This window comes from Somniosus microcephalus, chromosome 1 (assembly GCF_052327205.1).
Source record: "Somniosus microcephalus isolate GS21.2 chromosome 1, FLI_Smic_1.0, whole genome shotgun sequence".
NCBI lineage: Eukaryota > Metazoa > Chordata > Chondrichthyes > Squaliformes > Somniosidae > Somniosus > Somniosus microcephalus.
The window spans coordinates 4,555,461-4,697,216 of NC_140987.1; the positions used below are offsets into that span (position 1 = coordinate 4,555,461).

The 141,756-nt window shown below is 57.9% G+C and overlaps 1 protein-coding gene across 1 annotated transcript; it reads left to right on the forward strand.

Moving 5' to 3' along the window:
- Positions 1–20,480: 20,480 nt before the first annotated feature.
- On the forward strand, positions 20,481–116,945 carry agxt2 (alanine--glyoxylate aminotransferase 2). The gene is made up of 12 exons (XM_085963422.1): positions 20,481–20,693; positions 47,751–47,874; positions 48,946–49,040; positions 50,762–50,855; positions 52,709–52,802; positions 68,477–68,577; positions 69,178–69,270; positions 72,261–72,393; positions 78,245–78,333; positions 109,938–110,087; positions 115,497–115,595; positions 116,665–116,945. The coding sequence occupies exons 1-12, from the start codon at positions 20,527–20,529 to the stop codon at positions 116,776–116,778; spliced, it is 1,353 nt and encodes a 450-aa protein (XP_085819548.1). The 5' UTR covers positions 20,481–20,526; the 3' UTR covers positions 116,779–116,945.
- The last annotated feature ends 24,811 nt before the right edge of the window (positions 116,946–141,756 follow it).

The window sequence follows — 141,756 nt, forward strand, 5'->3', positions numbered from 1 at the left end:
TTGGTAGGACAGAGAGGGAGTAGTGGCTCACCGTGTCTGGGTGGATGAAGCTCTCCGTGCTTCCGCTGTCGAACAGGCAGGTCGTGGCGTGGCCGTTCACTTTGATGTCCATCATTGACTTGGACAGATGGTGCGGGCGGGCTTGGTCCAGGGTGACGGAAGCTAGTGTGTAGCTGAGCGAGTCGTTGTCATCTGCGGGCGAGGCGGTCGGGCGTGGTGAGTAAAATGGCGTCTCCCACGAGGTAGGGCAAAATGACGGAGAAGATGGCTGCCCCCGTAGCTCACATGAGGCACTATTGGGGTCGGTTGCCTTAATCAAAGATGGCCGCCCCCATGACTCATGTGTGGGGATGCTGGCCTCAGTTGCCCTAAACAAAGATGGCCGCCCCCATGACTCATGTGTGGGGATGCTGGCCTCAGTTGCCCTAAACGAAGATGGCCGCCCCCATAGTTCGCATGCGGCACTGCTGGCCTCTGAGGATCCGCTCCTGCAGGCCTTGGAGAAGTGGCCTTTCTTCAGGCAGGTTCTGCATGTGGAGTTCTTGGCTGGGCAGCGCGACCTCGGGTGCTTCTCCTGGCCACAAAAAAAACAGCCGGCGGCCCGATCGCGGATGCCCGATGTCGGGGCCGGTGCCGGGGGTGGCGGGGCCGGTCGGGTCCGGGACGCCGACGCAGAGGTAGGTCCCGGGGGCGGCGCTGGGAAGGGTGCTGTGGTAGGGGTCGGGCCCGAGTCCCAGGGTCGCGAGCAGTACCTGGTGAATGCTTCCTGATCTTGGTGGGCCACTTCCAGGGAGATAGCGAGGGCTTCAGCTTTTTCCATGCTGAGGTCTTTAGCTTCCAGCAGTCTTTGCCGTGAGTACTCGGACCGTAGGCCTTTCAGGAATGCGTCGCGGATATTATCTTCAGTATTTTCGGCTGCCGACACCGATTTAAAGTCACAGTTCCTGGCGAGTGCGTATAGCGCCTGTGAGAATTCGGCTACTGATTCTCCTGGCTGTTGCGGCCGTGATCTTAGGAGGTGCCTAGCGTACATGTAGTTTACCGGGGTCCGGTACTTCTGTTTCAGCAGGTTGATGGCGGTCTCGTAGGTAGTCATGTCCTCGATGAGAGTGTATACTCTCGGGCTCAGTTGCGCCTGCAGGACACTTAGTTTGGATGCCTGAGGGACGCTGGATTCTCTCAGGTATGATTCGAAGCAGACCAGCCAGTGTTTAAAGTCTGCGGCTGAGTTTGCTGCTCGTGGGTTCAGGTCCAGGTACGGCGGTCTGAGGGCTCGCAGCCAAGCTGGCTGGTGTGGCTGTGCTCCTGGGAGCTGCGCTGGTGGCTCCTCCGCCGGTTGTGACTCGTTGTCGGACATCATTAAATTTAGTCAATAAAATTGATATACCTATCAATTCCTCCAATAAAAGGCGAAGAGTTACGAAGGTGACTAAAGGTTTTTATTGACTAAATAACAGAGCCCACTCTCGTGGGTGATCCGATCCAAGCAGGAGGAATACCAGTCAGTCGCTCACCTTTATACCTGGCCTGGTGGGTGGAGCCAAGGCGGAGTCGGCGGTGGTCATCCCAGGTATAGCAGTGTGGCAAGAGGCGACCTCGTACCGTGATACAATAGTGGTCAGTGATACAGTTATAACGAACAGTGGTGAACAGTGCTAACTACTAACAGTGATACGATAGTGAACGTGGTTTACCACACCTATGTTCTTTGTTCCGACATGGACCATGACAGCTGGATTTTCACCCTCCCTTTCCAAATTCCTCTCCAGCTGCTTCGAGATATCCCTTACACTGGCACCGGGTAGGCAACACATCCTTTGGGACTCTGGCTCATGGCTGCAGAGGACGCTATCTATCCCCCAAAACATAGAATCCCCTATCACTACCACATTTCTATTCTGCTCTTCCCACCCCCCCCACCCCCCAACTCCCTTGGACAGCCTTCTGAGCCACGGTGCCTTGGTCTGCATTGTGGTTGTCCTCCCTGCAGTCTTTCTCCTTGTCCTCACAGGTACCGAGTACATCGTACCTGTTGGACAGGACCAGCGTCTGTGGGACCTCCTTCTTAACCTCTCCTACCTTTCTGCTACCCGGATCCCTTTACAACATTCGGGCTTGGGCTGATAAGTGGCAGGTAACATTAGCGCCACACAAGTGCCAAGCAATGACTATCTCCAACAAGCGAGATTATAACCACCGCCCCTTGACATTCAACGGCATTACCATCGCCGAATCCCCACCATCAACATCCTGGGGGGTCACCATTGACCAGAAACTTAACTGGACCAGTCACATTAATACTGTGGCAACAAGAGCAGGTCAGAGGCTGGGTATTCTGTGGCAAGTGTCTCACCTCCTGACTCCCCAAAGCCTTTCCACCATCTACAAGGCACAAGTCAGGAGTGTGATGGAATACTCTCCACTTGCCTGGATGAGTGCAGCTCCAACTGTAGTGTATGTACCTTTAAGACAGAACTACTTTTACAGCTCCTGTATGCTGTAGTACCGGCAGTGACCACACGTGTATATAAGCCTTGAGCATGCCTCTGTACCCCCAGTCTTGAGACTACCCTACTCCAGTAAACACCTGTTGATTGTTAACTTACAGCATCCGTGTGGTTATTGGGAAACATCATACTCTCAGAATCACGGATCTAACAGTGGCGACGAGTGTCGATTCGAATCTACCTGCAACTCTGCATTTCCCTTCGAGGATTCGCTCTGGGAGGGCGGTGGAAGAAAGTCGAGGCCAGAAGCACGGGCGTCGACCACGAGCAACCGCCCAGTCGTCCGGCAGAGAGTGAACATCACAGGGGAGGCTGTGGAGAGCCGGGCTTGGTTCCCCAGCCACGACGATCAGCAACAGACTGACGACAGGTACAGCGCAGACCCTTCCCGGACAGCGGCGGCTGGAGCCGACCGACGGCAGAGAAAAAGCCGAGCAGCGTCGACGGGGTAAGAAAGAGGGTGAAGCGCACAGGGCGCAGCCAGGGGTTGAAAACCGAGCGGCGTCGAGGAAAAACAAAACAGAGAGAGAGAGGGTAAAGCAGCAGCCGGGTTCAGGACCGAGCGGCGGAAACGGGAAAGGCGCACAGAAAAAAAACGTGCAGAGCACAGCCAGGGCTCAAGGGTTGAACAGTGACCACGGGGAGAAGATGGGAGAGCGCAGGAGACGCCATTGAGCCGCGGAGAAGAAGGAAGAGCGCGGGAGACGCCATTTTTAGACGCCGCAGCGGAGAAGAAGGGCGAGCGCGGGAAGAAAGGAAAGCGCGAGAGACGCCATTTTGTGCCAGCAGAGCAGAAGGGAGAGAGCGGGAGACGCCATTTTAGACAGTTTAATCACAGCCAGGGATGCCGAAGAGTGGCAGTATCACTGCGTTCGACAATGAAGTCGAAGATTGGGCGACATATCTGGAACGTATTGACGTGTACTGCAGGGCGAATGAAGTGCCAGATTCTAGGAAAGCACTGGTTTTGTTAAATTCCATGGGTGCAAAAACTTATGGCTTACTGCGAAACCTAATAACCCCAGAGAAGCCTGTGAATAAGAATTTCAAAAGCATAGTAGAAATTCTACAGGACCACTTAAACCCCACACCGCTGCTGATAGCAGAAAGATTTAAGTTCCATAAAAGGAACCACCATAAAGACAAAAGTAATGCTGAGTACTTAACGGAGCTGCGCAAGCTACCGAAGCACTGCCAGTTTGGAGTGGGACTAGCAGATACGTCAAGGGACAAGTTTGTGTGTGGGCTTCAAAGTGAAGGAACCCAGAGACGGCTTTCATCAGAAAAGGATCTTACGCTGGACAAGGCTTTCAGCATGGCAGTATCACACAAAGCAGCTGCAAGGGGCGCTGCAGAGATACAACGGAGACCGCAAGAATATGGCACCAATGAAATGTCATATGGAACAGGGAAGTGTTATCGCTGCGGCAGAACAACACACGACCAGAAGGATTGTTGGTTCAAGGACCAAGTGTGCAGACAGTGTGGAAAAGCAGGACACATAGCAAGAGTCTGCAGGTCTGGGAAGAAAACCAACAGCAAGAAATCTCCACAGGAGAAGTACAAAAAGGTACACAAGGTGATGGACAGTAGTTCAGACAAACAGAAAAGTGATACAGACTCCGGAAGCAAGGAGCTGGGTTGTCTGAAACTACATAAGGTAACCAAAATGGAGGATCACCAGACTATCTGGGTTACACTCAAGATAGACGGAGTCCAAGTGAAAATGGAATTGGACACAGGATCAGCCCTAACAGTCATAAACCGAAGGGACTACAAGCGGCTATTCTCACATATACCCTTGAAAGCTACAGAGATTGTCCTGAAGACGTACACGGGGCAAAAAGTCTACCCCAAAGGAAAAATAAGGGTGAAAGTGATATACAAAGGCCAGGAAATACCTAAAATGGACCTATATGTATTGCCAGATGGAGGACCACCACTACTAGGACGTGAATGGATCCGGAAGATACAATTAGATTGGCATTCCATACAGGCACTGAAGGTTGAGGCCAAAAAGGATGACGACGTCACACCTGGACGACTGTCAAAAATGCTAACTGACGCAAAAGAAGTGTTCCAGGAGGGACTCGGAACACTAAAAGGCATAACAGCGATGATTAAAATAGAGGAAAATGCAAGCCCAAAGTTTCTTAAGGCCAGACCAGTGCCTTATGCGATCCGACCAGCCGTCAAAGCAGAGCTGGAAGGGTTGGAACATTCAGGAGTACTGTCCAAAGTAGACTGGAGCGAGTGGGCTACACCCATCGTTCCTGTAATGAAGAGGTCGTTGAGTAATACGCCTGGGGAACCAAAGAAGGTCCGCATCTGTGGGGATTTTAAGGTGACAGTGAACCCAGTCCTTCACAGGGTACAATATCAGCTTCCACGAGTTGAGGATATTTTCGCCTTGCTATCTGGAGGTAAACGCTTCACCAAAATTGATCTAGCCCAGGCGTACTTGCAAATGGAGGTAGAAGAAGCCTCGAAACAATACCTCACGATCAACACTCATAAAGGTCTCTACCAATACAACCAGCTGGTGTTCGGGGTAGCATCGGCTCCAGCTATTTGGCAAAGGGCGATGGATCAAGTCCTGCAAGGGATTCCAGGGACCCAGTGTTATTTGGATGACATCCTGGTCACGGGCGAAAATGACAGTGATCACCTCGCCAACTTGGAGAAGGTGCTCACTAGATTAAAGGAATATGGGCTACGAGCTAATCGCCACAAGTGCGAGTTTTTCCAGAAGCAGATCTCGTATTGTGGCCACGTTATCGATGAAGAGGGGTTACATAAGTCCCCTGAAAAGATTGAGGCAGTAGTCAAGGCTCCAGCACCAGAAAATGTGTCACAACTGAGGTCGTTCCTCGGACTGGTGAACTACTACCATAAGTTCTTACCAAATTTGTCTACAGTATTACACCCACTGAACACCCTACTGCAAACAGGGGTACCATGGAAGTGGAATGACGAACGTAAACGAGCTTTCCAGAAGTGCAAAGACTTGACCACATCAAAAGAGGTGTTGGCCCATTTCAACCCAGCACTACCAATTCATTTGGCATGTGATGCATCACCCTATGGTATTGGAGCGGTGCTGTCGCACAAATTCCCAGACGGGTTGGAGAGGCCAGTAGCCTTTGCGTCTCGGTCACTAACCTCAGCCGAGCGCAACTACGCCCAGATTGACAGGGAGGCCCTCAGCCTAGTATGGGGAGTAAAAAAATTCAACCACTATCTGCATGGGCAGAAGTTCACCTTGCTGACTGACCACCAACCACTTGTCTCCATCTTTAATCCAAAGAAGGGCGTTCCGGTGATGACTGCACAACGGTTACAAAGATGGTCCCTTTTTCTAGGGGCGAACCAATATGAAATAGAATATAAAGGCACGAAACAGCATGGAAATGCTGATGGGCTATCACGCCTGCCACTGCCTACGGTGGAGGAAGCACCAGCAGTGGACCCTATCGAGATATTTTATTCGTCAATAATTGAACGATTGCCAGTAAGCTGACCGACGGCACAGAAAAGGCCGAGCAGCGTCGACGGGGTAAGAGAGAGGGTAAAGCGCACAGGACGCAGCCGGGGGTTGAAGACCGAGCGGCGTCGACGGAAAACAAAAAGAGAGAGAGGGTAAAGCACAGCCGGGGTTCAGGACCGAGCGCCGGCAACGAGAGAGGCGCACAGGAAAACGCGCAGAGCGCAGCCAGGGCTCAAGGGCTGAGCAGCATCCGCGGGGGAAGAAAGGAAGCGCGGGAGACGCCATTTGAGCCGCGGAGAAGAAGGGAGAGCGCGGGAGACGCCATTTTTGAAGCTGCGGAGAAGAAGGGAGAGCGCGGGAGACGCCATTTTTGAAGCCGCAGCGGAGAAGAAGGGCGAGCGCGGGAAGAAAGGGAAGCGCAGGAGATGCCATTTTAGCCAGTCTAACCACACCCAGGGATGCCGAAGAGTGGCAGTATCACAGCGTTCGACAATGAAGTCGAAGATTGGGCGACATATGTGGAACGCATTGAGGTGTACTGCAAGGCGAATTAAGTGCCAGATGCCAGGAAAGCACTGGTTTTGTTGAATTCCATGGGTGCAAAAACGTATGGCTTACTGCGAAACCTAATAACCCCAGAGAAGCCAGTGGATAAGGATTTCAAAAACATAGTGGAAATCCTACAGGACCACTTAAACCCCACACCACTGCTGATAGCAGAAAGATTTAAGTTTCACAAAAGGAACCAGCATAAAGACGAAAGTAATGCTGAGTATTTAACGGAACTGCGCAAGCTATCGAAACACTGCCAGTTTGAAATGGGACTAGCAGATACGTTAAGGGACAAGTTTGTGTGTGGGCTTCAAAGTGAAGGAACCCAGAAACGGCTTCTATCAGAAAAGGATCTTACGCTGGACAAGGCTTTCAGCATGGCAGTATCACACGAAGCAGTCGCACGGGGCGCTGCAGAGATACAATGGAGACCGCAAGAATATGGCACCAATGAAATGTCATATGGAACAGGGAAGTGTTAGCGCTGCGGCAGAACAACACACGACCAGAAGGATTGTTGGTCCAAGGACCAAGTGTGCAGACAGTGTGGAAAAGCAGGACACATAGCAAGAGTCTGCAGGTCGGGGAAGAAAACCAGCAGCAAGAAATCTCCACAAGAGAAGTACAAAAAGGTACATAAGGTGATGGACAGTAGTTCAGACGAACAGAAAAGTGATACAGACTCCGGAAGCAAGGAGCTGGGTTGTCTGAAACTACATAATGTAATCAAAATGGAGGATCACCAGACTATCTGGGTCACGCTCAAGATAGACGGAGTCCAAGTGAAAATGGAATTGGACACAGGATCAGCCCTAACAGTCATAAACCGAAGGGACTACAAGCGGCTATTCTCACATATACCCTTGAGAGCTACAGGGATTGTCTTGAAGACGTACACGGGGCAAAAAGTCTACCCCAAAGGAAAAATAAGGGTGAACGTGATATACAACGGCCAGGAAATACCAAAAATGGACCTATATGTATTGCCAGATGGAGGACCACCACTACTAGGACGTGAATGGATCCGGAAGATACAATTAGATTGGCATTCCATACAGGCACTGACGGTAGAGGCCAAAAAGGATGACGACGTCACACCTGGACGACTGTCAAAAATGCTAACTGACGCACAAGAAGTGTTCCAGGAGGGACTCGGAGCACTAAAAGGCATAACAGCGACGATTAAAATAGAGGAAAATGCAAGCCCAAAGTTTTTTAAGGCCAGACCGGTGCCTTATGCGATCCGCCCAGCCGTCGAAGCAGAGCTGGAAGGTTTGGAACGTTCAGGAGTACTGTCAAAAGTGGATTGGAGCGAGTGGGTGACACCCATCGTTCCTGTAATGAAGAGGTCATTGAGTAATATGCCTGGGGAACCAAAGAAGGTTCGCATCTGTGGGGACTTTAAGGTGACAGTGAACCCAGTCCTTCACACGGTACAATATCCGCTTCTGCGGATTGAAGATATTTTCGCCTCGCTATCTGGAGGAAAACGCTTCACTAAGATTGATCTGGCCCAGGCGTATCTGCAAATGGAGGTGGAAGAAGCCTCGAAACAATACCTCACGATCAACACGCACAAAGGTCTCTACCAATACAACCGGCTGGTGTTCGGGGTAGCATCGGCTCCGGCTATTTGGCAAAGGGCAATGGATCAAGTCCTGCAAGGGATTCCAGGGACCCAGTGTTATTTGGACGACATCCTGGTCACGGGCGAAAATGACAGTGATCACCTCGCCAACCTGCAGCAGGTGCTCACTAGATTGAAGGGATATGGGCTACGAGCTAATCGCCACAAATGCGAGTTTTTTCAGAAGCAGATCTCGTATTGTGGCCACGTTATTGATGAAGAGGGGTTACATAAGTCCCCTGAAAAGATTGAGGCAGTAGTCAAGGCTCCAGCACCGGAAAATGTGTCACAACTGAGGTCGTTCCTCGGGCTGGTGAACTACTACCATAAGTTCTTACCAAATTTGTCTACAGTATTACACCCACTGAACACCCTGCTGCAGACGGGGGTACCATGGAAGTGGAATGACGAATGTAAACGAGCTTTCCAGAAGTGCAAAGAATTGATCACATCAAAAGAGGTGTTGGCCCATTTCAACCCAGCACTACCAATTCGGTTGGAGTGTGATGCATCACCCTATGGTATTGGAGCGGTGCTGTCGCACAAATTCCCAGACGGGTTGGAGAGGCCAGTAGCCTTTGCGTCTCGGTCACTAACCTCAGCCGAGCGCAACTACGTCCAGATTGACAGGGAGGCCCTCAGCCTAGTGTGGGGAGTAAAAAAGTTCAACCACTATCTGTACGGGCAGAAGTTCACCTTGCTGACTGACCACCAACCACTTGTCTCCAGCTTTAATCCAAAGAAGGACATTCCGGTGATGACTGCGCAACGGCTACAAAGATGGTCCCTTTTTCTAGGGGCGAACCAATATGAAATATATAAGGGCACGAAACAGCATGGAAACGCTGATGGGCTATCACGCCTGCCACTGCCTACTGTGGAGGAAGCACCAGCAGTGGACCCTGTCGAAATATTTTATTCGTCGATAATTGAACGCTTGCCAGTAACTAACGCAAATATAGAGAAGGAGACCCGAAATGACCTGACACTGTCTCGGGTATATGATTTGACGGTGAAGGGATGGCCAACACATGGCGACTCACTGTTGCCAGCATTCTCATCCAGAAGAGAACAGCTGTCAGTATGCCAGGGGACAGTGATGTGTGGATCCCGAGTGGTGATTCCACCCAAGTTAAGGGAGAGAGTGCTAAATGAGCTTCATGAAGGTCATCTGGGAGGGGTTTAAATGAAAAGCCTTGCTAGGGCTTATGTGTGGTGGCCGGGGATCAATCAACAAATCGAGGACCTAACCAAGAGCTACTCAGGATGCCAGAAGGTCCAAAATGCATCACCACATGCCCCTCTACACCCATGGGAGTGGCCCTCCTCTCCATGGCAACGGGTGCATATTGATTTTGCTGGTCCATTCATGGACTCAATGTTCTCAATAGCAGTGGATGCTCACTCGAAATGGCCTGAGGTGATAAAAATGTCCTCAACCACTACAGAGAAAACGATTGCAGTCCTACGGACCATATTTGCCAGGAACGGCTTGCCAGAGCAGATTTGCTCTGATAATGGACCACAGTTTGTGTCCGAAGAGTTTTGGAAATTTACGAGAAGGAATGGGGTACGGCATTACACATCCACCCCGTATCATCCAGCCATAAATGGATTGGCTGAGAGGTTTGTACAAACCTTTAAAAAGGCGATAAAGGCCATGTGCGATGATGAAATTCCACTACAGCATAAGGTGGACAATTTCCTATTAGCCTACAGAAATGCGACACATGCAGTTACCAACCAGACCCCGGCCATGATGTTCTTTAACCGAAGGTTGAGATCTCGTCTGGATTTGCTCAGACCCAATGTGCGAAGAAATGTTGAGGATAAACAGTTCCAGCACATCAATGAGAAGCCGACAAGGAGCTTCAATGTAGGACAACCAGTCTTGGCCCGTGACTACCGAACAGAGAAATGGCAACCCGGGACGATATGCACAAGGCAGGGGCCATTAATGTACACAGTGGATGTCGGGGAGAACATTGTGAGACGCCACGTCGATCAGATCTTAGCGTCACAGGAACGAGTCAACCCCATGTCTCGCGTACCTGGGGATGAACCCAACATACCGGTAGCATCTACCTCAGAACCAGTAGCAGTGGAAACTGATGAACTAACCGACGAAAAGGGGCCAGAATCGCCTCCGCACCAAGAACAAGAACCTCAGGAAAGGCGCTATCCCAAAAGGATCAGGAAGCCACCCCAAAGACTGAATCTATAAATGGACTATTGTTGTTTAATGTGCATGTTAAAGTGTTAATTGTTATTTGAATATTATGGGTACTGCTAATCTAAAAGGGGAGGAATTGTAGTGTATGTACCTTTAAGAGAGAACTACTTTTACAGCTCCTGTATACTGTAGTACCGGCAGTGACCACACCTGTATATAAGCCTTGAGCATGCTTCTGTACCCCCAGTCTTGAGACTACCCTACTCTAGTAAACACCTGTTGATTGTTAAGTTACAGCATCCGTGTGGTTATTGAAAAACATCATACTCTCCGAATCACGGATCTAACACCAACAACACTCAAGAAGCTCGACACCATCCAGGACAAAGCAGCCCGCTTGATTGGCACCCCATCCACCACCTTAAACATTCATTGTGTACCATCTGCAAGATGAACTGCAGCAACTCGCCAAGGCTTCTTCGACAGCACCTCCCAAACCCGCGACCTCTTCCACCTAGAAGGACAAGGGCAGCAGGCGCATGGGAACAACACCATCTCCAAGTTCCCCTCCAAGTCACACACCATCCTGACTTGGAAATATATCGGGCCGTTCCTTCATCGTCGCTGGGGCAAAATCCTGGAACTCCCTCCCTAACAGCACTGTGGGAGTACCTTCACCACACGGACTGCAGTGGTTCAAGAGGGCGGCTCACCACCACCTTCTCAAGGGCAATTAGGGATGGGCAATAAATGTTGGCCTTGCCAGTGACGCTCACATCACGTTAATGAATAATTAAAATAAATCCATGGGTCCAGAGGCCTGGACTAATGATCCGGAGACGCAAGTTCAAATCCCACCACGGCAGCTGTGGAATTTAAATTCAATTAAATAAATCTGGAATAAAAACAGTAATGTGACCATGAAACTACCGGATTGTCGTAAAAACCCATCTGCTTCACTAATGTCCTTTAGGGAAGGAAACGTGCCGTCCTTACCCGGTCTGGGCCGACAGTGACTCCAGACACACTGCTGGTCTTGACAGCAACGCCCACATCCGAGAATGAATTTAAAAAAAATATTCAATCAGTTTCCAGGTAACGAGAACCTGTCCCTTTGGAATTGGAGCATTATATATAGAATAGAGGGTGAGTGGGGGAGGGGAGATACAAGCACGCTGAAGATGGGTTGCTGAAATTTTAGTGTTTTTAGTGTTTAAAGTGGGGAAAAAAGTTTCATTTCAAGTTTTAAAAGGTTTAAAAGTTAAATTTAATTTTAGTTAAGTTAGTTTAGTTTAAGTTTAAGTTTAGGTTAGTTTAGATTAAGAAAGGAAGGAAAAGACCGCCAAAGACAAGAGCCGACAGAGAAAAAAAACCCGAGGAAAATAGCAAAAAGAAACAAAGCAAAGGGACAGAAGAAGGAAAGGAATAAACCCGGGGAAAAACCGGGAGAACGAGGCACCAAGGAGGAGCCGGAGCGGCGGCCGGGACACAGAGCCCGAGCGGCGGCCGGGACACAGCCGGAGCGGCGGCCGGGACACAGAGCCCGAGCGGTGGCCGGGACACAGAGCCCGAGCGGCGGCCGGGACACAGCCGGAGCGGTGGCCGGGACACAGAGCCCGAGCGGCGGCCGGGACACAGAGCCCGAGCGGCGGCCGGGACACAGAGCCCGAGCGGCGGCCGGGACACAGCCAGAGTGGTGGCCGGGACACAGAGCCCGAGCGGCGGCCGGGACACAGAGCCCGAGCGGCGGCCGGGACACAGCCAGAGCGGTGGCCGGGACACAGAGCCCGAGCGGCGGCCGGGACACAGCCAGAGCGGCGGCCAGGACACAGCCAGAGCGGTGGCCGGGACACAGAGCCCGAGCGGTGGCCGGGACACAGAGCCCGAGCGGCGGCCGGGACACAGAGCCCGAGCGGCGGCCGGGACACAGCCAGAGCGGTGGCCGGGACACAAAGCCCGAGCGGTGGCCGGGACACAGAGCCCGAGCGGCGGCCGGGACACAGCCAGAGCGGCGGCCGGGACACAGAGCCCGAGCGGCGGCCAGGACACAGCCAGAGCGGCGGCTGGGACACAGAGCCCGAGCGGTGGCCGGGACACAGAGCCCGAGCGGCGGCCAGGACACAGCCAGAGCGGCGGCCAGGACACAGCCAGAGCGGCGGCCGGGACACAGCCAGAGCGGCGGCCGGGACACAGAGCCCGAGCGGCGGCCGGGACACAGAGCCCGAGCAGCGGCCAGGACACAGCCAGAGCGGCGGCCGGGAAACAGAGCCCAAGCGGCGGCCGGGACACAGAGCCCGAGTGGCGGCCGGGACACAGAGCCCGAGCGGCGGCCAGGACACAGCCAGAGCGGTGGCCGGGAATCAGAGCCCGAGCGGCGGCCGGGACACAGAGCCCGAGCGGCGGCCGGGACACAGAGCCCGAGCGGCGGCCGGGACACAGAGCCCGAGCGGCGGCCGGGACACAGAGCCCGAGCGGCGGCCGGGACACAGAGCCCGAGCGGCGGCCAGGGCACAGCCAGAGCGGCGGCCGGGACACAGAGCCCGAGCGGCGGCCGGGACACAGAGCCCGAGCGGCGGCCGGGACACAGCCGGAGCGGCGGCCGCAACACTAAGTCAGAAGCCCGGGAAAGGCCCGAGGAGCCAAGCCGAGACAGAGGCCTGGAGACCTCTGAGGGAGAGGGGAGCAGCCCGGGGGCACCGTGGGGCAGCGGTTCCCAGACGCAGACAGTGAGTACGGGTCCTGTGGAGGGAGCCTGAAGCCAGGGAAAGGCCCGAGGAGCCGGGCCAAGACAGAGGCCCAGAGACCTCTGAGGGGGAGGGGAGCAGCCGGGAGACACCGGGAATCAGCAAATCCCAGACACAGACCAGGACAGTGAGTACGGGGCCTGGGGAGGGCCTGGAGAGTGAGCGAGCCTGGGGACTGGGAAAGGTCGCGAGCAGGGAGAGGGAAACACCAAACCCGGGGCCCCAGAAAAGCTTATTCTAAAGTCAACAATAATTTCTACCTCAAAAATACTAAAAATGAGCGAATCAGAGGAGCCACAGCAGCTCCCGAGGCACACTGAGAGCAACCTCTTCCAGATTCCCCCCAACACCAAAAAAAATGCTGTAAAATCGATCAAGCAGAAGCAGCTGAGAGAAAAACCAGAAACTCTTTTTGCTGACTGGTACAGCACTGGGAAAAAGAGTAATCTCATTTTTTACTCAGACCAGTCAGCGGCTTGGATCACAGCAATAAAATCACACTATGCCAGGGTTAAGCAGGAAAAAACCGCTAATGGGTCCAAACTGAAACTTAAGAAACCAGGGGACCCGGACAGTGCAACCACGACTGTCAACATGTACGATAACGGAACAATAATGGTGCAAGGCAACCTCGACGACTTTGAAACGGCCTTCGAGACACTGAAAGAAATAACTGAGAGGGGAAGGAACAGCCCCAGTGTGGCTAACAGGGGAAAAGCGAATCGCACTCCCCCCACCATTGACAACTCAGCAGGAGTAAATCAGCCTGGTCAGGAGGTGAACGAGCCATACAGTTCTAACCAGACACTCACCCCGGGGCCCCACAGCCACATAGTACAGCTGACTAACCCCAGCGTAATTACCAGGGAGGAAGCCACACATACTCCCCCTACCACTTCCAGCTCACCAAGAGAAGAGCAGCCTAGCCAGGAAGTGAGTGAGCCCTCCAGCGCCGACCGGACACACACCCCGGGATCACACAGCCAGATACAACTAAAGGATAAATTTAATCAGTTGGAGACAGAGCTGGTTAAACTTAGAGAGGAGGTCCTTAAACTGAAACATGAACAAAAGCAAGAGAGGGAGAGATACAGCAGAGAGCTGAATCTACTTGGGAATCAGGTGAAAGAGCAGCAGGAAAACAAAGAGAGCCATAGAGGAGAGATAGCACCATTAGACCAGCAGCCAGAGGCTAGAGATAAGACAATACAGAGCCCGACTGAACAGCTGCACTCCCACACTGAACAACAGCAGCAGACACACAATACAAGGGGTGCCACACAGACCGACCAGCATACTGAAGCTCAGTCTTCCCCCACCACTGTGGGACCACAAGCGAGCCGCTCACAAGAGGAGCGCACACACCAGACACGACCACCCCAGCCCAACACACACCCTATGAGTTCAGGCGAAAGCCACCAGACAGTAAACACCAACAAGGCTGACATCGTAATACTCATAGACTCAAATGGGAAATTTCTATGGGAGAAAAAGCTCTTCCCTAGACATATAGTAAAAAAGATCCGGTGCCCAACAACAGACAGAGCCCTGGAATGGCTGACCAAAACCCGATTAGGCTCCCCCCAACACATAATAATACACACTGGCACAAATGACCTAAAGGCCCAGCAGAAAGGGGTAGCAACATCGCTCAGAGCAGTGATTGAGAAGGCAAGCAATACATTCCCAAACACTAGAATCACTGTTTCCCCAATATTGCCAAGAACAGACTTTAACAGCAAAACAATTCATGAGATAAATGCCAGCATAGCAAGAGACTGCGAATTAAAATACAACGTGCACCTGGCCCAACACCCCACTCTCGATGTGGAATGTCTTCACGACCGCGTCCACATCCACAGGAAACGAATATCGATCTTTGCTAAAGCCCTGAAGGACGTCGTTTTTAACCGGGTCCATACCCAGACTCCAGGAGGACCCCCCCCCGACCACCAGAGATCAGCGGGGTACATACCAGGACTACTACAGAGACCACCACCACACCAACCGGGACCAGAGAGGATCCCCATGCACAACAACAATATCAGACCTGCACCACTCCTGTCCTACAGGGGAACAGGACCGCCCCCAGCCAGACAGAGGGAGAGATGCACAGGGTGTACGCAATACCTCAGGCAGAGACAATCCATTAAGAGACACTAAGCAGACGTGCAGCAGCATCTACTTCCGCCTTATGGATCAGAAAATGAAAAGAAAAAAAAAAAATCAAGGACTAATTACTAGAATGAATTGTAACCAAGTAGTATTAGCATTTATAGACAATTGAGATGATCATTTTTCCCCCCATTTAGACACGACAAACACATATCATTCTTTAACCTATCATAGTAAAAGATCAAACTTAACATGAAATCCTTATATATTTCGACCTGGAATATCCAAGGTCTACGCTCTTCGGTGCTCGACGTGAAGATTAGGACCCCAGAGTTCATAGATGAAACTAAAGATCTGGATATCATCATTTTACAGGAAACTTGGTATAGAGGAGAAGGACACACTGGCCGTCCCCAAGGGTACACAGAGCTGGTGGTCCCCTCCAATAAATTGCCAGGAGTAACCCAAGGCAGAGACTCCGGAGGCATACTGATTTGGTTTAAAACAGAGCTTAAGAATTGCATCAAATTTATAAAAAAGGGCGAAAACCACATGTGGCTCAAAATTGAGAGGGGGATTATCTCTAACCCCCAAGATGTTTTCATTTGCGCACTCTATATCCCCCCAATGGAATCCCTGTACTTTAAAGAGGACACCTTCTCCAACATGGAGAGGGAGATTATCCAATTCCAGGCCCAGGGGAAAGTGTTGATCTGTGGTGACCTCAATTCAAGAACTGGCGAAGAACCAGACTTCACCAATAATCAGGGAAACAATTACATATTCGGGAATAACCACTTCGATATCCCTTCCCTTCCATACAGGAATAACTGCGACAAGCAGACAAATACCAACGGAAAACAGCTCCTGCAGCTCTGTTGAAGCCTGGGTCTGTACATTGTCAATGGTAGGTTCATGGGAGACCTCCTAGGAAGATCGACCTATTGCTCACCTCTTGGCTGTAGCACCATAGACTATATGATTACGGATTTGGACCCATCCTCTTTCAGAGCATTCACAGTCAAACCACAAACAACACTGTCAGACCACAGTCAAATTACTATGGCCTAGAAATTCAGTTGGCTGCGCCAGCCGTTAGCGCCTTAGGAGAAGTAGATCTCGAGCGCTAGGCGCTTAGCGCCCAGGCGCAGCGCGATCTGCGCCTCGCCCCAACTTCAGTAGACATTTAGCGCCGGCGCAAAGTCATTGCGCGCGCTCATCTGCGCGCGCAGATCATGACGTCATTTCGTCGTGCAACGCCCTTTGTGCGCCCGGAACCGGAACTTCACTCGCGCCGCCCCATTGTGCGCCAGGCGGCCCGAACGACTGTGAAGTGGAACAGTACACAGCCGAGGCAGGCCGCGGGGAGCGCAAATTAAAGGGCACTCCTGCAGTAGAAAAGGCAGCCGTTTTGCAACACTCCTTCTGGAGGAGGAGGAGGAGGAGGAGGAGGAGGGCAAAGTGATGGAGAGAAGCCCTCCCCAGAAACACAAATACACTAGTCTCGGCCTGTCAAAAAAACAAATCCACCCTCCCCCTTTAAGAGCTCGTGTCTGCCGGCAATCAGCAGCTCGCCGCACCTGCCCTGCGCCCAACTTCCGGTGTTAGCGCCCCGGCCTGCCGGCTTAGCGCCTAATGATAGTCGTGCATCGCCTGTTTTAGCGCAGCAGCAACCTCTTAGTGCAATGCAACTGAATATCGGCGAAGGGGGCTCGACTTTGCGCCGGACGCAAACTTTAGCAGCCGCCCGACTTTACCGCCCCAAAAGTAGCTATACTGAATTTCTAGGCCTATGTATTTTAAAAAGACAGAAACAACCAACACAGAAACACAACCCAGCAAGCTGTACAACACCAAAAAATCATACAGATGGGCCAAAAACAGCACGGAAAAATACCAGAAAGCAATTAGCAATGAATCAACTCAAGCTCTATTGGACACCTTTCTGGATAACATATACACTTACAATAAAGAAGGCGTAAACCGGGCAGTGAATAACCTAAACAATATTTTTGATAATTTGGCAACAAGGTCAAACTTGAAAGCTCGCAAGAACAAACCCAAAACAAAAAACTATGAAAAATGGTTTGACCCAGATTGCCATAACATGAGGAAAAAACTTAGAAAAATATCAAACCAAAAACACAGACAGCCAGAAAACGAGGAATTACGCCTTACTTATTGTCAGACACTAACACAATACAGAAACACACTCAGAACCAAAAAAGAGCAGTATATTAAGAATACACTCAGCTCCATTGAGGAATCCATTGATTCCAATTGTTTCTGGAACAACTGGAATACATTGCACAAAAAACAACACGACGAATTGGCCATTCAAAATGGAGACACATGGGAAAACCACTTTGAAAAATTATAGCAGAAAAACACACTAAGGCCAGAGCAACACCAAATATGCAAAAAACTGGAAAAGCTCGAAATGACCATAAAAGATAACCAAAACCCGCTAGACTCCATAATAACAGAAAAAGAACTAGTTGAAAAACTCAAGGACCTGCGACCAGGAAAAGCTTGCGGTGCAGACGGCATACTAAGCGAGATGATTAAACACACAGACGATAAAATGAAACTGGCTATCCTAAAACTCTTCAACTTGGTTCTGAGTGTCGGCTACTTCCCTGATATCTGGAACAAAGGACTCATAACGCCCATATACAAAAGTGGGGACAAAGTCGACCCAAATAACTATCGAGGCATCTGTGTAAACAGTAACCTGGGGAAGGTATTCTGTAGCATCATAAACAAGAGACTTATAAACTTCCTTGAGGAGCACAATGTCTTGAGTAAAAGCCAAATTGGATTCCTGCCAAACTATAGAACATCAGGTCATATCTTCACCCCACAGACCCTAATTGACAAACACGTTCATCAAAACAAAAGCAAAATCTACGCATGCTTTATAGATTTCCAGAAGGCTTTCGATTCCATCTGGCACGACGGTTTATTCCTGAAACTTATCGAAAGCGGGGTAGGGGGGAAAACATATGATGTAATTAAATCAATGTATACAAACAACAAATGTGCAGTTAAAATTGGAGACAAACAAACAAAATACTTCCCACAGGGGCGGGGGGTGACACAGGGCTCGCCCATCTTACCGACACTCTTTAATATTTACATAAATGAATTGGCAAAACTACTTGAACAATCTACAGCACCCGGCCTCACCCTATATGAATCCAAGGTTAAATTCCTCCTCTATGCAGATGACCTAGTTCTGCTGTCACCAACTAAGGAGGGTCTACAGCAGAACCTGGATCTGCTGGAGTCGTTCTGCCAGACCTGGGCCCTGACAATAAATCCCCAAAAAACCAAAGTCCTTGTGTTCCAGCAAAGAGCCAGACATCAGGGACCCAAAATAAATTTCACACTAGGAACAACCAAAATTGAACAAACCACTAACTACACATACTTGGGCTTAAAAATCAGTTCTACGGGAAATTTTCATCTGGCTGTGAATGAACTGAAAGAGAAAGCAAGAAGGGCTTTCTATGCCATTAAAGAATCAATCCAAATAGAAATCCCAATTAGCATTTGGCTCAAAATTTTTTAAACCAGTAATTGAACCAATTGCACTCTATGGCAGTGAGGTGTGGGGACCGCGAACACAACAAGAATTTGCAAAATGGGACAAACACCCAATTGAGATCCCACATGCAGAATTCTGTAAAAGTATCCTCCGGACTCAAAGGAAAACCGTAAACAATGCATGCAGGGCAGAACTAGGCCAATATCCATTAATAATCACTATCCAAAAAAGAGCCACCAAATTTTGGAAACACCTAGAAATGAGCAACCCCCAATGCTATCATTACGAAGCCCTGAAATGCCAAGAGAGGACCATAAAGAAGAATACCCTCAGTCAACTAGTCCTGGGACTCAGTGAAGTAACTACTAACAATAACCAGCCCCAGGACAGTGACAGCATAACACAAAGAAATCGACCCAACACAATCGTCGCTAAGCAAAAGGAAAAATATCTGTCATATTGGACAGAAACAACAAAAACCCAAAGCAAACTCAATTGCTACTTGGCCCTAAACAGACAATACAACATGGCTGATTACCTGACCATGGTAAAGGATAGCAAACTGAGAAAAACCTTGACAATGTACAGACTTAGTGAACATAGCCTGGCGATCGAAAAAGGTAGACACAGGCAGACCTGGCTACCAAGAGAGGACAGGATATGCTCTCACTGCAGTCAGGGAGTGGTGGAGACAGAGAAGCACTTCCTCACAGCTTGTAGAAAATATCAGGGCATAAGGGAGAATTTCTACCAAAAATTCACAAAAATATGCCTGGAATTCAGAAATTTGAATGACGACCAAAAACTCCCATACCTACTAGGGGAAGAGAGAAATTGTGTAACCTTAGCGGCACACTATGTTACAGCTTGCCATAAACAGAGGGACAACCACTAAATATAAGAAAAGAGTATATACAAATTATATGAATGTATATTTATACACTCAGGGATATATCTGTTTATACACTGTATGGATAGATCTGTATTTTTGTGTACAACCATGAATGTTTTTCGATGCTTTGGCAACATAAGATGTACCTTGTCATCATGCCAATAAAGCGATTTGAATTGAATTGAAAAAAAATTGAGTGAGGGGAGGGAAGGAGTGAGTGATGGGGAGGGTTGAGGGAGTGAGAGGGAGTTGTTGAGTGAGGGGTGAGGGAGGGGGAGGGAGGAGGGAGGGAGTGAGGAGGGGAGGGAATGAGAGGGAGGGAGAGAGAGGGAGGGGAGAGGGAGGAGGGAGGGAGTGAGGGGGAGAGGGAATGAGTGAGAGAGAGGGGAGAGGGAGGGGGGAGGGAGAGAGAGGGAAGGAGAGAGGGAGGGAGAGAGAGGGAGGGGAAGAGGGAGGGAGTGAGTGAGGGGGTGAGTGGGGCAGGGAGGGGGAGTGAGTGAGGGGTAGGGAGGGGGAGGGAGTGAGAGGGAGGGAGAGAGAGGGAGGGAGGGAGAGAGGGGGTGAGTGAGGGGGAGGGAGGGAGGGGGGAGGGAGGGGGAGAGGGAGGGGGAGGGGGGGAGAGGGGGTGAGTGAGGGGGAGTGAGTGAGATGGAGAGGGAGGGGTGGGGGTGAGGGGGTGAGTGAAGGGGAGGGAGGGGGAGAGTGAGGGGGGAGGGGGCAGAGGGGGGTGAGTGAGGGGGGAGGGAAGGGGAGAGGGAGGGGTGAGGGGGAGGGGGGGTGAGTGAGGGGGCGGGAAGGGGACGGGGAACAGTCTGCGGGGTTGCGGTGTGTTTGCTGACCCAGTTTGTGCTCTTTCTCCAGGCTCTGCCTTACGATGCGATGTTAGCGATCCGTCGCCAGCACCTCTCTCCCTACACACTGACCTACTACAGCAGGCCCCTGCTGATCCACCAGGGCCACATGCAGTGGCTGTGGGACTCGGAGGGGCGCAGGTACCTCGACTTCTTCGGGGGCATCGTCACCATCAGCGTCGGGCACTGCCACCCGTGAGTAGCCAACCGCTCCGTGATTAATCCCTCGTCACTTGCAGGGAACCCCGAAACATCACAGTGGTTGGGGGGAGTGTGAGGCTGGGGGGGTGGGAGTGGGGGGTAGGGGTCAGGGTGTGAGGGTGAGGGGTGGGAGTGGGGGGTAGGGGTCAGGGTGTGAGGGTGAGGGGGTGGGAGTGGGGGGTAGGGGTCAGGGTGTGAGGGTGAGAGGTGGGAGTGGGGGGTAGGGGTCAGGGTGTGAGGGTGAGGGGGTGGGAGTGGGGGGTAGGGGTCAGGGTGTGAGGGTGAGGGGGTGGGAGTGGGGGGTAAGGGTCAGGGTGTGAGGGTGAGGGGTGGGAGTGGGGGGTAGGGGTCAGGGTGTGAGGGTGAGGGGTGGGAGTGGGGGGTAGGGGTCAGGGTGTGAGGGTGAGGGGTGGGAGTGGGGGGTAGGGGTCAGGGTGTGAGGGTGAGGGGGTGGGAGTGGGGGGTAGGGGTCAGGGTGTGAGGGTGAGGGGGTGGGAGTGGGGGGTAAGGGTCAGGGTGTGAGGGTGAGGGGTGGGAGTGGGGGGTAGGGGTCAGGGTGTGAGGGTGAGGGGGTGGGAGAGAACATAAGAAATAGGAGCAGGAGTAGGCCATTCGGCCCCTCGAGCCTGCTCCGCCATTCAATAAGATCGTGGCTGATCATCGACCTCATCTCCACTTTCCTGCACTATCCCCATATATCCCTTGATTCCCTTAATATTCAGAAATCTATTGATCTCTGTTTTGAATATACTCAACGACTGAGCCTCCACAGCCCTCTGGGGCAGAGAATTCCAAAGATTCACCACCCTCTGAGTGAAGAAATTTCTCCTCATCTCAGTCCTAAATTGCCGACCCCTTATTCTGAGACTGTGACCCCTGGTACTAGACTCCCCAGCCAGGGGAAACATCCTCCCTGCATCTACCCTGTCAAGCTCTGTAAGAATTTTATAAGTTTCAATGAGATCGCCTCTCATTTCAAAACTCTAGGGAATTGTAGTGTATGTACCTTTAAGAGAGAACTACTTTTACAGCTCCTGTATACTGTATGTAGTACCGGCAGTGACCACACCTGTATATAAGTCCTGCGCAGGCATCTGTACTGTTAGTTATTAGACTACCCTCATCCAGTAAACACCTGTTGATTGTTGATCTGCAGTCTCCGTCTATTTATTGAAGAACACCATACCTTAAGATTCACGGATTTAATAGTGGCGACGAGGTCGATTCGAACCTACCTGCTACTCTGCATTTCCTCCCAAGGATTCGCTCCTGGAGGACAGTGGAAGAAAGTCGAGGCCAGAAGCACGGGCGTTGACCACGAGCAACCGCCCAGTCATCCGGCAGAGAGTGAGCATCGCAGGGGAGGCTGTTGAGAGCTGGGCTTGGTTCTCCAGCCACGACGATCCAGCAACAGGCTGGCAACAGGTACAGCGCAGACCCTTCCCGGACAGCAGTGGCTGAAGCTGACCGACGGCACAGAAAAGGCCGAGCAGCGTCGACGGGGTAAGAGAGAGGGTAAAGCGCACAGGGCGCAGCCGGGGGTTGAAGACCGAGCGGCGTCGACGGAAAACAAAAAGAGAGAGAGGGTAAAGCACAGCCGGGGTTCAGGACCGAGCGCCGGCAACGAGAGAGGCGCACAGGAAAACGCGCAGAGCGCAGCCAGGGCTCAAGGGCTGAGCAGCATCCGCGGGGGAAGAAAGGAAGCGCGGGAGACGCCATTTGAGCCGCGGAGAAGAAGGGAGAGCGCGGGAGACGCCATTTTTGAAGCTGCGGAGAAGAAGGGAGAGCGCGGGAGACGCCATTTTTGAAGCCGCAGCGGAGAAGAAGGGCAAGCGCGGGAAGAAAGGGAAGCGCAGGAGATGCCATTTTAGCCAGTCTAACCACACCCAGGGATGCCGAAGAGTGGCAGTATCACAGCGTTCGACAATGAAGTCGAAGATTGGGCGACATATGTGGAACGCATTGAGGTGTACTGCAAGGCGAATTAAATGCCAGATGCCAGGAAAGCACTGGTTTTGTTGAATTCCATGGGTGCAAAAATGTATGGCTTACTGCGAAACCTAATAACCCCAGAGAAGCCAGTGGATAAGGATTTCAAAAACATAGTGGAAATCCTACAGGACCACTTAAACCCCACACCACTGCTGATAGCAGAAAGATTTAAGTTTCACAAAAGGAACCAGCATGAAGACGAAAGTAATGCTGAGTATTTAACGGAACTGCGCAAGCTATCGAAACACTGCCAGTTTGGAATGGGACTAGCAGATACGTTAAGGGACAAGTTTGTGTGTGGGCTTCAAAGTGAAGGAACCCAGAAACGGCTTCTATCAGAAAAGGATCTTACGCTGGACAAGGCTTTCGGCATGGCAGTATCACACGAAGCAGTCGCACGGGGCGCTGCAGAGATACAATGGAGACCGCAAGAATATGGCACCAATGAAATGTCATATGGAACAGGGAAGTGTTAGCGCTGCGGCAGAACAACACACGACCAGAAGGATTGTTGGTCCAAGGACCAAGTGTGCAGACAGTGTGGAAAAGCAGGACACATAGCAAGAGTCTGCAGGTCGGGGAAGAAAACCAGCAGCAAGAAATCTCCACAAGAGAAGTACAAAAAGGTACATAAGGTGATGGACAGTAGTTCAGACGAACAGAAAAGTGATACAGACTCCGGAAGCAAGGAGCTGGGTTGTCTGAAACTACATAATGTAATCAAAATGGAGGATCACCAGACTATCTGGGTCACGCTCAAGATAGACAGAGTCCAAGTGAAAATGGAATTGGACACAGGATCAGCCCTAACAGTCATAAACCGAAGGGACTACAAGCGGCTATTCTCACATATACCCTTGAGAGCTACAGGGATTGTCTTGAAGACGTACACGGGGCAAAAAGTCTACCCCAAAGGAAAAATAAGGGTGAACGTGATATACAACGGCCAGGAAATACCAAAAATGGACCTATATGTATTGCCAGATGGAGGACCACCACTACTAGGACGTGAATGGATCCGGAAGATACAATTAGATTGGCATTCCATACAGGCACTGACGGTAGAGGCCAAAAAGGATGACGACGTCACACCTGGACGACTGTCAAAAATGCTAACTGACGCACAAGAAGTGTTCCAGGAGGGACTCGGAGCACTAAAAGGCATAACAGCGACGATTAAAATAGAGGAAAATGCAAGCCCAAAGTTTTTTAAGGCCAGACCGGTGCCTTATGCGATCCGCCCAGCCGTCGAAGCAGAGCTGGAAGGTTTGGAACGTTCAGGAGTACTGTCAAAAGTGGATTGGAGCGAGTGGGTGACACCCATCGTTCCTGTAATGAAGAGGTCGTTGAGTAATATGCCTGGGGAACCGAAGAAGGTTCGCATCTGTGGGGACTTTAAGGTGACAGTGAACCCAGTCCTTCACACGGTACAATATCCGCTTCTGCGGATTGAAGATATTTTCGCCTCGCTATCTGGAGGAAAACGCTTCACTAAGATTGATCTGGCCCAGGCGTATTTACAAATGGAGGTAGAAGAAGCCTCGAAACAATACCTCACGATCAACACGCACAAAGGTCTCTACCAATACAACCGGCTGGTGTTCGGGGTAGCATCGGCTCCGGCTATTTGGCAAAGGGCAATGGATCAAGTCCTGCAAGGGATTCCAGGGACCCAGTGTTATTTGGACGACATCCTGGTCACGGGCGAAAATGACAGTGATCACCTCGCCAACCTGCAGCAGGTGCTCACTAGATTGAAGGGATATGGGCTACGAGCTAATCGCCACAAATGCGAGTTTTTCCAGAAGCAGATCTCGTATTGTGGCCACGTTATTGATGAAGAGGGGTTACATAAGTCCCCTGAAAAGATTGAGGCAGTAGTCAAGGCTCCAGCACCGGAAAATGTGTCACAACTGAGGTCGTTCCTCGGGCTGGTGAACTACTACCATAAGTTCTTACCAAATTTGTCTACAGTATTACACCCACTGAACACCCTGCTGCAGACGGGGGTACCATGGAAGTGGAATGACGAATGTAAACGAGCTTTCCAGAAGTGCAAAGAATTGATCACATCAAAAGAGGTGTTGGCTCATTTCAACCCAGCACTACCAATTCGGTTGGAGTGTGATGCATCACCCTATGGTATTGGAGCGGTGCTGTCGCACAAATTCCCAGACGGGTTGGAGAGGCCAGTAGCCTTTGCGTCTCGGTCACTAACCTCAGCCGAGCGCAACTACGTCCAGATTGACAGGGAGGCCCTCAGCCTAGTGTGGGGAGTAAAAAAGTTCAACCACTATCTGTACAGGCAGAAGTTCACCTTGCTGACTGACCACCAACCACTTGTCTCCATCTTTAATCCAAAGAAGGGCGTTCCGGTGATGACTGCGCAACGGCTACAAAGATGGTCCCTTTTTCTAGGGGCGAACCAATATGAAATATATAAGGGCACGAAACAGCATGGAAACGCTGATGGGCTATCACGCCTGCCACTGCCTACTGTGGAGGAAGCACCAGCAGTGGACCCTGTCGAAATATTTTATTCGTCGATAATTGAACGCTTGCCAGTAACTAACGCAAATATAGAGAAGGAGACCCGAAATGATCCGACACTGTCTCGGGTATATGATTTGACGGTGAAGGGATGGCCAACACATGGCGACTCACTGTTGCCAGCATTCTCATCCAGAAGAGAACAGCTGTCAGTATGCCAGGGGACAGTGATGTGTGGATCCCGAGTGGTAATTCCACCCAAGTTAAGGGAGAGAGTGCTCAATGAGCTTCACGACGGCCATCTGGGAGGGGTGAAAATGAAAAGCCTTGCTCGGGCTTATGTGTGGTGGCCGGGAATCGATCAACAAATCGAGGACCTAACAAAGAGCTGCTCAGGATGCCAGAAGGTCCAAAATGCATCACCACATGCCCCTCTACACCCATGGGAGTGGCCCTCCTCTCCATGGCAACGGGTGCATATTGATTTTGCTGGTCCATTCATGGACTCAATGTTCTTAATAGCAGTGGATGCGCACTCGAAATGGCCTGAGGTGATCAAAATGTCCTCAACCACTACGGAGAAAACGATTGCAGTCCTACGGACCATATTTGCCAGGAACGGCTTGCCAGAGCAGATTTGCTCTGATAACGGACCACAGTTTGTGTCCGAAGAGTTTCGGAAATTTATGAGAAGGAATGGGGTAAGGCATTACACATCCGCCCCGTATCATCCAGCCACTAATGGATTGGCTGAGAGGTTCGTACAAACCTTTAAAAAGGCAGTAAGGGCCATGTGCGATGACGACATTCCACTGCAGCATAAGGTGGACAATTTCCTGTTAACCTACAGAAATGCAACACATGCAGTTACCAACCAGACCCCGGCCATGATGTTCTTTAACCGAAGGTTGAGATCTCGTCTGGATTTGCTCAGACCAAATGTGCGAAGAAATGTTGAGAATAAGCAATTCCAGCACATCAATGAAAAGCCGACAAGGAGCTTCAGTGTAGGACAACCAGTCTTGGCCCGTGACTACCGAACAGAGAAATGGCAACCCGGAACGATATGCACACGGCAGGGGCCACTAATGTACACAGTGGATGTCGGGGAGAACATTGTGAGACGCCATGTCGACCAGATCCTAGCGTCACAGGAACGAGTCAACCCCATGTCTCGCGTACCTGGGGATGAACCCGACATACCGGTAGCATCTACCCCAGAAACAGTAGCATCGGAAACTGATGAACTAACCGAAGACAGGGGGCCAGAGTCGCCTCCGCACCAAGAACAAGACACTCAGGAAAGGCGCTAGCCAGAAAGGATCAGGAAGCCGCCCCAAAGACTGAATCTATAAATGGACTATTTCAGTTAATGTGCATGTTAAAAGTGTTAACTGTTATTTGAATGTTATGGTACTGTTAATCTAAAAGGGGAGGAATTGTAGTGTGTGTACCTTAAAGAGAGAACTACTTTTACAGCTCCTGTATACTGTAGTACCGGCAGTGACCACACCTGTATATAAGCCTTGAGCAGGCATCTGTACTGTTAGTTATTAGACTACCCTCATCCAGTAAACACCTGTTGATTGTTGATCTGCAGTCTCCGTCTATTTATTGAAGAACACCATACCTTAAGATTCACGGATTTAATAGGAATATAGGCCTAGTCTACTCAATCTCTCCTCATAGGACAATCCCCCCATCCCAGGAACCAGTCTGGTGAACCTTTGTTGCATATGGCAAGTATATCCTTCCTTTGGTAAGGAGATCAAAACTGTACACAATACTCCAGTAAGACGTCTTTACTCTTATACTCAAATCCTCTTGCAATAAAGGCCAACATACCAATTGCTTTCCTAATTGCTTGCTGTACCTGCATGTTAACTTTCAGTGATTCGTGTACAAGGACACCCAGGTCCCTCTGAACACCAACATTTCCCAATCTCACACCATTTGTAAAATGTTGTGTGGATTATGGATTGTAAGCTGAGGGTTCGAACTGTCTCATTCTCCAAAGGCCCTTCACTGGCCGGCGGCTCACACTCTGCTGCTTTGCCGGCACCGGTGTTTTATCACCGGTTTGTTTCTCCCAGCTGGAGACGCAGAGTCAGTGTTCCGGTCTGGGCCATCTTCTTAATCCAACAGCCATAGAAGCAGCTGTGGTGACTTGACGGGATCTTTCCTTGCCTTTGTCGGCTATATTAGTCCGTCCCTCTTCCCAGAATCTTAGGGGGACAAACTGAGTTGATTTGCGCCTCTCATCAGCATCTCACTCGCACCCCGGCCGCAAACTTCCCTTGCGCCCCCTGACCTCTCGCCGGACGATATGTCCGACAGGACCAGGGGTTGTTTCTGCGGCAGCGCTACTTACGGGCAGGTGTCGGGCGGCCATATTAATTTTGGCTGACTGCCAGCACCTGCCCCCTTTTGATGCGGGGTGCCGGCCGCGATCACTCCTCGAGTGCCGGCTGTTTCCACGGCACCCCGCTCCCCGGTGATCCAGCAGGGCCCCGGTGTGCGCAGCGCTAGGCCCCTCCTCTTTAATCAGGGGCGGAGACCTGTAATGACGCGGCGCTGCTGCATGGAGCACCGCGAAATTCACCAGTAGAGCCCCAAGCAGGAGGTGGAGCGCTTTCCAGTAACACCCCGCCTGCTGCTTGGGGCGCTGAATTACGGCAGAGGGCGCTGAATGGGCGCCACCCAATGTTTCCCCCTTAGACCCATCTTACAATTAGCGGGCTCCTCAACAGTTATGAAGCCGCAGGCTGGAGTTGCATGTTGCAGTACCACATCGCACCTACTAGGGGGCAGCACTCTATGTCCGCCGCTATCCAAGTTCCGCTGTTCTTTATCAGATGACGCGGGTATTCTTCATATTGTTTATGTATCGGGCCTATGCCAGAGTCTTCAGTCACTTCCATAGACACCTTCCAAGGTTGACTCCCATTCTTTGCTAACAAGCGCACTGCCAGTACCATGGACAGGATTTCCTCGTCCCCACCCTCATTTCAGAAAGGGCCAGCAATGCCCTTCCCATCTGGCGCATCATATTCTAGCCTGTATCCGTGGTTCCTTTCAACCATTCTCTCCGTTGTTCTTCATGAATAAACAAAGGGATTTGATTGTCCTCTGTGTTGTCCAGTCCTTTCTGTACCACATTCATCAGAAATGTTGCATCGAGGTGACACCCGATCCCTCGAGTGAGGTCTTGAATCTGGTTAGCCTCATTGTTTGCCTGTATCAACTCATTTATCTTTCCCCGGATCTCCCCCAGCCCTTGGTTCCTGTGGTGTATGTAACCGTTCCACCTTTAAGAGAACTATTTTAAGGGTTGCACTACTTTATCTTGGCTGCTGTATACTGTAATACCGGTGGTGACCACACCGGTATATAAGTGCTGTGTAATGATTTATTGGGCAGTTCCGCCCTGACCTTCGACTAGTAAAGACCTGTTAAGATTTACTCTTGGGGTCTGTGTAGTAATTCTCACTATAACACACAGACTTAACAGCGGCGACGAGTACGATCTTACCCTGCGGCAGAGATACATCCAAGGCAGTTGACGGGCGTTGAGAGGAGGCATCCGCCCTCATCATCCTGCTGAGAAAAGACGCAGGTCTGAAGAGCAAAGGAAGAATCCTGACACGAAGTCTTCCATCAGCAACAGGCAGTGATCATCCCTTCTATCACAGTGGTGGGTAAGCCGATCAGCGACGAGCAGCAAGTCAGCCACGTTGACTGTGAAGTAGGGGAGGGAAAAACGGAGGATATAAGGGCGGAGAACTCGACCACGGCCGGGGAAAAGAGCCGTACAGAAGTCGGGGCCAGAGGCGCTGAGACTGGGGCAGCGTAAGGCACGGGAGCCGGTGTAAAAGACCGGGCTGCAAGCGGGCTGGGAGACGCAACAGCGTCGAGAGAGAGCTCGACCGCGACCGGTGAAAAAGGCTGGGCAGCTACCGAGGCCACGAGGCGCAGCGACCGGGTCAGCGTAAGGCGCGGGAGAAAATTTAAAAAAAACGCGGAGAACTCAGCCGCAGCCGGGGGAAAGGACCGGACTGCAAGAGGGGCTGGGAGGCACGATTTGAAAACCGCTGGGGAGGGCGAACGCAGCAATACGGCAATCACCATTACAGCCAGCGGGGGAGAAAGGCAAACGCGGGAAGCCGCCATTTTCATAGGCGGGGGAAGAAGACAAGCGCGGGAAACCGCCATTTTGAAAAAAAAAGAAAAGAAAAATTTCTTTTTGTTTCTCAAGAAGATTGCGAGGATGCCTAAGCGTGGTAACATCAACGATTTCGATCCCGATGTTGAAGATTGGGCCACGTATGTAGAACGCATAGAGATATACTGTAAGGCAAATAAAATATCAGATGAAGATAAAGCACTAACCTTACTAAACTCAATGGGTGCGAAGACATACGGGCTATTGAAGCATCTTCTATCACCAGCTAAACCGACGGATCAGACTTTCGCTAAAATTGTTGCTGTCCTGAAAAATCATTTGAACCCCACACCGCTGATGTTAGCGGAACGATTTAAATTTTATGTGAGAACGCAACTGAAAGAGGAAAGCAACGCGGAGTATTTAATTGAACTGCGTAAGCTAGCGAAATACTGTCAGTTTGGGGAAAGTCTGACAGAGGCACTAAGAGACAAATTCGTGTGTGGATTGTCGAAAGAAGGAACACAAAAGCGGCTGCTTGAAGAGAATGATCTTACACTTGATAAGGCTGTCACTATTGCAGCATCGCACGAAGCCGCAGCGAGAGGCACTGCGGAAATGCAGCTGAAGGCAGCGGTACTCAGCGTAGATCAAATGGCTTTGGGTACAACGAAATGTTATCGTTGTGGAAAGACAACACACGATCAGAACCAATGCTGGTTTAAAAACCAGGAATGTAGAAAATGTGGCAAGCTTGGTGACATAGCTAAAGTATGCCGGTCAGGAAAGAAGACCAGCAACAAAAAGTCACCGCAGGAAAAGTGCAGAAAGGTACATAAGGTGGCTGAGAAGAGTTCGGATGAACAGAATTCGGATTCAGACTCCAACAGCAAGGAACTGGGTAGTCTGAGAATTCACAATGTGGGTAAGGAAGCTGACCTACAAACTATCTGGGTCACACTGCAGATAGCAGGAGTCCAAGTGAAGATGGAATTGGACACCGGATCGGCGTTGACGGTCATGAATAAGCAAGATTACAAAAGGTTATTCACACATATTCCCCTACGGGATACGGAGATAGTATTGCAGACATACACGGGGCAAAGAGTATACCCCATCAGAAAGATAAAAGTCAAGGTGATACACAAGGGCAAAGAACACCAAGGAATGGACTTATATGTACTACCTGAGGGAGGTCCACCACTTCTGGGACGGGAGTGGATCAGGAAAATAAATATGGACTGGCACTCCCTAAAAGCAATGACGGTAGATTCCGGAAAAAAAAATGTCAAACCTGAACGATTGTCCAGAATATTGGATGAGGCTAAAGAGGTGTTCCAACAGGGACTGGGAACACTAAGAGGAATTAAGGCAAAAATCAAGATTGCAGAACATGCAAACCCAAAATTTTTCAAAGCCAGACCGGTACCTTATGCGATACGACCTGCTGTGGAAGCTGAGTTGGAAGGGCTAGAACGTTCAGGAGTACTGTCTAAGGTGGACTGGAGTGAGTGGGCCACGCCCATTGTTCCCGTCATGAAGCGTTCATCGAGTAACAAGCCAGGGGAACCGGGGAAGGTCCGCATCTGTGGAGACTTCAAGATCACAGTTAATCCGGTGCTTCACACGGTGCAATATCCGCTTCCGCGGATTGAGGATATCTTTGCTTCATTGTCTGGCGGGAAACACTTCACCAAGATAGACCTGGCGCAAGCGTACTTACAGATGGAAGTTGAGGAAGAGTCGCGCCAGTATCTCACAATCAACACGCACAGAGGCTTGTATCGATATAATAGACTGGTTTTTGGAGTGGCTTCGGCTCCAGCAATTTGGCAGAGGGCCATGGAGCAGGTATTACAGGGAATTCCAAACACTCAATGTTACTTGGACGATATCCTGATTACAGGAGATGACGATGAGGAACACCTTGCAAATTTGAAACTGGTGCTCACCAGGTTGAAGGAATATGGACTTCGAGTTAATCGCCAGAAATGTGAGTTCTTTCAGAAACGGATCTCGTACTGTGGTCATGTCATTGACCAGGAGGGGCTGCACAAGTCACCTGACAAGATCGAAGCTGTTGTGAAGGCTCCCGCTCCGGAAAATGTATCCCAGTTGAGGTCGTTCCTAGGGTTGATTAACTATTACCATAAGCTTCTGCCAAACCTATCCACGGTGCTGCACCCGCTGAATGCTCTTTTGCAGAAAGAAGTACCATGGAAGTGGAGCGAGGACTGTAAGAAGGCCTTTCGCAAAAGCAAGGCATTGATCACCTCAGAGGAAGTGTTGGCTCATTTCAACCCAACGCTACCTATTCGTTTAGCTTGTGATGCTTCTCCTTATGGTATTGGAGCAGTACTCTCACACAAGTTGCCAAATGGCTTGGAAAGGCCAGTCGCATTTGCATCCAGATCATTGACCTCCGCTGAGCGCAACTATGCTCAGATAGATAGGGAGGCTCTCAGCCTGGTGTGGGGAGTAAAGAAGTTTAATCATTACCTGCAGGGCCAGAAGTTTACACTGCTGACAGACCACCAGCCGTTGGTATCCATATTCAACCCTAAAAAGGGCGTTTCCATTATGACAGCGCAAAGGCTACAGAGGTGGTCCCTTTTCCTAGGGGCACACCAATATGACATAGAATACAAAGGATCAAAACAGCATGGGAATGCTGACGGTTTATCGCGCCTACCGTTGCCAACGGTAGAAGAGGCGCCTACAGTGGACCCAGTGGAGATGTTCCACTCAACCATAGTGGAATGTCTACCAGTAACAAATTCTACCATCGAAAAGGAAACGCGAAATGACCCGACTCTCTCACGAGTCTACGATTTAACGGTGAAGGGATGGCCAGCACATGGCGAACCACTGTTGCCAGCATTCTCGCAAAGAAGAGAGCAGCTGTCAGTGTGCCGAGGAACTTTGATGTGTGGATCCAGAGTGGTGATTCCACCCAAACTCCAGCATAAAGTGCTAAAGGAGCTTCACGAGGGGCATCTGGGTGGAGTGAAAATGAAGAACCTAGCCAGAGCGTTTGTGTGGTGGCCAGGTATCGATGGAGACATCGAAGAAATGACCAAGAGCTGTCTAGGATGCCAGAAGGTCCAAAACGCCCCACCACAAGCCCCTCTACATCCATGGGAGTGGCCCTCATCTCCATGGCAAAGGGTACATATCGACTTTGCTGGTCCATTTATGGACTCAATGTTCTTAATCGCGGTGGATGCACACTCCAAGTGGCCGGAGGTAATAAAGATGTCCTCCACCACCACGGAAAAAACCATCACAGTATTAAGGACCATATTTGCCAGGAATGGGCTGCCGGAACAGATCTGTTCTGATAATGAACCGCAATTTGTGTCCGAAGAATTCAGGAAGTTCTTAAAAGACAATGGGGTTAAGCACTACACGTCCGCCCCATACCATCCCGCCACCAATGGATTAGCTGAAAGGTTTGTCCAGACCTTCAAGAAGGCCATAAAGGCCATGGGTAATGAAGACATAAATCTACAAGATAAGGTAGATAACTTCTTGTTGGCGTACAGGAATGCAACACATGTGGTTACAAACCAAACTCCCGCCATGATGTTTTTCAATAGAAGACTAAGATGCCGGCTGGATTTGATCAAGCCAAACATCAGAAGGGACGTAGAGAACCGGCAATTTCAAGGCATGAATGAAAGGCCAACTAGAACCTTCCAGATAGGTCAACAAGTTTTGGCCCGGGACTACCGTACCGAGAAATGGCAGCCTGGAACTATTTGCACACGACTAGAACCGCTGATGTATACCGTGGACATTGGTGAATGCATAATAAGGCGCCATGTTGACCAGATCATAGAGTCATCCGAAAAGGGACAACCTACTCCACAACTCTATACGCCTAATGATGAAGCAGAGAGACCCATAGTATCTACCTCCGATCCGGTGATACTGGAATCAGATGAACCCGGCACTGGCATTCAAGCCGAATCGACCTTGCCAAAAGAACCTACTACACCACCGAAAACTACTACACAACCGAGGCGTTATCCGGACCGAGTCAGGAAGCCTCCAGAGAGACTGAATCTGTGAACTATTTTTACATGAAGTTGTGTATATATGTTGTTATGTTATGTTAATGGGGAATATATACTGTTAAGCTAAAAAGGGAGGATTGTGGTGTATGTAACCGTTCCACCTTCAAGAGAACTATTTTAAGAGTTGCACTACTTTATCTTGGCTGCTGTATACTGTAATACCGGTGGTGACCACACCGGTATATAAGTGCTGTGTAATGATTTATTGGGCAGTTCCGCCCTGACCTTCGACTAGTAAAGACCTGTTAAGATTTACTCTTGGGGTCTGTGTAGTAATTCTCACTATAACACACAGACTTAACAGTTCCTGCTTTCTATTCTTTACTAACACGTCCTTTACTCATTCTCCGACCATTTTGTCTATTAATTGTGAATCACATCCTTCACATAGTCCAGTTGACAGATTCAAGCTCATGTTTAACACGACTGGACAATTTCAAAACGCACATCGTTTTGTAATAAGAACATACGATGTAGGAGCAGGAGTCGGCCATTCGGCCCCTCGAGCCTGCTCCGCCATTCAATGAGATCATGGCTGATCTGATTTTGGCCTCAATACGTAATACGTTTCCTGATTTAATTACTTCTAGTCCGTTAACATTTTGATTTATTTTGGACTGGACAGATCTTATATATATTATGAAATTCCTTTTTAGTATCATTTTGAATTAAGTACTTTAGTTTTTAATACTTTTCCAAAGTTATATGATATTATGCAGCAGTATTATTACCTCAGTGCAGCTAAACACATGTTTCCGTGTTTACGACAATCGCCATCAGCGTTTGTACTTGGCAAACCAATAGTTAATATTACTTATCAACATAAGACATTTCTTACTTCAAAATAACCTGCTGTCATTACCCTTAAGTTTGTATTGAAGTCTTTTACAATGTGCTTGAATTATTTTTTTTGTCCTAGTGTGATAATAACTCTTTAACTGAATCCTATTAATTTCGTGACCAATTTAGTGTTTGGGGTCGGGGTGTGTCCCGTCCCACCTGGTTCAGGGGAGTCTTCCTGGACTCCCGCATAAATCTTCCAGGGAGCCCGCCTTAGAGATCGTTCCCTAATACCACCGAAATGATGCTTTCGAGAAGCTATACCTCGGTTTATCACTGATTCGAGGCTGAATGATAGTGGTGGGGTTAGGTGCCCAAATCTAACCTGTTTGAGCTCCTCTGTTCCTCATAGGATTACATCGGATTACATCGGATATACGGCACAGAAACAGGCCATTCGGCCCAACCAGTCCATGGGTGTTTATGCTCCACTCGAGCCTCCTCCCGTCTTTCCTCATCTAAATCTATTAGCATAACCCTCTATTCCCTTCTCCCTCTTATCTAGCCTCCCCTTAAATAGAAACATAGAAACATAGAAGATAGGAGCAGGAGTCGGCCATTCGGCCCCTCAAGTCTGCTCCGCCATTCAATGAGATCATGGCTGATCATCCAAACTCAGTACCCTGTCCCTGCTTTCTCCCCATATCCCTTGATCCCTTTAGCCTTAAGAAATATATCCAACTCCTTCTTGAACATATTTAATGAATTGGCCTCTACTGCCTTCTGTGGCAGAGAATTCCACAAGTTCACCACTCTCTAGGTGAAGAAATTCCTCCTAATTTCTGTCCTAAATGGCCGACCCCTTATCCTTAGACTGTGACCCCTGGTTCTGGACTCCCCGACCATCGGGAACATCCTTCCTGCATCTAGTCTGTCCAGTCCTGTCAGAATTTTATAAGTTTCAATGAGATCCCCTCTCATTCTTCTAAACTCCAGCGAGTACAAGCCCAATCGACCCAATCTCTCCTCATACGTCATTCCTGCCATCCCAGGTATCAGTCTGGTGAATCTTCGCTGAACTCCTTCCATGGCAAGAACATCCTTCCTCAGATAAGGCGACCAAAACTGCACACAATACTCAAGATGTGGTCTCACCAAGGTCCTGTACAACTGGAGCAAGACATCCTTGTTCCTGTACTCAAACCCTCTTGCTACGAAGGCCAACATACCATTTGCCTTCTTAACCGCCTGCTGCACCTGCATGCTTACCTTCAGCGACTGGTGCACAAGGACACCCAGGTCTCGTTGCACTTCCCCTTCTCCCAATCTATTGCCATTCAGATAATAATCTGCCTTCCTGTTTTTGCCACCAAAGTGGATAACCTCACATTTATCCACGTTATATTGCATCTGCCATGCTTCTGCCCAATCACCTAACCTGTCCAAATCATCCTGGAGTTTCTCGGCATCTTCCTCACAGCACACACGCCCACCCAGCTTTGTGTCGTCTGCAAACTTGGAGATATTACATCTAGTTCCCTTGTCTAGATCATTAATATATATTGTGAATAGCTGGGGTCCCAGGTACCCTGCGGTACCCCACTAGTCACTGCCTGCCACTCGGGAAAAGACCCGTTTATTCCAACTCTTTGCTTTCTGTCTGCCAACCAGTTCTCTATCCAAGTTAATACCTTGCCCCCAATCCCATGTGCCTTAACTTTACATGCTAATTGTAGTGTATGTACCTTGAAGAAGGAACTATATTCTGCAGCCCCTGTATACTGCAGTACCAGTAGTGACCACCCCTGTATATAAGCCTGTGTAGTAACTTTGTATAGTAGTTCCAGTTTTGTCTCCATTCAGTAAACGCCTGTTATAACCAACTTCTGCAGTCCGTGTCTCAATTACACACGGACGTTACACTGGCGACGAACAGATCCGAACTTACCTACAGTTCTGCACCACCTCACGGGGATCAATCCCTGAAGCGAAGTTGTTAGAGGTCGAGGCCAGAAGGAAGAAATCCAAAAAGAAAAAAAAAGAAAAAAAAACAAACAGAAGAAACGGGCGTCGACCGTGGGCAACCGCCCTCTGATTCATTGAATTCGAAGATTTGCAGGAGAGGCTGTCGAGAGCTGGGCTTGGTTATCCAGTCTATGGTGTTCCAGCTAATCGGGTTGGTGGCAGGTAGTACACTGATCCTTCCTGGGCTGTGGCGGGCTAGAGCTCGATTGGGTGGCTTTTCAACGGGGCCGAGCAGCGTTGTTGGGAAGAGGAGAGAGAGAGAGAGGGTGGATCACACAGGGCGCGGCCAGTGCTACGAAGCCGGGCAGCATACAGACCCGAGAAGAGGGAGGAAAGTGTCCCATAGGGTCTGCTCTGACGACGGGAACAGTAATTAAAATAAAAGAAATTAGAAGCGCAGAAAGCCGCGAGGAGCTGCATTTTGCCACGGGGACCGCGGAGAGCGGCGTTGGCAGCAGCGCGGGGGGGAAGTGCATGAAGACCATAGGGCGTCGCCATCAAGGCATAAAAACGCCAGCAACAGTGCTAGCAGCAGCGGAAAAGACAGAAAGCGCGGGAGGCGCCATCTTAATCCAGCGGGGAAGAAGGCAAAGCGCGGGAGGCGCCATTTTGTTCAATCGGGGAAGAAGGCAAAGCGCGGGAGGCGCCATTTTAGATCTCCAAGATGCCGACGACTGGCAATATCACTGCCTTCGATAATGCAATAGAAGACTGGACCACATATGTGGAAAGAGTCGAAGTATATTGCAATGCAAATGAAGTAGCCGATGAGAAAAAGGCATCGGTACTACTAAACTTAATGGGCGCAAGAACGTACGGCCTATTGCGGAACCTGATCACTCCAGTCAAACCGATGGCGAAGAGTTTTAATGAAATTGTTGATATCCTACAGGAACACCTAAATCCTACACTGCTGCTGATAGCAGAAAGATTTAAATTCCACAAGAGAAATCAGCATAAAGATGAGAGCAATGCTGATTACCTTACGGAACTACGCAAGCTATCAAAGCACTGCCAGTTCGGAGCAGGACTGGCAGATACCCTATGGGACAAATTTGTCTGTGGACTCCTGAGTGAAGGAACCCAGAAGAGGTTACTCTCAGAGAAAGAGCTGACGCTAGATAAGGCTTTCAGCGTGGCAGTATCGTACGAAGCAGCAGCAAGGGGAGCTGCGGAAATACAGCAAAAGCCACAGGAATACGGCACCCATGAAATGACACGGGGATTTGAAAAATGTTATCGCTGCGGCAGAACAACCCATGACCAGAAGGACTGCTGGCCCAAGGACAAAACATGCAGGCAATGTGGAAAGATGGGACACATTGCACGAGTTTGCAGGTCCGGGAAGAAGACTAACGACAACAAAAAGACTACTAAGGAACAGTACAGGAAAGTACAAAAGATGACGGACAGTAGTTCCGAAGACCAGAAGAGCGATAGTGAATCCGGGAACAAGAGACTAAGCTGTCTCAAACTACACAACGTAATCACAAAAGAGGATCACCGAACCATTTGGGTCACCCTCACGATAGCAGGGTCCCAAGTCAAAATGGAATTGGATACAGGATCAGCCCTGACCGTCATGAATCGACGAGACTACGAGCGGCTATTCTCACACATACGCTTGAAAGACACATCCATTGTCTTGAAGACATATACGGGGCAGAAAGTATATCCTAGAGGGAAAATAAGGGTGCCTGTCGAATACAACAGCAAGGAAATACAGAAATTGTATCTGTACATACTGCAAGATGGTGGACCACCGTTATTGGGATGTGAATGGATCAGAAAGATAAGTTTAGACTGGCACTCCATTCAGGCACTGACGGTGGCTGGTAAAAAGGATGACGACGTCACACCTGGACGATTGTCAAAAATCTTGGCTAACGCTAAAGAGGTATTTCAACAAGAACTGGGAACTCTTAAAGGCGTACCGCCTCGATATAAATAGAAGAGAATGCAATTCCCAAGTTTTTCAAAGCAAGACCGGTACCATATGCAATTCACCCAGCCGTCAAGGCAGAGCTGGAGAATCTGGAGAATGCAGGCGTGTTAACTAAGGTAGACTGGAGCGAGTGAGCAACACCCATCGTTCCTGTCATGAAGAAAACGTTAAACAATAAGTCTGAGGAGCCAAGGAAGGTTCGCATCTGTGGGGACTTCAAGGTGACTGTGAACCCAGTCCTTCACACAGTACAGTATCCTCTTCCGAGGATAGAAGATATTTTCGCCTCACTATCTGGAGGGAAACGTTTTACAAAAATTGACCTAGCACAAGCATATTTGCAGATGGAGGTTGAAGAATCCTCTAGGAAATATCTCACGATAAACACTCACAAAGGTCTTTACCAGTATAATCGACTGGTATTCGGAGTTGCATCAGCTCCGGCTATATGGCAAAGAGCGATGGAACAAGTCCTGCAAGGGATTCCGGGGACTCAGTGTTACTTGGATGACATCCTAGTGACGGGTGAAAATGACAGTGAACACCTTGCCAACCTAGAGCAGGTGCTCACTAGACTAAGAGAACATGGGCTACGAGCCAATCGCCCCAAGTGTGAGTTTTTTAAGAAACAGATATCGTATTGTGGCCACGTGATTGATGAAGAGGGGTTACATAAGTCCCCTGACAAAATTGAAGCGGTAGTTAAGGCTCCAGCGCCTGAAAATGTGTCGCAACTGAGGTCATTCCTCGGATTGGTGAATTACTACCATAAGTTTTTGCCGAATTTGTCCACAATTCTGCACCCACTGAACGCCCTGCTACAAACTGGAGTAGCATGGAAATGGAGCGATGAATGTAAGCGGGCCTTTCAGAAGTGTAAAGGCCTGATCACTTCAAGAGAAGTATTGGCTCGCTACAACCCATCACTACCGATAAGACTGGCGTGTGATGCGTCTCCCTACGGCGTTGGAGCGGTACTGTCACATAAATCCCTTGATGGTTCAGAGGGGCCGATAGCTTTTGCGTCACGCTCGTTAACTGCAGCCGAGCGTAACTACGCCCAGATTGACAGAGAGGCCCTCAGCCTGGTGTGGGGGGTGAAGAAGTTCAATCACTACCTGCACGGACAGAAATTTACTCTACTAACTGATCATCAACCTCTTGTCTCCATTTTCAACCCTAAGAAGGGCATCCCGATAATGACAGCACAACGGCTACAGAGGTGGTCCCTTTTCCTAGGGGCACACCAATATGACATCGAGTACAAAGGAACTAAACAGCATGGGAATGCTGATGGATTGTCGCGCCTACCGTTGCCGATGGTGGAAGAAGCACCTGCAGTGGATCCTGTGGAGATATTCCACTCGACCATAGTCGAATGTCTACCTGTGATGAATGCAAACATAGAAAAGGAAACACAAAATGACCCGACACTCTCCAGGGTCTATGATTTAACGGTGAAGGGATGGCCAGCACATGGTGAACCACTGTTGCCAGCATTCTCGCCGAGAAGAGAACAGCTGTCAGTGTGCCGAGGAATCTTGATGTGTGGATCCAGAGTAGTAATTCCACCCAAATTGAAGGATAGAGTGCTCAATGAGCTTCATGAGGGTCATCTGGGAGGGGTAAAAATGAAGAACTTAGCCAGAGCGTTTGTGTGGTGGCCGGGAATCGATAGAGAAATCGAAGAGATGACCAAGAGCTGTACAGGATGCCAGAAGGTCCAAAACGCCCCACCACAAGCCCCTCTACATCCATGGGAGTGGCCCTCATCTCCATGGCAAAGGGTGCACATTGATTTTGCTGGTCCATTTATGGACTCGATGTTTTTAATTGTGGTGGATGCACATTCAAAGTGGCCAGAGGTAATAAAAATGTCCTCAACCACCACAGAAAAAACTATCACAGTCTTACGAACCATATTCGCCAGAAATGGGCTGCCTGAACAGATTTGCTCCGACAATGGACCACAGTTTGTGTCTGAAGAGTTCCGGAGGTTCTTAAAGAACAATGGTGTTAAGCATTACACATCCGTCCCATATCATCCAGCCACCAATGGATTGGCTGAGAGGTTCGTTCAAACATTCAAGAAGGCTATCAAGGCAATGTGTAATGAAGACATACCCCTACAACACAAGGTGGATAACTTCTTGTTTGCCTACCGGAATGCAACACATGCGGTTACCAACCAAACTCCAGCCATGATGTTCTTCAATCGAAGACTAAGATGCCGCTTGGATTTGGTTAAGCCAAACATCAGAAGAGATGTGGAGAACAGGCAGTTTCAGAATATGAATGAAAGGCCAACCAGGAGTTTTAAGATAGGTCAACCAGTTTTGACCCGGGACTACCGCACAGAGAAATGGCAGCCAGGAACGATCTGCACACGGCAAGGACCTCTAATGTATACCGTGGGCGTTGGAGAGAGCATTGTAAGACGCCATGCTGACCAGATTCTAGAGTCACTGGAAAACGTCAAATCTACACCACGATCCTATACACCTGGTGATGAAACCGAAGTACCAATTGTATCTACCTCAGAATCGGTGATATTGGAAGCAGACGAACCAAACAACGACGTTGATCCCGAATCAACTTTGCCAGAAGAACCTGATACCCCAAAGAGGCGTTATCCGGACAGAATCAGGAGGCCTCCTCAAAGACTGAATTTATAATTGATTAACTTCAGCTAATGTATATAGCAACTGTAATTGTAAATATGTTATTTAATTATTAATCGAATGTTATGTACTGTTTAGCTAAAAGGGGAGGAATTGTAGTGTATGTACCTTGAAGAAGGAACTATATTCTGCAGCCCCTGTATACTGCAGTACCAGTAGTGACCACCCTGTATATAAGCCTGTGAAGTAACTTTGTATAGTAGTTCCAGTTTTATCTCCATTCAGTAAACACCTGTTATAACCAACTTCTGCAGTCCGTGTCTCAATTAAACACGAACGTTACACTAATCTCTTATGCAGGACCTTATCGAAAGCCTTCTGAAAGTCCAAATGCACCACATCCACTGGTTCTCCCTTATCTATTTTACCAGTTACATCCTCAAAAAATTCCAGTAGATTAGTCAAGCACAATTTACCTTTTGTAAATCCATGTTGACTATGTCCGATCCTGTCACTGCTTTCCAAGTGCTTTGCTAATACATCTCTTAAAATGGACTCCAGCATTTTCCCCACTACCGATGTCAGGCTTACCGGTCTGTAATTCCCCGTTTTCTCTCTACCACCTTTTTTGAATAGTGGGGTAACATTAGCTACCCTCCAATCCATGGGAACTGTTCCAGAGTCTATCTGTCCCAGAAGATACAAATGACCCTGACTGGGTTAAAGCATTAAGTCCAAATTGTCACCATGCTGTGACATTTGATGTCTGACAATGTCTGCCGATAAATTCTTCAAACTGCTGGATCTCTGGCTATGCCATCAACCTCCTTACGGTCTGGGAAACCATGGTCCCCTGTTTATAACAAAAAAGAAGCAGAGAATCCATTGTGGCTCTGCTTAAGAGTACAAGGGGTTAATTTGTCAATTCATAATTTCCTTCTGTCACCATGGGGAAATATCCACTTAAATTAGGAAACTTAAATTGAATAATGCCCCATATAAATTTACATCCAGCAATACAAAAGTGGTTGCTGGATCATTGAGGACACCACTGTCAGTGAAAGGGTTAACTCCTTTGCGGGTTTATAAGACGGCGGAGCGAACCATCAGACGCTATTGCCTCACTTCACAGAAATTTAAGAAAACTTTCCCAAAGAACCAAACACATCTTACTTTTTTTCAGTCTTTGTACCTTTTAAAACTTGCAGACAATTTCCTGATGCAATAAATTTCAGTTTCTCCTTCAGTTCCAAATTTTAAAACGTGAGCCACGAAGGCACAAAAACTTTACCAAATTTTTATCCATCCCAAGGAATTAAAAATCGGTTAAAACCAGCAGAAATCGTTACCAACATCAGTATTAATGTTAAACATCCTGTGAACCAATTCTGCTCCAGTGTAAGGTGTCTCCCCTTGTCAGTATGAAAGCCCCATGTCTGGATCTAGAGACCCCCCAACCATTTAAAATGACCAGAATTTCACTGTGGCCACAATGAAAGTCGGGTTTTCACCATTTGATGGGTTAGTTAAACCTCAATAGTTCCAATTTAATTCAGACCAATATTTTATTGACTAAACACAATACCGAACAGATCAAATAAAACAAAACAGCACGTGCTTACAGTAAATGACATCTTTCGTTTTCTCCCTTCAGGACTCTCTCCAGATGGCTGTAATATAAGTGATGAAAAGGCTAGAAACATAGAGACATAGAAGATAGGAGCAGGAGTCGGCCATTCGGCCCCTTGAGCCTGCTCCACCATTCAATGAGATCATGGCTGATCATCCAAACTCAGTACCCTGTCCCTGCCTTCTCCCCATATCCCTTGATCCCTTTAGCCCTAAGAAATATATCTAACTCCTTCTTGAATATATTTAATGAATTAGCCTCAACTGCCTTCTGTGGCAGAGAATTCCACAGGTTCACCACTCTCTGGGTGAAGAAATTCCTCCTCATCTCTGTCCGAAATGGCTTACCCCTTATCCTTAGACTGTGACCCCTGGTTCTGAACCCCCCGACCATCGGGAATATCCTTCCTGAATCTAGTCTGTCCAGTCCTGTTAGAATTTTAAAGTGTGAAACTAAACGGTGAAACAAAACTTTTGTAAAACTTTAATCCAATCACCCCTTTTATTTAAATTCCAGGGAATACAACCCTAGTTTGCGTGAGTTAACCCTTGGAATCCAGGTATCGCTCTGGTAAACCTGCGCTGCACTCCCTCCAAGGCCAATATATCCTTCCTAAGGTGTGGTGCCCAGAACTGCTCCCAGTGCTCCAGGTGTGGTCTAACCAGGGTTTGTACAGCTGCAGCATAACTTCTACCCCCTTGTACTCCAGTCCTCGAGATAGAAAGGACAGCATTCCGTTCGCCTTTTTGATTATTTACTGTACCTGTTCATGACACTTTAATGATCTTTGTACCTGGACCCCACAAGTCTCTTTGGACATCCACTGTCTTTAGCTTTTCACCATTTAGAAAGTACCCTGTTCGATCCTTTTTAGGTCCAAAGTGGACATTGAAATCCATTTGCCACAGTTTTGCCCATTCACTTAATCTATGAATGTCTCTTTGTAATTGTGAGCTTGTATCTACAGTGTCACCATTCTTTGTGTCATTGGCAGACATCCAGTGACAGCATCTTGTTAACATTGAAATTGATTTAAAATAAGACCACGCATCTTTCATTTAAACTGCATAAAGCAATAGCGTTTTTTTTAACTCTAGTCCAATTAAAACAGTGTTTTAAAGCGTTCAAATTCATTTTCGACCAGGCACCATGGCAACCGTAACTGAAGCTTATCTTTTGTAAAACAAATTCTTCTCTGCTTTTCACATTTATATGTGAATCATTGTCCAAATAAATCCACACCAGCATCTTCAACTTAAAATGTAATTCAAAATTTCTCCAAATTCTGGGTGCACAATCTTAAATTGAAATGAACATACTCAACAGATTCACTCTTTCGTGCAACTTAGAAATATTGATCCCTGCAATGGGTTATGATGAAAGTGCCAAAATCTATGTGATATTCTCTGGCCGCGAGCCCAAGAAACATTCACACACACTCTTGGAAATGTTTCCTTTTTTAAAAAATGAAAACAGAACATGTTGAAGACTGTCATAGAATCATAACGGCACAGAAGGAGGCCATTCGGCCCATCGAGTCCGTGCCAGCTCTCTGTAGAGCAATCCAGTCAGTCCCATTCCCCCGCTCTATCCCCGTAGCCCTGCAAGTTTATTTCCCTCAAGTGCCTATCCAGTCTCCCCTTGAAAACATTGAGTGTCTCCGCTTCCACCACTTCCGTCAGCAGTGAATTCCAGGTCATCACCACTCGCTGCGTAAAAAAGTTTTCCCTCACATCCCCCCCTGTATCTCTTGCCCAAAACTTTAAATCTGTGTCCCCTAGTCCTTGTACCATCAACTAGTGGGAACAGCCTTTCCCCGTCTAGCCTATCCAAACCCGTCATAATCTTGTACACCTCTATCAAATCACCCCTCAACCTCCTTTGCTCCAATGAAAACAAATCCAGCTTCTCCAACCTGTCCTTGTAGCTAAGATCCCCCATCCCCGGAACCATTCTGGTAAATCTCCTCTGCACCCCTTCAAGGGCCTTCACATCCTTCCTAAAGTATGGTGACCAGAACTGGACGCAATACTCCAGTTGTGGCCTAACCAGCGCTTTATAAAGGTTCAGCATAACTTCTCTACTTTTGTACTCAATACCTCTATTTATGAAGCCCGAGATCCCATATGCTTTGTTAACCACTCTCTCAATATGTCCCGCCACCTTCAGGGACCTATGCACATTAACTCCCAGGTCCCTCTGTCACTGTACACTCTTTAAAACTGTGCCATTAAGTGTATATTGCCTCTCCCTGTTCCTCCTTCCAAAATGCATCACCTCACACTTCTCTGTATTAAATTCCATCTGCCACTTGTCTGCCCATTCTGCTAGCCTTTCTATGTCCTGTTGCAGTCGATTGGTATCATCCTCACTGTTTGCCAAGCCCCGATTATCGTCACCTATTTCTTTAACTTTGGCTGTGGGCTTTTTAACTTCTTTCTCCTTTTCCTAACCCCTTTTGTTCCACGTCAAGTGTTCAACCCAGGGTTTTTATTAGCTGCTATTTACACCAGGCAATGTCACATCTCGAGGTAAGGCGGCCTGTGGCCCTCTCGTCTGTCGAGGCGTCTGTGTCTGTAGCAATCGAACTTTACTCGGAAACTGAGTTGGGTTTTTCCTATTCCCTCATATTTGGGCAATCAGCCACTGAGTTGGCACAATTCTGAACGGGTCAGATCCCGACTTGCTTCTTTATCTTTGTATTCATACACTACTCGACTTTCCCTGTTTGCTGCCCCTGCTGTGTGCAGGTGTTTGGTAACTATTGGGACCATCTTACCAGACCTGTGTACCCCCCGTACTATCTCCTGTTTTAGACTGGGTATAATCGGCAAAACTCCCTGGATTACCACTGATACTAGAAGTATCACTTTCTCCCTGCTCGACATCAGAGACCGCCACCTTCAGTGGTCCTTCAAACTGTGGGGGCGCTGTCGGGAGGACTGGATCATCCTCGTCATCCTCACTGGATCATCCTCGTCATCCTCACTGGATCATCCTCGTCATCCTCACTGGATCATCCTCGTCATCCTCACTGGATCATCCTCGTCATCCTCACTGGATCATCCTCGTCATCCTCACTGGATCATCCTCGTTATCCTCACTGGATCATCCTCGTCATCCTCACTGGATCATCCTCGTCATCCTCACTGGATCATCCTCGTCATCCTCACTGGATTCCTCCTCATCATCCTCACTGGATTCCTCCTCGTCATCCTCACTGGATTCCTGTGGTAAACCACTGTTGTTATTGTTGTTGTTGTAGTTGCTCTTGTTGCACACTGTTGTGTCTTTGCATGCCTCAGCTGACTCCGCCCACATGCCCGGGTATAAAGGTGACTGCTCTGCAGTCCCCTGCCCTTTTGGATACCAGGCTACCACGAGAGGCATGCTCTGTTCTTTGCTAATAAAAGCCTATTAATTAACTCTCTGTCTTTTATGAGGAATTGATAGTGTATCAACTCCTCCTCGTCATCCTCACTGGATTCCTCCTCGTCATCCTCACTGGATTATCCTCGTCATCCTCACTGGATCATCCTCATCATCCTCACTGGATTCCTCCTTGTCATCCTCACTGGATCATCCTCGTTATCCTCACTGGATCATCCTCGTCATCCTCACTGGATCATCCTCGTCATCCTCACTGGATTATCCTCGTCATCCTCACTGGATTCCTCCTCGTCATCCTCACTGGATTCCTCCTCGTCATCCTCACTGTATTATCCTCGTCATCCTCACTGGATCATCCTCGTCATCCTCACTGGATCATCCTCGTCATCCTCACTGGATCAGCCTCGTCATCCTCACTGGATTCCTCCTCGCCAGTGCCGAAGGACAAGACCACCACTCTAACTTTTAGTTCTTTAATTTTTTCTTGTCCTCTGCTCTTCCCCGTCTCTCCTCTCTCCATCGCCTTACCACCCCCTCTATCCTTGTTTTCCTGCAATAAATTCCATAGTTCTCGATAAGCTATTTTGGTATCATCTAATTTTTCCTGCGTCTTAACTATTGCTTCTGAAGAACTCTGCAGCGTGGGGATAATTGTGTTATTTCTTGGTTGGCGGTTGATCTACATTCTGCCTGTACAGCACCAAGTCCTTTTTCAAGCTCTCTTTCTGCCTGAAGACTCTGAACCTGGCGACTCAGTTTAGTGTATTTCTCGTTCACACTAGTTATTATTTGCACCATTGCCATGATGCAATTGGCCTTTCTTGCTTTCTTAATTTTTTCATTTACATTTTGATTATCGCACTTCATTGTAAGGTCTCTGTAAGGGTCACTGTTACCCTCTTCAAAAGATCCTTCCCTAGTGAGCTTCAGACATAACTTTCTGCCCATCACGTAATAAGCAGCATCCTTGTTGTGACCATTATATTGGCAGGACTGCAATATTTCAGTCAGTTCGATACACTGACTGTTGCTAGGGGGATCTGTAACTCTCTCTCTTCAATGATGTCAATTACTTTTTTTTTGCTCTCTACTGAATGAGTAAAACGTGAACTCTTTTCAGAAGCCGAATTAACTGAGTTTCGCGTATCAACACTACAGTCATATCTTTTAATGTAGTTTCCCAATCTACCTTATCCAACTCGCCCCTCATACCTACGTAGTTTGCTTTGTTTAGATTTAAGACCCTAATTTCGGACTTAACTAAATCAGTCTCAGAGTTTAACATATTATGATCACTCTTCCCTAAAGGCCCCTTTACTACAAGGTTATTAATTAACCCTTTCTCATTACACAATACTAGATCTAAAATAGCCTGTTCCCTAGTTGGTCCCTCAACATACTGATCTAGAAAACTATCTTGTATACATTCCATGAATTTGTTCTCTACACTATTACTGCAAATTTGGTTTGCCCAGTCTATATGTAGATTAAAGTCCCCCATGATTACTGTATTACCCTTGTTACATGCGCCTCTAATTTCTTGATTTATACTGTGATCTACATTACAACTACTGTTTGGGGTCCTATAAACAACTCCCACCAGTGTTTTCTGCCCCTTGCTGTTTCTTAGCTCCACCCAAACTGATTCTACTTCTTGAGGGTGGGGGTGGAGGTGGGGTTGGGGGGTGGGGGAGGAGGAGGGGGGGGGCAATTTGCAGCTAAATAAATTGTCACTTCACAGAGCGAATATTCCCAGACCCAGAGAAGGGACAAAACTGGACACTGCGTAGGTGGGCTTGTGTGGAGGATGGGATGGATGGATGGGATGGACACTGTGATGGGGAGGATGGGATGGACACTGTGATGGGGAGGATGGGATGGACACTGTGATGGGATGGGATGGTTGCTGATGGATATGTTTGTTCTCTTGCTCACAGGAAGGTAACGGCTGTGGCTCGGGAACAGCTGGGGCGTCTGTGGCACACGACCAACATCTACATGCACCCCCACATCAACCAGTACATCGAGCGGCTCAGCTCAATGTTCCCAGAGCCACTGAAGGTAAGGAACCGTGCAGGAGGCGGCCCAGCGACCGAGCGGTCACCACACCACCCACCTTCACAAGGGACAGATTGGAGGGATCCTGTCGAACCCCCTCCTCCCACAGACACCTCCCCCTCTGTGACTCCACCGGCCTGTCGTTTACCCCCTCCTTCCTCCCCCAACCATCCCATTCCTGCCCCACTTTCTATCAGCCCCATTCTTTACCACCTGCACCCCCGCCCGCAGAGGAAACTCTCTAATGTCCACTGTCAATTGTTCATTCCCGGAATGTGGGCATCGCTGGTTAAGGCCAGCATTTATTGCCCATCCCTAATTGCTCTCGAGAAGGTGGTGGTGAGCCGCAGAGGGCAGTTAAGAGTCAAGCACATTGCTGTGGGTCTGGAGTCACATATCGGCCAGACCAGGTAAGGACAGCAGATTTCCTTCCCTAAAAAGACGTCAGTGAACCAGATGGGTTTTTACGACAATCCGGTAGTTTCATGGTCTTTAATCCAGATTTATTTAATTAACTGAATTTAAATTCCCCAGCTGCCGTGGTGGGATTGGAACTCACGTCTAACTGGATCATTAGTCCAGGCTTCTGAATTACTAACCCAGTAACATGACCACTCTGCTACCGTTCCCCTTTTGGTGCCAAGCTTGTTCAGGAGTAGGTGCCTCATGGACCAGATTTATATTCAGGAGCGGTCGAGGTCATGCCCGCCAAAATCATCTCATTTATGGAGCAGATTTTATATTATTAGGTTCGATGTCTGATACACACTTGCAATGTAAACACCTTTGTGTCACGCTGTAGTGACAGGTCCACAACACATGGTGGTGCTGTGCTGCCCCCAGTGTTCCAGCTCCCTCGACCTTTGGCCGGATCCACATCTGGTGACATCCTTAGAATCTCTCGGGTCCCAGTGGGGAGAGTTCTGTCTCCTGGGGGGTGGGGAGAGTTCTGTCCCCTGGGGGGTGGGGAGAGTTCTGTCCCCTGGGGGGTGGGGAGAGTTCTGTCCCCTGGGGGGTGGGGAGAGTTCTGACCCCTGGGGGTGTTGTTAAGCAGCCTGTGTTCTGTTTTCTCAGATTGTTTTCCTGTTGAACAGCGGTTCTGAGGCCAACGACCTCGCCATGCTCCTCGCACGAGTTCACACTCGCAACCACAACCTCATCACCCTCAGGTGATCCCTCGTGTCACCACGACGATGCCAGAGCGACTCGGGGAGAAGCGGGAGGGGGAGAGGGGATTTAGAGGGAGGGGGGGGGGAGGGGAGGAGAGGAGGAGGAAGGGACGGGGCGAGAGAGAGGAGATGGGGAGAGGTATGTGGGGGAGGGGGGTGGAGGGGAGGAGAGGGTGGAGGGGAGGGGAGGAGGGAGGAGGGGAGGGGAGGAGGGTGTGGGGGAGGGGAGGGGTGTGTGGGGGAGGCAGGTGTAGGGGAGGGGGGGAGGGGAAGCTGGAGCTGAGGGCCGGGCTGGATGGCCCAGTGTTTTCCCCCTGGGGCCCGGCCCAGTTCTCCTGATTCTGGTGGCCCATGAGGAAACTGAAGAATTAAATATTCTGGGTATCAAGGCCCCTCCTGGTCCTGGATCCAGCGGGGAGACCAGCACCTCTCCCTGGCTCCGGCCTCAGGGCTCAGGCCTGGGTTTGAATTTGCAGATCAGGCCTGGCTGAGGCCATCGACTCCTGAGCTGAAGATGAAAGAGGAGCCTGTGGCTCAGGGCCCTGAGTGTGAACCTGCAGGAGGGCAGATCGGGGGCAGGGGAGCAGTGGGTAAACCTCCCCACCCGACCCCCGGCCTGACCCTGACCCCCAGCCCGCCCCCCGACCCCCGGCCCGCCCCCCGACCCCCAGCCCGACCCCGACCCCCAGCCCGACCCTGACCCCCAGCCCGACCCTGACCCCCAGCCCGCCCCACCATCCCGACCTGCACCCCCCTTCGCCCACCCGCTTGCCCAGTAACTACCAGCCTTACCCCTGGCAGCGAGCAAGCAAGTTTGAATTTCCCACCTCTCCGATGGACGTCTTACCTCCAGTTTCGAGGGCTGAGGGTGATTTTTTTTATGCGCCACAGAAGGAGGCCTTTCGGCCCATCGTGCCTGTGCCGGCTCTTTGAACGATTCTCTCCAATTACTCTCACTCCCTGCTCTTTCCCCAGAGCCCTGCAAATTTTTCCCCTTTAAGTATTTATCCAATTACTCGAAGCTCCAATTACTCGAAGCTCCAATTATCCAGGCTCGAAGGGCCGAATGGCCGACTCCTGCACCAATCTCTTATGTTCTAAATTCCTCCTGATCGAGGTGTTTAAGATTAAAGGAGTTGAGAGGGTGTAGAGAGAGAAACTGTTTCCTCTGGTGGGGGGAGTCCAGAACAAGGGGGCCGAACCTGAAAATCAGAGCCAGGCCGTTCAGGGGTGATGTCAGGAATCACACAAAGGGTTAATGGAAATCTGGAACTCTCCCCCAGAAAGCTGTGGATGCTGGGGTCAATGGGAGCTTTCAGGACTTGAGATCGAGAGATTGTTGTTGGGTGAGAGAACTGAGGGATATGGAATGGAGTTAGGACAGAGTGGGTGCGCAGGCGGATTGGGAGACGGGTAGGGGAGACGGGGTGAGCGGGGAGACGGGGTGAGCGGGGAGACGGGGTGAGTGGGGAGACGGGGTGAGCGGGGAGACGGAGTGGGTGGTGAGATGGGGAGACGGAGTGAGTGGGGAGACGGAGTGGGCAGGGAGACGGGGGGGAGCGGGGAGACGGGACGGGGAGACGGGGGTGAGCGGGGAGACGGGGAGACGGAGTGGGCAGGGAGACGGGGTGAGTAGGGAGACGGGGAGATGGGGTGGGCGGGGAGACGGGGCGGGGTGGGTGAGCTGCCTGACTCTCAGTGCCTGTGTGGTTTCTCCCCAGCGGAGGTTACCATGGCGCCAGCATCTCCACCATGGCACTGACCTCAATCGCCAGCTGGAAATTTAACATCTCGACTCTGTCTGGGTGTCACCCGGTGAGTGACCTCGATATCCTCACACACTGACTCTCACTGGGGTACAGTTCCACAGACACTGACTCTCACTGGGGTACAGTTCCACAGGCACGGACTCTCACTGGGGTACAGTTCCACAGACACTGACTCTCACTGGGGTACAGTTCCACAGACACTGACTCTCACTGGGGTACAGTTCCACAGACACTGACTCTCACTGGGGTACAGTTCCACAGACACTGACTCTCACTGGGGTACAGTTCCACAGACACTGACTCTCACTGGGGTACAGTTCCACAGACACTGACTCTCACTGGGGTACAGTTCCACAGACACTGACTCTCACTGGGGTACAGTTCCACAGACACTGACTCTCACTGGGGTACAGTTCCACAGGCACTGACACTCACTGGGGTACAGTTCCACAGGCACTGACTCTCACTGGGGTACAGTTCCATAGGCACTGACTCTCACTGGGGTACAGTTCCACAGACATTGACTCTCACTGGGGAACAGTTCCACACACACTGACTCTCACTAGGGTACAGTTCCACACACACTGACTCTCACTGGGGTACAGTTCCTCACACAGTGACTCTCACTGGGGTACAGTTCCTCACACACTGACTGTCCCTGGGGTACAGTTCCACAGACACTGACTCTCACTGGGGTACAGTTCCACAGACACTGACTCTCACTGGGGTACAGTTCCACAGACACTGACTCTCACTGGGGTACAGTTCCACAGACACTGACTCTCACGGGGTACAGTTCCAGAGACACTAACTCTCACTGGGGTACAGTTCCACAGACACTAAGTCTCACTTGGGTACAGTTCCACAGACACTGACTCTCACTGGGGTACAGTTCCACAGACACTGTCTCTCACTGGGGTACAGTTCCACAGACACTGATTCTCACTGGGGTAGAGTTCCACAAACACTGACTCTCACTGGGGTACAGTTCCACAGACACTGACTCTCACTGGGGTACAGTTCCACAGACACTGACTCTCACTGGGGTACAGTTCCACAGACACTGACTCTCACTGGGGTACAGTTCCACAGACACTGACTCTCACTGGGGTACAGTTCCACAGACACTGACTCTCACTGGGGAACAGTTCCACAGACACTGACTCTCACTGGGGTACAGTTCCACAGACACTGACTCTCACTGGGGTACAGTTCCACAGACACTGACTCTCACTGGGGTACAGTTCCACAGACACTGACTCTCACTGGGGTACAGTTCCACAGACACTGACTCTCACTGGGGTACAGTTCCACAGACACTGACTCTCACTGGGGTACAGTACCACAGACACTGACTCTCCCTGGGGTACAGTTCCACAGACACTGACTCTCACTGGGGTACAGTTCCACAGACACTGACTCTCACTGGGGTACAGTTCCACAGACACTGACTCTCACTGGGGTACAGTTCCACAGACACTGACTCTCACTGGGGTACAGTTCCACAGACACTGACTCTCACTGGGGTACAGTTCCAGACACTGACTCTCACTGGGGTACAGTTCCACAGACACTGACTCTCAGTGGGGAACAGTTCCACAGACACTGACTCTCACTGGGGTACAGTACCACAGACACTGACCCTCACTGGGGTACAGTTCCACAGACACTGACTCTCACTGGGGTACAGTTCCACAGACACTGACTCTCACTGGGGTACAGTTCCACAGACACTGACTCTCACTGGGGTACAGTACCACAGACACTGACCCTCACTGGGGTACAGTTCCACAGACACTGACTCTCACTGGGGTACAAGTGTTGGGAGAGGGAGTTAGACACAGGGGCAGTGTCGGGGCTGGGTCAGGTCCTGGTTTAACGGGATTTTCCTTTTCTCAGACCATGTGTCCGGATGTTTTCCGAGGTCCCTGGGGCGGGAGCCACTGTCGGGATTCTCCGGTACAAACCCTTCGCATCTGTAACTGCTCCCCAGGTATCTCCGTCTGTCTGTCTGTTAGTCTGTGTCTCTACTCCTGATATTAATTGAAGTCCGGGGCTATTTTAACTCCCGGACCCTATTACCATAGCACGAGCCCGACTCCTGCCCAACGCTGGTGGGAAAAGCCTGAGGTGGGAGGCGGAGCGAGGGAAGGGGGAGCGGGGGAGGGGTTGAGGGTGCGAGGGGAGCGGAGTGGGGGGAGGGGGAGCAGGGGGGGGAGCGTGGGGAGGGGGAGCGGGGGAGGGGGAGGGGGTGCGAGGGGAGGGGGAGGGTGAGGGGGAGGGGTGCGAGGGGAGCGCGAGGGGAGCAGGAGGGGGAGCGCGAGGGGAGCGGGAGGGGGAGCGAGGGGAGGGGGAGCGAGGGGAGGGGGAGGGGGAGTGAGGGGAGGGGGAGGGGGAGCGAGGGGAGAGGGAGGGGTGCGCGAGGGGAGCGCGAGGGGAGCGGGAGGGGGAGCGCAAGATGAGCGGGAGGGGGAGCGCGGGGGGAGGAGGAGGGGGAGCGAGGGGAAGGGGAGGGGGAGCGAGGGGAGGGGGAGAGGTGCGCGAGGAGGGCGCGAGGGGAGTGGGAGGGGGAGTGCGAGGGGAGTGGGAGGGGGAGTGCAAGGGGAGCGGGAGGGGGAGCGCGGGGGGAGGGGAGCGAGGGGAGGGGGAGCGGTGCGAGGGGAGGGGGAGCGGGGGGAGGGGGAGCGAGGGGAGGAGGAGGGGTGCGAGGGGAGGGGGAGCGGGGGGAGGGGGAGGGAAGCCAGAGATTGGCTGAATTATTGGAGCATGTCCGGTCCCGGGGAGGTGAGGGGATTGGTCGGGCGGGTGCTGGGGGAGGGGTAGCGAGGGGAGGGGGAGCGGGGGAGGGGAGCGGGGGGAGGGGGGAGCGGGAGGAGGGGGAGGTGAGGGGATTGGTCGGGGGGAGGGGGAGGGGGAGCGGGGGGGCGGGGGGTAAATACTTCCCGTCCCGTGAGTGGCCGATGAGCTGAGGTCGGTGAGCTGGGGTCGGTGAGCTGGGACCGGTGAGCTGGGACCGGTGAGCTGGGGCCGGTGAGCTGGGGCCGGTGAGCTGGGGTCGGTGAGCTGAGGCCGGTGAGCTGGGGCCGGTGAGCTGGGGCCGGTGAGCTGGGGTCGGTGAGCTGAGGCCGGTGAGCTGGGGCCGGTGAGCTGGGACCGGTGAGCTGAGGTCGGTGAGCTGAGGTCGGTGAGCTGGGGCCGGTGAGCTGATGTCGGTGAGCTGGGGCCGGTGAGCTGGGGCCGGTGAGCTGGGACCGGTGAGCTGAGGTCGGTGAGCTGAGGTCGGTGAGCTGGGGTCGGTGAGCTGAGGCCGGTGAGCTGGGGCCGGTGAGCTGGGGCCGGTGAGCTGGGGTCGGTGAGCTGAGGCCGGTGAGCTGGGGCCGGTGAGCTGGGACCGGTGAGCTGAGGCCGGTGAGCTGAGGTCGGTGAGCTGGGGTCGGTGAGCTGGGGCCGGTGAGCTGAGGTCGGTGAGCTGGGGTCGGTGAGCTGGGGCCGGTGAGCTGAGGTCGGTGAGCTGGGGTCGGTGAGCTGAGGCCGGTGAGCTGGGGTCGGTGAGCTGGGTCGGTGAGCTGGGGTCGGTGAGCTGGGACCGGTGAGCTGGGGCCGGTGAGCTGGGGTCGGTGAGCTGGGGTCGGTGAGCTGATGTCGGTGAGCTGGGGCCGGTGAGCTGAGGTCGGTGAGCTGATGTCGGTGAGCTGGGGTCGGTGAGCTGGGGCCGGTGAGCTGAGGTCGTTGAGCTGAGGTCGGTGAGCTGGGGTCGGTAAGCTGGGGCCGGTGAGCTGAGGTCGGTGAGCTGATGTCGGTGAGCTGGGGTCGGTGAGCTGGGTCGGTGAGCTGGGGTCGGTGAGCTGATGTCGGTGAGCTGGGACCGGTGAGCTGGGGCCGGTGAGCTGAGGCCGGTGAGCTGATGTCGGTGAGCTGGGTCATTGAGCTGGGACCGGTGAGCTGGGGCCGGTGAGCTGAGGCCGGTGAGCTGATGTCGGTGAGCTGGGTCGTTGAGCTGGGACCGGTGAGCTGGGTCGGTGAGCTGGGTCGGTGAGCTGGGGCCGGTGAGCTGGGGCCGGTGAGCTGATGTCAGTGAGCTGGGGTCGGTGAGCTGGGGTCGGTGAGCTGGGGCCGGTGAGCTGAGGCCGGTGAGCTGGGGCCGGTGAGCTGATGTCGGTGAGCTGAGGTCGGTGAGCTGGGGTCGGTGAGCTGGGGCCGGTGAGCTGGGGCCGGTGAGCTGAGGCCGGTGAGCTGGGTCGGTGAGCTGGGTCGGTGAGCTGGGGTCGGTGAGCTGGGTCGGTGAGCTGGGGTCGGTGAGCTGGGGCCGGTGAGCTGGGTCGGTGAGCTGGGGTCAGTGAGCTGGGGTCGGTGAGCTGGGGCCGGTGAGCTGGGGTCGGTGAGCTGGGGCCGGTGAGCTGGGGCCGGTGAGCTGATGTCGGTGAGCTGAGGTCAGTGAGCTGGGGTCGGTGAGCTGGGGCCGGTGAGCTGGGGCCGGTGAGCTGATGTCGGTGAGCTGAGGTCGGTGAGCTGGGGCCGGTGAGCTGGGGTCGGTGAGCTGAGGTCGGTGAGCTGGGGCCGGTGAGCTGGGTCGGTGAGCTGGGGTCGGTGAGCTGGGGCCGGTGAGCTGGGGCCGGTGAGCTGGGGTCGGTGAGCTGGGGTCGGTGAGCTGAGGCCGGTGAGCTGGGGCCGGTGAGCTGGGTCGGTGAGCTGGGGTCGGTGAGCTGGGGTCGGTGAGCTAAGGTCGGTGAGCTGGGGCCGGTGAGCTGGGTCGGTGAGCTGGGGTCGGTGAACTGGGGTCGGTGAGCTGGGGCCGGTGAGCTGGGGTCGGTGAGCTGGGGTCGGTGAGCTGGGGTCGGTGAGCTGAGGCCGGTGAGCTGATGTCGGTGAGCTGGGTCGGTGAGCTGGGACCGGTGAGCTTGGTCGGTGAGCTGGGTCGGTGAGCTGGGGTCGGTGAGCTGGGGCCGGTGAGCTGAGGTCGGTGAGCTGGGTCGGTGAGCTGGGTCGGTGAGCTGGGGTCGGTGAGCTGGGGCCGGTGAGCTGAGGTCGGTGAGCTGGGTCGGTGAGCTGGGTCGGTGAGCTGGGGTCGGTGAGCTGGGGTCGGTGAGCTGAGGTCGGTGAGCTGGGGTCGGTGAGCTGGGGCCGGTGAGCTGAGGTCGGTGAGCTGGGACCGGTGAGCTGGGACCGGTGAGCTGGGTCCGGTGAGCTGGGGTCGGTGAGCTGAGGTCGGTGAGCTGGGGCCGGTGAGCTGAGGTCGGTGAGCTGGGTCGGTGAGCTGGGTCGGTGAGCTGGGGTCGGCGAGCTGAGGTCGGTGAGCTGGGGCCGGTGAGCTGGGGCCGGTGAGCTGATGTCGGTGAGCTGAGGTCGGTGAGCTGGGGCCGGTGAGCTGGGGTCGGTGAGCTGAGGTCGGTGAGCTGGGGCCGGTGAGCTGGGTCGGTGAGCTGGGGTCGGTGAGCTGGGGCCGGTGAGCTGAGGCCAGTGAGCTGGGGTCGGTGAGCTGAGGCCGGTGAGCTGATGTCGGTGAGCTGGGGCCGGTGAGCTGGGGTCGGTGAGCTGGGGTCGGTGAGCTGAGGCCGGTGAGCTGGGGCCGGTGAGCTGGGTCGGTGAGCTGGGGTCGGTGAGCTGGGGTCGGTGAGCTAAGGTCGGTGAGCTGGGGCCGGTGAGCTGGGTCGGTGAGCTGGGTCGGTGAGCTGGGGTCGGTGAGCTGGGGCCGGTGAGCTGAGGTCGGTGAGCTGGGTCGGTGAGCTGGGTCGGTGAGCTGGGGTCGGTGAGCTGGGGTCGGTGAGCTGAGGTCGGTGAGCTGGGGCCGGTGAGCTGGGGCCGGTGAGCTGATGTCGGTGAGCTGAGGTCGGTGAGCTGGGGCCGGTGAGCTGGGGTCGGTGAGCTGAGGTCGGTGAGCTGGGGCCGGTGAGCTGGGTCGGTGAGCTGGGGTCGGTGAGCTGGGGTCGGTGAGCTGTGGCCGGTGAGCTGAGGCCGGTGAGCTGGGGTCGGTGAGCTGAGGCCGGTGAGCTGATGTCGGTGAGCTGGGGCCGGTGAGCTGGGGCCGGTGAGCTGGGGTCAGTGAGCTGGGTCGGTGAGCTGGGGCCAGTGAGCTCGGGCCGGTGAGCTGAGGTCGGTGAGCTGGGGCCGGTTAGCTGAGGTCGGTGAGCTGATGTCGGTGAGCTGGGGCCGGTGAGCTGAGGCCGATGAGCTGAGGTCGGTGAGCTGAGGACTATGAGCTGAGGTCGGTGAGCTGGGGTCGGTGAGCTGAGGTCGGTGAGCTGGGGTCGGTGAGCTGGGGCCGGTGAGCTGAGGTCGGTGAGCTGGGACCGGTGAGCTGGGGCCGGTGAGCTGGGGTCGGTGAGCTGGGGTCGGTGAGCTGAGGTCGGTGAGCTGGGGCCGGTGAGCTAAGGTCGGTGAGCTGGGTCGGTGAGCTGGGTCGGTGAGCTGGGGTCGGTGAGCTGAGGTCGGTGAGCTGGGGCCGGTGAGCTGGGGCCGGTGAGCTGATGTCGGTGAGCTGAGGTCGGTGAGCTGGGGCCGGTGAGCTGGGGTCGGTGAGCTGAGGTCGGTGAGCTGGGGCCGGTGAGCTGGGTCGGTGAGCTGGGGTCGGTGAGCTGGGGTCGGTGAGCTGGGGCCGGTGAGCTGAGGCCGGTGAGCTGGGGTCGGTGAGCTGAGGCCGGTGAGCTGATGTCGGTGAGCTGGGGCCGGTGAGCTGGGGCCGGTGAGCTGGGGTCAGTGAGCTGGGTCGGTGAGCTGGGGCCAGTGAGCTGGGGCCGGTGAGCTGAGGTCGGTGAGCTGGGGCCGGTTAGCTGAGGTCGGTGAGCTGATGTCGGTGAGCTGGGGCCGGTGAGCTGAGGCCGATGAGCTGAGGTCGGTGAGCTGAGGCCGATGAGCTGAGGTCGGTGAGCTGGGGTCGGTGAGCTGAGGTCGGTGAGCTGGGGTCGGTGAGCTGGGGCCGGTGAGCTGAGGTCGGTGAGCTGGGACCGGTGAGCTGGGGCCGGTGAGCTGGGGTCGGTGAGCTGGGGTTGGTGAGCTGAGGTCGGTGAGCTGGGGCCGGTGAGCTGATGTCGGTGAGCTGGGGTCGGTGAGCTGAGGTCGGTGAGCTGGGGCCGGTGAGCTGGGGCCGGTGAGCTGGGGCCGGTGAGCTGAGGTCGGTGAGCTGGGGCCGGTGAGCTGAGGTCGGTGAGCTGGGTCGGTGAGCTGGAGCCGGTGAGCTGGGGCCGGTGAGCTGAGGTCAGTGAGCTGGGCCGGTGAGCTGGGGTCGGTGAGCTGGGGTCGGTGAGCTGAGGTCGGTGAGCTGAGGTCGGTGAGCTGGGTCGGTGAGCTGGAGCCGGTGAGCTGGGGCCGGTGAGCTGAGGTCGGTGAACTGGGGCCGGTGAGCTGAGGTCGGTGAGCTGAGGTCAGTGAGCTGATGTCGGTGAGCTGGGGCCGGTGAGCTGGGGCCGGTGAGCTGAGGTCGGTGAGCTGGGGCCGGTGAGCTGAGGTCGGTGAGCTGAGGTCGGTGAGCTGGGGCCGGTGAGCTGGGTCGGTGAGCTGGGGCCGGTGAGCTGAGGTCGGTGAGCTGAGGTCGGTGAGCTGAGGTCGGTGAGCTGGGGCCGGTGAGCTGGGGCCGGTGAGCTGGGTCGGTGAGCTGAGGTCGGTGAGCTGGGCCGGTGAGCTGAGGTCGGTGAGCTGGGGCCGGTGAGCTGGGGCCGGTGAGCTGGGTCGGTGAGCTGGGGTCGGTGAGCTGAGGTTGGTGAGCTGGGTCGGTGAGCTGGGTCGGTGAGCTGGGGCCGGTGAGCTGAGGTCGGTGAGCTGGGGCCGGTGAGCTGGGGCCGGTGAGCTGAGGTCGGTGAGCTGGGGCCGATGAGCTGAGGTCGGTGAGCTGAGGTCGGTGAGCTGGGGTCGGTGAGCTGGGGCCGGTGAGCTGGGGCCGGTGAGCTGGGGTCGGTGAGCTGGGGCCGGTGAGCTGGGACCGGTGAGCTGGGGCCGGTGAGCTGGGGCCGGTGAGCTGGGCCGATGAGCTGGGGCCGGTGAGCTGGGGCCGATGAGCTGGGGCCGGTGAGCTGGGGTCGGTGAGCTGGGGTCGGTGAGCTGAGGTCGGTGAGCTGGGGCCGGTGAGCTGATGTCGGTGAGCTGGGGTCGGTGAGCTGAGGTCGGTGAGCTGGGGCCGGTGAGCTGGGTCGGTGAGCTGGAGCCGGTGAGCTGGGGCCGGTGAGCTGAGGTCAGTGAGCTGGGCCGGTGAGCTGGGGTCGGTGAGCTGGGGTCGGTGAGCTGAGGTCGGTGAGCTGAGGTCGGTGAGCTGGGTCGGTGAGCTGGAGCCGGTGAGCTGGGGCCGGTGAGCTGAGGTCGGTGAACTGGGGCCGGTGAGCTGAGGTCGGTGAGCTGAGGTCAGTGAGCTGATGTCGGTGAGCTGGGGCCGGTGAGCTGGGGCCGGTGAGCTGGGCCGATGAGCTGGGGCCGGTGAGCTGGGGCCGATGAGCTGGGGCCGGTGAGCTGGGGCCGGTGAGCTGGGTCGGTGAGCTGAGGTCGGTGAGCTGGGTCGGTGAGCTGGGCCGATGAGCTGGGGCCGGTGAGCTGGGGCCGGTGAGCTGGGTCGGTGAGCTGAGGTCGGTGAGCTGAGGTCGGTGAGCTGGGGTCGGTGAGCTGGGGCCGGTGAGCTGGGGCCGGTGAGCTGGGGCCGGTGAGCTGAGGTCGGTGAGCTGGGGCCGTTGAGCTGAGGTCGGTGAGCTGAGGTCGGTGAGCTGGGGTCGGTGAGCTGGGCCGATGAGCTGGGGCCGGTGAGCTGGGGCCGGTGAGCTGGGGCCGGTGAGCTGAGGTCGGTGAGCTGGGGCCGGTGAGCTGAGGTCGGTGAGCTGAGGTCGGTGAGCTGGGGTCGGTGAGCTGAGGTCGGTGAGCTGAGGCCGGTGAGCTGGGGCCGGTGAGCTGGGGCCGGTGAGCTGGGGTCGGTGAGCTGGGTCGGTGAGCTGAGGTCGGTGAGCTGGGGCCGGTGAGCTGAGGTCGGTGAGCTGGGTCGGTGAGCTGAGGTCGGTGAGCTGGGGTCGGTGAGCTGGGGCCGGTGAGCTGAGGTCGGTGAGCTGGGGTCGGTGAGCTGAGGTCGGTGAGCTGAGGTCGGTGAGCTGGAGCCGGTGAGCTGAGGTCGATGAGCTGGGGCCGGTGAGCTGGGGTCGGTGAGCTGAGCCGGTGAGCTGGGACCGGTGAGCTGGGGCCGGTGAGCTGGGGCCGGTGAGCTGGGGTCGGTGAGCTGAGGTCGGTGAGCTGAGGTCGGTGAGCTGGGGCCGGTGAGCTGAGGCCGGTGAGCTGCGGTCGGTGAGCTGAGGTCGGTGAGCTGGGGCCGGTGAGCTGATGTCGGTGAGCTGGGGCCGGTGAGCTGGGGTCGGTGAGCTGGGGCCGGTGAGCTGAGGCCGGTGAGCTGGGTCGGTGAGCTGAGGTCGGTGAGCTGAGGCCGGTGAGCAGGGACCGGTGAGCTGAGGTCGGTGAGCTGGGGCCGGTGAGCTGGGGCCGGTGAGCTGGGGCCGGTGAGCTGAGTTCGGTGAGCTGGGGCCGGTGAGCTGGGCCGGTGAGCTGGGGCCGGTGAGCTGAGGTCGGTGAGCTGGGGCCGGTGAGCTGAGGCCGGTGAGCAGGGACCGGTGAGCTGGGTCGGTGAGCTGGGTCGGTGAGCTGAGGTCGGTGGGCAGGGACCGGTGAGCTGGGGCCGGTGAGCTGGGACCGGTGAGCTGGGGTCGGTGAGCTGGGACCGGTGAGCTGGGGTCGGTGAGCTGGGGCCGGTTAGCTGAGGTCGGTGAGCTGGGACCGGTGAGCTGGGGTCGGTGAGCTGGGGCCGGTGAGCTGGGGCCGGTGAGCTGAGGCCGGTGAGCAGGGACCGGTGAGCTGGGGCCGGTGAGCTGAGGTCGGTGAGCTGAGGTCGGTGAGCTGGGGCCGGTGAGCTGAGGTCGGTGAGCTGGGCCGGTGAGCTGGGGCCGGTGAGCAGGGACCGGTGAGCTGGGGTCGGTGAGCTGAGGTCGGTGAGCTGGGGCCGGTGAGCTGGGTCGGTGAGCAGGGACCGGTGAGCTGGGGCCGGTGAGCTGGGGTCGGTGAGCTGAGGTCGGTGAGCTGGGGCCGGTGAGCTGGGGTCGGTGAGCTGAGGTCAGTGAGCTGAGGTCGGTGAGCTGGGGCCGGTGAGCTGGGGTCGGTGAGCTGGGGCCGGTGAGCTGAGGTCGGTGAGCTGGGGCCGGTGAGCTGGGACCGGTGAGCTGAGGTCGGTGAGCTGGGGCCGGTGAGCTGAGGTCGGTGAGCTGGGGCCGGTGAGCTGGGGCCGGTGAGCTGGGGTCGGTGAGCTGGGGCCGGTGAGCTGAGGTCGGTGAGCTGAGGTCGGTGAGCTGGGACCGGTGAGCTGAGGTCGGTGAGCTGGGGCCGGTGAGCTGAGGTCGGTGAGCTGGGGCCGGTGAGCTGGGGCCGGTTAGCTGGGGCCGGAGAGCTGGGGTCGGTGAGCTGAGGTCGGTGAGCAGGGACCGGTGAGCTGGGGCCGGTGAGCTGGGGTCGGTGATCTGAGGCCGGTGAGCTGGGGCCGGTGAGCTGGGGTCGGTGAGCTGAGGTCGGTGAGCAGGGACCGGTGAGCTGGGGTCGGTGAGCTGAGGCCGGTGAGCTGGGGCCGGTGAGCTGAGGTCGGTGAGCTGGGGCCGGTGAGCTGGGGTCGGTGAGCTGAGCCGGTGAGCTGGGCCGGTGAGCTGAGGTCGGTGAGCTGAGGTCGGTGAGCTGGGGCCGGTGAGCTGGGGCCGGTGAGCTGAGGTCGGTGAGCTGGGTCGGTGAGCTGGGGTCGGTGAGCTGGGGCCGGTGAGCTGAGGTCGGTGAGCTGAGGTCGGTGAGCTGGGTCGGTGAGCTGGGGTCGGTGAGCTGGGGCCGGTGAGCTGAGGCCGGTGAGCTGGGCTGGTGAGCTGGGGCCGGTGAGCTGGGGCCGGTGAGCTGAGGTCGGTGAGCTGGGGCCGGTGAGCTGGGGCCGGTGAGCTGGGGCCGGTGAGCTGGGGCCGGTGAGCTGAGGCCGGTGAGCTGGGGCCGGTGAGCTGGGGCCGGTGAGCTGAGGTCGGTGAGCTGGGGCCGGTGAGCTGGGGCCGGTGAGCTGAGGCCGGTGAGCTGGGGTCGGTGAGCTGGGGCCGGTGAGCTGAGGTCGGTGAGCTGGGTCGGTGAGCTGGGGCCGGTGAGCTGGGGCCGGTGAGCTGAGGTCGGTGAGCTGGGGTCGGTGAGCTGGGCCGGTGAGCTGGGGCCGGTGAGCTGAGGCCGGTGAGCTGAGGCCGGTGAGCTGAGGCCGGTGAGCTGGGGCTGGTGAGCTGAGGTCGGTGAGCTGGGTCGGTGAGCTGGGGCCGGTGAGCTGGGGTCGGTGAGCTGAGGCCGGTGAGCTGGGCCGGTGAGCTGAGCCGGTGAGCTGAGCCGGTGAGCTGAGCCGGTGAGCTGGGCCGGTGAGCTGGGGCCGGTGAGCTGAGCCGGTGAGCTGGGGCCGGTGAGCAGGGGCCGGTGAGCTGAGCCGGTGAGCTGGGGCCGGTGAGCTGAGGTCGGTGAGCTGGGGCCGGTGAGCAGGGGCCGGTGAGCTGAGCCGGTGAGCAGGGACCGGTGAGCTGGGTCAGTGAGCTGGGCCGGTGAGCTGGGGCCGATGAGCTTGGACCGGTGAGCTGAGGTCGGTGAGCTGAGGTCGGTGAGCTGGGCCGGTGAGCTGAGGTCGGTGAGCTGGGCCGGTGAGCTGGGGCCGGTTAGCTGGGCCGGTGAGCTGGGGCCGGTGAGCTGAGGTCGGTGAGCTGAGGTCGGAAAGCTGGGCCGGTGAGCTGAGGTCGGTGAGCTGGGCCGGTGAGCTGGGGCCGATGAGCTGGGACCGGTGAGCTGAGGTCGGTGAGCTGGGTCGGTGAGCTGGGGTCGGTGAGCTGAGGTCGGTGAGCTGGGCCGGTGAGCTGGGTCGGTGAGCTGGGGTCGGTGAGCTGAGGTCGGTGAGCTGAGCCGGTGAGCTGGGGCCGGTGAGCTGGGGTCGGTGAGCTGGGGTCGGTGAGCTGGGGTCGGTGAGCTGAGGTCGGTGAGCTGAGGTCGGTGAGCTGAGGTCGGTGAGCTGAGGTCGGTGAGCTGAGCCGGTGAGCTGGGGTCGGTGAGCTGAGGTCGGTGAGCTGGGGCCGGTGAGCAGGGACCGGTGAGCAGGGACCGGTGAGCTGAGGCCGGTGAGCTGAGGCCGGTGAGCTGGGGTCGGTGAGCTGGGCCGGTGAGCTGGGCCGGTGAGCTGGGGCCGGTGAGCTGGGGCCGGTGAGCTGAGGTCGGTGAGCTGAGGCCGGTGAGCTGAGCCGGTGAGCTGGGGCCGGTGAGCTGGGGCCGGTGAGCTGGGCCGGTGAGCTGAGCCGGTGAGCTGGGCCGGTGAGCTGAGGTCGGTGAGCTGAGGCCGGTGAGCTGAGCCGGTGAGCTGGGGCCGGTGAGCTGGGGCCGGTGAGCTGGGTCGGTGAGCTGGGGTCGGTGAGCTGGGGTCGGTGAGCTGAGGTCGGTGAGCTGGGGTCGGTGAGCTGAGGCCGGTGAGCTGAGCCGGTGAGCTGAGGCCGGTGAGCTGGGGCCGGTGAGCTGGGGTCGGTGAGCTGGGGCCGGTGAGCTGAGGCCGGTGAGCTGGGGCCGGTGAGCTGGGGTCGGTGAGCTGAGGCCGGTGAGCTGGGGCCGGTGAGCTGGGGTCGGTGAGCTGAGCCGGTGAGCTGAGGCCGGTGAGCTGAGGCCAGTGAGCTGGGGCCGGTGAGCTGGGGTCGGTGAGCTGAGCCGGTGAGCTGAGGTCGGTGAGCTGAAGTCGGTGAGCTGGGGTCGGTGAGCTGAGGCCGGTGAGCTGGGGCCGGTGAGCTGGGGTCGGTGAGCTGAGCCGGTGAGCTGAGGTCGGTGAGCTGAGGTCGGTGAGCTGGGGTCGGTGAGCTGAGGCCGGTGAGCTGGGGTCGGTGAGCTGGGGTCGGTGAGCAGGGACCGGTGAGCTGAGGTCGGTGAGCTGGGGTCGGTGAGCAGGGACCGGTGAGCTGGGGTCGGTGAGCTGAGGTCGGTGAGCTGGGTCGGTGAGCTGGGTCGGTGAGCTGAGGCCGGTGAGCTGAGCCGGTGAGCTGGGGCCGGTGAGCTGGGGTCGGTGAGCTGAGGCCGGTGAGCTGGGGCCGGTGAGCTGGGGTCGGTGAGCTGAGCCGGTGAGCTGGGACCGGTGAGCTGGGGCCGGTGAGCTGGGGCCGGTGAGCTGGGGTCGGTGAGCTGAGGTCGGTGAGCTGAGGTCGGTGAGCTGGGGCCGGTGAGCTGAGGCCGGTGAGCTGCGGTCGGTGAGCTGAGGTCGGTGAGCTGGGGCCGGTGAGCTGATGTCGGTGAGCTGGGGCCGGTGAGCTGGGGTCGGTGAGCTGGGGCCGGTGAGCTGAGGCCGGTGAGCTGGGTCGGTGAGCTGAGGTCGGTGAGCTGAGGCCGGTGAGCAGGGACCGGTGAGCTGAGGTCGGTGAGCTGGGGCCGGTGAGCTGGGGCCGGTGAGCTGGGGCCGGTGAGCTGAGTTCGGTGAGCTGGGGCCGGTGAGCTGGGCCGGTGAGCTGGGGCCGGTGAGCTGAGGTCGGTGAGCTGGGGCCGGTGAGCTGAGGCCGGTGAGCAGGGACCGGTGAGCTGGGTCGGTGAGCTGGGTCGGTGAGCTGAGGTCGGTGGGCAGGGACCGGTGAGCTGGGGCCGGTGAGCTGGGACCGGTGAGCTGGGGTCGGTGAGCTGGGACCGGTGAGCTGGGGTCGGTGAGCTGGGGCCGGTTAGCTGAGGTCGGTGAGCTGGGACCGGTGAGCTGGGGTCGGTGAGCTGGGGCCGGTGAGCTGGGGCCGGTGAGCTGAGGCCGGTGAGCAGGGACCGGTGAGCTGGGGCCGGTGAGCTGAGGTCGGTGAGCTGAGGTCGGTGAGCTGGGGCCGGTGAGCTGAGGTCGGTGAGCTGGGCCGGTGAGCTGGGGCCGGTGAGCAGGGACCGGTGAGCTGGGGTCGGTGAGCTGAGGTCGGTGAGCTGGGGCCGGTGAGCTGGGTCGGTGAGCAGGGACCGGTGAGCTGGGGCCGGTGAGCTGGGGTCGGTGAGCTGAGGTCGGTGAGCTGGGGCCGGTGAGCTGGGGTCGGTGAGCTGAGGTCAGTGAGCTGAGGTCGGTGAGCTGGGGCCGGTGAGCTGGGGTCGGTGAGCTGGGGCCGGTGAGCTGAGGTCGGTGAGCTGGGGCCGGTGAGCTGGGACCGGTGAGCTGAGGTCGGTGAGCTGGGGCCGGTGAGCTGAGGTCGGTGAGCTGGGGCCGGTGAGCTGGGGCCGGTGAGCTGGGGTCGGTGAGCTGGGGCCGGTGAGCTGAGGTCGGTGAGCTGAGGTCGGTGAGCTGGGACCGGTGAGCTGAGGTCGGTGAGCTGGGGCCGGTGAGCTGAGGTCGGTGAGCTGGGGCCGGTGAGCTGGGGCCGGTTAGCTGGGGCCGGAGAGCTGGGGTCGGTGAGCTGAGGTCGGTGAGCAGGGACCGGTGAGCTGGGGCCGGTGAGCTGGGGTCGGTGATCTGAGGCCGGTGAGCTGGGGCCGGTGAGCTGGGGTCGGTGAGCTGAGGTCGGTGAGCAGGGACCGGTGAGCTGGGGTCGGTGAGCTGAGGCCGGTGAGCTGGGGCCGGTGAGCTGAGGTCGGTGAGCTGGGGCCGGTGAGCTGGGGTCGGTGAGCTGAGCCGGTGAGCTGGGCCGGTGAGCTGAGGTCGGTGAGCTGAGGTCGGTGAGCTGGGGCCGGTGAGCTGGGGCCGGTGAGCTGAGGTCGGTGAGCTGGGTCGGTGAGCTGGGGTCGGTGAGCTGGGGCCGGTGAGCTGAGGTCGGTGAGCTGAGGTCGGTGAGCTGGGTCGGTGAGCTGGGGTCGGTGAGCTGGGGCCGGTGAGCTGAGGCCGGTGAGCTGGGCTGGTGAGCTGGGGCCGGTGAGCTGGGGCCGGTGAGCTGAGGTCGGTGAGCTGGGGCCGGTGAGCTGGGGCCGGTGAGCTGGGGCCGGTGAGCTGGGGCCGGTGAGCTGAGGCCGGTGAGCTGGGGCCGGTGAGCTGGGGCCGGTGAGCTGAGGTCGGTGAGCTGGGGCCGGTGAGCTGGGGCCGGTGAGCTGAGGCCGGTGAGCTGGGGTCGGTGAGCTGGGGCCGGTGAGCTGAGGTCGGTGAGCTGGGTCGGTGAGCTGGGGCCGGTGAGCTGGGGCCGGTGAGCTGAGGTCGGTGAGCTGGGGTCGGTGAGCTGGGCCGGTGAGCTGGGGCCGGTGAGCTGAGGCCGGTGAGCTGAGGCCGGTGAGCTGAGGCCGGTGAGCTGGGGCTGGTGAGCTGAGGTCGGTGAGCTGGGTCGGTGAGCTGGGGCCGGTGAGCTGGGGTCGGTGAGCTGAGGCCGGTGAGCTGGGCCGGTGAGCTGAGCCGGTGAGCTGAGCCGGTGAGCTGAGCCGGTGAGCTGGGCCGGTGAGCTGGGGCCGGTGAGCTGAGCCGGTGAGCTGGGGCCGGTGAGCAGGGGCCGGTGAGCTGAGCCGGTGAGCTGGGGCCGGTGAGCTGAGGTCGGTGAGCTGGGGCCGGTGAGCAGGGGCCGGTGAGCTGAGCCGGTGAGCAGGGACCGGTGAGCTGGGTCAGTGAGCTGGGCCGGTGAGCTGGGGCCGATGAGCTTGGACCGGTGAGCTGAGGTCGGTGAGCTGAGGTCGGTGAGCTGGGCCGGTGAGCTGAGGTCGGTGAGCTGGGCCGGTGAGCTGGGGCCGGTTAGCTGGGCCGGTGAGCTGGGGCCGGTGAGCTGAGGTCGGTGAGCTGAGGTCGGAAAGCTGGGCCGGTGAGCTGAGGTCGGTGAGCTGGGCCGGTGAGCTGGGGCCGATGAGCTGGGACCGGTGAGCTGAGGTCGGTGAGCTGGGTCGGTGAGCTGGGGTCGGTGAGCTGAGGTCGGTGAGCTGGGCCGGTGAGCTGGGTCGGTGAGCTGGGGTCGGTGAGCTGAGGTCGGTGAGCTGAGCCGGTGAGCTGGGGCCGGTGAGCTGGGGTCGGTGAGCTGGGGTCGGTGAGCTGGGGTCGGTGAGCTGAGGTCGGTGAGCTGAGGTCGGTGAGCTGAGGTCGGTGAGCTGAGGTCGGTGAGCTGAGCCGGTGAGCTGGGGTCGGTGAGCTGAGGTCGGTGAGCTGGGGCCGGTGAGCAGGGACCGGTGAGCAGGGACCGGTGAGCTGAGGCCGGTGAGCTGAGGCCGGTGAGCTGGGGTCGGTGAGCTGGGCCGGTGAGCTGGGCCGGTGAGCTGGGGCCGGTGAGCTGGGGCCGGTGAGCTGAGGTCGGTGAGCTGAGGCCGGTGAGCTGAGCCGGTGAGCTGGGGCCGGTGAGCTGGGGCCGGTGAGCTGGGCCGGTGAGCTGAGCCGGTGAGCTGGGCCGGTGAGCTGAGGTCGGTGAGCTGAGGCCGGTGAGCTGAGCCGGTGAGCTGGGGCCGGTGAGCTGGGGCCGGTGAGCTGGGTCGGTGAGCTGGGGTCGGTGAGCTGAGGTCGGTGAGCTGGGGTCGGTGAGCTGAGGCCGGTGAGCTGAGCCGGTGAGCTGAGGCCGGTGAGCTGGGGCCGGTGAGCTGGGGTCGGTGAGCTGGGGCCGGTGAGCTGAGGCCGGTGAGCTGGGGCCGGTGAGCTGGGGTCGGTGAGCTGAGGCCGGTGAGCTGGGGCCGGTGAGCTGGGGTCGGTGAGCTGAGCCGGTGAGCTGAGGCCGGTGAGCTGAGGCCAGTGAGCTGGGGCCGGTGAGCTGGGGTCGGTGAGCTGAGCCGGTGAGCTGAGGTCGGTGAGCTGAAGTCGGTGAGCTGGGGTCGGTGAGCTGAGGCCGGTGAGCTGGGGCCGGTGAGCTGGGGTCGGTGAGCTGAGCCGGTGAGCTGAGGTCGGTGAGCTGAGGTCGGTGAGCTGGGGTCGGTGAGCTGAGGCCGGTGAGCTGGGGTCGGTGAGCTGGGGTCGGTGAGCAGGGACCGGTGAGCTGAGGTCGGTGAGCTGGGGTCGGTGAGCAGGGACCGGTGAGCTGGGGTCGGTGAGCTGAGGTCGGTGAGCTGGGTCGGTGAGCTGGGTCGGTGAGCTGAGGCCGGTGAGCTGAGCCGGTGAGCTGGGGCCGGTGAGCTGGGGTCGGTGAGCTGAGGCCGGTGAGCTGAGCCGGTGAGCTGGGTCGGTGAGCTGGGTCGGTGAGCTGAGGCCGGTGAGCTGAGCCGGTGAGCTGGGGCCGGTGAGCTGGGGTCGGTGAGCTGAGCCGGTGAGCAGGGGCCGGTGAGCTGGGGCCGGTGAGCTGGGCCGGTGAGCAGGGGCCGGTGAGCTGGGGTCGGTGAGCTGAGCCGGTGAGCTGAGCCGGTGAGCTGGGACCGGTGAGCTGGGGCCGGTGAGCTGGGGCCGGTGAGCTGAGGTCGGTGAGCTGGGGCCGGTGAGCTGGGGTCGGTGAGCTGAGGCCGGTGAGCTGAGCCGGTGAGCTGGGTCGGTGAGCTGGGTCGGTGAGCTGAGGCCGGTGAGCTGAGCCGGTGAGCTGGGGCCGGTGAGCTGGGGTCGGTGAGCTGAGCCGGTGAGCAGGGGCCGGTGAGCTGGGGCCGGTGAGCTGGGCCGGTGAGCAGGGGCCGGTGAGCTGGGGTCGGTGAGCTGAGCCGGTGAGCTGGGCCGGTGAGCTGGGGCCGGTGAGCTGGGGCCGGTGAGCTGTGCCGGTGAGCTGGGCCGGTGAGCTGGGACCGGTGAGCTGAGGTCGGTGAGCTGGGGCCGGTGAGCAGGGACCGGTGAGCAGGGACCGGTGAGCTGAGCACTCCCCCTTTACCTTCTCTCTACACCAGGCAGCTGCCAGGCCAAGGATGCCTATATTGACCAGTTCCGTGACCTGTTGCTGACCGCTGTACCCAAGCGAGTGGCCGGATTCATTGCTGAACCAATCCAGGTAAGAACTGTCAGTCTGGGAATCCAGCATTACCCTGTCTGTAAATCCATTGGGATTGTGTACAATGGGCATGAATGGGAAGGGGTTGGTAAATTGGGACTCTATGTCTGGACTCCCCAGCCAGGGGAAACATCCTCCCTGCATCTACCCTGTCAAGCCCTGCAAGAATTTTGTATGTTTCAATGAGATCACCTCTCATTTCTAAACTCTGGAGAATATAGGTCTAGGCTACTCAATCTCTCCTCATAGGGACAATCCCCCCATCCCAGGAACCAGTGTGGTGAACCACAGGTATTGCAGTGGCAGTGGATTAGGGCTGATGTTTGATGGGGTTTATTTTCACTCTCATTCCGAGGACAGCTGGGATTGTGACTTGGTGGGATCAGCCATTCTGGGCCTCACGCTGTTAACACTTCAGGTTGTGGGCTTGTTTAGTTTGTGGAGTTAGCCCAGTGCTTGCTGAGGTTTAACACAGATAAATGATGGCAGCATTGTGTTAGTTATCTGAACCTTGCTCACAGACAGAGTGCTTCTCTGAGTCCGAGATACGGGCAGACTCGGACATGTTGTAAGTGATTGGATTGGATTGTATTCCCACAGGGTGTTAATGGGACTGTACAATATCCCAAAGGATTTCTGAAGGAGGTCAGCGGGATGATCCGAGACAGAGGAGGATTGTACATATCTGACGAGGTGAGAGACGCACAGGGTCATGTGGTAATTCCAGGGTCATTGAGGAGAGCGTCTCACTGCCGGTATTAGAGGGACTGCAACTTAAAAGATTCCTGGAATTGAGAATTCGACAGACTCGGTTGTTAGGAAATCAAAGGTGTCTCCACGAATTTTTGGGAATATGAAAAGGCCTTTAATCTGAGGGCACTATTGGAAGAGCAGAGAGTTCTCCCAGTGTCCTGGGCCAACATTCCTCCCTCATTCAACACCATCAGAACAGGTTAACTGGTTATTTACCTCCTTGCTGTTTGTGGGAGCTTCCTGCCTGCACATTGACTGCAGTGTTTTGCCTTCAAAAGGACAAATGGACAGGAGAGCTATCAGTGGGGGAGCAGTTTGGGGGTAGTGATCATAATTCGGTTAGATTTAGCGTAGTTATGGAAAAGGACAAAGATAGACCAGGAGTGAAAGTTCTCGATTGGGGAAAGGCTAATTTTACTGAGCTGAGATGTGATTTAGCAAAAGTGGACTGGAGACAGAAACTTGAAGGTAAATCAGTGTCAAGAGCAGTGGGAGGCATTCAAGGAGGAGATAGTGAGGGTTCAGAGCAAGTATGTTCCCACAAAGAAAAAGGGTGGGGCTAACAAATCTAGAGTCCCCAGGATGTCACGGGGCATACAGGGTAGGATAAAGAAAAAAAGGGAAGCTTATGTCAGATACCGAGGGCTAAATACTGCAGAAAGCCGAGAGGAGTATAGAAAGTGCGGGGGTGAAATTAAAACAGAAATTAGGAAAGCAAAGAGGGCATGAAAAAATATTGGCAAGTAAAATCGAGGAAAATCCAAAGATGTTTTATAAATACATTAAGAGCAAAAGGATAACTAAAGAAAGAGTAGGGCCTATTAGAGACTAAAAAGGAAGCTTGTGTGTGGAGGCGGAAGACACGGGTGTGGTTCTTAATGAATACTTTGCGTCTGTCTTCACAGAAGAGCGGGACGATGCAGACATTGTAGTTGAGGAGGAGGAGTGTGAAATATTAGATGAGAAAAACATAGTGAGAGAGGAAGTATTAACCCCATCCACCACCTTATACATTCACTCCCTCCACCACCGGCGCACCGCGGCTGCAGTGTGTACCATCTACAAGATGCACTGCAGCAACTCGCCAAGGCTTCTTCGGCAGCACCTCCCAAACCCGCGACCTCTTCCACCTAGAAGGACAAGGGCAGCAAGCGCATGGGAACACCACCACCTCCAAGTTCCCCTCCAAGTCACACACACCATCTTGACTTGTTCCTTCATCGTCGCTGGGTCAAAATCCTGGAACTCCCTCCCTAACAGCACTGTGGGAGGACCTTCACCACACGGACTGCAGCGGTTCAAGAAGGTGGCTCACCACCACCTTCTCAAGGGCAATTAGGGATGGGCAAGAAATGCCAGCAACGCCCACATCCCATGAATGAATTTTAAAAAGGGTTTAGCATCTTTGAAAGTGGATAAAACCCCAGGGCCGGATGAAATGTATCCCAGACTGTTAACAGAAGCAATGGAGGAAATAGCAGAGGCTCTGACCATCATTTTCCAATCCTCTCTGGCTACAGGTGTGGTGCCGGAGGACTGGAGGACTGTTAATGTGGTACCATTGTTTAAAAAGGGTGTAAGGGATAGACCGAGTAATTACAGCCTAACCTCGGTGGTGGGCAAATTATTGGAAAAAATTCTGAGGGACGATATTAATCGTCATTTAGAAAGGCACGGATTAATCAAGGACAATCAGCACGGATTTGTTAAGGGAAGGTCGTGTCTGACAAACTTGATTGAATTTTTTGAGGAGGTAACAAGGAGGATAGATGAGGGTAGTGGGTTTGATGTAGTCGATATGGATTTTAGCAAGGCTTTTGATAAGGTTCCACATGGCAGACTGGTCACAAAGTTAAAAGCCCATGGGATCCAGGGCAAAGTGTCAAGTTGGATCCAAAATTGGCTCAGAGACAGGAAGCAGAGGGTAATGGTTGATGGGTGTTTTTGTGACTGGAAGGCTGTTTCCAGTGGGGTTCCGCAGGGCTCAGTACTGGGTCCTTTGCTTTTTGTGGTATATATCAAAGATCTAGACTTGAATATAGGGGGTATGATTAAGAAGTTTGCAGATGATACTAAAATCGGCTGTGTGGTTGACACTGAAGAAGGAAGCTGTAGACTGCAGGAAGATATCAATAAATTGGTCAGGTGGGCAGAACAGTGGCAAATGGAATTCAATCCGGAGAAGTGAGGGGTAATGCATTTTGGGAAGGGCTAACCAGGAAAGGGAATACACGTTAAATGGTAGGACACTGAGTAGTGTAGAGGAACAAAGGGACCTTGGAGTGCATGTCCGCAGATCCCTGAAGGTAGCAGGCCAGGTAGATAAGGTGGTTAAGAAGGCATACGGAATGCTTGCCTTTATTAGCTGAGTGGATAGGAAGGACCTATTGCCCTTAGCAGAGGGGTCAATAACCAGGGGGCATAGATTTAAAGTAATTGGTCGGAGGTTTAGAGGGGAGTTGAGGAGAAACATTTTCACCCAGAGGGTTGTGGGGGTCTGGAACTCACTGCCTGAAAGGGTGGTCGAGGCAGAAACCCTCAGCACATTTAAAAAGTACTTGGATATGCACTTGAAGTGCCGTAACCGACAGGGCTACGGACCAAGAGCTGGTAAGTGGGATTAGGGTGGATAGCTCTTTGTCGGCCGGCACAGACACGATGGGCCGAATGGCCTCCTTCTGTGCCGGGGGAGGGGCATCGCCAATTTTTATCTCTCCTGTGGGCTGGAGAGGGAGGGGTTAACATTGACCCCTCCAATTCTACACAACGCCGGGGACGTTGGTCTGACCCATGACCCCGTGGGATGTTAGTCTGACCCATGACCCTGTGTGATGTTAGTGCGACCCATGACCCTGTGTGATGTTAGTGCGACCCATGACCCCGTGTGATGTTAGTGTGACCCATGACCCCGTGTGATGTCCTTCTCACAGGTTCAAACTGGATTCGGGCGTTTAGGGAGCCATTACTGGGGGTTCCAGGCACATGGCGTGACACCGGATATCGTGACCTTGGCGAAGGGGATCGGCAACGGGTTTCCAATGGCAGCTCTAATTACCACACCGGGTGAGTTCAAAGGTCAGGGGTAGAGCAGACTGAGCCCAGTCATAACCCACCTGTAATACAACGACTCCCAGCGGTAGGTTACCGCACGTCACGTGTATATCCAAGTACTATTTAAATGCGATGTGAGTTTCTGCCTCGACCACCCTTTCAGGCAGTGAGTTCCAGACCCCCACCACTGTGGTGATTATTCTTGTTTTATAAGAAGCATTGTAATTGGTTGCCTGTTTTCCTGCCTTGAGATATATGCTGTAAACTTATTGGTTAGTTGATTCCATGTGACCTGTGGTGGCCATCTTAAATTCAGTTCTCTGCAGTTTGGTTGAGACTGGGTGCTCAACATGTACTGCTGGTTTTTTAAGGTTAATAAAGCCTAGCTTTTGAAAGGCAAGCTACTCTTTATTTCAATTTATTAACCTTTTGCTATAATGGAACGATATCTTCGACCGGAACGATTTAATGCTGACCCTAATTCTGCAGGAGTGGATGATCAATGGAAACATTGGTATCGTACATTTAAAAACTTTTTGGGCGTGTTGGATCAGCAATCTCTGAATAAGTTGGATATACTAATCAACTACATTGCTCCGGATGTGTATAAGTATATTTTGGACTGTGAAACTTATGAATTGGCTATTGCTACGTTGGAAATTTTTTTTGTTAAACCCAAAAATGAGGTATTTGCACGTCACCTTTTGCCTCTCGGATTCAGAAGTGTTATTTTTGCGGGAACGCCCGGCACTCCCGTCTGAAGTGCCCTGCCCGGGAGGCTGTGTGTAGTAAATGCGGCAAGGGAGGTCATTATGCACGTGTTTGCAAATCGGTTGCCTCCTCTGCGACCATTCAGCCTTTAGATAGGGCGTTTATTGCATCAGTTTCTGCCGCCTTTTCCCATGGCCTAAACAAAGCTATAGTTATGGCCCAAGTTAATGGGTTAGAAGTGAAGGCCCTTATAGATACGGGCAGTACTGAGAGCTTTAGAAGTCTTCAGTTTGTGAGGGAGAAGCGTTTGAAAATTTTGCCTGTTTCCTATCAGGTGTGTATGGCTCAGACGACTCTCACCTCACAAGTAGCTGGTTGTTGCCTTGTGAAATTAATTCTCCTAGGTAATACGTATACTGATATACGCCTATCCATTCTGCCTAATCTCTGTGCGGACATTTTGATTGGTCATGATGTGCTTCAATTACATGAGTCCCTCAGTCTTTCTTTCGGAGGAACTAAGCCACCTTTGTCTATTTGTGGATTAACTTCTTTATTCATTTCTCCATTATCACTTTTTTCCAATTTGATGCCGGACTGTAAGCCAATTGCTACCAAGTCAAGAAGGTATAGCAGTCAGGACAAAGAATTTATTAATTCTGAAGTTCAACGTCTTTTATCGGAAGGAATCATTGAACCTAGTTTTTCGCCCTGGCGGGCACAGGTAGTTGTCACCACTAATGAGAGACATAAGAAGCGAATGGTGATAGACTACTCTCAAACTATTAACAGGTATACTCAATTAGATGCGTACCCCCTGCCTAAGATTGATGAGCTTATCAATAAAGTATCTCAATATAAGGTTTTTAGCACTATTGACCTAAAGAGTGCTTATCATCAGATTCCTATCGCTAAGAGGGACAAACCATATACGGCCTTTGAAGCTGGCGGAAAGCTGTACCAGTTTTGCCGAGTACCATTCAGTGTTACTAATGGTGTCGCCTGTTTTCAACGGGCAATGGATGCTTTTATAAGTGATAACTCTCTCTCTGACACCTTCTCATATTTAGATGACATCACGGTGTGTGGCAAATCAAGGGTGGAGCACGATTTTAATCTAGAAAGATTCCTTCAAGTTGCGGAAAAAGTTGGCTTAACTTTCAATAAAGAGAAGTGTATCTTTTCGACCACCGAGGTAAATTTACTGGGGTATATTATCTCGGGAAATTAGATTAAACCAGATCCAGAACGGCTGCGACCACTGATTGAGTTACCTTGCCCTACTAATTCTAAGGCCTTGCAACGAGTTGTTGGACTATTTTCTTATTATTCTAATTGGATTGCAAACTTCTCGCAGAAGATCCGGCCCCTTATTCGGGTTACGACATATCCTCTATCATGGGAGGCCAGGATGTGTTTTGATAATCTTAAAAAGGATATCCTTGGAGCAGTTGTGCATTCTATTGATGAGCAGGTTCCCTTTGTGATTGAGACGGACGCTTCCGATTTTGCAATTGGGGCTACTCTGAACCAAAATGGAAGACCTGTGGCCTTTTTCTCACGTACTCTGAGCAATAGTGAGCAGAGACATTCATCAATAGAGAAAGAGGCGTACGCAATAATAGAAGCACTGCGTAAATGGAGACATTATTTATCTGGGCAACATTTTACGTTAGTAACTGACCAAAAATCTGTGTCCTTCATGTTTGATGTCAAACATTTTGGAAAGATTAAGAATGATAAAATAATGAGGTGGAGGATCGAGTTGGCATGCTACCATTTCGATATAGTCTATCGTCCGGGGAAGGATAATGTTGCTGCTGATGCGCTGTCGAGGGCTTATTGTTCTGTGCTTCACGGAGATACGCTTATTAATCTTCATAATGCTTTGTGCCATCCTGGTGTTACGAGGATGATACACTTCGTACGCAGTAAGAATTTGCCCTTTTCAGTTGAAGACGTCAAGCGGATGACTTCGTCATGCTCTGACTGCGCCCGGTGTAAACCGAATTTCTTTAAGCCTCAACGAGCTCATCTTATAAAGGCTACTTCTCCCTTTGAACGCCTGAGTGTTGATTTTAAGGGGCCTCTTCCTTCAACGACTCAGAATCGATATATATTTACTGTTGTGGATGAGTTTTCAAGGTTCCCTTTTGCTTTTCCTTGTGCAGATGTATCAGCTGCTACAGTTATTAAATGTCTGACTCAACTTTTTGTCATCTTTGGGATGCCTGCGTATATCCATTCGGATCAGGGAAGTTCTTTTATGTCTTCCCAGTTGAAGGAATACCTCCAGAGTCGGGGAATTTCTACTAGCAGGACTACCCCGTATAATCCCCAGGGTAATGGACAGTGCGAACGATATAATGGGGTGATCTGGAAGGCAGTTATGTTGGCTTTGACATCCCGGAACCTTAAGAATACACAGTGGGAAATGGTACTGCCTGATGCCCTGCATTCCATTAGATCATTGCTTTCAACGGCTACTAATGTGACCCCCCATGAAAGGCTCTTCAACTATCCGCGGAAATCCTCTACGGGATATTCGGTACCTTCATGGCTTACTATGCAGGGACCTGTGCTGCTCCGACGCCATGTTAGACTGTCAAAGTATGATCCTTTAGTGGAGGAGGTGGAGCTATTGGAGGCAAATTCCCAATATGCTCATATTCGATTCCAAGATGGGAAAGAAAGTACGGTTTCAGTTAAAGACTTAGCTCCTTGTGGTGGCCAGCCCCCTCCTGAGGACATTAACAATAGCCATAATTCAGATAATGTTGATGTCGTCACAGATACTACGAACATTTCCAATCCTATTGCAGACACTTACAATTCTCTCAGTCTGCCCCCGATGGATGTTCATGACCCTCCCAGTCTACCTTCTAATGGGACTTCCAATCCGGAAACCGTTGATAATCGGGATATTGATAGCCTCCCTGCAGAAGATATTTCTGTGTCTCCTGGTGTGGGAGGGCAAGGAACTCCACCAAGGCTAAGAAGGTCGACACGAACAAGATATCCGGTCGACCGATTAAAAATGGACTTTTAAAATAATTAATAATTTAATAGTAAAATTTTAAAATTGTTGAAGGCATTATACATGTATTGCTCTAGTCATAAATAACTAATTGTAAACTGTAAAGGCTACCTAGGTTGAAGTATATTTTAAAAGGAGGGGTGAATGTGGTGATTATTCTTGTTTTATAAGAAGCATTGTAATTGGTTGCCTGTTTTCCTGCCTTGAGATATATGCTGTAAACTTATTGGTTAGTTGATTCCATGTGACCTGTGGTGGCCATCTTAAATTCAGTTCTCTACAGCTTGGTTGAGACTGGGTGCTTAACATGTACTGCTGGTTTTTTAAGGTTAATAAAGCCTAGCTTTTGAAAGGCAAGCTACTCTTTATTTCAACCACCCTCTGGGTAAAACATTTCTCCTCAAATCCCCTCTCCCAGCGAATGCGACCGCCCCCCCCTCAGGCCATCCTACACCCCCCGACTCCCCCCGACCCTCGATCATTCGACTCCCCCAGACCCCCACGACCCCTCGACTCCCCTCGATCCCTCGACTCCCCCAGACCCCCGATCCCTCGACTCCCCCTGACTCCCCCAGACCCCCCGACCCCCAACTTCCCCTGACTCCCCCAGACCCCCCGACCCCCGATCCCTCAATCCCTCGACTCCCCCCGACTCCCCCGACCCTCGATCATTCGACGCCCCCGACCCCTCGACTCCCCACGACTCCCCCAGACCCCCCGATCCCTCGACTCCCCCTGACTCCCCCAGACCCCCGATCCCTCAATCCCTCGACCACTGGACTCCCCCCGACTCCCCCGACCCTCGACCCGACTCCCTCCAACTCCCCCGACCCTCGATCCCTCGACTCCCCCAGACCCCCCGACCCTCAACTCTCCCCGACCCCCAGACCCTCGATCCCTCGACTCTCCCCGACCCCCAGACCCTCGATCCCTCGACTCCCCCAGACCCCCCGATCCCTCGACTCCCCCTGACTCCCCCGACCCTCGATCCTTCGACTCCCCCAGCCCCCCCGACCCGCGATCCCTCGACTCCCCCAGACCCCCCGACCCTCGATCCCTCGACTCTCCCGGACCCGCCGACCCCCGACCCTCAATCCCTCGACTCCACCGGACCCCCCGACCCCCAACCCTCGATCCCTCGACTCCCCTGGACCTCCCGACCCTCGATCCTCCCCGACCCCCCTGACCCCTGATCCATCGACTCTCCCCGACCCTCGATCCCTCGACTCTCCCCGACCCCCCGACCCTCGACTCCCCCAGAACCCCCAACCCTCGACTCCCCCAGACCCCCAACCCTCAATCCCTCGACTCCCCCAGACCCCCAACCCTCGATCCCTCGACTCCCCCAGACCCCTCGATCCCTCGACTCCCCCAGACCCCTCGACCCTCGATCCCTCGACTCCCCCAGATCCCCCGACCCTCGACTCCCCCCAGACCCCCGACCCTCGATCCCTCGACTCCCCCCAGACCCCTGACCCTCGATCCCTCGACTCCCCCAGACCCCCCGACCCTCGATCCCTCGACTCCTCCAGACCCTTGATCCCTCGACTCCCTCCAGACCCCCCGACCCTTGATCCCTCGACTCCCCCAGACCCCCCGACCCTCGATCCTTCGACTCCCCCAGACTCCCCCGACCCTCGATCCCTCGACTCCCCCCCAGACCCCCCGACCCTCGATCCCTCGACTCCCCCCGACCCCCCCGACCCTCGACTGCCCCCGGACCCCCCGACCGCCCGCCCACGGATCCTGACCCCGAAATCTCATTCTAAATCCCAAGTGGAGGTGCTGCAGCGTCCCCGCTGGTGGGAGGCTGGAATTACACCGTGACCGGTTTACTTGGCAATTCCCAGTATAAATGTGGACAGAATTCTGGACTAATAATCCAGAGAGTGGGTGTTCAAATCCCACCCGCCCAGTTTCAGAATTTGAATTTAATATTTTTTAAATCTGGAAATAAACAGCCTGCTTCGGTGAGTGTGACGTGAACTCGCAGCTTAGCTCAGAACACCAGTCGCTATAAATACACCCCTGTGTACTCTGTCCGATTGTTTCACTGTGTTACCAGCTCCTATTAGCTTTGCTCTGATCCTTTATTCCCTTGACGGTGTTTTTCAGAGATTGTAGCCTCTATGTCTGAGGCGCTCAATTTCAACACGTTCGGAGGGAATCCGCTGGCCTGTGCAATCGGCTCCGCCGTCCTCGACGTAAGATTCTCAATGGGAAACAGTTCGAAATGAAGGAAAGGCTGGTACATCCTGTCGATGCTGCCTGTGCACACACTGTGACCATAGACTGTGACATAAGAACATAAGAATTCGGAGCAGGAGTCGGCCATTCGGCCCCTCGAGCCTGCTCCGCCATTCAATAAGATCACGGCTGATCATCGACCTCAACTCCACTTTCCCGCCCAATCCCCATATCCCCTGATTCCCCTAGAGTCCAAAAATCTATCGATCTCAGCGTTGAATATACTCAAAGACTCACCATCCACAGCCCTCTGGGGCAGAGAATCCCAAAGATTCACCACCCTCTGAGTGAAGAAATTCCTCCTCATCTCGGTCTTAAATGGCCGACCCCTTATCCTGAGACTATGCCCCCTAGTTCTAGACACTCCAGCCAGGGGGAAACAACCTCTCAGCCTCTACCCTGTCAATCCCCCTCAGAATCGTGTATGTTTCAATGAGATCACCTCTCATTCTTCTAAACTCCAGAGAGTATCGGCCCATTCTACACAATCTCTCCTCACAGGACAGCCCTCTCATCCCAGGAATCAATCTAGTGAACCTTCGTTGCACCACCTCCAAGGCAAGTATATCCTTCCTTAGATAAGGAGACCAGAACTGTGCCCAGTACTCCAGGTGTGGTCTCACCAAGGCCCTGTACAATTGTAGCAAGACTTCCTTACTCTCATACTCCAAGGGACTGTAGACCGTGAGCACAGACTGCGTACTCTGTGACCACTCAATGTGACGGCCTGTCCCGGAGGCTGTGATTTGCTGCGATGAATTTACTGCTGGCGCTGACCAGTGCATTCCCTGGGGCTGACCAGTGACTTCCCCGGGGCTGACCCAGTGTGTTCCCCGGGGCTGACCCAGTGTGTTCCCCGGGGCTGACCCAGTGTGTTCCCCGGTGCTGACCCAGTGTGATCCCCGGGACTGACCAGTGCGTTCCCCGGGGTGACCAGTGTGTTCCCCGGGGCTGACCAGTGTGTTCCCCGGGGCTGACCAGTGTGTTCCCCGGTGCTGAGCCAGTGTGTTCCCCGGTGCTGACCCAGTGTGTTCCCCGGGGCTGACCAGTGTGTTCCCCGGGGCTGACCAGTGTGTTCCCCGGTGCTGAGCCAGTGTGTTCCCCGGGGCTGACCCAGTGTGTTCCCCGGGGCTGACCAGTGTGTTCCCCGGGGCTGACCAGTGTGTTCCCCGGTGCTGAGCCAGTGTGTTCCCCGGGGCTGACCCAGCGTGTTCCCCGGTGCTGCCCAGTGTGTTACCCGGTGCTGACCAGTGTGTTCCCCGGGGCTGAGCAGTGTGTTCCCCGGTGCTGAGCAGTCTGTTCCCTGGTGCTGACCCAGTGTGTTCCCCGGGGCTGACCCAGTGTGTTACCCGGTGCTGACCCAGTGTGTTCCCCGGTGCTGAACCAGTGTGTTCCCCGGCGCTGACCCAGTGTGTTCCCTGGATGTGCAGTGTGTTCCCTGGGGCTGACCCAGTGTGTTCCCCGGGGCTGACCCAGTGTGTTCCCCAGTGCTGACCCAGTGTGTTCCCCGGTGCTGAACCAGTGTGTTCCCCGGGGCTGACCCAGTGTGTTCCTTGGTGCTGAGCAGTGCGTTCCCACTGCTGACCCAGTGTGGTCCCCGGGGCTGACCCAGTGTGTTCCCCGGGGCTGACCCAGTGTGTTCCCCGGTGCTGACCCAGTGTGTTCCCTGGATGTGCAGTGTGTTCCCTGGGGCTGACCCAGTGTGTTCCCCGGGGCTGACCCAGTGTGTTCCCCAGTGCTGACCCAGTGTGTTCCCCGGTGCTGAACCAGTGTGTTCCCCGGGGCTGACCCAGTGTGTTCCTTGGTGCTGAGCAGTGCGTTCCCACTGCTGACCCAGTGTGGTCCCCGGGGCTGACCCAGTGTGTTCCCCGGGGCTGACCCAGTGTGTTCCCCGGTGCTGACCCAGTGTGTTCCCCGGTGCTGACCCAGTGTGTTCCCCGGCGCAGACCCAGTGTGTTCCCCGGGGCTGACCCAGTGTGTTCCCTGCGGCTGACACAGTGTGTTCCCTGGGGCTGACCCAGTGTGTTCCCCGGTGCTGACCCAGTGTGTTCCCCGGGGCTGACCCAGTGTGTTCCCCAGTGCTGAGCAGTGTGTTCCCCGGTGCTGACCAGTGTGTTCCACGATGCTGACCCAGTGTGTTCCCCGGGGCTGACCCAGGGTGTTCCCCGGTGCTGACCCAGTGTGTTCCCCGGTGCTGACCCAGTGTGTTCCCCGGGGCTGACCCAGTCTGTTCCCCAGTGCTGAGCAGTGTGTTCCCCGGGGCTGACCCAGGGTGTTCCCCGATGCTGACCCAGTGTGTTCCCCGGGGCTGACCAGGGTGTTCCCCAGTGCTGACCCAGTGTGTTCCCCGGTGCTGACCCAGTGTGTTCCCCGGGGCTGACCCAGTGTGCTCCCCGGTGCTGACCCAGTGTGTTCCCCGGTGCTGACCCATTGTGTTCCCCGGGGCTGACCCAGTGTGTTCCCCGGTGCTGACCCAGTGTGTTCCCCGGTGCTGACCCAGTGTGTTCCCCAGGGCTGACCCAGTGTGTTCCGTGGGGCTGACCCAGTGTGTTCCCCAGTACTGACCCAGTATGTTCCCCGGGGCTGACCCAGTGTGTTCCCCGGGGCTGACCCAGTGTGTTCCCCGGGGCTGACCCAGTGTGTTCCCCGGGGCTGACCCAGTGTGTTCCCCGGGGCTGACCCATTGTGTTCCCCGGTGCTGACCCAGTGTGTTCCCCGGGGCTGACCCAGTGTGTTCCCCGGTGCTGACCCAGTGTGTTCCCCGGTGCTGACCCAGTGTGTTCCCCGGTGCTGACCCAGTGTGTTCCCCGGTGCTGACCCAGTGTGTTCCCCAGGGCTGGCCCAGTGTGTTCCGTGGGGCTGACCCAGTGTGTTCCCCAGTACTGACCCAGTATGTTCCCCGGGGCTGACCCAGTGTGTTCCCCGGGGCTGACCCAGTGTGTTCCCCAGGGCTGACCCAGTCTGTTCCCCAGTGCTGAGCAGTGTGTTCCCCAGTGCTGACCAGTGTGTTCCCTGACGCTGACCCAGTATGTTCCCCGGGGCTGACCCAGGGTGTTCCCTGGTGCTGACCCAGTGTGTTCCCCGGGGCTGACCCAGTGTGTTCCCCGATGCTGACCCAGTGTGTTCCCCGGTGCTGACCCAGTGTGTTCCCCGGGGCTGACCCAGTGTGTTCCCCGGTGCTGACCCAGTGTGTTCCCCAGTGCTGACCCAGTGTGTTCCCCGATGCTGGCCAGTGTGTTCCCCGGGTCTGACCCAGTGTGTTCCCCGGGGCTGACCCAGTGTGTTCCCTGGGGCTGACCCACTGTGTTCCCCTGTACTGATCCAGTATGTTCCCCAGTGTGTTCCCCGGGGCTGACCCAGTGTGTTCCCCGGGGCTGACCCAGTGTGTTCCCCGGTGCTGACGCAGTGTGTTCCCCGGGGGTGACCCAGTGTGTTCCCCGGGGGTGACCCAGTGTGTTCCCCGGTGCTGACCCAGTGTGTTCCCCGGGGCTGACCAGGGTGTTCCCCGGTGCTGACCCAGTGTGTTCCCCGGTGCTGACCAGTGTGTTCCCCGTTGCTGACCAGTGTGTTCCCCGGTGCTGACCCAGTGTGTTCCCCGGTGCTGACCCAATGTGTTCCCCGGTGCTGACCTAGTGTGTTCCCCGGTGCTGACCCAGTGTGTTCCCCGGTGCTGACCCAGTGTGTTCCCCGGTGCTGCCCCAGTGTGTTCCCCGCGTCTGACCCAGTGTGTTCCCCGGTGCTGAGCAGTGTGTTCCCCGGGGCTGACCCAGTGTGTTCCCCGGGGCTGACCCAGTGTGTTCCCCGGGGCTGACCCAGTGTGTTCCCCGGTGCCGACCCAGTGTGTTCCCAGTGCTGACCCAGTGTATTCCCCGGGGCTGACCCAGTGTGTTCCCCGGTGCTGACCCAGTGTGTTCCCCGGTGCTGACCCAGTGTGTTCCCCGGGGCTGACCCAGTGTGTTCCCTGGGGCTGACCCAGTGTGTTCCCCGGTACTGACCCAGTATGTTCCCCGGGGCTGACCCAGTGTGTTCCCCGGGGCTGACCCAGTGTGTTCCCCGGGGCTGACCCAGTGTGTTCCCCGGGGCTGACCCAGTGTGTTCCCCGAGGCTGACCCATTGTGTTCCCCGGGGCTGACCCAGTGTGTTCCCCGGGGCTGACCCAGTGTGTTCCCCGGGGCTGACCCAGTGTGTTCCCCGGGGCTGTCCCAGTGTGTTCCCCGGGGCTGACCCAGTGTGTTCCCCGGGGCTGACCCACTGTGTTCCCCAGTGCTGAGCAGTGTGTTCCCCGGTGCTGACCAGTGTGTTCCCTGATGCTGACCCAGTGTGTTCCCCGGGTCTGACCCAGTGTGTTCCCCGGGGCTGACCCAGGGTGTTCCCCGGGGCTGACGCAGTGTGTTCCCTGGGGCTGACCCAGTGTGTTCCCCGCGGCTGACCCAGGGTGTTCCCCGATGCTGACCCAGTGTGTTCCCCAGTGCTGACCCAGTGTGTTCCCCGGTGCTGAGCAGTGTGTTCCCCGGTGCTGATCCAGTGTGTTCCCCGGGGCTGACCAGGGTGTTCCCCAGTGCTGACCCAGTGTGTTCCCCGATGCTGACCAGTGTGTTCCCCGGGTCTGACCCAGTGTGTTCCCTGGGGCTGACCCAGTGTGTTCCCCTGTACTGACCCAGTGTGTTCCCCGGGGCTGACCCAGTGTGTTCCCCGGGGCTGACCCAGGGTGTTCCCCGGTGCTGACCTAGTGTGTTCCCCGGTGCTGAGCAGTGTGTTCCCCAGGGCTGACCCAGTGTGTTCCCCAGGGCTGACCCAGTGTGTTCCCTGGGGCTGACCCAGTGTGTTCCCTGGTGCTGACCCAGTGTGTTCCCCGGTGCTGACCCAGTGTGTTCCCCGAGGCTGACCAGGGTGTTCCCCAGTGCTGACCCAGTGTGTTCCCCGGTGCTGACCCAGTGTGTTCCCCGGTGCTGACCCAGTGTGTTCCCCGGGGCTGACCCAGTGTGCTCCCTGGGGCTGACCCAGTGTGTTCCCCAGTACTGACCCAGTATGTTCCCCGGGGCTGACCCAGTTTGTTCCCCGGGGCTGACCCAGTGTGTTCCCCGGGGCTGACCCAGTGTGTTCCCCGGGGCTGACCCAGTGTGTTCCCCGGGGCTGACCCAGTGTGTTCCCCGGGGCTGACCCAGTGTGTTCCCCGGGGCTGACCCAGTGTGTTCCCCAGGGCTGACCCATTGTGTTCCCCGGGGCTGACCCAGTGTGTTCCCCGGGGCTGACACAGTGTGTTCCCCGGGGCTGACCCAGTGTGTTCCCCGGTGCTGACCCAGTGTGTTCCCGGTGCTGACCCAGTGTGTTCCCCGGGGCTGACCCACTGTGTTCCCCGGGGCTGACCCAGTCTGTTCCCCAGTGCTGAGCAGTGTGTTCCCCGGTGTTGACCAGTGTGTTCCCTGATGCTGACCCAGTGTGTTCCCCGGGGCTGACCCAGGGTGTTCCCTGGTGCTGACCCAATGTGTTCCCCGGGGCTGACCCAGTGTGTTCCCCGGGGCTGACCCAGGGTGTTCCCCGGGGCTGACGAAGTGTGTTCCTCCGTGGCTGACCCAGTGTGTTCCCCGGGGCTGACCCAGGGTGTTCCCCGATGCTGACCCAGTGTGTTCCCCGGTGCTGACCCAGTGTGTTCCCTGGTGCTGAGCAGTGTGTTCCCCGGTGCTGACCCAGTGTGTTCCCCGGTGCTGACCCAGTGTGTTCCCCGGTGCTGACCCAGTGTGTTCCCCGGGGCTGACCTAGGGTGTTCCCTGGTGCTGACCCAGTGTGTTCCCCGGTGCTGACCCAGTGTGTTCCCCGGGGCTGACGCATTGTGTTCCCCGGTGCTGACCCAGTGTGTTCCCCGGTGCTGACCCAGTGTGTTCCCCGGGGCTGACCCAGTGTGTTCCCCGGTGCTGACCCAGTGTGTTCCCCGGGGCTGACCCAGTGTGTTCCCCGGGGCTGACCCAGTGTGTTCCCCGGGGCTGACCCAGTGTGTTCCCCGGTGCTGACCCAGTGCGTTCCCCGGGGCTGACCCAGTGCGTTCCCCGGGGCTGACCCAGTGTGTTCCCTGGGGCTGACCCAGTGTGTTCCCCGGGGCTGACCCAGTGTGTTCCCCGGTGCTGAGCAGTGTGTTCCCCGGTGCTGACCAGTGTGTTCCCTGATGCTGACCCAGTGTGTTCCCCGGGGCTGACCCAGTGTGTTCCCCGGGGCTGACCCAGTGTGTTCCCCGGTGCTGACCCAGTGTGTTCCCCGGGGCTGACCCAGTGTGTTCCCCGGGGCTAACCCAGTCTGTTCCCCGGTGCTGAGCAGTGTGTTCCCCGGTGCTGACCAGTGTGTTCCCTGGGGCTGACCCAGTGTTTTCCCCGGGTCTGACCCAGGGTATTCCCTGGTGCTGACCCAGGGTGTTCCCCGGTGCTGACCCAGTGTGTTCCCCGGTGCTGACCAGTGTGTTCCCCGGGGCTGACCCAGTGTGTTCCCTGGGGCTGACCCAGTGTGTTCCCCGGTGCTGATCCAGTGTGTTCCCCGGGGCTGACCAGGATGTTCCCCAGTGCTGACCAAGTGTGTTCCCCGATGCTGACCAATGTGTTCCCCGGGTCTGACCCAGTGTGTTCCCCGGTGCTGACCCAGTGTGTTCCCCGGGGCTGACCCAGTGTGTTCCCCGGTGCTGACCCAGTGTGTTCCCCGGTGCTGACCCAGTGTGTTCCCCGGGGCTGACCACGGTGTTCTCCGGTGCTGACCCAGTGTGTTCCCCGCTGCTGACCCAATGTGTTCCCCGGTGCTGACCTAGTGTGTTCCCCGGTGCTGAGCAGTGTGTTCCCCGGGGCTGACCCGGGGTGTTCCCTGGTGCTGACTCAGTGTGTTCCCCGGTGCTGAGCAGTGTGTTCCCCGGGGCTGACCCAGTGTGTTCCCCAGGGCTGACCCAGTGTGTTCCCTGGGGCTGACCCAGTGTGTTCCCTGGTGCTGACCCAGTGTGTTCCCTGGTGCTGACCCAGTGTGTTACCCAGTGCTGACCCAGTGTGTTCCCCGGTGCTGACCCAGTGTGTTCCCCGGGGCTGACCAGGGTGTTCCCCAGTGCTGACCCAGTGTGTTCCCCGGTGCTGACCCAGTGTGTTCCCCGGTGCTGACCCAGTGTGTTCCCCGGGGCTGACCCAGTGTGCTCCCTGGGGCTGACCCAGTGTGTTCCCCAGTACTGACCCAGCATGTTCCCCGGGGCTGACCCAGTTTGTTCCCCGGGGCTGACCCAGTGTGTTCCCCGGGGCTGACCCAGTGTGTTCCCCGGGGCTGACCCATTGTGTTCCCCGGGGCTCACCCAGTGTGTTCCCCGGGGCTGACACAGTGTGTTCCCGGGGCTGACCCAGTGTGTTCCCCGGTGCTGACCCAGTGTGTTCCCGGTGCTGACCCAGTGTGTTCCCCGGGGCTGACCCAGTGTGTTCCCCGGGGCTGACCCAGTGTGTTCCCCGGGGCTGACCCAGTCTGTTCCCCAGTGCTGAGCAGTGTGTTCCCCGGTGTTGACCAGTGTGTTCCCTGATGCTGACCCAGTGTGTTCCCCGGGGCTGACCCAGGGTGTTCCCTGGTGCTGATCCAATGTGTTCCCCGGGGCTGACCCAGTGTGTTCCCCGGGGCTGACCCAGGGTGTTCCCCGGGGCTGACGAAGTGTGTTCCCCCGGGGCTGACCCAGTGTGTTCCCCGGGGCTGACCCAGGGTGTTCCCCGATGCTGACCCAGTGTGTTCCCCAGTGCTGAGCAGTGTGTTCCCCGGTGCTGACCCAGTGTGTTCCCCGGTGCTGAGCAGTGTGTTCCCCGGTGCTGAGCAGTGTGTTCCCCGGTGCTGACCCAGTGTGTTCCCCGGTGCTGACCCAGTGTGTTCCCCGGGGCTGACCCAGTGTGTTCCCCGGGGCTGACCCAGTGTGTTCCCCGGTGCTGACCCAGTGTGTTCCCCGGGGCTGACCCAGTGTGTTCCCCGGGGCTGACCCAGTCTGTTCCCCGGTGCTGAGCAGTGTGTTCCCCAGTGCTGACCAGTGTGTTCCCTGATGCTGACCCAGTGTGTTCCCCGGGGCTGACCCAGTGCGTTCCCCGGGGCTGACCCAGTGTGTTCCCCGGTGCTGACCCAGTGTGTTCCCCGGGGCTGACCCAGTGTGTTCCCCGGGGCTGACCCAGGGTGTTCCCTGGTGCTGACCCAGTGTGTTCCCCGGTGCTGACCCAGTGTGTTCCCCGGGGCTGACCCAGTGTGTTCCCCGGTGCTGACCCAGTGTGTTCCCCGGTGCTGACCCAGTGTGTTCCCCAGGGCTGACCCAGTGTGTTCCCCGGTGCTGACCCAGTGTGTTCCCCGGGGCTGACCCAGTGTGTTCCCCGGGGCTGACCCAGTGTGTTCCCCGGTGCTGACCCAGTGTGTTCCCCGGGGCTGACCCAGTGCGTTCCCCGGGGCTGACCCAGTGTGTTCCCTGGGGCTGAGCAGTGTGTTCCCCGGTGCTGACCAGAGTGTTCCCTGATGCTGACCCAGTGTGTTCCCCGGGGCTGACCCAGTGTGTTCCCCGGTGCTGAGCAGTGTGTTCCCCGGTGCTGACCAGTGTGTTCCCTGATGCTGACCCAGTGTGTTCCCCGGGGCTGACCCAGTGTGTTCCCCGGGGCTGACCCAGTGTGTTCCCCGGTGCTGACCCAGTGTGTTCCCCGGGGCTGACCCAGTGTGTTCCCCGGGGCTAACCCAGTCTGTTCCCCGGTGCTGAGCAGTGTGTTCCCCGGTGCTGACCAGTGTGTTCCCTGATGCTGACCCAGTGTTTTCCCCGGGACTGACGCAGGGTATTCCCTGGTGCTGACCCAGGGTGTTCCCCGGTGCTGACCCAGTGTGTTCCCCGGTGCTGACCAGTGTGTTCCCCGGGGCTGACCCAGTGTGTTCCCTGGGGCTGACCCAGTGTGTTCCCCGGTGCTGACCCACTGTGTTCCCCGGGGCTGACCAGGATGTTCCCCAGTGCTGACCCAGTGTGTTCCCCGATGCTGACCAGTGTGTTCCCCGGGTCTGACCCAGTGTGTTCCCCGGTGCTGACCCAGTGTGTTCCCCGGGGCTGACCCAGTGTGTTCCCCGGTGCTGACCCAGTGTGTACCCCGGGGCTGACCATGGTGTTCTCCGGTGCTGACCCAGTGTGTTCCCCGCTGCTGACCCAATGTGTTCCCCGGTGCTGACCTAGTGTGTTCCCCGGTGCTGAGCAGTGTGTTCCCCGGGGCTGACCCGGGGTGTTCCCTGGTGCTGACTCAGTGTGTTCCCCGGTGCTGAGCAGTGTGTTCCCCGGGGCTGACCCAGTGTGTTCCCCAGGGCTGACCCAGTGTGTTCCCTGGGGCTGACCCAGTGTGTTCCCTGGTGCTGACCCAGTGTGTTCCCTGGAGCTGACCCAGTGTGTTCCCCGGGGCTGACCAGGGTGTTCCCCAGTGCTGACCCAGTGTGTTCCCCGGTGCTGACCCAGTGTGTTCCCCGGTGCTGACCCAGTGTGTTCCCCGGGGCTGACCCAGTGTGCTCCCTGGGGCTGACCCAGTGTGTTCCCCAGTACTGACCCAGCATGTTCCCCGGGGCTGACCCAGTTTGTTCCCCGGGGCTGACCCAGTGTGTTCCCCGGGGCTGACCCAGTGTGTTCCCCGGGGCTGACCCATTGTGTTCCCCGGGGCTGGCCCAGTGTGTTCCCCGGGGCTGACACAGTGTGTTCCCCGGGGCTGACCCAGTGTGTTCCCCGGTGCTGACCCAGTGTGTTCCCGGTGCTGACCCAGTGTGTTCCCCGGGGCTGACCCAGTGTGTTCCCCGGGGCTGACCCAGTGTGTTCCCCGGGGCTGACCCAGGGTGTTCCCCGGGGCTGACCCAGGGTGTTCCCCGGGGCTGACCCAGTGTGTTCCCCGGTGCTGACCCAGTGTGTTCCCCGGGGCTGACCCAGAGTGTTCCCCGGGGCTGACCCAGGGTGTTCCCGGTGCTGACCCAGTGTGTTCCCCGGGGCTGACCCAGTGTGTTCCCCGGGGCTGACCCAGGGTGTTCCCCGGGGCTGATGAAGTGTGTTCCCCCGGGGCTGACCCAGTGTGTTCCCCGGGGCTGACCCAGGGTGTTCCCCGATGCTGACCCAGTGTGTTCCCCAGTGCTGAGCAGTGTGTTCCCCGGTGCTGACCCAGTGTGTTCCCTGGTGCTGAGCAGTGTGTTCCCCGGTGCTGAGCAGTGTGTTCCCCGGTGCTGACCCAGTGTGTTCCCCGGTGCTGACCCAGTGTGTTCCCCGGGGCTGACCCAGTGTGTTCCCCGGGGCTGACCCAGTGTGTTCCCCGGTGCTGACCCAGTGTGTTCCCCGGGGCTGACCCAGTGTGTTCCCCGGGGCTGACCCAGTCTGTTCCCCGGTGCTGAGCAGTGTGTTCCCCAGTGCTGACCAGTGTGTTCCCTGATGCTGACCCAGTGTGTTCCCCGGGGCTGACCCAGTGCGTTCCCCGGGGCTGACCCAGTGTGTTCCCCGGTGCTGACCCAGTGTGTTCCCTGGGGCTGACCCAGTGTGTTCCCCGGGGCTAACCCAGTCTGTTCCCCGGTGCTGAGCAGTGTGTTCCCCGGTGCTGACCAGTGTGTTCCCTGATGCTGACCCAGTGTTTTCCCCGGTGCTGACCCAGTGTGTTCCCCGGTGCTGACCAGTGTGTTCCCCGGGGCTGACCCAGTGTGTTCCCCGGGGCTGACCCAGTGTGTTCCCCGGTGCTGACCCACTGTGTTCCCCGGGGCTGACCAGGATGTTCCCCAGTGCTGACACAGTGTGTTCCCGGGGCTGACCCAGTGTGTTCCCTGGGGCTGACCCAGTGTGTTCCCCGGTGCTGACCAGTGTGTTCCCCGGGGCTGACCCAGTGTGTTCCCCGGGTCTGACCCAGTGTGTTCCCCGGTGCTGACCCACTGTGTTCCCCGGGGCTGACCAGGATGTTCCCCAGTGCTGACACAGTGTGTTCCCGGGGCTGACCCAGTGTGTTCCCCGGGTCTGACCCAGTGTGTTCCCCGGGGCTGACCCAGTGTGTTCCCTGGGGCTGACCCAGTGTGTTCCCCTGTACTGACCCAGTATGTTCCCCAGTATGTTCCCCGGGGCTGACCCAGTGTGTTCCCCGGGGCTGACCCAGTGTGTTCCCCGGGGCTGACCCAGTGTGTTCCCCAAGGCTGACCCAGTGTGTTCCCCGGGGCGGACCCAGTGTGTTCCACGGTGCTGACCCAGTGTGTTCCCCGGGGCTGACCCAGTGTGTTCCCCGGTGCTGACCCAGTGTGTTCCCCGGGGCTGACCAGGGTGTTCCCCGGTGCTGACCCAGTGTGTTCCCCGGTGCTGACCAGTGTGTTCCCCGTTGCTGACCAGTGTGTTCCCCGGTGCTGACCAAGTGTGTTCCCCGGTGCTGACCCAATGTGTTCCCCGGTGCTGATCTAGTGTGTTCCCCGGTGCTGACCCAGTGTGTTCCCCGGGTCTGACCCAGTGTGTTCCCCGCTGCTGAGCAGTGTGTTCCCCGGGGCTGACCCAGTGTGTTCCCCGGGGCTGACCCAGTGTGTTCCCCGGGGCTGACCCAGTGTGTTCCCTGGTGCTGACCCAGTGTGTTCCCTGGTGCTGACCCAGTGTGTTACCCGGTGCTGACCCAGTGTGTTCCCCAGTGCTGACCCAGTGTGTTCCCTGGCGCTGACCCACTGTGTTCCCTGGAGCTGACCCAGTGTGTTCCCCGGGGCTGACCCAGTGTGTTCCCCGGGGCAGACCCAGTGTGTTCCCCGGGGCTGACCCAGTGTGTTCCCCGGGGTTGACCCAGTGTGTTCCCCGGGGCAGACCCAGTGTGTTCCCCGGGGCTGACTCAGTGTGTTCTCCGGTGCTGACCAGTGTGTTCCCCGGGGCTGACCCAGTGTGTTCCCCGGCGCTGACCCAGTGTGCTCCCCGGGGCTGACCCAGTGTGTTCCCCGGGGCTGACCCAGTGTGTTCCCCGGGGCTGACCCAGTGTGTTCCCCGGGGCTGACCCAGTCTGTTCCCCGGTGCTAAGCAGTGTGTTCCCCGGTGCTGACCAGTGTGTTCCTTGATGCTGACCCAATGTGTTCCCCGGGGCTGACCCAGGGTGTTCCCTGGTGCTGACCTAGTGTGTTCCCCGGGGCTGACCCAGTGTGCTCCCCGGGGCTGACCCAGGGTGTTCCCCGGTGCTGACCCAGTGTGTTCCCCGGGGCTGACCCAGCGTGTTCCCCGGTGCTGAGCAGTGTGTTCCCCGGTGCTGACCCAGTGTGTTCCCCGGTGCTGACCCAGTGTGTTCCCCGGGGCTGACCTAGTGTGTTCCCCGGTGCTGACCCAGTGTGTTCCCCGGGGCTGACCCAGTGTGTTCCCCAGTGCTGAGCAGTGTGTTCCCCGGTGCTGACGCAGTGTGTTCCCCGGTGCTGAGCAGTGTGTTCCCCGGTGCTGACCCAGTGTGTTCCCCGGTGCTGACCCAGTGTGTTCCCCGGGGCTGACCCAGTGTGTTCCCCGGGGCTGACCCAGTGTGTTCCCTGGCGCTGACCCAGTGTGTTCCCCGGGGCTGACCCAGTGTGTTCCCCGGTGCTGACCAAGTGTGTTCCCCGGCGCTGACCCAGTGTGTTCCCCGGCGCTGACCCAGTGTGTTCCCCAGGGCTGAGCAGTGTGTTCCCCGGGGCTGACCCAGTGTGTTCCCCGGGGCTGACCCAGTGTGTTCCCTGGTGCTGACCCAGTGTGTTCCCTGGTGCTGACCCAGTGTGTTATCCATTGCTGAACCAGTGTGTTCCTCGGTGCTGACCCAGTGTGTTCCCCGGGGCTGACCCAGTGTGTTCGCCGGGGCTGACCCAGTGTGTTCTCCGGTGCTGAGCAATGTGTTCCCCGGGGCTGACCCAGTGTGTTCCCCGGGGCTGACCCAGTGTGTTCCCCAGGGCTGACCCAGTGTGTTCCCCGAGGCTGAGCAATGTGTTCCCCGGGGCTGACCAGGGTGTTCCCCAGGTCTGACCCAGTGTGTTCCCCGGGGCTGACCCAGTGTGTTCCCTGGGGCTGACCCAGTGTGTTCCCCTGTACTGACCCAGTATGTTCCCCAGTATGTTCCCCGGGGCTGACCCAGTGTGTTCCCCGGGGCTGACCCAGTGTGTTCCCCGGGGCTGACCCAGTGTGTTCCCCAAGGCTGACCCAGTGTGTTCCCCGGGGCGGACCCAGTGTGTTCCACGGTGCTGACCCAGTGTGTTCCCCGGGGCTGACCCAGTGTGTTCCCCGGTGCTGACCCAGTGTGTTCCCCGGGGCTGACCAGGGTGTTCCCCGGTGCTGACCCAGTGTGTTCCCCGGTGCTGACCAGTGTGTTCCCCGTTGCTGACCAGTGTGTTCCCCGGTGCTGACCAAGTGTGTTCCCCGGTGCTGACCCAATGTGTTCCCCGGTGCTGATCTAGTGTGTTCCCCGGTGCTGACCCAGTGTGTTCCCCGGGTCTGACCCAGTGTGTTCCCCGCTGCTGAGCAGTGTGTTCCCCGGGGCTGACCCAGGGTGTTCCCTGGAGCTGACCCAGTGTGTTCCCCGGTGCTGAGCAGTGTGTTCCCCGGGGCTGACCCAGTGTGTTCCCCGGGGCTGACCCAGTGTGTTCCCCGGTGCTGACCCAGTGTGTTCCCCGGGGCTGACCCAGTGTGTTCCCCGGGGCTGACCCAGTCTGTTCCCCGGTGCTGAGCAGTGTGTTCCCCAGTGCTGACCAGTGTATTCCCTGATGCTGACCCAGTGTGTTCCCCGGGGCTGACCCAGTGCGTTCCCCGGGGCTGACCCAGTGTGTTCCCCGGTGCTGACCCAGTGCGTTCCCCGGGGCTGACCCAGTGTGTTCCCCGGTGCTGACCCAGTGTGTTCCCCGGGGCTGACCCAGTGTGTTCCCCGGGGCTGACCCAGGGTGTTCCCTGGTGCTGACCCAGTGTGTTCCCCGGTGCTGACCCAGTGTGTTCCCCGGGGCTGACCCAGTGTGTTCCCCGGGGCTGACCCAGTGTGTTCCCCGGTGCTGACCCAGTGTGTTCCCCGGGGCTCACCCAGTGTGTTCCCCGGTGCTGACCCAGTGTGTTCCCCGGGGCTGACCCAGTGTGTTCCCCGGGGCTGACCCAGTGTGTTCCCCGGGGCTGACCCAGTGTGTTCCCCGGTGCTGACCCAGTGTGTTCCCCGGGGCTGACCCAGTGCGTTCCCCGGGGCTGACCCAGTGTGTTCCCTGGGGCTGAGCAGTGTGTTCCCCGGTGCTGACCAGTGTGTTCCCTGATGCTGACCCAGTGTGTTCCCCGGGGCTGACCCAGTGTGTTCCCCGGTGCTGAGCAGTGTGTTCCCCGGTGCTGACCAGTGTGTTCCCTGATGCTGACCCAGTGTGTTCCCCGGGGCTGACCCAGTGTGTTCCCCGGGGCTGACCCAGTGTGTTCCCCGGTGCTGACCCAGTGTGTTCCCCGGGGCTGACCCAGTGTGTTCCCCGGGGCTAACCCAGTCTGTTCCCCGGTGCTGAGCAGTGTGTTCCCCGGTGCTGACCAGTGTGTTCCCTGATGCTGACCCAGTGTTTTCCCCGGGACTGACGCAGGGTATTCCCTGGTGCTGACCCAGGGTGTTCCCCGGTGCTGACCCAGTGTGTTCCCCGGTGCTGACCAGTGTGTTCCCCGGGGCTGACCCAGTGTGTTCCCTGGGGCTGACCCAGTGTGTTCCCCGGTGCTGACCCACTGTGTTCCCCGGGGCTGACCAGGATGTTCCCCAGAGCTGACCCAGTGTGTTCCCCGATGCTGACCAGTGTGTTCCCCGGGTCTGACCCAGTGTGTTCCCCGGTGCTGACCCAGTGTGTTCCCCGGGGCTGACCCAGTGTGTTCCCCGGTGCTGACCCAGTGTGTTCCCCGGGGCTGACCATGGTGTTCTCCGGTGCTGACCCAGTGTGTTCCCCGCTGCTGACCCAATGTGTTCCCCGCTGCTGACCCAATGTGTTCCCCGGTGCTGACCTAGTGTGTTCCCCGGTGCTGAGCAGTGTGTTCCCCGGGGCTGACCCGGGGTGTTCCCTGGTGCTGACTCAGTGTGTTCCCCGGTGCTGAGCAGTGTGTTCCCCGGGGCTGACCCAGTGTGTTCCCCAGGGCTGACCCAGTGTGTTCCCTGGGGCTGACCCAGTGTGTTCCCTGGTGCTGACCCAGTGTGTTCCCTGGAGCTGACCCAGTGTGTTCCCCGGGGCTGACCAGGGTGTTCCCCAGTGCTGACCCAGTGTGTTCCCCGGTGCTGACCCAGTGTGTTCCCCGGTGCTGACCCAGTGTGTTCCCCGGGGCTGACCCAGTGTGCTCCCTGGGGCTGACCCAGTGTGTTCCCCAGTACTGACCCAGCATGTTCCCCGGGGCTGACCCAGTGTGTTCCCCGGGGCTGACCCAGTGTGTTCCCCGGGGCTGACCCATTGTGTTCCCCGGGGCTGGCCCAGTGTGTTCCCCGGGGCTGACACAGTGTGTTCCCCGGGGCTGACCCAGTGTGTTCCCCGGTGCTGACCCAGTGTGTTCCCGGTGCTGACCCAGTGTGTTCCCCGGGGCTGACCCAGTGTGTTCCCCGGGGCTGACCCAGTGTGTTCCCCGGGGCTGACCCAGGGTGTTCCCCGGGGCTGACCCAGGGTGTTCCCCGGGGCTGACCCAGTGTGTTCCCCGGTGCTGACCCAGTGTGTTCCCCGGGGCTGACCCAGAGTGTTCCCCGGGGCTGACCCAGGGTGTTCCCGGTGCTGACCCAGTGTGTTCCCCGCGGCTGACCCAGTGTGTTCCCCGGGGCTGACCCAGGGTGTTCCCCGGGGCTGACGAAGTGTGTTCCCCCGGGGCTGACCCAGTGTGTTCCCCGGGGCTGACCCAGGGTGTTCCCCGATGCTGACCCAGTGTGTTCCCCAGTGCTGAGCAGTGTGTTCCCCGGTGCTGACCCAGTGTGTTCCCTGGTGCTGAGCAGTGTGTTCCCCGGTGCTGAGCAGTGTGTTCCCCGGTGCTGACCCAGTGTGTTCCCCGGTGCTGACCCAGTGTGTTCCCCGGGGCTGACCCAGTGTGTTCCCCGGGGCTGACCCAGTGTGTTCCCCGGTGCTGACCCAGTGTGTTCCCCGGGGCTGACCCAGTGTGTTCCCCGGGGCTGACCCAGTCTGTTCCCCGGTGCTGAGCAGTGTGTTCCCCAGTGCTGACCAGTGTGTTCCCTGATGCTGACCCAGTGTGTTCCCCGGGGCTGACCCAGTGCGTTCCCCGGGGCTGACCCAGTGTGTTCCCCGGTGCTGACCCAGTGTGTTCCCTGGGGCTGACTCAGTGTGTTCCCCGGGGCTAACCCAGTCTGTTCCCCGGTGCTGAGCAGTGTGTTCCCCGGTGCTGACCAGTGTGTTCCCTGATGCTGACCCAGTGTTTTCCCCGGTGCTGACCCAGTGTGTTCCCCGGTGCTGACCAGTGTGTTCCCCGGGGCTGACCCAGTGTGTTCCCCGGGGCTGACCCAGTGTGTTCCCCGGTGCTGACCCACTGTGTTCCCCGGGGCTGACCAGGATGTTCCCCAGTGCTGACCCACTGTGTTCCCCGATGCTGACCAGTGTGTTCCCCGGGTCTGACCCAGTGTGTTCCCCGGGGCTGACCCAGTGTGTTCCCTGGGGCTGACCCAGTGTGTTCCCCTGTACTGACCCAGTATGTTCCCCAGTATGTTCCCCGGGGCTGACCCAGTGTGTTCCCCGGGGCTGACCCAGTGTGTTCCCCGGGGCTGACCCAGTGTGTTCCCCAAGGCTGACCCAGTGTGTTCCCCGGGGCGGACCCAGTGTGTTCCACGGTGCTGACCCAGTGTGTTCCCCGGGGCTGACCCAGTGTGTTCCCCGGTGCTGACCCAGTGTGTTCCCCGGGGCTGACCAGGGTGTTCCCCGGTGCTGACCCAGTGTGTTCCCCGGTGCTGACCAGTGTGTTCCCCGTTGCTGACCAGTGTGTTCCCCGGTGCTGACCAAGTGTGTTCCCCGGTGCTGACCCAATGTGTTCCCCGGTGCTGACCCAGTGTGTTCCCCGGGTCTGACCCAGTGTGTTCCCCGCTGCTGAGCAGTGTGTTCCCCGGGGCTGACCCAGGGTGTTCCCTGGAGCTGACCCAGTGTGTTCCCCGGTGCTGAGCAGTGTGTTCCCCGGGGCTGACCCAGTGTGTTCCCCGGGGCTGACCCAGTGTGTTCCCCGGGGCTGACCCAGTGTGTTCCCTGGTGCTGACCCAGTGTGTTCCCTGGTGCTGACCCAGTGTGTTACCCGGTGCTGACCCAGTGTGTTCCCCAGTGCTGACCCAGTGTGTTCCCTGGCGCTGACCCACTGTGTTCCCTGGAGCTGACCCAGTGTGTTCCCCGGGGCTGACCCAGTGTGTTCCCCGGGGCAGACCCAGTGTGTTCCCCGGGGCTGACCCAGTGTGTTCCCCGGGGTTGACCCAGTGTGTTCCCCGGGGCAGACCCAGTGTGTTCCCCGGGGCTGACCCAGTGTGTTCTCCGGTGCTGACCAGTGTGTTCCCCGGGGCTGACCCAGTGTGTTCCCCGGCGCTGACCCAGTGTGCTCCCCGGGGCTGACCCAGTGTGTTCCCCGGGGCTGACCCAGTGTGTTCCCCGGGGCTGACCCAGTGTGTTCCCCGGGGCTGACCCAGTCTGTTCCCCGGTGCTAAGCAGTGTGTTCCCCGGTGCTGACCAGTGTGTTCCTTGATGCTGACCCAATGTGTTCCCCGGGGCTGACCCAGGGTGTTCCCTGGTGCTGACCTAGTGTGTTCCCCGGGGCTGACCCAGTGTGCTCCCCGGGGCTGACCCAGGGTGTTCCCCGGTGCTGACCCAGTGTGTTCCCCGGGGCTGACCCAGCGTGTTCCCCGGTGCTGAGCAGTGTGTTCCCCGGTGCTGACCCAGTGTGTTCCCCGGTGCTGACCCAGTGTGTTCCCCGGGGCTGACCTAGTGTGTTCCCCGGTGCTGACCCAGTGTGTTCCCCGGGGCTGACCCAGTGTGTTCCCCAGTGCTGAGCAGTGTGTTCCCCGGTGCTGACGCAGTGTGTTCCCCGGTGCTGAGCAGTGTGTTCCCCGGTGCTGACCCAGTGTGTTCCCCGGTGCTGACCCAGTGTGTTCCCCGGGGCTGACCCAGTGTGTTCCCCGGGGCTGACCCAGTGTGTTCCCCGGCGCTGACCCAGTGTGTTCCCCGGGGCTGACCCAGTGTGTTCCCCGGTGCTGACCAAGTGTGTTCCCCGGCGCTGACCCAGTGTGTTCCCCGGCGCTGACCCAGTGTGTTCCCCAGGGCTGAGCAGTGTGTTCCCCGGGGCTGACCCAGTGTGTTCCCCGGGGCTGACCCAGTGTGTTCCCTGGTGCTGACCCAGTGTGTTCCCTGGTGCTGACCCAGTGTGTTATCCATTGCTGAACCAGTGTGTTCCTCGGTGCTGACCCAGTGTGTTCCCCGGGGCTGACCCAGTGTGTTCGCCGGGGCTGACCCAGTGTGTTCTCCGGTGCTGAGCAGTGTGTTCCCCGGGGCTGCCCCAGTGTGTTCCCCGGGGCTGACCCAGTGTGTTCCCCGGCGCTGACCCAGTGTGTTCCCCAGGGCTGACCCAGTGTGTTCCCCGAGGCTGAGCAATGTGTTCCCCGGGGCTGACCCAGTGTGTTCCCCGGGGCTGACCCAGTGTGTTCCCCAGGGCTGACCCAGTGTGTTCCCCGAGGCTGAGCAATGTGTTCCCCGGGGCTGACCAGGGTGTTCCCCAGGTCTGACCCAGTGTGTTCCCCGGGGCTGACCCAGTGTGTTCCCTGGGGCTGACCCAGTGTGTTCCCCTGTACTGACCCAGTATGTTCCCCAGTATGTTCCCCGGGGCTGACCCAGTGTGTTCCCCGGGGCTGACCCAGTGTGTTCCCCAAGGCTGACCCAGTGTGTTCCCCGGGGCGGACCCAGTGTGTTCCACGGTGCTGACCCAGTGTGTTCCCCGGGGCTGACCCAGTGTGTTCCCCGGTGCTGACCCAGTGTGTTCCCCGGGGCTGACCAGGGTGTTCCCCGGTGCTGACCCAGTGTGTTCCCCGGTGCTGACCAGTGTGTTCCCCGTTGCTGACCAGTGTGTTCCCCGGTGCTGACCAAGTGTGTTCCCCGGTGCTGACCCAATGTGTTCCCCGGTGCTGATCTAGTGTGTTCCCCGGTGCTGACCCAGTGTGTTCCCCGGGTCTGACCCAGTGTGTTCCCCGCTGCTGAGCAGTGTGTTCCCCGGGGCTGACCCAGTGTGTTCCCCGGGGCTGACCCAGTGTGTTTCCCGGGGCTGACCCAGTGTGTTCCCTGGTGCTGACCCAGTGTGTTCCCTGGTGCTGACCCAGTGTGTTACCCGGTGCTGACCCAGTGTGTTCCCCAGTGCTGACCCAGTGTGTTCCCTGGCGCTGACCCACTGTGTTCCCTGGAGCTGACCCAGTGTGTTCCCCGGGGCTGACCCAGTGTGTTCCCCGGGGCAGACCCAGTGTGTTCCCCGGGGCTGACCCAGTGTGTTCCCCGGGGCTGACCCAGTGTGTTCCCCGGGGCAGACCCAGTGTGTTCCCCGGGGCTGACCCAGTGTGCTCCCCGGGGCTGACCCAGTGTGTTCCCCGGGGCTGACCCAGTGTGTTCCCCGGGGCTGACCCAGTGTGTTCCCCGGGGCTGACCCAGTCTGTTCCCCGGTGCTAAGCAGTGTGTTCCCCGGTGCTGACCAGTGTGTTCCTTGATGCTGACCCAATGTGTTCCCCGGGGCTGACCCAGGGTGTTCCCTGGTGCTGACCTAGTGTGTTCCCCGGGGCTGACCCAGTGTGCTCCCCGGGGCTGACCCAGGGTGTTCCCCGGTGCTGACCCAGTGTGTTCCCCGGGGCTGACCCAGCGTGTTCCCCGGTGCTGAGCAGTGTGTTCCCCGGTGCTGACCCAGTGTGTTCCCCGGTGCTGACCCAGTGTGTTCCCCGGGGCTGACCCAGTGTGTTCCCCGGTGCTGACCCAGTGTGTTCCCCGGGGCTGACCCAGTGTGTTCCCCAGTGCTGAGCAGTGTGTTCCCCGGTGCTGACGCAGTGTGTTCCCCGGTGCTGAGCAGTGTGTTCCCCGGTGCTGACCCAGTGTGTTCCCCGGTGCTGACCCAGTGTGTTCCCCGGGGCTGACCCAGTGTGTTCCCCGGGGCTGACCCAGTGTGTTCCCCGGCGCTGACCCAGTGTGTTCCCCGGGGCTGACCCAGTGTGTTCCCCGGTGCTGACCAAGTGTGTTCCCCGGCGCTGACCCAGTGTGTTCCCCGGCGCTGACCCAGTGTGTTCCCCAGGGCTGAGCAGTGTGTTCCCCGGGGCTGACCCAGTGTGTTCCCCGGGGCTGACCCAGTGTGTTCCCTGGTGCTGACCCAGTGTGTTCCCTGGTGCTGACCCAGTGTGTTATCCATTGCTGAACCAGTGTGTTCCTCGGTGCTGACCCAGTGTGTTCCCCGGGGCTGACCCAGTGTGTTCGCCGGGGCTGACCCAGTGTGTTCTCCGGTGCTGAGCAGTGTGTTCCCCGGGGCTGCCCCAGTGTGTTCCCCGGGGCTGACCCAGTGTGTTCCCCGGCGCTGACCCAGTGTGTTCCCCAGGGCTGACCCAGTGTGTTCCCCGAGGCTGAGCAATGTGTTCCCCGGGGCTGACCCAGTGTGTTCCCCGGGGCTGACCCAGTGTGTTCCCCAGGGCTGACCCAGTGTGTTCCCCGAGGCTGAGCAATGTGTTCCCCGGGGCTGACCAGGGTGTTCCCCGGGTCTGACCCAGTGTGTTCCCCGGGGCTGACCCAGTGTGTTCCCTGGGGCTGACCCAGTGTGTTCCCCTGTACTGACCCAGTATGTTCCCCAGTATGTTCCCCGGGGCTGACCCAGTGTGTTCCCCGGGGCTGACCCAGTGTGTTCCCCGGGGCTGACCCAGTGTGTTCCCCAAGGCTGACCCAGTGTGTTCCCCGGGGCGGACCCAGTGTGTTCCACGGTGCTGACCCAGTGTGTTCCCCGGGGCTGACCAGGGTGTTCCCCGGTGCTGACCCAGTGTGTTCCCCGGTGCTGACCAGTGTGTTCCCCGTTGCTGACCAGTGTGTTCCCCGGTGCTGACCAAGTGTGTTCCCCGGTGCTGACCCAATGTGTTCCCCGGTGCTGATCTAGTGTGTTCCCCGGTGCTGACCCAGTGTGTTCCCCGGGTCTCACCCAGTGTGTTCCCCGCTGCTGAGCAGTGTGTTCCCCGGGGCTGACCCAGGGTGTTCCCTGGAGCTGACCCAGTGTGTTCCCCGGTGCTGAGCAGTGTGTTCCCCGGGGCTGACCCAGTGTGTTCCCCGGGGCTGACCCAGTGTGTTCCCCGGGGCTGACCCAGTGTGTTCCCTGGTGCTGACCCAGTCTGTTCCCTGGTGCTGACCCAGTGTGTTACCCGGTGCTGACCCAGTGTGTTCCCCAGTGCTGACCCAGTGTGTTCCCTGGCGCTGACCCACTGTGTTCCCTGGAGCTGACCCAGTGTGTTCCCCGGGGCTGACCCAGTGTGTTCCCCGGGGCAGACCCAGTGTGTTCCCCGGGGCTGACCCAGTGTGTTCCCCGGGGCTGACCCAGTGTGTTCTCCGGTGCTGACCAGTCTGTTCCCCGGGGCTGACCCAGTGTGTTCCCCGGCGCTGACCCAGTGTGCTCCCCGGGGCTGACCCAGTGTGTTCCCCGGGGCTGACCCAGTGTGTTCCCCGGGGCTGACCCAGTGTGTTCCCCGGGGCTGACCCAGTCTGTTCCCCGGTGCTAAGCAGTGTGTTCCCCGGTGCTGACCAGTGTGTTCCTTGATGCTGACCCAATGTGTTCCCCGGGGCTGACCCAGGGTGTTCCCTGGTGCTGACCTAGTGTGTTCCCCGGGGCTGACCCAGTGTGCTCCCCGGGGCTGACCCAGGGTGTTCCCCGGTGCTGACCCAGTGTGTTCCCCGGGGCTGACCCAGCGTGTTCCCCGGTGCTGAGCAGTGTGTTCCCCGGTGCTGACCCAGTGTGTTCCCCGGTGCTGACCCAGTGTGTTCCCCGGGGCTGACCCAGTGTGTTCCCCGGTGCTGACCCAGTATGTTCCCCGGGGCTGACCCAGTGTGTTCCCCAGTGCTGAGCAGTGTGTTCCCCGGTGCTGACGCAGTGTGTTCCCCGGTGCTGAGCAGTGTGTTCCCCGGTGCTGACCCAGTGTGTTCCCCGGTGCTGACCCAGTGTGTTCCCCGGGGCTGACCCAGTGTGTTCCCCGGGGCTGACCCAGTGTGTTCCCCGGCGCTGACCCAGTGTGTTCCCCGGGGCTGACCCAGTGTGTTCCCCGGTGCTGACCAAGTGTGTTCCCCGGCGCTGACCCAGTGTGTTCCCCGGCGCTGACCCAGTGTGTTCCCCAGGGCTGAGCAGTGTGTTCCCCGGGGCTGACCCAGTGTGTTCCCCGGGGCTGACCCAGTGTGTTCCCTGGTGCTGACCCAGTGTGTTCCCTGGTGCTGACCCAGTGTGTTATCCATTGCTGAACCAGTGTGTTCCTCGGTGCTGACCCAGTGTGTTCCCCGGGGCTGACCCAGTGTGTTCGCCGGGGCTGACCCAGTGTGTTCTCCGGTGCTGAGCAGTGTGTTCCCCGGGGCTGCCCCAGTGTGTTCCCCGGGGCTGACCCAGTGTGTTCCCCGGCGCTGACCCAGTGTGTTCCCCAGGGCTGACCCAGTGTGTTCCCCGAGGCTGAGCAATGTGTTCCCCGGGGCTGAGCAATGTGTTCCCCGGGGCTGACCCAGTGTGTTCCCCAGGGCTGACCCAGTGTGTTCCCCGAGGCTGAGCAATGTGTTCCCCGGGGCTGACCAGGGTGTTCCCCGGGGCTGACCCAGTGTGTTCCCCAGGGCTGACCCAGTATGTTCCCCGAGGCTGAGCAATGTGTTCCCCGGGGCTGACCCAGTGTGTTCCCCGGGGCTGACCAGGGTGTTCCCCGGGGCTGACCAAGTGTGTTCCCCGGCGCTGACCCAGTGTGTTCCCCAGGGCTGACCCAGTGTGTTCCCCGAGGTTGAGCAATGTGTTCCCCGGGGCTGACCAAGTGTGTTCCCCGGGGCTGACCAGGGTGTTCCCCGGGGCTGACCCAGTGTGTTCCCCGGCGCTGACCCAGTGTGTTCCCCAGGGCTGACCCAGTGTGTTCCCCGAGGCTGAGCAATGTGTTCCCTGGGGCTGACCCAGTGTGTTCCCCGGGGCTGACCCAGTGTGTTCCCCGGGGCTGACCAGTGTGTTCCCCGTTGCTGACCAGTGTGTTCCCCGGTGCTGACCAAGTGTGTTCCCCGGGGCTGACCCAGTGTGTTCCCCGGGGCTGAGCAGTATGTTCCCCGGGGCTGACCCAGTGTGTTCCCCGGGGCTGACCCAGTGTGTTCCCCGGTGCTGACCCAGTGTGTTCCCCGGTGCTGACCCAGTGTGTTCCCCGAGGCTGACCCAGTGTGTTCCCCGAGGCTGACCCAGTGTGTTCCCCAGGGCTCAGCAGTGTGTTCCCCGGGGCTGACCCAGTGTGTTCCCCGGGGCGGACCCAGTGTGTTCCACGGTGCTGACCCAGTGTGTTCCCCGGGGCTGACCCAGTGTGTTCCCCGGTGCTGACCCAGTGTGTTCCCCGGGGCTGACCAGTGTGTTCCCCGTTGCTGACCAGTGTGTTCCCCGGTGCTGACCAAGTGTGTTCCCCGGTGCTGACCCAATGTGTTCCCCGGTGCTGATCTAGTGTGTTCCCCGGTGCTGACCCAGTGTGTTCCCCGGGTCTGACCCAGTGTGTTCCCCGGTGCTGAGCAGTGTGTTCCCCGGGGCTGACCCAGTGTGTTCCCTGGTGCTGACCCAGTGTGTTCCCTGGTGCTGACCCAGTGTGTTCCCCGGTGCTGACCCAGTGTGTTACCCAGTGCTGACCCAGTGTGTTCCCTGGAGCTGACCCAGTGTGTTCCCCGGGGCTGACCCAGTGTGCTCCCCGGTGCTGACCCAGTGTGTTCCCCAGTGCTGACCCAGTGTGTTCCCAGTGCTGAGCAGTGTGCTCCCCGGTGCTGACCCAGTGTGTTCCCCGGTGCTGACCCAGTGTGTTCCCCGGGGCTGACCCAGTGTGCTCCCCGGTGCTGACCCAGTGTGTTCCCCAGTGCTGACCCAGTGTGTTCCCCAGTGCTGAGCAGTGTGTTCCCCGGGGCTGACCCAGTGTGTTCCCCGATGCTGACCCAGTGTGTTCCCTGGTGCTGAGCAGTGTGTTCCCCGGTGCTGAGCAGTGCGTTCCCCGGGGCTGACCCAGTGTGTTCCCCGGTGCTGACCCAGTGTGCTCCCCGGGGCTGACCCAGTGTGTTCCCCGAGGCTGACCCAGTGTGTTCCCCGGGGCTGACCCAGTGTGTTCCCCGGTGCTGACCCAGTGTGCTCCCCGAGGCTGACCCAGTGTGTTCCCCGGGGCTGACCCAGTGTGTTCCCCGGGGCTGACCCAGTGTGTTCCCCGGTGCTGACCCAGTGTGTTCCCCGGTGCTGACCCAGTGTGTTCCCCGGGGCTGACCCAGTGTGTTCCCCGTTGCTGACCCAGTGTGTTCCCTGGTGCTGACCCAGTGTGTTCCCCGGGGCTGACCCAGTGTGTTCCCCGGTGCTGACCCAGTGTGTTCCCCGGTGCTGACCCAGTGTGTTCCCCGGGGCTGACCCAGTGTGTTCCCCGGTGCTGACCCAGTGTGTTCCCCGGTGCTGACCCAGTGTGCTCCCCGGGGCTGACCCAGTGTGTTCCCCGGGGCTGACCCAGTGTGTTCCCCAGTGCTGACCCAGTGTGTTTCCCGGGGCTGACCCAGTGTGTTCCCCGGTGCTGACCCAGTGTGTTCCCTGGTGCTGACCCAGTGTGTTCCCCGGGGCTGACCCAGTGTATTCCCCGGTGCTGACCCAGTGTGTTCCCCGGTGCTGACCCAGTGTGTTCCCCGGGGCTGACCCAGTGTGTTCCCCGGTGCTGACCCAGTGTGTTCCCCGGTGCTGACCCAGTGTGCTCCCCGGGGCTGACCCAGTGTGTTCCCCGGGGCTGACCCAGTGTGTTCCCCGGGGCAGACCCAGTGTGTTCCCCGGTGCAGACCCAGTGTGTTCCCCGGGGCTGACCCAGTGTGTACGCCGGGGCTGACCCAGTGTGTTCTCCGGTGCTGACCAGTGTGTTCCCCGGGGCTGCCCCAGTATGTTCCCCGGGGCTGACCCAGTGTGTTCCCCGGTGCTGACCCAGTGTGTTCCCCGGGGCTGACCCAGTGTGTTCCCCGGGGCTGACCCAGTCTGTTCCCCAGTGCTGAGCAGTGTGTTCCCCGGTGCTGACCAGTGTGTTCCCTGATGCTGACCCAATGTGTTCCCCGGGGCTGACCCAGGGTGTTCCCTGGTGCTGACCTAGCGTGTTCCCCGGTGCTGACCCAGTGTGTTCCCCGGGGCTGACCCAGCGTGTTCCCCAGTGCTGAGCAGTGTGTTCCCCGGTGCTGACCCAGTGTGTTCCCCGGTGCTGAGCAGTGTGTTCCCCGGTGCTGACCCAGTGTGTTCCCCGGTGCTGACCCAGTGTGTTCCCCGGGGCTGACCCAGTGTGTTCCCCGGGGCTGACCCAGTGTGTTCCCCGGTGCTGACCAATGTGTTCCCCGGGGCTGACCCAGTGTGTTCCCCGGGGCTGACCCAGTCTGTTCCCCGGTGCTGACCCAGTGTGTTCCCCGGGGCTGACCCAGGGTGTTCCCCGGTGCTGACCCAGTGTGTTCCCCGGTGCTGAGCAGTGTGTTCCCCGGTGCTGACCCAGTGTGTTCCCCAGGGCTCAGCAGTGTGTTCCCCGGGGCTGACCCAGTGTGTTCCCCGGGGCGGACCCAGTGTGTTCCACAGTGCTGACCCAGTGTGTTCCCCGGGGCTGACCCAGTGTGTTCCCCGGTGCTGACCCAGTGTGTTCCCCGGGGCTGACCCAGTGTGTTCCCCGGTGCTGACCCAGTGTGTTCCCCGGGGCTGACCAGTGTGTTCCCCGTTGCTGACCAGTGTGTTCCCCGGTGCTGACTAAGTGTGTTCCCCGGTGCTGACCCAATGTGTTCGCCGGTGCTGATCTAGTGTGTTCCCCGGTGCTGACCCAGTGTGTTCCCCGGGTCTGACCCAGTGTGTTCCCTGGTGCTGACCCAGTGTGTTCCCTGGTGCTGACCCAGTGTGTTCCCCGGTGCTGACCCAGTGTGTTACCCAGTGCTGACCCAGTGTGTTCCCTGGAGCTGACCCAGTGTGTTCCCCGGGGCTGACCCAGTGTGCTCCCCGGTGCTGACCCAGTGTGTTCCCCAGTGCTGACCCAGTGTGTTCCCCAGTGCTGAGCAGTGTGCTCCCCGGTGCTGACCCAGTGTGTTCCCCGGTGCTGACCCAGTGTGTTCCCCGGGGCTGACCCAGTGTGCTCCCCGGTGCTGACCCAGTGTGTTCCCCAGTGCTGACCCAGTGTGTTCCCCAGTGCTGAGCAGTGTGTTCCCCGGGGCTGACCCAGTGTGTTCCCCGATGCTGACCCAGTGTGTTCCCTGGTGCTGAGCAGTGTGTTCCCCGGTGCTGAGCAGTGCGTTCCCCGGGGCTGACCCAGTGTGTTCCCCGGTGCTGACCCAGTGTGCTCCCCGGGGCTGACCCAGTGTGTTCCCCGAGGCTGACCCAGTGTGTTCCCCGGGGCTGACCCAGTGTGTTCCCCGGTGCTGACCCAGTGTGCTCCCCGGGGCTGACCCAGTGTGTTCCCCGGGGCTGACCCAGTGTGTTCCCCGGGGCTGACCCAGTGTGTTCCCCGGTGCTGACCCAGTGTGTTCCCCGGTGCTGACCCAGTGTGTTCCCCGGGGCTGACCCAGTGTGTTCCCCGGTGCTGACCCAGTGTGTTCCCTGGTGCTGACCCAGTGTGTTCCCCGGTGCTGACCCAGTGTGTTCCCCGGTGCTGACCCAGTGTGTTCCCCGGGGCTGACCCAGTGTGTTCCCCGGTGCTGACCCAGTGTGTTCCCCGGTGCTGACCCAGTGTGCTCCCCGGGGCTGACCCAGTGTGTTCCCCGGGGCTGACCCAGTGTGTTCCCCGGTGCTGACCCAGTGTGTTTCCCGGGGCTGACCCAGTGTGTTCCCCGGTGCTGACCCAGTGTGTTCCCTGGTGCTGACCCAGTGTGTTCCCCGGGGCTGACCCAGTGTATTCCCCGGTGCTGACCCAGTGTGTTCCCCGGTGCTGACCCAGTGTGTTCCCCGGGGCTGACCCAGTGTGTTCCCCGGTGCTGACCCAGTGTGTTCCCCGGTGCTGAACCAGTGTGCTCCCCGGGGCTGACCCAGTGTGTTCCCCGGGGCTGACCCAGTGTGTTCCCCGGGGCAGACCCAGTGTGTTCCCCGGTGCAGACCCAGTGTGTTACCCGGGGCTGACCCAGTGTGTACGCCGGGGCTGACCCAGTGTGTTCTCCGGTGCTGACCAGTGTGTTCCCCGGGGCTGCCCCAGTATGTTCCCCGGGGCTGACCCAGTGTGTTCCCCGGTGCTGACCCAGTGTGTTCCCCGGGGCTGACCCAGTGTGTTCCCCGGGGCTGACCCAGTCTGTTCCCCAGTGCTGAGCAGTGTGTTCCCCGGTGCTGACCAGTGTGTTCCCTGATGCTGACCCAATGTGTTCCCCGGGGCTGACCCAGGGTGTTCCCTGGTGCTGACCTAGCGTGTTCCCCGGTGCTGACCCAGTGTGTTCCCCGGGGCTGACCCAGTGTGTTCCCCGGGGCTGACCCAGTCTGTTCCCCAGTGCTGAGCAGTGTGTTCCCCGGTGCTGACCAGTGTGTTCCCTGATGCTGACCCAATGTGTTCCCCGGGGCTGTCCCAGGGTGTTCCCTGGTGCTGACCTAGCGTGTTCCCCGGTGCTGACCCAGTGTGTTCCCCGGGGCTGACCCAGTGTGTTCCCCGGTGCTGACCCAGTGTGCTCCCCGGGGCTGACCCAGTGTGTTCCCCGGGGCTGACCCAGTGTGTTCCCCGGGGCTGACCCAGTGTGTTCCCCGGTGCTGACCCAGTGTGTTCCCCGGGGCTGACCCAGTGTGTTCCCCGGGGCTGACCCAGTGTGTTCCCCGGGGCTGACCCAGTGTGTTCCCCGGTGCTGACCCAGTGTGTTCCCCGGGGCTGACCCAGTGTGTTCCCCGGGGCTGACCCAGTGTGTTCCCCGGGGCTGACCAGGGTGTTCCCCGGGGCTGACCCAGTGTGTTCCCCGGGGCTGACCCAGTGTGTTCCCTGGTGCTGACCCAGTGTGTTCCCTGGTGCTGACCCAGTGTGTTATCCGTTGCTGAACCAGTGCGTTCCCCGGCGCTGACCCAGTGTGTTCCCCAGGGCTCAGCAGTGTGTTCCCCGGGGCTGACCCAGTGTGTTCCCCGGGGCGGACCCAGTGTGTTCCACGGTGCTGACCCAGTGTGTTCCCCGGGGCTGACCCAGTGTGTTCCCCGGTGCTGACCCAGTGTGTTCCCCGGGGCTGACCAGTGTGTTCCCCGTTGCTGACCAGTGTGTTCCCCGGTGCTGACTAAGTGTGTTCCCCGGTGCTGACCCAATGTGTTCCCCGGTGCTGATCTAGTGTGTTCCCCGGTGCTGACCCAGTGTGTTCCCCGGGTCTGACCCAGTGTGTTCCCCGGTGCTGAGCAGTGTGTTCCCCGGGGCTGACCCAGTGTGTTCCCTGGTGCTGACCCAGTGTGTTCCCTGGTGCTGACCCAGTGTGTTCCCCGGTGCTGACCCAGTGTGTTACCCAGTGCTGACCCAGTGTGTTCCCTGGAGCTGACCCAGTGTGTTCCCCGGGGCTGACCCAGTGTGCTCCCCGGTGCTGACCCAGTGTGTTCCCCAGTGCTGACCCAGTGTGTTCCCCAGTGCTGAGCAGTGTGCTCCCCGGTGCTGACCCAGTGTGTTCCCCGGTGCTGACCCAGTGTGTTCCCCGGGGCTGACCCAGTGTGCTCCCCGGTGCTGACCCAGTGTGTTCCCCAGTGCTGACCCAGTGTGTTCCCCAGTGCTGAGCAGTGTGTTCCCCGGGGCTGACCCAGTGTGTTCCCCGATGCTGACCCAGTGTGTTCCCTGGTGCTGAGCAGTGTGTTCCCCGGTGCTGAGCAGTGCGTTCCCCGGGGCTGACCCAGTGTGTTCCCCGGTGCTGACCCAGTGTGCTCCCCGGGGCTGACCCAGTGTGTTCCCCGAGGCTGACCCAGTGTGTTCCCCGGGGCTGACCCAGTGTGTTCCCCGGTGCTGACCCAGTGTGCTCCCCGGGGCTGACCCAGTGTGTTCCCCGGGGCTGACCCAGTGTGTTCCCCAGGGCTGACCCAGTGTGTTCCCCGGTGCTGACCCAGTGTGTTCCCCGGTGCTGACCCAGTGTGTTCCCCGGGGCTGACCCAGTGTGTTCCCCGGTGCTGACCCAGTGTGTTCCCCGGTGCTGACCCAGTGTGTTCCCCGGGGCTGACCCAGTGTGTTCCCCGGTGCTGACCCAGTGTGTTCCCCGGTGCTGACCCAGTGTGTTCCCCGGGGCTGACCCAGTGTGTTCCCCGGTGCTGACCCAGTGTGTTCCCCGGTGCTGACCCAGTGTGCTCCCCGGGGCTGACCCAGTGTGTTCCCCGGGGCTGACCCAGTGTGTTCCCCGGTGCTGACCCAGTGTGTTTCCCGGGGCTGACCCAGTGTGTTCCCCGGTGCTGACCCAGTGTGTTCCCCGGTGCTGACCCAGTGTGTTCCCCGGGGCTGACCCAGTGTATTCCCCGGTGCTGACCCAGTGTGTTCCCCGGTGCTGACCCAGTGTGTTCCCCGGGGCTGACCCAGTGTGTTCCCCGGTGCTGAACCAGTGTGCTCCCCGGGGCTGACCCAGTGTGTTCCCCGGGGCTGACCCAATGTGTTCCCCGGGGCAGACCCAGTGTGTTCCCCGGTGCAGACCCAGTGTGTTACCCGGGGCTGACCCAGTGTGTACGCCGGGGCTGACCCAGTGTGTTCTCCGGTGCTGACCAGTGTGTTCCCCGGGGCTGCCCCAGTATGTTCCCCGGGGCTGACCCAGTGTGTTCCCCGGGGCTGACCCAGTCTGTTCCCCAGTGCTGAGCAGTGTGTTCCCCGGTGCTGACCAGTGTGTTCCCTGATGCTGACCCAATGTGTTCCCCGGGGCTGACCCAGGGTGTTCCCTGGTGCTGACCTAGCGTGTTCCCCGGTGCTGACCCAGTGTGTTCCCCGGGGCTGACCCAGTGTGTTCCCCGGGGCTGACCCAGTCTGTTCCCCAGTGCTGAGCAGTGTGTTCCCCGGTGCTGACCAGTGTGTTCCCTGATGCTGACCCAATGTGTTCCCCGGGGCTGTCCCAGGGTGTTCCCTGGTGCTGACCTAGCGTGTTCCCCGGTGCTGACCCAGTGTGTTCCCCGGGGCTGACCCAGTGTGTTCCCCGGTGCTGACCCAGTGTGCTCCCCGGGGCTGACCCAGTGTGTTCCCCGGGGCTGACCCAGTGTGTTCCCCGGGGCAGACCCAGTGTGTTCCCCGGTGCAGACCCAGTGTGTTCCCCGGGGCTGACCCAGTGTGTACGCCGGGGCTGACCCAGTGTGTTCTCCGGTGCTGACCAGTGTGTTCCCCGGGGCTGCCCCAGTATGTTCCCCGGGGCTGACCCAGTGTGTTCCCCGGTGCTGACCCAGTGTGTTCCCCGGGGCTGACCCAGTGTGTTCCCCGGGGCTGACCCAGTCTGTTCCCCAGTGCTGAGCAGTGTGTTCCCCGGTGCTGACCAGTGTGTTCCCTGATGCTGACCCAATGTGTTCCCCGGGGCTGACCCAGGGTGTTCCCTGGTGCTGACCTAGCGTGTTCCCCGGTGCTGACCCAGTGTGTTCCCCGGGGCTGACCCAGCGTGTTCCCCGGTGCTGAGCAGTGTGTTCCCCGGTGCTGACCCAGTGTGTTCCCCGGTGCTGAGCAGTGTGTTCCCCGGTGCTGACCCAGTGTGTTCCCCGGTGCTGACCCAGTGTGTTCCCCGGGGCTGACCCAGTGTGTTCCCCGGGGCTGACCCAGTGTGTTCCCCAGTGCTGACCAATGTGTTCCCCGGGGCTGACCCAGTGTGTTCCCCGGGGCTGACCCAGTCTGTTCCCCGGTGCTGACCCAGTGTGTTCCCCGGGGCTGACCCAGTGTGTACCCCGGGGCTGACCCAGTGTGTTCCCCGGGGCTGACCCAGTGTGTTCCCCGGGGCTGACCCAGGGTGTTCCCCGGTGCTGACCCAGTGTGTTCCCCGGTGCTGAGCAGTGTGTTCCCCGGTGCTGACCCAGTGTGTTCCCAGGGGCTGACCCAGTGTGTTCCCCGGGGCTGACCCAGTGTGTTCCCCGGTGCTGACCCAGTGTGTTCCCCGGGGCTGACCCAGTGTGTTCCCCGGGGCTGACCCAGTGTGTTCCCCGGGGCTGACCAGGGTGTTCCCCGGGGCTGACCCAGTGTGTTCCCCGGGGCTGACCCAGTGTGTTCCCTGGTGCTGACCCAGTGTGTTCCCTGGTGCTGACCCAGTGTGTTATCCGTTGCTGAACCAGTGCGTTCCCCGGCGCTGACCCAGTGTGTTCCCCGGGGCTGACCCAGTGTGTTCCCCGGCGCTGACCCAGTGTGTTCCCCGGGGCTGACCCAGTGTGTTCCCCGGGGCTGAGCAGTGTGTTCCCCGGGGCTGACCCAGTGTGTTCCCCAGAGCTGACCCAGTGTGTTCCCCAGGGCTGACCCAGTGTATTCCCTGGTGCTGACCCAGTGTGTTCCCCAGGGCTGACCAGTGTGTTCCCTGTTTTAAGGTGATTGATGCGGATGGTTTAATGGTGAACTCCGAGACCCTTGGGACCTACCTAATGCTGCAGCTGGCCAAACTGCGGAATGAGTTTGAGATCGTTGGCGACGTGCGTGGCAAGGGACTGATGGTCGGCATGGAGATGGTGAAAGATAAGGTGCGTGGAGCCCGCCCCCTCTGGCCGGGGGCTGTGCTCATTGGTTACCCCTTGTGAATGGTGCCCATGGCGATTGATGACATGCTGGGTGGTGGAGGGGGGCACAGGTTCCCCCTCGCTCAGTTACCTTGGCTCTCCCACCTGTGACCTGTGGACTGGTGTTGGGGGACGGTGCTGATCCTCAGGACGCTCAGGGTACTCGGGGGGTACCGGGTGTTATGGACTTTGCTCTGAAGTTTAAATATAAATGGGAATCGGTTGATTAACGATAGTGTCGGGAGAGGGGGTGGTGGAGATAGGCTGGGGGCAGTTCCTGTGGGGGTGGTGTTTGGGTGAGGGGTCAGACAGGTGGTGGGTACACTGTGGGTACAGGGGAGGCTCATTCACCCGTTACATGTGGTGCCCATCAGACCGGAGCCGATACATCCTCACGTGCAACGGGCTCATCAGGGCAATCGCAAGCTCATTCGCAAACTCAGAAACACAAGTTCAGAATCGGTACTGAGCCCCGCTGTGTTGTATCTGATGTGCCTCAATAAATCCGAGACTCGATGTTAGCGAAACAAAACAAGGCTTTTATTGACTTAGAAGGTAACACACAGAGGAGAATGTATCTTCCATCCAGAGGTCTGCCGTACTGGATGTGCTGCAGGCTGGGCCAGCTTACATAGGAGCCAGGTATGGGCGGAGCCCTACACACAGTACAATACAATGGAAATGAAACTGAAACCAACCACAGTCACAGGCAGAGAAATACTGATGAGTGATGAATGGAATATTTCATCACATTCACCCCTTCTATAGATTTAGTCTGTTCGGGGGTTTGATAGTCCTCTGCGACCGACGTGGCTGTTGTGGTGCCGCGGGTGTCGGCTGGATGTCCCCGGTGGCCTCCTGGGTCTCTGCCGGGGGTGCCGCCAGGGTTGTTGAAGGGGTAGTTGGTGGGGGGTACCGTTGGTCGATGTTCTTCCGGGGGTGATGAAAGAGTAGTGGGTGGGTAAGAGTTGCTGTGGTCGTTGTTGCTGCTGTTGTCGTGGTTGTTGTCGTTACCGGCTGGGGCGACGTCTTTTATGGACACGGTGTCCTCCCTTCCGTCGGCGTGCCGGACATACGCGTATTGGGGGTTGGCGTGGAGTAGGTGCACTGACTCCACGAGAGGGTCCGTCTTGTGGCCCCTCACATGCCTTCGCACGAATACCGGACCTGGGGTGGAGAGCCATGACGGCATGGATATGCCTGAGGTGGATTTCCGGGGAAAGACAAACATTCGCTCGTGAGGCGTGGCATTAGTGGCAGTACACAATAGCGACCGTATCGAATGGAGCACATCTGGGAGGACTTCCTGCCAGCGGGGGATAGGGAGGCCTTTGGTCCTTAGAGCTAGAGTGACTGCTTTCCATACTGTCCCGTTCTCTCGCTCCACTTGACCGTTACGCCGGGGGTTGTAGCTGGTGGTACGGCTCGTGGCGATCCCCCTGGACAGCATGTACTGGCGTAGCTCTTCACTCATGAAGGACGCCCCCCTATCCGTATGGATGTAGCTCGGCATACCGAACAGCCAGAACAGGCTGTTGAGGCATTTAATGACCGTGGCGCTGGTCATGTCTGGGCAGGGGAAGGCGAATGGGAAATGAGAGTATTCGTCCACAATGTTCAGGAAGTAAACATTGCGGTCAACGGACGGGAGGGGGCCCTTGAAATCTAAGCTGAGCCGCTCAAAGGGCCGTGTAGCTTTGATTAAGTGGGCTCTATCTGGGCGGTAGAACCGAGGCTTGCACTCAGCGCAAGTGCGACAGTTCCTGGTCAGGGACCGAACTTCCTCAATCGAGTAGGGTAAGTTGCGGGACTTTATGAAGTGGAACAGCCGCGTGACCCCTGGGTGGCAGAGGTCATTGTGGAGGGTCTGTAGCCGATCCCCGGTGGCGCTGGCACATATCCCTCGTGAGAGGGCGTCGGGGGATTCGTTAAGGGCCCCTGGCCGGTAAATGATGTCATAATCGAAGGTGGAGAGCTCGATCCGCCACCTAAGAATCTTATCATTTTTAATCTTCCCCCTCTGTTTATTATTGAACATAAACGCTACCGACCGCTGGTTGGTAAGTAGGGTGAAGCGTTTGCCGGCTAGGTAGTGGCGCCAGTGGCGCACTGCCTCCACGATGGCTTGGGCCTCCTTTTCCACGGAGGAGTGTCTGATCTTGGGCCCTTGGAGGGTCCTCGAGAAGAAAGCTACGGGCCGCCCCGCCTGGTTGAGGGTGGCCGCCAAGGCAAAGTCAGACGCGTCACTTTCTACTTGAAATGGAGTGTTCTCGTCCACTGCCTGTAGCGTGGCCCGCTCAATATCCTGTTTAATGCTTTTGAAGGCGGCGTGGGCCTCAGCAGAGAGCGGAAAAGAGGATGCTTTCAAGAGGGGGCGGGCTTTGTCGGAGTAGTTGGGGACCCATTGGGAATAATAAGAAAATAACCCCAGGCACCTTTTCAGGGCTTTGGGAGTGTTGGGCAGGGGCAGCTCCCGTAGGGGGCGCAATCGGTTGGGGTCTGGTCCGATTTCCCCATTCTCCACCACGCTGCCTAGTATGCAGAGGCGCGTGGTGTTGTAAACGCACTTGTCCTCGTTGTAGGTGAGGTTGAGTTTTTGTGCGGTTTTCAGGAACCTCTCGAGGTTCGAGTCGTGATCCTGCTGGTTGTGACCGCAGATGGTGACGTTGTCGAGGTAGGGGAAGGTTGCCTGCAAGTGGTGGTCATCGACCATGCGGTCCATCTCCCTCTGGAAGACCGAGACCCCATTCGTCACCCCAAAGGGGACTCTGAGGAATTGGTAGAGGCGTCCGTTCGCCTCGAAGGCGGTGTACGGGCGGTCCTCTGGTCTGATAGGGAGCTGGTGGTACGCTGACTTGAGGTCGATGGTGGAGAACACCCGGTATTGGGCGATTTGGTTCACCATTTCTGATATGCGGGGTAGCGGGTAGGCGTCTAGTTGGGTGTACCTGTTGATCGTTTGGCTATAGTCGATCACCATCCGTTTCTTCTCGCTACCCCTTACCACCACCACTTGGGCGCGCCACGGGCTATTGCTGCATTCAATAATGCGCTCTTTCAGGAGCCTGTCTACCTCAGTCGCGATAAACCGCCTGTCCTCCCAGCTGTACCTCCTGCTTTTGGTCGCTATTGGTCGGCAGTTAGGGGTAAGGTTCACGAATAGCGAAGGCGGCTTTACCTTCAGGGTAGCCAGACCGCACACTGTGAGGGGCGGCTGGGACCCACCGTAATTGAGCGTGATGCTTTGGTGGTAGCACTGGAAATCCAGGCCCAAGATCACGCTCGCACATAGATTCTTCATGATTAATACTTTAAAATTATCGTATACAGTTCCGTTAACGGACAATTGTACCGTGCAGTAACCCATAATGGTCGATGTCTGGGTTTTATCAGCCATAGAGATGGTACCCCGAGTAGGGACCACCTTTAGGGAGAGTTGTTGTACCAGTTCAGGGTGGATAAAACTCTCCGTGCTTCCACTGTCAATTAAACATTTAACCCTGCACCCGTTTACCTCGATGTCCACCATTGATTTGGACAGCGGGTGCGGCCTGGTCTGGTCCACTGTGACCGATGCCACTGTAGGGCCCTGATCGAGACAAGATGGCGTCCACGCTGTCTGCTCACAAGATGGCGGACCCCACGAGGTCGGGCAAGATGGCGTCCAAGATGGCCGCTCCCACGGCGCACACGCGGCGGTGGCGGGTTTTCCGGCGGGGTTCCCTCTGCACACCTTCCCAAAGTGCCCCTTCTTACCGCACTTAAAGCAGGTGGTGCCTTTCGCCGGGCACAGGTTTCTGGTGTGCTTCGGCTGCCCGCAGAAGTAGCAGTTGGGTCCCCGACGCGTCGCGGCTGTCGTAGGGCTTCTGGGGGGAGAGCGGGGCCCCGACGGTGTCGGGCTGCCGGGCGGGGAAGATGCCTTCCAAGATGGCGGCGCCCTTGGTGCACACGTGGTGGCGTGGACGGCGCGGGCTGAAGAGTAGGCGTCCGAGTTTCTCTGGGCCACATCCAGGGATCGTGCTGTGTCCGCAGCCTGTTTCAGGTCCAATCCCGTTTTTTCCAGCAGTCTCTGCCGGATGTAAGTGGAGCTGAGGCCTGTGATAAAGGCATCGCGAACAAGCTCGTCAGTGTACACTGCGGCTTTTACATCTTGGCACTTGCAGTCTTTGCCAAGCGTTTTCAGGGTGCCTAGGAACTCCTCCACCGATTCCCCAGGTCGCTGTGCGCGAGTAGCGAGCAGATGCCTAGCATACACCTCATTCGTAGGCTGCTGGTAATGCGCCTTTAAGATGTCGCAGGCGGCCGGGTACGTGTCGGCGTCTTGGATGAGGGGGTAAACCCGGTGGCTTACCCAATTCCGCAGAATTCCGAGTTTCATACTCGCAGAGTCCGTAGCGTCTTTGACGGCTGCGGAATTGTCCAGGAAGAATTCCATACACATAAACCAGTGTCCGAAGCGTGCCGATGCGTCCGAAGCATGCTGGTCCAAATCCAAACGTTCGGGTTTCAAGAGTTGATCCATTGTGTTGAAAATTAAGTCAATAAAATTGATGTGCCTCAATAAATCCGAGACTCGATGTTAGCGAAACAAAACAAGGCTTTTATTGACTTAGAAGGTAACACACAGAGGAGAATGTATCTTCCATCCAAAAGTCTGCCGTACTGGATGTGCTGCAGGCTGGGCCAGCTTACATAGGAGCCAGGTATGGGCGGAGCCCTACACACAGTACAATACAATGGAAATGAAACTGAAACCAACCACAGTCACAGGCAGAGAAATACTGATGAGTGATGAATGGAATATTTCATCACAGTATCTTCTATAGGGTCGATCATGTCCTCCTAACGTGCTGCCTCTACTTCAGAAGGTTCGATCTACGTCTAGTTACTGCGTTCGTCTATTCTTCCATTGCGTTAGTGACATACATGGTGTAATCCCTTAGACCATGTCTGTGCCATGGAGTCTGTCTCTCGTTCATTGTTCCCACCCTGGCATGTCCTTCACTTTATTATCATTTCTGATCCTTTTCAATTCACTCTGTATCTCGGCCAGTCTTCGGACTCTCTGGCCTTGCACCCAGGACATGCCATGCCTGTTAATGTTTTGAAGTCTGTCACAAGATTCTAACCTCGTCCTGTATTCGACCTCTTAAAAACTACAAACTTTGCAGCTTTACTTTAATGTGAATCAGTCTTAATATTAAACGTTTTTCCAGCTCTTTCTGTTGTTATTTTTAATATTTGGAAATGAAAGGCTGGAGTGGGGGGGGCGGGTGGTGGTCAGACAGGAGCTGCGGCCCCCTGTCCCCACAGTGTGTGAATTTGAACATTCAGCTCTTCATTTATTTTAATGATTCTTCCCTCAATTCACAGGCTAGTCGGGAACCTCTGCCCACCCAGGAAATTAACCAGATATGGGAGGACTGCAGGGAGATGGGACTCCTGGTCGGTAAAGGCGGAATGTACGGACAGGTAATGAATTAAAGCTCACAGCCCACACGAACAAATCCCACTCAGCTGAAGTTACAGCTTCATTCTGTGTCTAACCCGTGCTGTACCTGCCCTGGGAGTGTTTGATGGGACAGTGTAGAGGGAGCTTTACTCTGTGTCTAACCCGTGCTGTACCTGCCCTGGGAGTGTTTGATGGGACAGTGTAGATAGAGCTTTACTCTGTATCTAACCCGTGCTGTACCTGCCCTGGGAGTGTTTGATGGGACAGTGCAGAGGGAGCTTTACTCTGTATCTAACCCGTGCTGTTCCTGCCCTGGGAGTGTTTGATGGGACGGTGTAGAGGGAGCTTTACTCTGTATCTAACCCGTGCTGTACCTGCCCTGGGAGTGTGATGGGACAGTGTAGAGGGAGTTTTACTCTGTATCTAACCCGTGCTGTACCTGCCCTGGGAGTGTTTGATGGGACGGTGTAGAGGGAGCTTTACTCTGTATCTAACCTGTGCTGTACCTGCCCTGGGAGTGTTTGATGGGACAGTGTAGAGGGAGCTTTACTCTGTATCTAACCCGTGCTGTACCTGCCCTGGGAGTGACTAATGGGACAGTGTAGAGGGAGCTTTACTCTGTATCTAACCCGTGCTGTACCTGCCCTGGGAGTGTTTGATGGGGACAGTGTAGAGGGAGCTTTACTCTGTATCTAACCCGTGCTGTACCTGCCCTGGGAGTGTTTGATGGGGACAGTGTAGAGGGAGCTTTACTCTGTATCTAACCCGTGCTGTACCTGCCCTGGGAGTGATTAATGGGACAGTGTAGAGGGAGCTTTACTCTGTATCTAACCTGTGCTGTACCTGCCCTGGGAGTGTTTGATGGGACAGTGTAGAGTGAGCTTTACTCTGTATCTAACCCGTGCTGTACCTGCCCTGGGAGTGTTTGATGGGATGGTGTAGAGGGAGCTTTACTCTGTATCTAACCCGTGCTGTACCTGCCCTGGGATTGTTCGATGCGACAGTGTAGAGGGAGCTTTACTCTCTATCTAACCTGTACTGAACCTACACTCTGCCACTCTCACACACACTCTTGTTCATTACTTGCAGACGTTTCGGATTAAGCCTCCGATGTGCATCTCACAAGCGGACGTTGATTTTGCTGTGGCAGTGTTTCGTGTCGCGCTCCAGAAGCAAACCAGGAGGAGAATGGTGGCATTGTAGGGTGGACGAGAGATCATCGTAGAGCATTGCTCAGCATGACCGAGAATTACACATAAACCGGCCCTTCAGCCCATCCTACTCCCCATCCCTTTATTAGAGTCATAGAGATAGAGTTATACAGCACAGAAAGAGGCCCTTCGGCCCATCGTGTCCACGCCGGCCATCAAGCCCTGTCTATTCTAATCCCATTTTCCAGCATTTGGTCCGTAGCCTTGTATGCTATGGCGTTTCAAGTGCTCATCCAAATGCTTCTTGAATGTTGTGAGGGTTCCTGCCTCTACCACCCTTTCAGGCAGTGAGTTCCAGATTCCAACCACCCTCTGGGTGAAAAAGTTCTTCCTCAAATCCCCTCTAAACCTCCTGCCCCTTACCTTGAATCTATGCCCCCTTGTTATTGACCCCTCTACTAGGGGGAAAAGTTCCTTTCTATCTACCCTATCTATGCCCCTCATAATTTTGCACACCTCAATCAGGTCCCCCCTCAGCCTCCTCTGCTCCAAGGAAAACAACCCCAGCCTGTCCAGTCTCTCTTCATAGCTGAAGCGCTCCAGCCCAGGTAACATCCTGGTGAATCTCCTCTGCACCCTCTCCAATGCAATTATTATACTTTCCTTCCACTGCCTATCGAACACATTTTAAATATTGATATCGTCTCTGCTTCAAACACAAACTCAAGTATCTCCGTAAACTTCAGCTCATCCAAAACTTTGCTGCTCCGTGTCCTAACTCACACCCAGTCCCGTTCACCCATCACCCCCTGTGCTCACTGCCCCGTGTCCTAACTCACACCCAGTCCCGTTCACCCATCACCCCCTGTGCTCACTGCCCCATGTCCGAACTCACACCCAGTCCCGTTCACCCATCACCCCCTGTGCTCACTGCCCCGTGTCCTAACTCAAACCCAGTCCCATTCACCCACCACCCCCCGTGCTCACTGCCCCGTGTCCTAACTCACACCCAGTCCCGTTCACCCATCACCCCCCGTGCTCACTGCCCCGTGTCCTAACTCACACCCAGTCCCGTTCACCCATCACCCCCCGTGCTCACTGCCCCGTGTCCGAACTCACACCCAGTCCCGTTCACCCATCACCCCCCGTGCTCACTGCCCCGTGTCCTAACTCACACCCAGTCCCGTTCACCCATCACCCCCCGTGCTCACTGCCCCGTGTCCGAACTCACACCCAGTCCCGTTCACCCATCACCCCCCGTGCTCACTGCCCCGTGTCCTAACTCGCACCCAGTCCCGTTCACCCATCATCCCCTGCTCACTGCCCCGTGTCCTAACTCGCACCCAGTCCCGTTCACCCATCACCCCCTGTGCTCACTGCCCCGTGTCCTAACTCACACCCAGTCCCGTTCACCCATCACCACCTGTGCTCACTGCCCCGTGTCCTAACTCACACCCAGTCCCGTTCACCCATCACCGTCTGTGCTCACTGCCCCGTGTCCTAACTCACACCGAGTCCCGTTCACCCATCACCCCCTGTGCTCACTGCCCCGTGTCCTAACTCGCCCCGAGTCCCGTTCACCCATCACCCCCTGTGCTCACTGCCCCGTGTCCTAACTCACACCCAGTCCCGTTCACCCATCACCACCTGTGCTCACTGCCCCGTGTCCTAACTCACACCCAGTCCCGTTCACCCATCACCGTCTGTGCTCACTGCCCCGTGTCCTAACTCACACCGAGTCCCGTTCACCCATCACCCCCTGTGCTCACTGCCCCGTGTCCTAACTCACACCCAGTCCCGTTCACCCATCACCCCCTGTGCTCACTGCCCCGTGTCCTAACTCACACCCAGTCCCGTTCACCCATCACCCCCCGTGCTCACTGCCCCATGTCCTAACTCGCACCCAGTCCCGTTCACCCATCACCCCCCGTGCTCACTGCCCCGTGTCCGAACTCACACCCAGTCCCGTTCACCCATCACCCCTGTGCTCACTGCCCCGTGTCCTAACTCACACCCAGTCCCGTTCACCCATCACCCCCTGTGCTCGCTGCCCCGTGTCCTAACTCGCACCGAGTCCCGTTCACCCATCACCCCCTGTGCTCACTGCCCCGTGTCCGAACTCACACCCAGTCCCGCTCACCCATCGCCCTGTGCTCACTGCCCCGTGTCCTAACTCACACCCAGTCCCGTTCACACATCACCCCCTGTGCTCACTGCCCCGTCTCCTAACTCACACCCAGTCCCGTTCACCCATCACCCCCCGTGCTCACTGCCCCGTGTCCTAACTCACACCCAGTCCCGTTCACCCATCACCCCCCGTGCTCACTGCCCCGTGTCCTAACTCACACCCAGTCCCGTTCACCCCTCACCCCCCGTGCTCACTGCCCCGTGTCCTAACTCACACCCAGTCCCGTTCACCCATCACCCCCTGTGCTCACTGCCCCGTGTCCTAACTCACACCCAGTCCAGTTAACCCATCACCACCCGTGCTCACTGCCCCGTGTCCTAACTCACACCCAGTCCCGTTCACCCATCATCCCCCGTGCTCACTGCCCCGTGTCCTAACTCACAGCCAGTCCCGTTCACCCATCACCCCCCGTGCTCACTGCCCCGTGTCCTAACTCACACCCAGTCCCGTTCACCCATCACCCCCTGTGCTCACTGCCCCGTGTCCTAACTCACACCCAGTCCCGTTCGCCCATCACCCCCTGTGCTCACTGCCCCGTGTCCTAACTCACACCCAGTCCCGTTCACCCATCACCCCCTGTGCTCACTGCCCCTTGTCCTAACTCACACCCAGTCCCGTTCACCCATCACCCCCTGTGCTCACTGCCCCGTGTCCGAACTCACACCCAGTCCCGTTCACCCATCACCCCTTGTGCTCACTGCCCCGTGTCCTAACTCACACCCAGTCCCGTTCACCCATCACCCCCTGTGCTCACTGCCCCTTGTCCTAACTCACACCCAGTCCCATTCACCCATCGCCCCCTGTGCTCACTGCCCCGTGTCCGAACTCACACCCAGTCCCGTTCACCCATCACCCCCTGTGCTCACTGCCCCGTGTCCTAACTCACACCCAGTCCCGTTCACCCATCACCCCGTGCTCACTGCCCCGTCTCCTAACTCACACCCAGTCCCGTTCACCCATCACCCCCTGCTCACTGCCCCGTGTCCTAACTCACACCCAGTCCCGTTCACCCATCACCCCCTGTGCTCACTGCCCCGCGTCCTAACTCACACCCAGTCCAGCTCACCCATCACCCCTTGTGCTCACTGCCCCGTGTCCTAACTCGCACCGAGTCCCATTCACCCATCACCCACTGTGCTCACTGCCCCGTGTCCTAACTCACACACAGTCCCGTTCACCCATCACCCACTGTGCTCACTGCCCCGTGTCCTAACTCACACCCAGTCCCGTTCACCCATCACCCCCTGTGCTCACTGCCCCGTGTCCTAACTCACACCAAGTCCCGTTCACCCATCACCCCCTGTGCTCACTGCCCCGTGTCCTAACTCACACCAAGTCCCGTTCACCCATCACCCGCTGTGCTCACTGCCCCGTGTCCTAACTCACACCCAGTCCCGTTCACCCATCACCCCCTGTGCTCACTGCCCCGTGTCCTAACTCACACCCAGTCTCGTTCACCCATCACCCTCTGTGCTCACTGCCCCGTGTCCTAACTCACACCCAGTCCCGTTCACCCATCACCCCCTGTGCTCACTGCCCCGTGTCCTAACTCACACCCACTCCCGTTCACCCATCAACCCCTGCTCACTGCCCCGTGTCCGAACTCACACCCAGTCCCGTTCACCCATCACCCCCCGTGCTCACTGCCCCGTGTCCTAACTCACACCCAGTCCCGTTCACACCATCACCCCCTGTGCTCACTGCCCCGTGTTCTAACTCACACCCAGTCCCGTTCACCCATCACCCCCTGTGCTCTCTGCCCCGTGTCCTAACTCGCACCCAGTCCCGTTCACCCATCACCCCCTGTGCTCACTGCCCCGTGTCCTAACTCACACCCAGTCCCATTCACCCACCACCCCCCGTGCTCACTGCCCCGTGTCCTAACTCACACCCAGTCCCGTTCACCCATCACCCCCCGTGCTCACTGCCCCGTGTCCTAACTCGCACCCAGTCCCATTCACCGACCACCCCCCGTGCTCACTGCCCCGTGTCCTAACTCACACCCAGTCCCGTTCACCCATCACCCCCCGTGCTCACTGCCCCGTGTCCTAACTCGCACCCAGTCCCGCTCACCCATCACCACTCTGCTCACTGCCCCGTGTCCTAACTCACACCCAGTCCCGTTCACCCATCACCCCCCGTGCTCACTGCCCCGTGTCCGAACTCACACCCAGTCCCGTTCACCCATCACCCCTGTGCTCACTGCCCCGTGTCCTAACTCACACCCAGTCCCGTTCACCCATCACCCCCTGTGCTCACTGCCCCGTGTCCTAACTCACACCCAGTCCCGTTCACCCATCACCCCCTGTGCTCACTGCCCCGTGTCCTAACTCACACCCAGTCCCGTTCACCCATCACCCCCTGTGCTCACTGCCCCGTGTCCTAAAACACACCCAGTCCCGTTCACCCATCACCCCCTGTGCTCACTGCCCCGTGTCCCAACTCGCACCCAGTCCCGTTCACCCATCACCTCCTGTGCTCACTGCCCCGTGTCCTAACTCGCACCGAGTCCCGTTCACCCATCACCCCCTGTGCTCACTGCCCCGTGTCCTAACTCACACCCAGTCCCGTTCACCCATCACCCCCTGTGCTCACTGCCCCGTGTCCTAACTCGCACCCAGTCCCGTTCACCCATCACCCCCTGTGCTCACTGCCCCATGTCCTAACTCACACCCAGTCCCGTTCACCCATCACCCCCTGTGCACACTGCCCCGTGTCCTAACTCACACCCAGTCCCGTTCACCCATCACCCACTGTGCTCACTGCCCCGTGTCCTAACTCACACCCAATCCCGTTCACCCATCACCCCCTGTGCTCACTGCCCCGTGTCCTAACTCACACCCAGTCCCGTTCACCCATCACCCCCTGCTCACTGCCCCGTGTCCTAACTCACACCCAGTCCCGTTCACCCATCACCCCCTGTGCTCACTGCCCCGTGTCCTAACTCACACCCAGTCCCGTTCACCCATCACCCCCTGTGCTCACTGCCCCGTGTCCTAACTCACACCCAGTCCCGTTCACCCATCACCCCCCGTGCTCACTGCCCCGTGTCCGAACTCACACCCAGTCCCGTTCACCCATCACCCCTGTGCTCACTGCCCCGTGTCCTAACTCACACCCAGTCCCGTTCACCCATCACCCCCTGTGCTCACTGCCCCGTGTCCTAACTCACACCCAGTCCCGTTCACCCATCACCCCCTGTGCTCACTGCCCCGTGTCCTAACTCACACCCAGTCCCGTTCACACCATCACCCCCTGTGCTCACTGCCCCGTGTCCTAAAACACACCCAGTCCCGTTCACCCATCACCCCCTGTGCTCACTGCCCCGTGTCCCAACTCGCACCCAGTCCCGTTCACCCATCACCTCCTGTGCTCACTGCCCCGTGTCCTAACTCGCACCGAGTCCCGTTCACCCATCACCCCCTGTGCTCACTGCCCCGTGTCCTAACTCACACCCAGTCCCGTTCACCCATCACCCCCTGTGCTCACTGCCCCGTGTCCTAACTCGCACCGAGTCCCATTCACCCATCACGCACTGTGCTCACTGCCCCGTGTCCTAACTCACACCCAGTCCCGTTCACCCATCACCCTCTGTGCTCACTGCCCCGTGTCCTAACTCACACCCAGTCCCGTTCACCCATCACCCCCTGTGCTCACTGCCCCGTGCCCTAACTCACACCCAGTCCCGTTCACCCATCACCCTCTGTGCTCACTGCCCCGTGTCCTAATTCACACCCAGTCCCGTTCACCCATCACCCCCTGTGCTCACTGCCCCGTGTCCTAACTCACACCCAGTCCCGTTCACCCATCACCCTCTGTGCTCACTGCCCCGTGTCCTAACTCACACCCAGTCCCGTTCACCCACCACCCCCTGTGCTCACTGCCCCGTGTCCTAACTCACACCCAGTCCCGTTCACCCATCACCACCTGTGCTCACTGCCCCGTGTCCTAACTCACACCCAGTCCCGTTCACCCATCACCGTCTGTGCTCACTGCCCCGTGTCCTAACTCACACCGAGTCCCGTTCACCCATCACCCCCTGTGCTCACTGCCCCGTGTCCTAACTCGCCCCGAGTCCCGTTCACCCATCACCCCCTGTGCTCACTGCCCCGTGTCCTAACTCACACCCAGTCCCGTTCACCCATCACCACCTGTGCTCACTGCCCCGTGTCCTAACTCACACCCAGTCCCGTTCACCCATCACCCCCTGTGCTCACTGCCCCGTGTCCTAACTCACACCCAGTCCCGTTCACCCATCACCCCCTGTGCTCACTGCCCCGTGTCCTAACTCACACCGAGTCCCGTTCACCCATCACCCCCTGTGCTCACTGCCCCGTGTCCTAACTCACACCCAGTCCCGTTCACCCATCACCGTCTGTGCTCACTGCCCCGTGTCCTAACTCACACCGAGTCCCGTTCACACCATCACCCCCTGTGCTCACTGCCCCGTGTCCTAACTCACACCCAGTCCCGTTCACCCATCACCCCCTGTGCTCACTGCCCCGTGTCCTAACTCACACCCAGTCCCGTTCACCCATCACCCCCCGTGCTCACTGCCCCATGTCCTAACTCGCACCCAGTCCCGTTCACCCATCACCCCCCGTGCTCACTGCCCCGTGTCCGAACTCACACCCAGTCCCGTTCACCCATCACCCCTGTGCTCACTGCCCCGTGTCCTAACTCACACCCAGTCCCGTTCACCCATCACCCCCTGTGCTCGCTGCCCCGTGTCCTAACTCGCACCGAGTCCCGTTCACCCATCACCCCCTGTGCTCACTGCCCCGTGTCCGAACTCACACCCAGTCCCGCTCACCCATCGCCCTGTGCTCACTGCCCCGTGTCCTAACTCACACCCAGTCCCGTTCACACATCACCCCCTGTGCTCACTGCCCCGTCTCCTAACTCACACCCAGTCCCGTTCACCCATCACCCCCCGTGCTCACTGCCCCGTGTCCTAACTCACACCCAGTCCCGTTCACCCATCACCCCCCGTGCTCACTGCCCCGTGTCCTAACTCACACCCAGTCCCGTTCACCCCTCACCCCCCGTGCTCACTGCCCCGTGTCCTAACTCACACCCAGTCCCGTTCACCCATCACCCCCTGTGCTCACTGCCCCGTGTCCTAACTCACACCCAGTCCAGTTAACCCATCACCACCCGTGCTCACTGCCCCGTGTCCTAACTCACACCCAGTCCCGTTCACCCATCATCCCCCGTGCTCACTGCCCCGTGTCCTAACTCACAGCCAGTCCCGTTCACCCATCACCCCCCGTGCTCACTGCCCCGTGTCCTAACTCACACCCAGTCCCGTTCACCCATCACCCCCTGTGCTCACTGCCCCGTGTCCTAACTCACACCCAGTCCCGTTCGCCCATCACCCCCTGTGCTCACTGCCCCGTGTCCTAACTCACACCCAGTCCCGTTCACCCATCACCCCCTGTGCTCACTGCCCCTTGTCCTAACTCACACCCAGTCCCGTTCACCCATCACCCCCTGTGCTCACTGCCCCGTGTCCGAACTCACACCCAGTCCCGTTCACCCATCACCCCTTGTGCTCACTGCCCCGTGTCCTAACTCACACCCAGTCCCGTTCACCCATCACCCCCTGTGCTCACTGCCCCTTGTCCTAACTCACACCCAGTCCCATTCACCCATCGCCCCCTGTGCTCACTGCCCCGTGTCCGAACTCACACCCAGTCCCGTTCACCCATCACCCCCTGTGCTCACTGCCCCGTGTCCTAACTCACACCCAGTCCCGTTCACCCATCACCCCGTGCTCACTGCCCCGTCTCCTAACTCACACCCAGTCCCGTTCACCCATCACCCCCTGCTCACTGCCCCGTGTCCTAACTCACACCCAGTCCCGTTCACCCATCACCCCCTGTGCTCACTGCCCCGCGTCCTAACTCACACCCAGTCCAGCTCACCCATCACCCCTTGTGCTCACTGCCCCGTGTCCTAACTCGCACCGAGTCCCATTCACCCATCACCCACTGTGCTCACTGCCCCGTGTCCTAACTCACACACAGTCCCGTTCACCCATCACCCACTGTGCTCACTGCCCCGTGTCCTAACTCACACCCAGTCCCGTTCACCCATCACCCCCTGTGCTCACTGCCCCGTGTCCTAACTCACACCAAGTCCCGTTCACCCATCACCCCCTGTGCTCACTGCCCCGTGTCCTAACTCACACCAAGTCCCGTTCACCCATCACCCGCTGTGCTCACTGCCCCGTGTCCTAACTCACACCCAGTCCCGTTCACCCATCACCCCCTGTGCTCACTGCCCCGTGTCCTAACTCACACCCAGTCTCGTTCACCCATCACCCTCTGTGCTCACTGCCCCGTGTCCTAACTCACACCCAGTCCCGTTCACCCATCACCCCCTGTGCTCACTGCCCCGTGTCCTAACTCACACCCACTCCCGTTCACCCATCAACCCCTGCTCACTGCCCCGTGTCCGAACTCACACCCAGTCCCGTTCACCCATCACCCCCCGTGCTCACTGCCCCGTGTCCTAACTCACACCCAGTCCCGTTCACCCATCACCCCCTGTGCTCACTGCCCCGTGTTCTAACTCACACCCAGTCCCGTTCACCCATCACCCCCTGTGCTCTCTGCCCCGTGTCCTAACTCGCACCCAGTCCCGTTCACCCATCACCCCCTGTGCTCACTGCCCCGTGTCCTAACTCACACCCAGTCCCATTCACCCACCACCCCCCGTGCTCACTGCCCCGTGTCCTAACTCACACCCAGTCCCGTTCACCCATCACCCCCCGTGCTCACTGCCCCGTGTCCTAACTCGCACCCAGTCCCATTCACCGACCACCCCCCGTGCTCACTGCCCCGTGTCCTAACTCACACCCAGTCCCGTTCACCCATCACCCCCCGTGCTCACTGCCCCGTGTCCTAACTCGCACCCAGTCCCGCTCACCCATCACCACTCTGCTCACTGCCCCGTGTCCTAACTCACACCCAGTCCCGTTCACCCATCACCCCCCGTGCTCACTGCCCCGTGTCCGAACTCACACCCAGTCCCGTTCACCCATCACCCCTGTGCTCACTGCCCCGTGTCCTAACTCACACCCAGTCCCGTTCACCCATCACCCCCTGTGCTCACTGCCCCGTGTCCTAACTCACACCCAGTCCCGTTCACCCATCACCCCCTGTGCTCACTGCCCCGTGTCCTAACTCACACCCAGTCCCGTTCACCCATCACCCCCTGTGCTCACTGCCCCGTGTCCTAAAACACACCCAGTCCCGTTCACCCATCACCCCCTGTGCTCACTGCCCCGTGTCCCAACTCGCACCCAGTCCCGTTCACCCATCACCTCCTGTGCTCACTGCCCCGTGTCCTAACTCGCACCGAGTCCCGTTCACCCATCACCCCCTGTGCTCACTGCCCCGTGTCCTAACTCACACCCAGTCCCGTTCACCCATCACCCCCTGTGCTCACTGCCCCGTGTCCTAACTCGCACCCAGTCCCGTTCACCCATCACCCCCTGTGCTCACTGCCCCATGTCCTAACTCACACCCAGTCCCGTTCACCCATCACCCCCTGTGCACACTGCCCCGTGTCCTAACTCACACCCAGTCCCGTTCACCCATCACCCACTGTGCTCACTGCCCCGTGTCCTAACTCACACCCAATCCCGTTCACCCATCACCCCCTGTGCTCACTGCCCCGTGTCCTAACTCACACCCAGTCCCGTTCACCCATCACCCCCTGCTCACTGCCCCGTGTCCTAACTCACACCCAGTCCCGTTCACCCATCACCCCCCTGTGCTCACTGCCCCGTGTCCTAACTCACACCGAGTCCCGTTCACCCATCACCCCCTGTGCTCACTGCCCCGTGTCCTAACTCACACCCAGTCCCGTTCACCCATCACCCCCTGTGCTCACTGCCCCGTGTCCTAACTCGCACCGAGTCCCATTCACCCATCACGCACTGTGCTCACTGCCCCGTGTCCTAACTCACACCCAGTCCCGTTCACCCATCACCCTCTGTGCTCACTGCCCCGTGTCCTAACTCACACCCAGTCCCGTTCACCCATCACCCCCTGTGCTCACTGCCCCGTGCCCTAACTCACACCCAGTCCCGTTCACCCATCACCCTCTGTGCTCACTGCCCCGTGTCCTAATTCACACCCAGTCCCGTTCACCCATCACCCCCTGTGCTCACTGCCCCGTGTCCTAACTCACACCCAGTCCCGTTCACCCATCACCCTCTGTGCTCACTGCCCCGTGTCCTAACTCACACCCAGTCCCGTTCACCCACCACCCCCTGTGCTCACTGCCCCGTGTCCTAACTCGCACCCAGTCCCGTTCACCCATCACCCCCTGTGCTCACTGCCCCGTGTCCTAACTCACACCCAGGCCCGTTCACCCATCACCCCCTGTGCTCACTGCCCCGTGTCCTAACTCACACCCAGTCCCGTTCACCCATCACCCCCTGTGCTCACTGCCCCGTGTCCTAACTCACACCAAGTCCCGTTCATCCATCACCCCCTGTGCTCACTGCCCCGTGTCCTAACTCACACCCAGTCTCGTTCACCCATCACCCTCTGTGCTCACTGCCCCGTGTCCTAACTCACACCCAGTCCCGTTCACCCATCACCCCCTGTGCTCACTGCCCCGTGTCCTAACTCACACCCAGTCCCGTTCACCCATCACCCCCTGTGCTCACTGCCCCGTGTCCTAACTCACACCCAGTCCCGTTCACCCATCACCCCCTGTGCTCACTGCCCCGTGTCCTAACTCACACCCAGTCCCGTTCACCCATCACCCCCTGTGCTCACTGCCCCGTGTCCTAACTCACAGCCAGTCCCGTTCACCCATCACCCCCTGTGCTCACTGCCCCGTGTCCTAACTCGCACCGAGTCCCGTTCACCCATCACCCCCTGTGCTCACTGCCCCGTGTCCTAACTCACACCCAGTCCCGTTCACCCATCACCCCCTGTGCTCACTGCCCCGTGTCCTAACTCACACCCAGTCGATTTCACCCCTCACCCCCCGTGCTCACTGCCCCGTGTCCTAACTCACACCCAGTCCCGTTCACCCATCACCCCCTGTGCTCACTGCCCCGTGTCCTAACTCACACCCAGTCCCGTTCACCCATCACCCCCTGTGCTCACTGCCCCGTGTCCTAACTCGCACCCAGTCCCGTTCACGCATTACCCCCTGTGCTCACTGCCCCGTGTCCTAACTCACACCCAGTCCCGTTCACCCATCACCCCCTGTGCTCACTGCCCCGTGTCCTAACTCACACCGAGTCCCGCTCACCCATCACCACTGTGCTCACTGCCCCGTGTCCTAACTCGCACCCAGTCCCGTTCACCCATCACCCCCTCTGCTTACTGCCCCGTGTCCTAACTCACACCCAGTCCCGTTCACCCAACACCCCCTGTGCTGACTGCCCGTGTCCTAACTCTCACCCAGTCCCGTTCACCCATCACCCCCTGTGCTCACTGCCCCGTGTCCTAACTCACACCCAGTCCCGTTCACCCATCACCCCCCGTGCTCACTGCCCCGTGTCCTAACTCACACCCAATCCCGTTCACCCATCACCCCCTGTGCTCACTGCCCCGTGTCCTAACTCACACCCAGTCCCGTTCACCCATCACCCCCTGTGCTCACTGCCCCGTGTCCTAACTCGCACCCAGTCCCGTTCACCCATCACCCCCTGTGCTCACTGCCCCGTGTCCTAACTCGCACCCAGTCCCATTCACCCATCACCCCCTGTGCTCACTGCCCCGTGTGCTAACTCACACCCAGTCCCGTTCACCCATCACCCCCTGTGCTCACTGCCCCGTGTCCTAACTCACACCCAGTCCCGTTCACCCATCACCCCCTGTGCTCACTGCCCCGTGTCCTAACTCACACCCAGTCCCGTTCACCCTTCACCCCCTGTGCTCACTGCCCCGTGTCCTAACTCACACCCAGTCCCGTTCACCCATCACCCGCTGTGCTGACTGCCCCGTGTCCTCACTCACACCCAGTCCCGTTCACCCATCACCCCCTGTGCTCACTGCCCCGTGTCCTAACTCACACCCAGTCTCGTTCACCCATCACCCCCTGTGCTCACTGCCCCGTGTCGTAACTCACACCCAGTCCCGTTCACCCATCACCCCCTGTGCTCACTGCCCCGTGTCCTAACTCACACCCAGTCCCGTTCACCCATCACCCCCTGTGGTCACTGCCCCGTGTCCTAACTCACACCCAGTCCCGTTCACCCATCACCCACTGTGCTCACTGCCCCGTGTCCTAACTCACACCCAGTCCCGTTCACCCATCACCCCCTGTGCTCACTGCCCCGTGTCCTAACTCACACCCAGTCCCGTTCACCCATCACCCCCTGTGCTCACTGCCCCGTGTCCTAACTCACACCGGGTCCCGTTCACCGATCACCCCCTGTGCTCACTGCCCCGTGTCCTAACTCACACCCAGTCCCGTTCACCATCACCCCCTGTGCTCACTGCCCCGTGTCCTAACTCACACCCAGTCCCGTTCACCATCACCCCCTGTGCTCACTGCCCCGTGTCCTAACTCACACCCAGTCCCATTCGCCCATCACCCCTGTGCTCACTGCCCCGTGTCCTAACTCACACCCAGTCCCATTCACCCATCACCCCCTGTGCTCACTGCCCCGTGTCCTAACTCACACCCAGTCCAGCTCACCCATCGCCCCCTATGCTCACTGCCCCGTGTCCTAACTCACACCCAGTCCCGTTCACCCATCACCCCCTGTGCTTACTGCCCCGTGTGCTAACTCACACCCAGTCCCGTTCACCCATCACCCCCTGTGCTCACTGCCCCGTGTCCTAACTCACACCCAGTCCCGTTCACCGATCACCCCCTGTGCTCACTGCCCCGTGTCCTAACTCACACCCAGTCCCGTTCACCATCACCCCCTGTGCTCACTGCCCCGTGTCCTAACTCACACCCAGTCCCATTCGCCCATCACCCCTGTGCTCACTGCCCCGTGTCCTAACTCACACCCAGTCCCATTCACCCATCACCCCCTGTGCTCACTGCCCCGTGTCCTAACTCACACCCAGTCCAGCTCACCCATCGCCCCCTATGCTCACTGCCCCGTGTCCTAACTCACACCCAGTCCCGTTCACCCATCACCCCCTGTGCTTACTGCCCCGTGTGCTAACTCACACCCAGTCCCGTTCACCCATCACCCCCTGTGCTCACTGCCCCGTGTCCTAACTCGCACCCAGTCCCATTCACCCATCACCCCCTGTGCTCACTGCCCCGTGTGCTAACTCACACCCAGTCCCGTTCACCCATCACCCCCTGTGCTCACTGCCCCGTGTCCTAACTCGCACCCAGTCCCGTTCACCCATCACCCCCTGTGCTCCCTGCCCCGTGTCCTAACTCACACCCAGTCCCGTTCACCCATCACCCCCTGTGCTCACTGCCCCGTGTCCGAACTCACACCCAGTCCCGTTCAACCATCACCCCCTGTGCTCACTGCCCCGTGTCCTAACTCGCACCAAGTCCCGTTCACCCATCACCCCCTGTGCTCACTGCCCCGTGTCCGAACTCACAACCAGTCCCGTTCACCCATCACCCCCCGTGCTCACTGCCCCGTGTCCTAACTCACACCCAGTCCCGTTCACCCATCACCCCCTGTGCTCACTGCCCCGTGTCCTAACTCACACCCAGTCCCGTTCACCCATCACCACTCTGCTCACTGCCCCGTGTCCTAACTCACACCCAGTCCCGTTCACCCATCACCCCCTGTGCTCACTGCCCCGTGTCCTAACTCACACCCAGTCCCGTTCACCCATCACCCCCTGTGCTCACTGCCCCGTGTCCTAACTCGCACCCAGTCCCGTTCACCCATCACGCCCTGTGCTCACTGCCCCGTGTCCTAACTCACACCCAGTCCCGTTCACCCATCACCCCCTGTGCTCACTGCCCCGTGTCCTAACTCACACCCAGTCCCGTTCACCCATCACCCCCTGTGCTCACTGCCCCGTGTCCTAACTCGCACCCAGTCCCGTTCACGCATTACCCCCTGTGCTCACTGCCCCGTGTCCTAACTCACACCCAGTCCCGTTCACCCATCACCCCCTGTGCTCACTGCCCCGTGTCCTAACTCACACCCAGTCCCGTTCACCCATCACCCCCTGTGCTCACTGCCCCGTGTCCTAACTCGCACCCAGTCCCGTTCACCCATCACCCCCTGTGCTCGCTGCCCCGTGTCCTAACTCACACCCAGTCCCGTTCACCCATCACCCCCTGTGCTCACTGCCCCGTGTCCTAACTCACACCCAGTCCCGTTCACCCATCACCCCCTGTGCTCACTGCCCCGTGTCCTAACTCGCACCCAGTCCCGTTCACCCATCACCCCGTGCTCACTGCCCCGTGTCCTAACTCACACCCAGTCCCGTTCACCCATCACCCCCTGTGCTCACTGCCCCGTATCCTAACTCACACCCAGTCCCGTTCACCCATCACCCCCTGTGCTCACTGCCCCGTGTCCTAACTCGCACCCAGTCCCGTTCACGCATTAACCCCTGTGCTCACTGCCCCGTGTCCTAACTCACACCCAGTCCCGCTCACCCATCACCACTGTGCTCACTGCCCCGTGTCCTAACTCGCACCCAGTCCCGTTCACCCATCACCCCCTGTGCTTACTGCCCCGTGTCCTAACTCACACCCAGTCCCGTTCACCCAACACCCCCTGTGCTGACTGCCCGTGTCCTAACTCTCACCCAGTCCCGTTCACCCATCACCCCCTGTGCTCACTGCCCCGTGTCCTAACTCACACCCAGTCCCGTTCACCCATCACCCCCCGTGCTCACTGCCCCGTGTCCTAACTCACACCCAATCCCGTTCACCCATCACCCCCTGTGCTCACTGCCCCGTGTCCTAACTCACACCCAGTCCCGTTCACCCATCACCCCCTGTGCTCACTGCCCCGTGTCCTAACTCGCACCCAGTCCCGTTCACCCCATCACCCCCTGTGCTCACTGCCCCGTGTCCTAACTCGCACCCAGTCCCATTCACCCATCACCCCCTGTGCTCACTGCCCCGTGTGCTAACTCACACCCAGTCCCGTTCACCCATCACCCCCGTGCTCACTGCCCCGTGTCCTAACTCACACCCAGTCCCGTTCACCCATCACCCCCTGTGCTCACTGCCCCGTGTCCTAACTCACACCCAGTCCCGTTCACCCTTCACCCCCTGTGCTCACTGCCCCGTGTTCTAACTCACACCCAGGCCCGTTCACCCATCACCCCCTGTGCTCACTGCCCCGTGTCCTAACTCACACCCAGTCCCGTTCACCCATCACCCCCTGTGCTCACTGCCCCGTGTCCTAACTCACACCAAGTCCCGTTCATCCATCACCCCCTGTGCTCACTGCCCCGTGTCCTAACTCACACCCAGTCTCGTTCACCCATCACCCTCTGTGCTCACTGCCCCGTGTCCTAACTCACACCCAGTCCCGTTCACCCATCACCCCCTGTGCTCACTGCCCCGTGTCCTAACTCACACCCAGTCCCGTTCACCCATCACCCCCTGTGCTCACTGCCCCGTGTCCTAATTCAAACCCAGTCCCATTCACCCACCACCCCCCGTGCTCACTGCCCCGTGTCCTAACTCACACCCAGTCCCGTTCACCCATCACCCCCCGTGCTCACTGCCCCGTGTCCTAACTCGCACCCAGTCCCGTTCACCCATCACCCCCCGTGCTCACTGCCCCGTGTCCGAACTCACACCCAGTCCCGTTCACCCATCACCCCTGTGCTCACTGCCCCGTGTCCTAACTCACAACCAGTCCCGTTCACCCATCACCCCCTGTGCTCACTGCCCCGTGTCCTAACTCGCACCCAGTCCCGTTCACCCATCACCCCCTGTGCTCCCTGCCCCGTGTCCTAACTCACACCCAGTCCCGTTCACCCATCACCCCCTGTGCTCACTGCCCCGTGTCCGAACTCACACCCAGTCCCGTTCAACCATCACCCCCTGTGCTCACTGCCCCGTGTCCTAACTCGCACCAAGTCCCGTTCACCCATCACCCCCTGTGCTCACTGCCCCGTGTCCGAACTCACAACCAGTCCCGTTCACCCATCACCCCCCGTGCTCACTGCCCCGTGTCCTAACTCACACCCAGTCCCGTTCACCCATCACCCCCTGTGCTCACTGCCCCGTGTCCTAACTCACACCCAGTCCCGTTCACCCATCACCACTCTGCTCACTGCCCCATGTCCTAACTCACACCCAGTCCCGTTCACCCATCACCCCCTGTGCTCACTGCCCCGTGTCCTAACTCACACCCAGTCCCGTTCACCCATCACCCCCTGTGCTCACTGCCCCGTGTCCTAACTCGCACCCAGTCCCGTTCACCCATCACCCCCTGTGCTCACTGCCCCGTGTCCTAACTCACACCCAGTCCCGTTCACCCATCACCCCCTGTGCTCACTGCCCCGTGTCCTAACTCGCACCGAGTCCCGTTCACCCATCACCCCCTGTGCTCACTGCCCCGTGTCCTAACTCACACCCAGTCCCGTTCACCCATCACCCCCTGTGCTCACTGCCCCGTGTCCTAACTCACACCCAGTCGATTTCACCCCTCACCCCCCGTGCTCACTGCCCCGTGTCCTAACTCACACCCAGTCCCGTTCACCCATCACCCCCTGTGCTCACTGCCCCGTGTCCTAACTCACACCCAGTCCCGTTCACCCATCACCCCCTGTGCTCACTGCCCCGTGTCCTAACTCGCACCCAGTCCCGTTCACAGCATTACCCCCTGTGCTCACTGCCCCGTGTCCTAACTCACACCCAGTCCCGTTCACCCATCACCCCCTGTGCTCACTGCCCCGTGTCCTAACTCACACCCAGTCCCGCTCACCCATCACCACTGTGCTCACTGCCCCGTGTCCTAACTCGCACCCAGTCCCGTTCACCCATCACCCCCTGTGCTTACTGCCCCGTGTCCTAACTCACACCCAGTCCCGTTCACCCAACACCCCCTGTGCTGACTGCCCGTGTCCTAACTCTCACCCAGTCCCGTTCACCCATCACCCCCTGTGTCACTGCCCCGTGTCCTAACTCACACCCAGTCCCGTTCACCCATCACCCCCCGTGCTCACTGCCCCGTGTCCTAACTCACACCCAATCCCGTTCACCCATCACCCCCTGTGCTCACTGCCCCGTGTCCTAACTCACACCCAGTCCCGTTCACCCATCACCCCCTGTGCTCACTGCCCCGTGTCCTAACTCGCACCCAGTCCCGTTCACCCATCACCCCCTGTGCTCACTGCCCCGTGTCCTAACTCGCACCCAGTCCCATTCACCCATCACCCCCTGTGCTCACTGCCCCGTGTGCTAACTCACACCCAGTCCCGTTCACCCATCACCCCCTGTGCTCACTGCCCCGTGTCCTAACTCACACCCAGTCCCGTTCACCCATCACCCACTGTGCTCACTGCCCCGTGTCCTAACTCACACCCAGTCCCGTTCAACCATCACCCCCTGTGCTCACTGCCCCGTGTCCTAACTCACACCCAGTCCCGTTCACCCATCACCCCCTGTGCTCACTGCCCCGTGTCCTAACTCACACCGGGTCCCGTTCACCGATCACCCCCTGTGCTCACTGCCCCGTGTCCTAACTCACACCCAGTCCCGTTCACCATCACCCCCTGTGCTCACTGCCCCGTGTCCTAACTCACACCCAGTCCCGTTCACCATCACCCCCTGTGCTCACTGCCCCGTGTCCTAACTCACACCCAGTCCCATTCGCCCATCACCCCTGTGCTCACTGCCCCGTGTCCTAACTCACACCCAGTCCCATTCACCCATCACCCCCTGTGCTCACTGCCCCGTGTCCTAACTCACACCCAGTCCAGCTCACCCATCGCCCCCTATGCTCACTGCCCCGTGTCCTAACTCACACCCAGTCCCGTTCACCCATCACCCCCTGTGCTTACTGCCCCGTGTCCTAACTCACACCCAGTCCCGTTCACCCATCACCCCCTGTGCTCACTGCCCCGTGTCCTAACTCGCACCCAGTCCCATTCACCCATCACCCCCTGTGCTCACTGCCCCGTGTGCTAACTCACACCCAGTCCCGTTCACCCATCACCCCCTGTGCTCACTGCCCCGTGTCCTAACTCACACCCAGTCCCGTTCACCCATCACCCCCTGTGCTCACTGCCCCGTGTCCTAACTCGCACCCAGTCCCGTTCACCCATCACCCCCTGTGCTCACTGCCCCGTGTCCTAACTCACACCCAGTCCCGTTCACCCATCACCCCCTGCTCACTGCCCCGTGTCCTAACTCACACCCAGTCCCGTTCACCCATCACCCCCTGTGCTCACTGCCCCGTGTCCTAACTCACACCCAGTCCCGTTCACCCATCACCCACTGTGCTCACTGCCCCGTGTCCTAACTCACACCCAGTCCCGTTCACCCATCACCCCCTGTGCTCACTGCCCCGTGTCCTAACTCACACCCAGTCCCGTTCACCCATCACCCCCTGTGCTCACTGCACCGCGTCCTAACTCACACCCAGTCCAGCTCACCCATCACCCCCTGTGCTCACTGCCCCGTGTCCTAACTCGCACCGAGTCCCATTCACCCATCACCCCCTGTGCTCACTGCCCCGTGTCCTAACTCACACCCAGTCCCATTCACCCATCACCCACTGTGCTCACTGCCCCGTGTCCTAACTCACACCCAGTCCCGTTCACCCATCACCGTCTGTGCTCACTGCCCCGTGTCCTAACTCACACCCAGTCCCGTTCACCCATCACCCCCTGTGCTCACTGCCCCGTGCCCTAACTCACACCCAGTCCCGTTCACCCATCACCCTCTGTGCTCACCGCCCCGTGTCCTAATTCACACCCAGTCCCGTTCACCCATCACCCCCTGTGCTCACTGCCCCGTGTCCTAACTCACACCCAGTCCCGTTCACCCATCACCCCCTGTGCTCACTGCCCCGTGCCCTAACTCACACCCAGTCCCGTTCACCCATCACCCTCTGTGCTGACTGCCCCGTGTCCTAACTCACACCCAGTCCCGTTCACCCATCACCCCCTGTGCTCACTGCCCCGTGTCCTAACTCGCACCCAGTCCCGTTCACCCATCACCCCCTGTGCTCACTGCCCCGTGTCCTAACTCACACCCAGGCCCGTTCACCCATCACCCCCTGTGCTCACTGCCCCGTGTCCTAACTCACACCCAGTCCCGCTCATCATCACCCCCTGTGCTCACTGCCCCGTGTCCTAACTCACACCCACTCCCGTTCACCCATCAACCCCTGCTCACTGCCCCGTGTCCGAACTCACACCCAGTCCCGTTCACCCATCACCCCCCGTGCTCACTGCCCCGTGTCCTAACTCACACCCAGTCCCGTTCACCCATCACCCCCTGTGCTCACTGCCCCGTGTCCTAACTCACACCCAGTCCCGTTCACCCATCACCCCCTGTGCTCACTGCCCCGTGTCCTAATTCAAACCCAGTCCCATTCACCCACCACCCCCCGTGCTCACTGCCCCGTGTCCTAACTCACACCCAGTCCCGTTCACCCATCACCCCCCGTGCTCACTGCCCCGTGTCCTAACTCGCACCCAGTCCCGTTCACCCATCACCCCCCGTGCTCACTGCCCCGTGTCCGAACTCACACCCAGTCCCGTTCACCCATCACCCCTGTGCTCACTGCCCCGTGTCCTAACTCACAACCAGTCCCGTTCACCCATCACCCCCTGTGCTCACTGCCCCGTGTCCTAACTCGCAACCAGTCCCGTTCACCCATCACCCCCTGTGCTCCCTGCCCCGTGTCCTAACTCCCACCCAGTCCCGTTCACCCATCTCCCCCTGTGCTCACTGCCCCGTGTCCGAACTCACACCCAGTCCCGTTCACCCATCACCCCCTGTGCTCACTGCCCCGTGTCCGAACTCACACCCAGTCCCGTTCAACCATCACCCCCTGTGCTCACTGCCCCGTGTCCTAACTCGCACCAAGTCCCGTTCACCCATCACCCCCCGTGCTCACTGCCCCGTGTCCGAACTCACAACCAGTCCCGTTCACCCATCACCCCCCGTGCTCACTGCCCCGTGTCCTAACTCACACCCAGTCCCGTTCACCCATCACCCCCTGTGCTCACTGCCCCGTGTCCTAACTCACACCCAGTCCCGTTCACCCATCACCACTCTGCTCACTGCCCCGTGTCCTAACTCACACCCAGTCCCGTTCACCCATCACCCCCTGTGCTCACTGCCCCGTGTCCTAACTCACACCCAGTCCCGTTCACCCATCACCCCCTGTGCTCATTGCCCCGTGTCCTAACTCGCACCCAGTCCCGTTCACCCATCACCCCCTGTGCTCACTGCCCCGTGTCCTAACTCACACCCAGTCCCGTTCACCCATCACCCCCTGTGCTCACTGCCCCGTGTCCTAACTCACACCCAGTCCCGTTCACCCATCACCCCCTGTGCTCACTGCCCCGTGTCCTAACTCGCACCCAGTCCCGTTCACGCATTACCCCCTGTGCTCACTGCCCCGTGTCCTAACTCCCACCCAGTCCCGTTCACCCATCACCCCCTGTGCTCACTGCCCCGTGTCCTAACTCACACCCAGTCCCGTTCACCCATCACCCCCTGTGCTCACTGCCCCGTGTCCTAACTCGCACCCAGTCCCGTTCACCCATCACCCCCTGTGCTCACTGCCCCGTGTCCTAACTCACACCCAGTCCCGTTCACCCATCACCCCCTGTGCTCACTGCCCCGTGTCCTAACTCACACCCAGTCCCGTTCACCCATCACCCCCTGTGCTCACTGCCCCGTGTCCTAACTCGCACCCAGTCCCGTTCACCCATCACCCCGTGCTCACTGCCCCGTGTCCTAACTCACACCCAGTCCCGTTCACCCATCACCCCCTGTGCTCACTGCCCCGTGTCCTAACTCACACCCAGTCCCGTTCACCCATCACCCCCTGTGCTCACTGCCCCGTGTCCTAACTCGCACCCAGTCCCGTTCACGCATTACCCCCTGTGCTCACTGCCCCGTGTCCTAACTCACACCCAGTCCCGTTCACCCATCACCCCCTGTGCTCACTGCCCCGTGTCCTAACTCACACCCAGTCCCGCTCACCCATCACCACTGTGCTCACTGCCCCGTGTCCTAACTCGCACCCAGTCCCGTTCACCCATCACCCCCTGTGCTTACTGCCCCGTGTCCTAACTCACACCCAGTCCCGTTCACCCAACACCCCCTGTGCTGACTGCACGTGTCCTAACTCTCACCCAGTCCCGTTCACCCATCACCCCCTGTGCTCACTGCCCCGTGTCCTAACTCACACCCAGTCCCGTTCACCCATCACCCCCCGTGCTCACTGCCCCGTGTCCTAACTCACACCCAATCCCGTTCACCCATCACCCCCTGTGCTCACTGCCCCGTGTCCTAACTCACACCCAGTCCCGTTCACCCATCACCCCCTGTGCTCACTGCCCCGTGTCCTAACTCGCACCCAGTCCCGTTCACCCATCACCCCCTGTGCTCACTGCCCCGTGTCCTAACTCGCACCCAGTCCCATTCACCCATCACCCCCTGTGCTCACTGCCCCGTGTGCTAACTCACACCCAGTCCCGTTCACCCATCACCCCCGTGCTCACTGCCCCGTGTCCTAACTCACACCTAGTCCCGTTCACCCATCACCCCCTGTGCTCACTGCCCCGTGTCCTAACTCACACCCAGTCCCGTTCACCCTTCACCCCCTGTGCTCACTGCCCCGTGTCCTAACTCACACCCAGTCCCGTTCACCCATCACCCGCTGTGCTGACTGCCCCGTGTCCTCACTCACACCCAGTCCCGTTCACCCATCACCCCCTGTGCTCACTGCCCCGTGTCCTAACTCACACCCAGTCTCGTTCACCCATCACCCCCTGTGCTCACTGCCCAGTGTCGTAACTCACACCCAGTCCCGTTCACCCATCACCCCCTGTGCTCACTGCCCCGTGTCCTAACTCACACCCAGTCCCGTTCACCCATCACCCCCTGTGCTCACTGCCCCGTGTCCTAACTCACACCCAGTCCCGTTCACCCATCACCCACTGTGCTCACTGCCCCGTGTCCTAACTCACACCCAGTCCCGTTCACCCATCACCCCCTGTGCTCACTGCCCGTGTCCTAACTCTCACCCAGTCCCGTTCACCCATCACCCCCTGTGCTCACTGCCCCGTGTCCTAACTCACACCCAGTCCCGTTCACCCATCACCCCCTGTGCTCACTGCCCCGTGTCCTAACTCACACCGGGTCCCGTTCACCGATCACCCCCTGTGCTCACTGCCCCGTGTCCTAACTCACACCCAGTCCCGTTCACCATCACCCCCTGTGCTCACTGCCCCGTGTCCTAACTCACACCCAGTCCCGTTCACCATCACCCCCTGTGCTCACTGCCCCGTGTCCTAACTCACACCCAGTCCCATTCGCCCATCACCCCTGTGCTCACTGCCCCGTGTCCTAACTCACACCCAGTCCCGTTCACCATCACCCCCTGTGCTCACTGCCCCGTGTCCTAACTCACACCCAGTCCCGTTCACCATCACCCCCTGTGCTCACTGCCCCGTGTCCTAACTCACACCCAGTCCCATTCGCCCATCACCCCCTGTGCTCACTGCCCCGTGTCCTAACTCACACCCAGTCCCGTTCACCATCACCCCCTGTGCTCACTGCCCCGTGTCCTAACTCACACCCAGTCCCGTTCACCATCACCCCCTGTGCTCACTGCCCCGTGTCCTAACTCACACCCAGTCCCATTCACCCATCACCCCCTGTGCTCACTGCCCCGTGTCCTAACTCACACCCAGTCCCGTTCACCCATCACCCCCTATGCTCACTGCCCCGTGTCCTAACTCACACCCAGTCCCGTTCACCCATCACCCCCTGTGCTCACTGCCCCGTGTCCTAACTCGCACCCAGTCCCATTCACCCATCACCCCGTGCTCACTGCCCCGTGTGCTAACTCACACCCAGTCCCGTTCACCCATCACCCCCTGTGCTCACTGCCCCGTGTCCTAACTCACACCCAGTCCCGTTCACCCATCACCCCCTGTGCTCACTGCCCCGTGTCCTAACTCACACCCAGTCCCGTTCACCCTTCACCCCGTGCTCACTGCCCCGTGTCCGAACTCGCACCCAGTCCCGTTCACCCATCACCCCCTGTGCTCACTGCCCCGTGTCCTCACTCACACCCAGTCCCGTTCACCCATCACCCCCTGTGCTCACTGCCCCGTGTCCGAACTCACACCCAGTCTCGTTCACCCATCACCCCCTGTGCTCACTGCCCCGTGTCGTAACTCACACCCAGTCCCGTTCACCCATCACCCCCTGTGCTCACTGCCCCGTGTCCTAACTCACACCCAGTCCCGTTCACCCATCACCCCCTGTGCTCACTGCCCCGTGTCCTAACTCACACCCAGTCCCGTTCACCCATCACCCACTGTGCTCACTGCCCCGTGTCCTAACTCACACCCAGTCCCGTTCACCCATCACCCCCTGTGCTCACTGCCCGTGTCCTAACTCGCACCCAGTCCCGTTCACCCATCACCCCCTGTGCTCACTGCCCCGTGTCCTAACACACACCCAGTCCCGTTCACCCATCACCCCCTGTGCTCACTGCCCCGTGTCCTAACTCGCACCCAGTCCCGTTCACCCATCACCCCCTGTGCTCACTGCCCCGTGTCCTAACTCACACCCAGTCCCGTTCGCCCATCACCCCTGTGCTCACTGCCCCGTGTCCTAACTCACACCCAGTCCCATTCACCCATCACCCCCTGTGCTCACTGCCCCGTGTCCTAACTCACACCCAGTCCAGCTCACCCATCGCCCCCTATGCTCACTGCCCCGTGTCCTAACTCACACCCAGTCCCGTTCACCCATCACCCCCTGTGCTTACTGCCCCGTGTCCTAACTCACACCCAGTCCCGTTCACCCATCACCCCCTGTGCTCACTGCCCCGTGTCCTAACTCACACCCAGTCCCGTTCACCCATCACCCCCTGTGCTCACTGCCCCGTGTCCTAACTCACACCCAGTCCCGTTCACCCATCACCCCCTGTGCTCACTGTCCCGTGTCCTAACTCACACCCAGTCCCGTTCACCCATCACCCCCCGTGCTCACTGCACCGTGTCCTAACTCACACCCAGTCCCGTTCACCCATCACCACCTGTGCACACTGCCCCTTGTCCTAACTCACACCCAGTCCCGTTCACCCATCACCCCCTGTGCTCACTGCCCCGTGTCCTAACTCACACCCAGTCCCGTTCACCCATCACCCCCTGCTCACTGCCCCGTGTCCTAATTCACACCCAGTCCCGTTCACCCATCACCCCCTGTGCTCACTGCCCCGTGTCCGAACTCACACCCAGTCCCGTTCACCCATCACCCCCCTGTGCTCACTGCCCCGTGTCCTAACTCACACCCAGCCCCGATCACCCATCACCCCCTGTGCTCACTGCCCCGTGTCCTAACTCACACCCAGTCCCGTTCACCCATCACCCCCTGCTCACTGCCCCGTGTCCTAACTCACACCCAGTCCCGTTCACCCCTCACCCCCTGTGCTCACTGCCCCGTGTCCGAACTCACACCCAGTCCCGTTCACCCATCACCCCCTGTGCTCACTGCCCCGTGTCCTAACTCACACCCAGTCCCGTTCACCCATCACCCCCTTTGCTCACTGCCCCGCGTCCTAACTCACACCCAGTCCAGCTCACCCATCACCCCCTGTGCTCACTGCCCCGTGTCCTAACTCGCACCCAGTCCCGTTCACCCATCACCCCCTGTGCTCACTGCCCCGTGTCTTAACTCTCACCCAGTCCCGTTCAC

Excerpts from the sequence above, each read along its gene's own strand:
- agxt2 (XM_085963422.1), top strand. The coding sequence starts at position 20,527 with ATGTTAGCGATCCGTCGCCAGCACCTCTCTCCCTACACACTGACCTAC. Across the intron at positions 49,041-50,761 it reads CACAACCTCATCACCCTCAG|CGGAGGTTACCATGGCGCCA; the intron begins GTGATCCCTCGT and ends GTTTCTCCCCAG. Across the intron at positions 52,803-68,476 it reads CATCTGTAACTGCTCCCCAG|GCAGCTGCCAGGCCAAGGAT; the intron begins GTATCTCCGTCT and ends TCTCTACACCAG.